The sequence below is a fragment of the Thamnophis sirtalis genome, unplaced genomic scaffold (assembly GCF_051295495.1).
Source record: "Thamnophis sirtalis isolate CommonGarterSnake01/CBP01778 unplaced genomic scaffold, rThaSir2_p1.2 scaffold_12, whole genome shotgun sequence".
Classification (NCBI taxonomy): Eukaryota; Metazoa; Chordata; class Lepidosauria; order Squamata; family Natricidae; genus Thamnophis; species Thamnophis sirtalis.
Genome location: NW_028261392.1, coordinates 26,298,083 through 26,442,261, shown reverse-complemented (window position 1 = coordinate 26,442,261; position 144,179 = coordinate 26,298,083). Strand labels below are relative to the sequence as shown.

The 144,179-nt window shown below is 37.9% G+C and overlaps 1 long non-coding RNA gene across 1 annotated transcript; it reads right to left on the bottom strand.

The window, feature by feature from the left end:
- Window positions 1–27,608: 27,608 nt before the first annotated feature.
- LOC148043274 (uncharacterized) lies at window positions 27,609–100,910 on the bottom strand. The gene is made up of 4 exons (XR_015698189.1): window positions 100,822–100,910; window positions 52,304–52,356; window positions 29,454–29,720; window positions 27,609–27,738 (listed from the first exon to the last, which is right to left on the bottom strand). It is a non-coding gene; the product is annotated as an uncharacterized LOC148043274 (long non-coding RNA).
- Between the last annotated feature and the right edge of the window lie 43,269 nt (window positions 100,911–144,179).

The window sequence follows — 144,179 nt, the reverse complement described above, 5'->3', positions numbered from 1 at the left end:
GATTGATTGGATGGCTATTTATGATCATCTGTACCATATCTGAATACTAAAACTTCTTTTCATTTTATATGGTTGCAGCCATTTTGTGCTCAATACTCTGGATATGGCTGGCAGAAGAAAGGCTGATATTTAAAGTTCATCTCATAATATATCCCTAGATGCTCTTGAAATGAAGAGGTTTTCTTTAGCAAGCCAATCAGGGTGTGCATTTCATGAAGCAACATTGAAAAATACCATCAAACTAGTCAAATGTTATCTGTCTAATAAAACATTATTAGTTCAATATTCTGAAGTGAACTATTTTAGAAGAGAAATAGGGGAAAGTTCTGAATTGTTTAGAAATTCACATATTACAATAAAATGTATGATATGTAGAAAAACAACCCTGTTGAATTTTAAGATAAGGAAAGGTTCCTTCTAATACCTAATGTGCTATTTCCCTCAAAGAAAATATTCCAGTCATCTCAACCATGAATTTAACTATATTCCACTTATTTTTCATATTAGAAATGAACAAAACACTGAATATGACACAGAATCAGTTTGTTTTGTTTAGTTAATATATAGACTAAAGAGAAACAATATATTAAAACATGGTTTAAGGGTACCTCTGCATTTGACCTGCACATGTCAGGCACAAAGAATCAGGACCATACAATATGTTTCTGTAAAGATTTATTGCTCATGCCTATACAGAAGAATCTAATCAACTAACTTTAAGCACTAAAGTGGCACTAGATGAGCAGTTTGGTGGTGTGAATCCCTCGCACCACGTAACGGAGTGAGCTCCCGTTACTTGTCCCAGCTTCTACCAACCTAGCAGTTCAGAAGCACGTAAAAATGCAAGTTGGAAAATAGGAACCATCTTTGGTGAGAAGGCAACAGCGTTCCATGTGCCTTTGGCATTTAGTCATGCCAGACACATGACTGTGGAGATGTCTTCGGACAGCGCTGGCTCTTTGGCTTTGAAACAGAGATGAGCATGACCCCTGGAGTCGGGAACGACTAGCAAAGGGACATGTGCGAGGGGAATATTTACCGTTAAAGAGTCAATGGAATTTAATAGGTGCTGGATTTGGAATATTTTTGGGCACTTGACAGTTTTAAGCTGAGCCTCTCTTGACTCCACCATCATCAATTCCCCAGGCTCTGCCTCTTCTTCTCCTACATCAGAGTCATAATCAATTCTTCTAAGAGTCTACTTTTTATTTTCTTTCTACTAGGTAAAACATCACAGTGAAGAATTGTCTAAATCTGGACATTTTTATATGCGTCTAATAACTTGCTAGTTCTCATAGCTGCCGGAAAAAGACATTTCAACAAGAGGCTGAGTTAATTTGCCACTCGACGTCTAAACTGATTTACATTGGTCACACAGTGAGGAAACAGGAAGTACTAAAGCAAACAGTGGCTCTTTATTCACATTTGATTATGATGATATGACATTTTCCATTTACTAATCTACTTAGAAACTTGATATATTGTAGGAGGGCTCAGACATTTGTTGACAAACAAAAAAAAAAATGAAAATCGAAGAACACAGTCTTCTCTCAGATGTGAATTATAACATTTCATTTTTTGTACTATCTGCATTGTAAGCACAAAGCTTCTTGTGAATGCAATGAGAAACAATATTAATAGATGATGATGATGATGATGATGATGATGATGATGATGATGATGATGAAGAGAGAGAGAGAGAGAGAGAGAGAGAGAGAGAGAGAGAGAGAGAGAGAGAGAGAGAGAGAGAGAGAGAGAGAGAGAGGCAGGCAAGCAGGCAGGCAGGCAGGCAGGCAGGCAGGCAGGCAGGCAGGCAGGCAGATACATATATACATGCATACAAAGAGCGGGCGGATAGGCAGACAGGCAGACAGCCAGATAGATATCAACCTTGGGAACAAATTTGATATTGCATTAATAAAAATAGGACAGAGATAATTTAGGTTGTGAGTTGGGGAAATAACAGTGTTCGTTTAAAGTAAACTGCAATAAAAGTAATTAGAATAGATCTCTTCTCTTCTCTTGACAGAGATTATAAAATACATTACTCTTTATCATCACAGTATAGAACTAAATATAGGCTTTTATTCATGTCCAGTTCTATTTACTTTTTCTAAATAGAACTGGACATGAGTTACTTTTCCTCCAAGAGTATTCTAGGCATCTCTTCTTCTACTTCATATTCCAGTGCTCCTCAGAAAACCAGGTACATCTGGAATCAGACTACAACCAAGGTCTCAGGCAAATTTCCCATCTGTGAGGAGACACTTTAGACTTCTTTTAGCTAGGTGCATCAGTTGCCAGGGCAGATCAATTAAACAGGTTATAACTATGCATCAGAGGTGAGTTTCACCCGGTTTGGCCCAGTTTGAACCAGTAGTGGAATTCAGGCCTGGGTCACAGAATCTGCAGAGAACCTGCAGCGTCCCAGTGACCGGTTTGGGGCCTGCAACGCCCCCAAACCGGTTCCCTTGCTGCTGCTGGGCAGCCACCATTTTGGTTTTTAGTGACTGCATGTGTGCAGTTCACTGTAAATTATTCTGTGCATGCATGAAGAACAATTTACATTGAACAGTGCACACACACACAATGCGCATCTGGTGCACGTGTGGATTGCAAACAAGTATAAAACAGGCAGCAACCCACTCCTGCTATGCATCCATTGAAACATTTTATACAGAATACTGAGATAGTAGTAAGGCGAGCTTAAGAAAACTGTTTGCACAGCCAAAAAAATAATAATCCTGTGTAGATATGCAGATTCTGGGAGTAAAATGAATGCTTTTGAAACATTGCTTATGTAACAGATTATTCAGCAACCATAACTATGTAGATCAATTTACATCCTAGTGCTTATTTAATTAAATATGCAAGAGAGTATATGATAGAGTTGCAGGTGCTCAGGTCCTCTTTCTGATTAAATCTGATTGTTTTCTCTATTAGCAACAAGCGAAAATGTGTTACGCTGCACTGATTTTCATCTTAGCAAGTCAGAATACAATAGTAATATTAGATTTTCTTCTTTTATGCTCATCCCTTAGATTTCTTGGCTGGGTTTTTAATTCTGTTCTTTGATGCTTTGCATTTTTAAAGTGGAATCTATAAAAACCTAGAAATGAAACATTTTTCCCCAAAGAAAAGGAAAAATAGTCTGTCTATAAGAGAGTAATTGGCCTTCTGTAGCCACAAAAATGCCTGAAAAATTATGTCCCTTTACAAGCACTGCAGTTTTGCATCAGACAGCTCTGCTCCTCATCTGAATTAACTTTCCCAAAATTCCCAAAGGCACTATTAGTAGTAAGCACTATTGTACTAGTGTTACTAAATACTTTGCATAGGATGCATAGTTGTACTATGAAGGAATACAAAATCCCATTTCATTGTGGATTTGTCTTGTTGGGGCCATAACAAATCTTTCCTCATATTGGTTACCCTCTGCATTCTGTTTTGTATGATTTTCAATGTATTTGTCTCCTTCACAGATAAAGGGTTTTTGAATCATTTATTTGCTTCAGCCTGTTTACAGGATGATGTTTTACTCCTCTGTTTTTTAATCTGATGCTCTTCAACCCTCAACTGGCAACTGAGATGTCCTTTTTCTGTTTTAAATTAGTTAGTCCTGGTCATTTTTTCCCCTTCTGAAGCAGGCCCTCCTTTATCTTCTTTGATGAGGTGACGAAAAGGAGAATTTGAAAGGTTGCCTGTAAATATTAAGTACTTCTCCACTTGTAGTTACTTCATGCTAGAATATTAGAATGCACACTAGGCTAGGAAATTTAAAGAAGTTTCAAAATCTGGATTAGATAACATCACCACCAGATGGATTAGTAATTTGCTGACCAACTGCACTCAATGTGTAGTTCTTAATGGAACTACAGCTACATGGAGAGAAGTGTGCTGTGAGGTACTTCAAGATTCGGTCTTAGGTCCAAAACTCAACATCTTCATAAATTATTTAGATGAGGGGATTAAAGGGGAATTCATCAAATTTTCAGACAACATCATGTTGGTGGGAATAGCCAACACTCCAGAAGATAGGCTCAAGATCCAGGAGGGTCTTGGCAGACATGAACACTGGGCCCTATACAATTCAATAATGAGAAAAGTCACGTTTTACAATTAGGCAAGAAAAAAACAAATGCACAAGGATAGAGAAGGTAGTATCTGGCTCAACAAGCAGTAACTGAAATAGGAATCTAGGAAACAACCACTTAAATATGAACCAGCAATGTGTTGCAGTTGCAAAAAAAAAGCCAAAACAATACTAGGCTGCATTAACAGAGGGACAGAGTCAAGATCACATAAAGTATTAGTACAACTTTATAATGCCTTGGTTGAGACCCCACTTGGAATATTGCATCCAGTTTTGGTTGCCATGATATGAAAAAGATGTTGAGGGACTGAAGGCTAAAGTATAAGAAGAATGGTTACAGGAATTGGATACAGTATGTCTAGTCTAGTTAAAAGAAACACTAGGGGGTGACATGGTAGTAGTGTTTCAATTTGAGGGGTTGCCCTAAAGAAGAGGAGTTCAACCTACTTTCTAAATTACCATATCTGAAGGACAAGAAGCAATGAATGGGAACAGTCAAGGAGACCACCAGCCTAGAAATAAGGTTTGTTGACAGTCAGAATAATCAATCAGTTGAATGGCTTGTCTTCAGAAGTTGTGGGTGCTCCAAACACTGGAGGTTTTTAAGAAGAAATTGGACAGTAATTTGTCTGAAATGGCATAGGACAGTGATGGTAAAACTTTTTGGCACCAAGTGCCCAAACTGGAACATGCATGGGTGCTGGAGTGCCAGAAACCTGAAGACCAGGTGGCTGGCGTACACTGGCTAGCTGGTCTTCATGTTTCTGGTGCTCTGGCACACACGAAGACCAGATAGCCAGCATAGATGTGTGTGCCAGAAATCAGAAGAGCAGCTGGCGACAGAGTGCATGCCCAAAGAGAGGGTCTCTGTGTGCTACCTCTGGCACATGTGCCATAGGTTTGCCATCATGGGCATAGGATCTCCTGGTTGAGCAACAGGTTGGACTAGAAGACAAGGTCCATCCAGCTCTGTTATTCTGTTATTATGCAAGACCTCAAATCTTCAGTATGTCAGTAGAATTAAATCAGAGTCCAAGGCAAAATGATCCTTAAAATTCCAATTTAATAAATCAGACATCTTAGCACATCTATGAAATCCCAATTCTGGAAATTACATCAGAATTCCCCCAGTTAAAAGTTCATGATTTTGTTCCCACACCCACAATCCATCCCATGGTTCAATCTTCTTCTTCCACACTGGTGTCTCCACCCAGCTACTTCTGATCAGGTGCAAAGGTGCGGAGACAAAAGATGACCTTGGTCTTCTAGAAAAGAATGACAACAACCCATTCCACAATCCTACTCCTTTCTATTCCCCCTCCCATCAACTATACTAATGAAACACCATAATGAAACAAGAGAAAGTGTGGCAGGCCAAAATTCTAAAAGGAATATAATTGCAGGCCTGACACAGTATTTGAAAGAGAGGTAATAATGTTCACTCATTCAATCATTCAATCAATTACTATATGTATGGTGGGTGCTATCTCCACTTGTTATTAATTTGTTTCTGCATTGATTTCAGGATTTTAGCTTTGGCAGAACACCAACTAAAGAAGCAGCTACTCCCAGTCTGAAGTTATGCTGGAACCATACCCAGCTTCTAACCCGCTCCTTCCACTCTATATGATGGGAAAATGAAGAGGACTTTTGCAAGGTAACATCTAGGTTATGATATCCTCTTCAAATCATTGGTGCCCCCTCCTCAGCATTGCTTTTTGATTAGTATTTATTATTTTCTTGCATAACAGATTGATCCTTAATATAGCATTGTGAATTACTTTTCTTTATTGTAAATAAAGATTCTATTGATTCCATTTTGGCAGGGGGGAAATGCCAGTTTCATAAACTCAACCTGGAGACCATTATGTGCATTCCGTTCCATGAATAAGCCATGCTGGTGAAAGCAGGACTATGTCCTTTGACTCTATTGTCTTTTCCTTGAGAAATAAAGATGGCCATTTGATACTTGTACAGATGTACTAATGCACCATTGGACATTAATTGTGTACAGTTGTATTTATGCAGCCCCAGAGATCAATATTGAGGTATTGGGTAGCTTATTTTGTTTTCTATTTGAATCATTGCAAGATTGCATGGCAAGATTATAATTAGTGTTATGTTATCCCACCATCCACTGATTCTGCACCCGTTGCGTTCATGAACAGTTCTGTGCCATAGAGAGAATTTCTCCTCCTGGGGAAATAATACATTTCAAGCATTCCTAATGTTACTATGGTTCTCCTTCTGTGTTTTTGCAGATAGATAGCTTGCCATCAACACCCCAGGCTCTGTAGCTACCCCTGCCTTTCTACCCAGTGAGGATTTGGAACAATGCTACCTTTTGTTCTTCTCTTATTTGCCTCTGGGCCTACAAATATTAGCTCAATGAGCTTCCTCCGCTGAGCTCAATTCTCACCAATATTCTCATTATCAAAGTCCATAGGGGGTACATGCCAGATGCCGGAAGCCACTCCTGTTCTTTTGTTCGTTTGTTTCAGTGGTTAACTCTGCTTTTCTTCTGATATTGTGTAGGATCCCTGGTGGGTTGTGGGTTTTCCACAAACAATGTCTACACTGTCTTGGCTTTTACTTAATTGAAAATGAACTTACTTTGCAAATAGTTAAGGATGATTGTTATTGGCCTCTCTGGCCACATTAGGGAAATCACACCACCTGGTTTGCTCTACAGTGTCAGATTTAAAGCAGAACATGGGTCAAAATGTAAAGCTTTTACTTTGTTAAGTGATTAAAGGTTGCCAGCCCTCAAGAGTCTATTTCTGGATGCTACAGGCAAACACACACCTTCCACTTTCTCTCTCTTCTAGTTTCCTTCTTTTGTCTTCTTACTTTTGTCTTTCTTTCACCAACTAAAATACTTTTTCCTTTTCTCTCCCTCCTTTCTTTTATCTTACAAATCAGCCAAACTGATTTATTGTTGAAGAATTCTGAGGTGTGATTCAGAGCAAAGCCATGGTTATTCTCAGCATTTTAGTTTCTCCAAAGGATTTCTAGACTCTAGAGGGGTGAAAAAGAAGTGGGGCAGAAAAGGACTACTACAGCTAAATAATTTTCTCTTTTTAGAAGCTGTATGGAACTGAATCAGGGCCTCCAGGGGCTTTGGACAGATGTCATATCCTAACAGCATGACTCCGTTGGATCGGTGCATCACGTAGGTGAAATGTTACTTGATTAATGTAATTTTTTTTACAGAAATAAAAGGTTTACCTGTATAAACCAAGCTATATTGCAAAATGAAACTGGGGAGAACGTAGACCTAATTAAACCTCTGTTCCACTTGAGCAAGTATGACACCAACTAACGAGTATCCTGAGAGTGGGAATTAACAAACATAGTAGCCTAGTACTGTTATTTGGCATGGAATCAGAGCAAAACAATGTAGAAAGCACTTCTCGTGCAAGTGAACCAATAATAGCAAATTAAGCTATCCAGCTTTCTCAATCTATATGCCTGTGCTCCAAGCAATGCTGAAGCACACTGTTAATAATTACTCACCATTGAAAGACAAGGAGATCTTTTAGAGTTTTAGTTAATAAGAAAAGTGTTGAAATGAAGTACTCACTTTACACCTTACTTAAATTTAAAGTAACTTATTCTATTGCATAAAAGCTGTTAGTGAAAAGTACATGGATACTTTGGTTAAACAGTAGCATACATAACAGTTCTTTGCTTGAAGCTCATAGTACATAATGGAAGGGTAGGATAATGCGCATCAAAAGCATATGAATATTTTCATATTACTATTAACACAGAGGAGTGACTAGTACATGGTATGAGTTTGAGTTGCATTTTAACGTAGTGGCATTTCATCAATGGAGTTCATTTCAATGACCTTGTTCACATGCCTTGAACAGCCATTTCATTTAAATGAGAAACTCACAGTTTGAATAGCCTCCAAAAGCCTCTACAAAAGTGGCTGCTGAATTCTCCTTTTAGGAGAAAATTATGTAATGCATGGCAGTAATCAGAGTAACCATCATGAAATGAAATGGGTTTTCTCCTAGCTGAGTGGAAACATTTAGCTGCCTTGGGTGTTCTTGAGGAGGTAAACGAGATTGGACCTGGATCACCAGGAAATCCCACAGCTATAAGCAAAATCGGGCAGTTCAAAAGAAAATTCCAGAAGAAAAATGGGGACTTATTTTTTTGACTGCCACTTGTGTTAAAATCTTATGTTCAAGATTTTTGGTTCAGCACAGACATAACCAGTTGTTAGTATCCTTTATGATTATGGCACGTTAAAGTCTAGTACTAGTACATAAATTTGCACAGGTCATTCTTAATCATCAATCAATAAGGCCAGGGGTCCCTAAACTTGGCAACTTTAAGACTTATGGACTTCAACTCCCAGACTAACCTTAACCCATTTGGTGTGCATGGGGAGCACAAGGCAGCCCAAATAAACAGATGTCAGTGATTAGTAAGCAAGAACTGTCAGGTGGCAAAAAAGGAATGAGAGCTCAAGGCTCTGACACACCCCTATTACTTTAAAAAAATTAAATGGAGGTGCCCATGGAATGTTTAGGACTTTAGTGTAACTCTAAGGGGAATTCTTAGTTAAATTTTATGTTTATCTCCTGGACAAGTGTACCTGGAGTGCAACTCTCTGTGCCAACCTCAATGTGAAAAGGGATGTGATCCATCTAAACAAATCTGAGGAATCTGTTGAGCAGGTGTTGGAAATCCAGCAATAACAGTGACCACAGTAGCCACTCAGTTTATAATGTTTCCATTCCTATTTTAATGAACAGTTTCAGTTAGTGGTGGAGAGATCAGGTCAGTAGAGATTCCTAGGTGAATGGGCTGCTGAAGTTATCAGAACATATATAGTAGGAGTGTCAAACTGGATTTCTTCAAGGGCCAGATCAGCATTGTAGTTCTCCTCCATGGGCCAGACAGGGGGTAGATGGGACAGATGCCTCCTGCAGCATCCGGCTGGCCAAAATGGTACACAGAGGGCTGTGTGAGGCCCCCACACCCCATTTTCAGCCTGGATGGCCTGCAGCACCCTGCCAGCCAAAATAGGGCCAGTCCTTTGCTATTTCCAGGCTGGACCCATGGGCCAGATTTAAGCACCTGGCAGGCTGAATCCAGCCCATGGGCTTTGCGTTTGACACCCCTGATATATAGCATCTCTATAATGATGATACTCAGTTCCAGCTAGAATGCTGCTGAAGTCCTGCCCTGATGCTTAGACGCTGTCAGGATTTGTATGGGACAAAACAGGCTCAAGCTAAATTGAAGAAAAATAGAACAACTGTTGGTTAATCACATTCCTCCAATGTTGTCCAGTGAAAGGATGGCACTTGTCCATCCACAAATTGATATCCTTCTGGATCTGTGCTACTGCTGAATGGAGAAGTGGAAGTAATCAGGAGGGTTTCCCTCTGCTTTCATTTGATGTGTCAGTTGTGGCCATTTCTGGAGTAGGAACTTTGATTACAGTACTCGTGCTCTTGTGACCTTATGGTTAAAGTTCTTGGCCTACTTGAGGCTGCCTTTGCAGACCATCTGGAAACTATAGCTACTGCAAAATGGACCCAACTATCCTGGACAATTTCCTTCCAGTTTCCAATCTTCCATATCTGAAGAGGGTGGTAGCCAAGGTGATTTGGCTTCAGTTCCAGAGGACCCTGGAGGAATCAGATTATTTCAGGATAGGTTTTGGTGTAGAAGCAGAATTTATCACATTTCTTAATGACTTGGGACAGAGATGAGATAATTACTCCACACTACTTCACACTTCCTCAATCCTGCTTTTACTACTCCTTATGAGGATCTGGCTGCAATTCAGAGGAGTTGATTTATTACAGATTCTATTTCATGGGTTCAAGGGATTTACTCAGCCAGGGATTATCCATTCAAGGAGCTCCTATCAGGGAAGCATCTGAAAGTGTCCTGTTTTTGTGAGATGAGGGAGGCTGAGATGAGAAAGCCATTGGACTCAATGGAACAAAATAATTGTAATAACTGGCATAGACTTTGGATGGAAACTGAATTTCAGAATTTATAGTTAACACAACTCTGGGTTCTTACGTCTCTTCCCTGCTTTCACAAATGGCTAATTTGACAATGCTATGGCAATGACAACTTGCTAAATATAAACCAGTGTAATATGTTGCATACTGTTTGTCAATGCTAATGCCTCTCCCATCTGCAGGTTAGCCTGTCTCCAGATTGTTTAGCGAAAGAAAAGTTACAGAGGTTTGGAGTTGACAGGTTTGGATGGCATAAGACTTATAAGAAAAGACAGATTCAATCTGGGTTATTTATTCACGCTTCCACATCTTACCAATTATGTTTTTGGATTATTATTTTTTTGCTCTGACCCATTTCACATATGGAAAAGAATCCAGTCTGATATTCTAGGTGATACGACTCAGGCTGACTCGGCTTTTAGACTTCAGTTAGCAAGCCGTTCCATGCCTGGGCCAACTCTTAGATCATCCAACAGCTTGTACATATTAGTTGCAGCACCTTGTTGCTTATGTAACTTTTCAAGTAGGCTGAGTTCCTCTGAACACGTTGTTTAATCTGCTTCTTTTAAGACACGGCTGCCAAATCAAATAATACAATGCTGAGGAGCTGCCTGGAAGGAAAATTCAGGGAAGGGATATCAAAGTCCAACGCCCTAATGAGGAGAAAAATGTGCAATTGTTCTGCTCTTTTTCATTGTCACGTCATGGCCCAAGCTGAAATAGACCATGCCCAGACAAATTATTCCCTTTCACAGAGGAAAGAAGATAGCAAAAGAAGTTTTACTTCTATCTTTTAGATAAATAATACAATAAGTCATGTTGTACATCTTCCACACCAGCTTTTTCCAAGCCAGGATAGGCAAGGAGCCAGAGCGCAGGTGGTGATGCTAGCCTTTCTCATCATTTTGCTCCTAACCCCAGATGGTCAACTGGAATTGATCCAAATGAATATGGATCTTCTTTTTTAAGTTAAGCATTATATATTTTAGTTCAATGTTCCTGCATGTGGACATTCTCCCTAATAGAAATGACTCACACAAAATCAATTCTTACTTGGAAGTTGGAACTGACAGTCCCTGAAGAAGAACTATCCCGTCAGCACCCTTGCAGAGTCAGCTACACCACCATAAACTGTCAATGGAGCTGCACTAATTTTCTTGCAACTCTTAATTTTCAATTATACTGCCTCTTCTTCCTTATGCAAAACCTGCGCTTAAATAACATGGCCATTAAACATTAAATGAAATTAAACCTGTTTAGAAAGTTACAGAATAAAGGATAGAGTAACTGAGTTGGGGTCCTTTCCTCAAACAAGAAACTATTTAAGACCGGCACAATTAAAGATTGTGCGTTGCTATAAGTTCATCAGCTTTGGCTTCAGTTTCAAAAGGAACATTGCAATAAGCTCTAAGGGAGGTGATTTCTTATTGGATAAAACCATCACTTCATCCTCCTTTCTGGTGCACTGGTTTTCTCTTTCCCACAAGAAACCACTCTACTGTGAAATTGTGCTGCTTCCCTTCACAGTTTCTTGGTGCTCTGAACTGGTGTGTGTGTGTGTGTGTGTGTGTGTGTGTGTGAGAGAGAGAGAGAGAGAGAGAGAGAGAGAGAGAGAGAGAGAGAGAGAGAGAGAGAGAGAGAGAGAGAGAGAGAGAGAGAGAGAGAGAGAGAGAGAATTCCAGTATAAATAATTTTTTGCCTGGGGGAGGCAAGGGATTTCACCATTGCCCAGGACTAGCTAGCTAAGAAGGATTTTGTTGAAGATACTGAACATAGTAAAGCAACTTTAGGTGGCAAAGTTAGTGGGTTGAATTAAAGATATGAAAGGCCTCTAAGAATACACTCTCTTGAAGTTCTGCTTATATGTGGATTGTGCTTGAACCAATAATTAATCTGAAACCAGGTCATTTCTGTTGTGGCAGTTAAAAGCCAGAAGTACATGGGCACTCAAAATAAGCTCACATTAGAAGCAGTGGTGGGATTCAAAAATTTCCACTACTGGTTCTGTGGGTGTGGCTTGGTGGGCATGTCATGAATTGGTGGGCGTGGATTGGTGGGCGTCACAAGGAAAGGATACTGTAAAATGTCCATTCCCTCCCCATTCCAGGGGAAGGTTACTGCAAAATCCCCATTTCCTCCAGATCAGCTGGGACTCAGGAAGCAGAGAACAGATGGGGATGGGGCCAGTCAGAGGTGGCATTTACCGCTTCTGTGAACTACTTGAAATTTCCACTACCGCTTCTCCAGAACTGGTTAGAACCTGCTGAATACCACCTCTGATTCGAAGTACAACATAAGCACACCCACACATCAAGATTCCTATACTGTGGGATTCTTGTTTGTGGGAAAGCCAGCTACACTGTGTGTGCTTAAAGTTTATTATTATTATTATTTATTCATTCAAATATATAATAATCTGGGTCACTTTGGAGGAATTCCTTCAGACATCCCAAGAGTATAGCTGTTCTCTGCTCTACATTAAAGCACTCTATAGTTTTTCAAGGTTCTATGGAAGTGAGGGAGTGTGGGAGGGATACCAGCATTTTAAGGATGTCCCAAAAGTGCTTTTCAAAAGGCACCTGGACTTTCTTGATTTCCCCTCCCCCTTCAAGATGCCTTTTGAAAAGCACCTTTGGGATAACTATGACCTGGAATAGAATAGAATAACAGAGTTGGAAGGGACCTTGGAGGTCTTCTAGTTCAACCCACTGCCTAGGCAGGAAATCCTACATCTCTTCAGAGAAATGGTTATCCAACATCTTCTTAACAACTTCCAATGTTGGAGCATTCACAACTTCTGGAGGCAAGTTGTTCCACTGATTAATTGTTCTAACTGCCAGGAAATTTCTCCTTAGTTCTAAGTTGCTTCTCTCCTTGATTAGTTTCCACCCATTGCTTCTTATCCTACCCTCAGGTGCTTTGGAGAATAGCTTGACTCCCTCTTTGTGGCAATCTAAACTAGATTGAGAAACTCTATAGAAAATGTTTTAAGGAATTATCCATCTAAAATCTAAATCTAAATCTTAAAAAAATGCTTTAAAGAATAACAAAGCAGTGTGTGACTCATGCATTGTTTGAAGTTTTTTTAAAAAAAATTGAAGAGTGCATTGTGCTACAAGCTTATTAATGTGTGATCATATGTTAAGGCTATTGTATCTGGAATGCAAGAGTCTGAAAAATAACAAGCGGAAAAAAGGAGCAATTTGGCATTTCTGTCATTTGTCTCTACTGGTCATCTGGACTTTTGTAATCCAAATCTGGAACCCCTATGACCCCTGCAAAGTTTCCACCTTGAAGCCATCTGCATCATATGAATAGACAGTCTTTGGAGATCGTTATGCTTTAAGCAGGGACTGCAGGAAACTGGGTTTATAAAAAGGTCCCTGTGTAGGCAGCTTCTTTGACTAATCTAATAGCTCAATCCGTGCATGTTTTCCCAGAAATTACTGGACAAATTTCCAAGAACACCCTGAAAGCTTCAGTGGCATTGACTGCAGCAGCTTTTAAAAAGTGCTTTTCTTTGGAAATCCCTCTCAGTCCAGTAATGACTTGCAGCTATTTGAAAAGAGAGGATTCAAGAAGTAGTTCAAATAAAGATAAAATGCAAAGGGGACTCATTGCACAAGCCTGTGCTGAAAAACTGCACTGCCAGCCTCCCATTTCTGTTTAATCTGCAGGTCCGATGTAGCAACTTTGTGATGATCATTTCTTCACCCTTAAGACGAGCATGCTTGGTCATGCTGTTTTGGTGAACAGCAGAAGTGCAAATTGCAAAAATAGTTGTAATGCGTAAAAATTTCAATACACAAACTCTCCCTCTAGTGTTTTGGCTTGGGCAGAAAAAGAATATTTGAAATGGGATGAATTTTCTTTTCTCTTTCTCACTCTTTTTCTTCTTCTGCCCCACTTTGCAGAAGGCAGAACAGCTTTTTGGGTTGATGTGGAAAAATAGGCTTCCTATTTAGGCAATATTCAACAAAAGATTGAAGGATGGACGAGACGTGAGGCGGCTGAGGTAAATTGGAACAAAGGTTTATTGCAAACAGAGCAAGAACTATATACAAGCTGAATTCAGCACCTCGCGACCAATGGGAGGCATGGCTTGGCTGTTGCCGGCTGTCAGTCGTAAGTCAAGGACCTGAGGCCGGTCATAAGTCAAGGACTTTAGGACCGGTCACAGGTCGAGGACTTAGCACTCCATGTAAGCAGATGAAATAAGGTTTGAGGCTGTGAACCAGGGATGGATTCTGCTACTGCTGCTTTGCGCACATGTGCAGTAGTGGAAAAAAATGGTTCTGTGCATACACAGAAGCAAAAAAACAAGATGGTGGCACCACAAGATGGTGGCACTGATAGAACCGGTTCAGGGGCATAGCAGGCTGAGTTACTACTATCATGCAACATGTGCCCATAGGAACCCACCTCTGCCATGAGCCATTAGTGCATTATGAGAAAAAAGGAAGAACCAAATGGATCTTTCCTTTTAAAAGTATAATAATCCTTTCTCGACCAACAGAATTTGTGAGAAACCAATAAACACCTTCTCTGGAAAACTAGCTCTGCAAGAGAGCTATTTAGTGTGAGCTTTAGCCATTTTATCCCCCTGGAAGCCTTCCCATTTATTTTAATTATTGCTTGTGACTTTCTCACATTGATGCAGCTCTTATCGACAGGGGGACAATAATGAATAATTCTATAAAACGGCAGTTAGCTCATTTTCTCACAACAGGATTGAATTAGTGAAAGTTGAAGCATATGAATGATGGCGATTGTTTTTACCTGCAACCCACTCTGAGTTTCTCCAAGGTGACCGATCAAACTTGTTTCAAGCTTTCAAGCTACATCTAGACATTTGGGGGCAGACTTCCATCCAAAGAATCACTCCTGGCCTCAATTTTCTCCCTGAACCTTAGACTCTCTTCTGACACTCTGTAATAGATTTTGGGCTCAGGGCAGGAAACTCAAGAAAGGCAAAAAAATCCATTAAAAATATTATATTTTTTTAAAAAAAAAATTCAAATTTTAAGTAATCCAAAAAAATATTTTTCAATTCAAGATGAAATTGCATACCACTCTAAATGTAGGGGTGAAATCAATCTTTCTCAGAAGTCTGTTAAAATCTATAACTTTTTCCATTTTGTCCCACGTTTGCCATCATTCCACAGCATCATGGGGAAGACACACCATTGAGAGACACACTTTGGAATATATTGTTCAAAACTGTTATCTTTTTTTCTTTTTTTCTTTTCTTTTTTTTCTTTCCCCTTTTTGCCTTGGGTATGCATAAAGGGACACGGTGGTTCTGTGACTAAGACTCTGAGATTGTAAATCAGAAGGTTGGCAGTTCAGCTTTTCAAATCTCTAGTGCTGCATAATGGAGCGAGCTCCCATTACATCTCCCAGCTTCTGCCAACCTAACAGTTCAAAAGTATGTAAAAATGCAAGTAGAAAAATAGGAACCACCTTTCATGGGAAGGTAAAAGCGTTGCGTGCACCTTTGGCATTTAGTCATGCCAGCCACATGACCATGGAGACCTCTTTGGACAGCACTGACACTTCAGCTTTGAAATGGAGATGAGTACCACCTTCTAGAGTCGGGAATGACTAGCACATATGTGCAAGGGGAACCTTTACCTTTTTATTCATAGAGGAAAAAGAAAGAAATCTTAAAAAAACATTTCCAAGAAAATGTCTTGAGAAATATTCACTATGCATAAGTGGAGTCGCAATTCATGATACATTTTGCTAGAGGATTTTAATTTGTAAAAATAAAAAAACTACGCTATAATGCATAATATATACCTAGTGCCTACAATATTATGTTGTCATTTTGCATGCTTCATTGTGTTTTTGAACCTTCAGGAAAGTGTGTATTGTTCCTTAGAGGTTTAGTGTTGTATTAGTTAATGGAAATGGTAAGCAGCTCATAAAGTTATCAACATGTTCTTGTTTCCCAAATCACTAGTAAAAGTTAATACATGCAAATTATACAAATGTACACATGAAAGTATGCCCATGCAAACCAAAAATATTTAGTAGCCTTTCTTTCATCATATTCTTTGTATAGCCAAACTTACTATTACAATTGCCAATCACTGAAATATATAGTGAGTATGACCAGCTGTATCTCACAGGGTCTTGAATCAATAACAACACTGAAAATAAAAGAAATCTAGTTTCTTGTGAAATGTCCCTCTTTTCACTATTTCTCATGGGACTAAGTGTAATTTTTAATCTACTTGCAAAATAATGGTAGAAACTGGGAAGGCCTTACAGTTTTCATATTAGAAGAGTATGTATTTAAGCAGATCATTGAAGCATGTACCTTTTTCTGTCTTCTTCTCCTTCTTCTTCTTCATATGAATTAACTTCACAATAAAATCATCCTATTCATATTCTCAGCTGTGCTGAAAATGCTATATTTTAATTGCTTTTGAGACCATTAAAAGTAGAGTTCATGTAGAACCCTTGTTTGCTCAAGAAATAGTTGCTTCAGAGAGACAGCACAACTGATATGTCTGTGACGTTTTGTCATAATTTGATTCTATCAATATAATTTCTTGCAATCCAGGAATGTAACATATAGGACAGATGCCCACATTGCAATATATTTCTGCACCAAATAACTTAATTCTGATCTCTTTTCTAATGTCTACTTGTTGGGTGCAAAATTATTTTCTGCCTCAATTCAGTCTGCAACTTTTCTATTTAAGTGTAAATTTAAGAAACTGGTGATTGATCACGATTCAAGAAATTTTTCTTGCCTCCTTTTTAAAGGTTAGCAAAATATAGCCAGATACCAATATTTTGGAAATCTGACTGTTTGATCTGTAAAAGTAAATAATAAGGCCAAAATTGAGATCTACCAATCCAGATCAAATCTATTTCTACTACATCTCCAGATTTGAACTGATAAGTCAATTTGGCAATTCTTGAAATGAAGACCAGTGGCTGGATGAGATTGAAAACTCTTTTCTGGGCTGACAGCTATTTCAGCCTCCTCATCTTAAACCTCATGGGGAAAAAAATATTCCATCTTCTGTGAATGTGACATTCCAACTATGAAAGAGCTAAATACAAATGGACAGACCCAAGTTGTTTATATGGGAAATATCTTCTTTATAAAAGTATCTCTACTAACTTGTCCAAGGATATAAATATCATTGTAACATCTACTGTATGGGGTGACCTAAATTATTTCTCATGCTACTTGAAATTAAAGAGCTTTGAGAGAAGTATTTTTATTCCATTGCTACTAAGGATGCATAGAATTGTCAGATTTACAAAACTCTTTTTGTTTCTATCAACAATTCAACAACATTCATACCAATGAGAGCTTTCTAGTTTGCATTTTAGTATTTGTATGAACTCTAGTGAAAATTGATTGGGTGTATATTCTAGTGCGTTTAAGAGACAGTGATGCCAATAAAATGACTTAGACTTCTATATTGATGAAACTGATAAAACCATTAATTCTACCTCTACATTGACCCTGTTATATCCACATTTACATGGGAAATGATCACATGAGAACAAGATTTTTCCTTGTACCTTATAGTCCTTTGGATTATAAATATAGTAATTTATAGAAAGCAGTCTAAAACATAAGGAAGGCACTAGCCCATTCCTTCCTCTGTCTACTTCTCTATTGTATATCTCAGATCAATTTCCTCATTCAGGATCTAATTATCAGGCCACTTTTTTTTCATTAACAGACTTGGCAGTCAATAGCACCACATTTAGATTAAGATGTCTACTTTCACGAAGGAAAAAAAGGAAGGACACCATCACGATTCGTCTTTCTGTTCCTCTCTTGTAACAAGCAGACTACCTCATCTGCTTACAATGATTACATTGTACCTATAATAGACAATAACTGCTCAATATTTAATGCTTTCAACTACTGCACATACAATTTAGTCATAATCCATAGAGAAAAAATGTAATGTGATGCAGTCCACTACTATAATCAGCACACAATAAATGATAACTCAAGTTTAGGAAAAGTCATGAATGAAGTGAAATTACAGATTCTTGGTTTTCACTCCAACTCAGTTTTTCTAATCTAGTATTCTATGGACAGCAGGAGAATTCTAATCCCATCCTTGCAAGAATTCACTCTGGATTATACTTGACAGGATGACATCATCTTGTCTAGAAAGAATGGGAACAGTTTCTGACAGTGATCCTGCTTTATATGCATAAGTTCTTCCCACCTGCAAATTCATTTGTGACCTCGTAGGGGTTCTTGACCCAGAGTTGCAGAACGCCTGCCTTCGTATGATCTAGTCAGTTTTGATTAGCAGTTGAATGTTCAAAATTTGGGGCTGACAAAACCCCAAAAATAAAACAGAAGAAAGGTTATCTGGTCAATTAAACTAAAGTGCAAATGAGATACAATTTGGACAAAATCGAAAGACAAAGTTGAAATCTTGGAAATGCCATCAGAATAGATATAGTAGGCTTCCTCTTCTCTATTATATATCTCATTTTGTGTAAGTTTCTCACAGGTAGATGACACTTACAAAAAGCAAAAGGATGTTAGAAAATATATAAAAAGACAGTGATATTAGACCCACCCTCCAAGGAAGATAGCACAATTGAGTATTGAATCCCTACAGAAGTTACAGAGTCAAAGGGAGTTCAGTAAATAGCCAACTTTATATTGCTGTGAAATTGTGTAGTAAAAGTACTTTAAGCCACTAGTGTACCAGTGACTCCACTGAATTTAAAAACATTCAGAACTGGAGCCCTGTATTAGCATGGGAAACTATGTTTATTATCCCATTCTACAGTCCACATGCAAGAGTGAGATGAATATTTTAAGCATATAGTAGCTACCGCCTTGACTACTAAATAGAAAGAATTTGATGTGCAATCTTCCTTTTTTAAAAAAAATGAAATTTGCCATCCTCTCTACTCCAAAATGATACCTTCTGATGTTTCTCCTCCCATTAGCCTATGTCTATCTGTGAAACATGCATTTAAGTGAAAGAAAATTGCTCCTTGTGAAACATGCACTTAAGGGAAAGAAAATGACTCATGCTGTAATCTTTTTATTGATTATTCATAGTGCAGGTGGGGAAAAATCTATTGATAGTATCATCATCACTTCCTGCTTGCCCACAGAGGATTATGTGTTTGGATATAAACACCGGGCAATGAATATTTTATTGATACCATATGAGTTTTATGGGGGAGAGGGGTTCTACCTTTTTCATGGATCATCAATGGACAAGAGGTCATTAAGCAACATTAATAATTCATTGTCAATTTGCAAATGAAAATGTATCCACATTTGCCAAATAAAGTGTCTAAAAATCTTCAGTGCTTGAGGCAGAGAGTGATCCTTTTAGTCTCTCTTCACAACTTGGAAACTTTCTAAAAATGAATCTGAAATTACTAACCCTCCTAAGTTACCCAAAAGATTTAAAAAAAAACAGTTAATAGTCATTTGCCCACAACTAGGTAGCTCAATTTGGATTTAAGCTGAATTTTCACAAGCCTAGACTAAAAATGAATAGGATAGGATAGGATAGGATAGGATAGGATAGGATAGGATAGGATAGGATAGGATAGGATAGGATAGGATAGGACAGGACAGGACAGGACAGGATAGGATAGGATAGGATAGGATAGAATAACAGAGTTGGAAGAGACCTTGGAGGTCTTCTAGTCCACCCCCCTGCCTAGGCAGGAAACCCTACACCACTTCAGGCAGATGGTTATCCAACATCTTCTTAAAAACTTCCTGTGTTGGAGCATTCACAACTTCTGGAGGCAAGTTGTTCCACTGATCAATTGTTCTAACTGTCAGGAAATTTCTCCTCAGTTCTAGGTTGCTTCTGTCCTTGGTTAATTTCCATCCATTGCTTCTTGCTCTACACTCAGGTGCCCTGGAGAATAGTTTGACTCCCTCTTCTTTGTGGCAGCCCCTGACATATTGGAACACTGCTATCATATCTCCCCTAGTCCTTCTTTTCATTAAACTAGGCATTAAACCTTGTTCCTGCAACTGTTCTTCATATGTTTTAGCCTCCAGTCCCCTGGACTCATGAAGGTAAGTTGATGATGCCCTTATAATAATGTGTACAACAATTGCAGTACCCTCATCAGTAGCTAATAATTTCCACATAGTATTATACAATAAAATAGCAAATTGTCAAAATTTTAATACTAAAGTACTATTTTTACCCCTTGGGAATGCATTAATATCTCTGTAGCTTCAATGTCTACATTAATATCCAAGACACATGCAAATTATATTTCATGTACTGAATGCAGCATGAGTAGCCATAACAACAATTGGTAAATATTTCTTTTTATCTCTGTCTCAGTTGTACAGTACAGAGCATCACATACAATTCTTTTAAATGTGAGCAATGCATTATGGAAGATATGACTAATCTAGATAATTTCCATTTGAAAGCAAAATGAGTAATAATTGATTGGCTTAGCTCCAAAGTCACAGTGGGGTTCAAAAAGCTTGTAAGTGCCCTCATAAAAATAGAAGCTGTATCAACCAATTGAATTTAATTATATATGAAGGTGATGAAGGAGCTAAACAGCCTGTAATTGGCGTCCAATTACTCAGCTGGTCTTCCATAAAATTAATTCATCTGAAAGTTTGCCATTGTCCCAGGCTCCAGGCCTGCTGCTGCTTTAATTAGTTAACACTAAGAAATCTTGAAACATTAAATTATTTTGTCTTTATTGCCAATTATGGGTTAAGGAAAACTGTGTATAAAATATTAACATCTGCTTCAAGCACTGCTTTAAGAGGGCAAAGAAAAAAATAACAGAAACATGTTTTAAAAACAAAAGAAAAAGAAATAAAAGAAATGCTCTTTGTTGTTTACTGCTGTTAAAAAATAAATGTGGGCTCCTCCAAAATCCATTTTAAACTTGGTGTAAAATGGATTTTGGTGTACGGATGATGTTTCTGTCATTTGGTCATCTCACAGGTGAATGGGAAGAGAGATGATGGAGGGAGGGAGGGGGGAGAGAGAGCTAGAGAGCTAGAGATGGAGATAGATATAGAGGGAGAGGGAGGGAGGGAGAGAGAGAGAGATAGAGAGATCAGGAATGGTTAATGGAAAGCTTATCTAAACTCAGGAGAATAGAAGTTCTCACATTTTTTTTCCTTAAATTATTTTTTATAGCATTACTAAATCAGCTCATATATTTTCTTCAAGTTGCCAAACATGGGCAGGAAAATTTTTGAAAACATTTGAAAACAAATAGCATAGACATTAATTGTATACAAAAATTAAGCCATGATATTAATAATATAATTCCTGAACCTTGATGATTCTTCTCAGCCAGTCAATTTTTACCTAGTTTACTTTTTCCTTTCCTTGCCATCAACTCCATTCTGAATGTATATAATCTACCCCAGCAATTCATTGAACTTCACTCCTAATTTTCAAAACATTTCCCTTCTGCTGTCCTCTCACTTTTTTTTTTTTTTTTTTTTTTTAGAATCTGGCCACTTTCATCTGCTTAATAATAAATGTAATAAAAATAATAATTATAAGAAGCAAAAGTTGCAACTTCGATAAAATGTAGAATGAAGGAGTTGAAATAAAATGAAGTAATTTGACTGCTTAGAAGACCATGGACGGGTATTGTTTATAATGAGGAAGAATATATGGATAAATTTCTCCAGCTAATTAATTCAGCAATAATCCCAGTAGGGTAAAAGTATATTGTGAGGTTTTAATAACTGCAATAAATAATCTATTCTCAGCAAAGGAAGTCTAAATTGAGTATCTTTACCACTGAGTAATCAGGGATAGGCTTCAAAATATTACAATGTATAATTTTATTTTTCTACAACAAAAACAAAAATCCTGGTGTCAAAGAACTCAATAAATTCAAATATTGACGATTTTAGTTTTAAATGTGGGGAGTTAGAAATGTCATGCATATTTACCTTCAAGTTTTTTCCATTCACTTATATTCTCATTCTCTCCCTCCCTCCCTCTCTCCCTCTCTCCCTCCCTCCCTCTCTCTCTTTCTCTCTCCCTCTCTCCCTCCCTCCCCACATTTATATTTTGTTTCTATTTTTCTTGAAGAATTAAAAAATATATATCTGATTTTCAGATTTTCTCATATTTTATGCTGACAGCAACTTTCTGAGTAACAAGAAAGCAATTAGCTCAGTAATCAAGAGAGATTCTGGAATAAGAGAGAAGCTAGTGTCCTTAATCCAAATTTAAAACAATGGTTATAAAGGGTAATATTATTGTCCTACCAGGAATTGAACCACTAGAAAATTATGGAATTAGTTATTCCATATGCTTCTTGTTAAGATATATATTTGTCTTATTCTCAGTGACTGCAGTCAATTGTTATGGACTAAATCAGTGAAAAATGATTGAGTGGATTTAACACAACTTCCTGGTATAATTCGATGCCATATTTTTCTTCAAAAGGTATTGAAAGTGTATACAAAATGCTATTAAACAAAACACCGAACATTATTGATAGTAAGAAATGGATTATGGATATGAAATAAATGAAATTAGTACTGTCCACATAAAGACAAGAAAGATATTATGATTTGATTCTGTTGACTTTAAGTTGACTTTAAATATTTCTGATAAAACCATGAATTTAATTTAATAAAAGTTTTTCTGCTTTTAAAAAATAGCCTTAATTTTGCTGAGTGTGTGTGTGTGTGTGTGTGTGTGTGTGTGTGTAGTCCACTGCTTCCATTCTCTGTCCATCAGCTCGTCACAAGAGACCATCCAGACAGAAAACCAATATTTTTACTGTTGCCTTTGTTACATTTGTGTTGTATTTGTGCTGATGAGAGCTAAATAGCTTGAAATAGATCTATACTAGTCTCCCTTTATTTATTTATCAGCACAAATACAACACAAATGTAACAAAGGCAACAGTAAAAATATTGGGTTTCTGTCTGGATGGTCCACTGCCACAGAGCCGAGGTGGCGCAGTGGGTAGAGTGCAGTACTGCAGGCCACTTCAGCTGACTGCTATCTGCAGTTCAGCAGTTCAAATCTCACCGGCTCAGGGTTGACTCAGCCTTCCATCCTTCCGAGGTGGGTAAAATGAGGACCCAGATTGTGGGGGCGATATGCTGACTCTGTAAACCGCTTAGAGAGGGCTGAAAGCCCTATGAAGCGGTATATGTCTAACTGCTATTGCTATTGCTATTTGTCTCTTGTGACGAGCTGATGGACAGAGAATGGAAGCAGTGGACTTCCTCCCATATTTGGGCATACCAGGGGTTGTAACTCTAAATACATACCTACTCCCTGGCTCAGCTGATAAGGAGAAGAACCCTGTGGCTTAATGGTTAACACAACTGCCTAAGATGCAATACAGCACAGGTTCTAATCCCAGTAAGGGTATGGCTAGCTGATGAGAGCTAAATAGCTTGAAATAGATCTATACTAGTCACCCTTTATTTATTTATCAGCACAAATACAACATATATATAGGCAACAGTAAAAATATTGGGTTTCTGTCGTGATGGACTCTTGTGACGAGCCGATTGACAGATGATGGAAGCAGTTAGCTTCCTCCCATAATTGGGGCTTACCAGGGGTTGTGACACTAAATATATACCTTCTTCCCTGGCTTCAGCTGATAAGGAGGAGACCTGTGGCATAATGGCTAAGACGTTTGCCTGAGATGCAATACAGCACAGGTTCGAATCCCAGTAAGGGTATGGCTAGCTGATGAGAGCTAATAGCTTGAAATAGATCTATACTAGTCTCCCTTTATTTATTTATCAGCACAAATAAAACACACACACATATGTATGTGTGTGTGTGTGTGTGTGTGTGTGTGTGTATATATATATATATATATATATATATATATATATATATATATATACACACACACACACACACACACACACACATACATATACACACACACGTGCACACACACAGACACACACAAACAGACACACACACACAAACACACACACAGACACAGACACACACAGACACACACAGACACAGAGACACAGACACACACACACAGAGAGAAACACACACACACACATACATATACATATATACATACATACATACATACATACATACATACATACATACATACATACATACATACATACATACATACATATATATATATATATATATATATATATATATATATATATATATATATATACTTTTAACATGCTGCCAGCTACCAATTTAATCCATTCTTGGCTAGAATGGACATGTTGATCAGAAGGTGCCGAAACTATCTCACAAAAGCACTTTATGAAAAGTCCAATAACAACTTTCAAAATGAAAATATCTGAATCTATTTAAAAAAAATAGGGAAGGCATCTGGTCCAAGTACTTATTATAAAAAGTTTGAAGACCAACTATTAATTCCATTAAAGAATTTGATGAAATAAATTGTGTAAGGATCTCCAATGCCTAAACATAACTTTAATTCCAAAAAAGGTCAAGATCCAACCTCTGCTGAGAACTATTGACTGATTTTTCCTTTTGAATAATGATTATAAAGTGTTTTCAATTATATTAGCTGAGAAATTAAAACAGATTTTATAGGACTTTATACCTGAGGATCAATGTGGATTTTTTTTTTTACCGAGACAGCAGTGAATACCCAACATGGCTGATGTAATAGAATAATTTCAACATCATAATGAAAAACAAGCCACATGTAACTTTTTTAAATGCAGATAAAGCTTTTGACAATTTGAACTGGGACTTTATATTTTAAGTGGTAGAAGAAACAGACCTTGGGAAAAAATGTTTTGCAGAAGATATAGGTGATTTATACATCATAGAAAGCTCATAATCATGTAAGTGATGTAAGTTTACCTTACCTTATAAGGTAAAGAATTGAACACAACAAGGTTGTCCTCTATCATCACTCCTGTTTATTTTGTTTATGGAAATTTTAAACAGAGATGTTAGAAGTGATGTCTGGATTAAGATATTATAAATAAAAGCAAAAAATTATAAATAGCGGAAACATAATCTGTCTGAAGTTACTTTTGGGCATATAAGACCGTTAAGAAATTCTGGAATCGGAAAAAAATACTTTCAAAAAAGTTTGAAAATGAACCGTAAAAATCAACTCTGCAGCTTTCTTTTAGAGATGGCAGGTGAACAATTGGAATTAAACATGGGACTTTGTTTTTATATATGCATTGACTGCAAGGTTGTTATATGCCCAAAGTGGGAAACAGAACAAAACACAATATCTATAATGGAAGAATGGACTTGAAACTAATGCAGATAGCTGAGATGGTGAAATTAACTACTTTGCCTAGAGTAAATAACTTACATAAATTTCTTGTCAGATTTCCTATGATACAAGGTGAAAAATCATCTTCTGAACATCTAGCAACACATCAGCCCACTCTTGGCTAGGACAAGAAAAACAAGTGGCTTTTTAAAATTACAAAATTGTCCCGCCCCAGTCTGACCTGAGTTAATGAAAGATGAGTATTTTTTCTACTTATCAACAATGTCAATGAGAAGATGGTCTAGTGGAGGAATTACAAAATACTTACTTTAAAATAAATCACAGAAGCTCAACAGCCGTACACTTAGTATCACTACTAAGCTGAGTGTGAAGAACATAAAGAAGAATAGGATTTAAAGAAACAGTGATATTTCACAGGTCAGCAGTCGTTAATAAAAGTCTTCATTTCTTTTTCTATTATTCACTGTTCTCTCTCCTGTTAATACAGAATTAGGATATTTACAGCCTCTACATGTTATTGAAAAACAACATTCAAAAGTCCCAGAAGACTGAAGTAATGGTGAGAGATACTGAAACCTCTAATGCATCAACATCTGGAGAGTCACAGGTTTCCATAGCTACATTGCAATGATGGGAGATATTTTGAAATCTTCAGCTACTGTGGAAAAAAAAATCCCAAAGAAAATTCATTTGGCAGAACATTCAATTTGGGAGATGCATAGAGCTTTGTATCCTAAAGAAAGGTTCAAATGAGTGAACAAAAGCATTTTGCATAATTATTCATAGTTATGCGTACATTTCAGTAACAGAGTGTATTGCAAACAAGAACCAACACCAAATGAAAAATGAAGGGTTTATTGCAGCTTTCCAGAACCTGGGATTCTGCAGATGTATCAGACACTGACGACTGTAAACTGTATCAAGAATAATGAATTTGCAAGCTAGGGATTATGGGAGATAAGGCTCAATAGACATGAAGGCCTCCAGGCTAAGGTTTATTACACAGAGAGAAATTACTAAACAAATAGGATATAATATATTTTAAAAATCGTGGAAACTATATAGGAAGGTATATTTTCAGTTGCATAGAGGAATTATATACACAGGCAGTCACCTGTCCAGAGCTGTTTGTGTAGTTATGTTTAAACCATATTCCTTATTTTTTTATCTTTAGTAGATGTTATAATTACAAAATCTGTATTCTTAAATTTTCTGGCAACAGTCAAAGATTAGACACATTAGGTGAATAAAATGATTACTGTGGCCAATCGGATCATTTTTCTGCTGACACAGTTCCATTGGGTTTATGGTCTGAAAATTGGAGCAATTCTGCCTCTTCCCAGTTGCTTCTATCCTCCAAATCTAAAATGAAAAATACATAGTGCTTCTGGAGAGTGATCAGTTCTTAATTCCAACTTCATAACTAGGTGTTAACTTTTAAGTATTGTACATTGTCAAATTTATGCTGCCTTTCTGGTAGATTAATTCCGATGAGCTTAGTTTTTCATCCTCACTGAACTATTATGCATCTGTTGTCCATTACATGGATCTTTACATCTTTTAAAATGATGACGTTAAATATATCATTATGCCATATATTGAATTAGCAAACAGGACAAGCAATAATGTTAGATGGCCCTTAAGTACACATCTCAAATTGTGTATAGCCAGTAAATAATCTAGTGAGTAATTGTTAAAAAAAAAACCTCCTATATATTTATCTGGAGGAGGGTAGTAAAGCAAACTATTGAAGACCAATTTGATATAGTCTGGTTTAAAGGTAATACATCAAAACTTTGGAAACTGTGAATTTGAGTTCAGTTTTTGCCATAAAGCCAGCTAAGCCATTCCTTGGCCCTAGGAACAAATAAAATCAATGGTAAATAAACTTTCAGAAATTTTCCTAAGAAAACTGCATGGGCTTGTCCTTACAGTTGCTAGGAGTCAATAATTATTTGAAGGCACTAAACAAGCGAACAAATAAACCATTCATTTTTGTCATTGTTCATTTTATTTCCTGGAATTTCTCCTCCTCTTCCTGATCAATGATTAATTGATGTAACCTTCAATTAATCTCATGTAATCTCAGTTTAATTGGAAAAGATGTATGTATGTATGTATGTATTCATCCATCCATCCATTCATTCATTCATTCATTTATAGACCCATCCATCTCATCCAATGTAACTCTGAGCAATAAACAAAAATCAATAATAACAAAAAAGTATACAGTATTTTATTAATACATATCATAAAACCCAGAAGATAGGGATTATGAAAACGGCCACCTCAACAATGGAGCCATCTGAAAAGAACTCCAGTTCCCTGTGAGACCAAGGCCTGACAACATAGCCAAGATTTAAGGGATTTCTTTGGGGAAAGTAATCTGGCTATTATCCAGAAGCCTGTTATCTGAAAAAAAAAGAGGAGGAAGAGATTGTTGAAAAAAGAGAGAGAAAATGAGTAAGAACAAAATGAGGATGGGTATCCTTGAGCACTTTCGATTCCACCCACCATTTTCCTTGGTGATTCTCAAGTCATTTTTCTTGCGACAATATCTTCCTCTAACAGATGGATAGATACTCTTTCTTAGCAATGTTTTACAGAAAAAAGAAATTATATAGCATCCATTTTAAACTTCTATCTCAGTCCTAAAATCCTGAAGCAGATGTATCTATATACAGTTCATAGACAATATCTCCCGTTCTAATAATCTAAAATATTTACATCCAGGTTTAAAAACATATCCAAGAGCAGAGATAAATTGGACTTAATAAAATGAACTGTCATACTATGGTGTGATGCTGCATCATAGACTTTCAATTGTTCTAATAACCATTGTCTATTATGCACTTTCTTAGACAGGCAGGCAGGCAGACAAGCAGAAACTTTATTTCAGTCATTGACCAATAAAAATACATTCAGTAAAACAATCAAAACACCAATGATTTTTGGCAACCATTTGGGGGTAAAACTTACAGTATATATAATGTAGCAGAGACCTACTTTTAGAGAAATAGATTTCATTGTCTAACAATGCAAATAAAAATTATCAGAGTACCCCAAAAATTTAGATTAGAAAAGGGCAATCAACTGATGGCAAATGTTCCTATAGAATTGACAGTGCAAAATAATAAGAGCTGTAGTTTTTATAGCACCTGTGTCAGTATTAAATTTCATAAAGGGTTTTCCTATACTTCCCTTCCAAAACAGCTGTGGAGAGAACATTAAATCAGGCTAAGTACTTAATTACAGAAAAAAATATTGTTAAAAAACTATAATTTATTCCTCATATTATATCACACAAATTCTTTTAGATCTATGTAACTGATCTTGGAATATACTAATAAAGCTTTATCGTATCAACTGACTTATTTAATGTTTGAAAAGGAAACATCAGTTGTTGTTTTATAAATGAAAACTGCATATCATTGGACTAAATTGTTGGATGTTCTATCAGTAGGATTTCAGATTATTCTGCTTTGTTTCTTAAATATCAAAACAGCACAGTGCTTCAGCCAAAGTGAATAGATTTATTAACAATAGCTAAAATTGTATGAAAAGTTATTGGAAGAGAATTCATGCACAGCTTGTTTAAAAATTGATACAACATATTGCTGTAATATCTAAATGATATTATAATCAGGAAACTTTTGGAACAATAATTTCTAGGACATAGTGAAACTCGGTATGCATGTGCAAACACATGCAAATAAACACTCCTTACTAAAAAATAATTTCATTTGATTTCAATAAATTGTCAAATTTATTGCCGCTGGCAATAGTTTTCACTGAAAATGCTCTGAAAAACAAAAGTACATTTCCTACAATCTGCGTGTTGAATATTGGATATTGCTTCTGATGATGATAGTCATTTTTCTGTGTTCATTCAAGGAAGACAAACCCAGCAGTTCATTCAGGCACCTTTATTAGTCTTGTCTATTGTGTTTTGTTAAAGATTTGTTTTGTTATCTGCCTTTCATCGAAGGAAATACTGCATCTATTCAGGTTTTCTCTGCTAGGACAAAGGATGTTTGCTTTTAACAGCTCTAACAGAAGCAATTGTCTAGATATTTGATTACTTTCACTGAACCTCTAGCACAGAATGAAAAATAAAATATGCTTACCTTCCTCCAGCCTTGTGAATTGGCCATCAAATTTTAAGTTAACTCCTTCATGTACAAAATGTATGGATTATTTTCTCCAACCTACAAATGATTCATTGCTGAAGGCCCTGCAATGAACTCTTCAACTCCAGCATTCACACTGTGGATTATAGCATGTGACTCCTGGATAGCCTTCAAGTTAAGTTTAGCTTTTGCCCATCTTTTCTCCTTTTCAGAAACAAAGGTCTCTCCCATCCACAAATGGAGACATTAAGTATTTTTTTTCCCCTAAAGCAAAAAAAAAAAAAATGACAACAACAAAGAAGAGATGCTCAGTAGAGAATATAGAATGAGTTGGTCGAAGTCAAATTCCTAACTATTGTTGCTGATAAAATATCCTGAATTTATTAACCTCATTTAGGGAGATCAGAGGACCTGTATTTCCTTGTTTCCTGAAATATATGAATAAACCCATTTTCTCTTGCCGTGCCTGTGCTTTGGAAAACCCTCCCCCCATCCGAAATTCAGATAATTGGTATGCTGAAAATACAAATGACTGTTTGATAAATACTGAAAATACAGTTATTTAGAAGCAAATTTCAGATATGAATTATCTCCATCAACTTATTGTGTAATTAGTTTTTTCTCGTTACTACAAAAGTTTTCATGTATTTTTATTTGATTTTTTAAAATCATTATTAATTAAAAAAAACAACTATCCATTTGCTATGAACAGTTGAATGTCTTTTTGACTGCACTCTAACAAGTCTTTTAATTGCCGTAAGCAGAAATCAAATGAAATATTTAGCAAAAATACTTTAGATACAAAAATAGCATGTAATATGCAACAGTAATAAAACAAACTTTCAAGAGATTAATATCCTGAAAGATCAGCCCTTGAAAATCCTACTCGTTTTTAAATTGGGAAAAATGAAACACTTAAATTGAACTATGCCCCAATTTATTAAGTATGTTGAGAAATACTGTAAGGAACCAGCCACATCACTTTCATTAACAATTCTTATTCAGAAATGTGTGATTTGACCTAAATTCTAACCTGGATAGAATTGTAAATTATTCTATAAACAAGCCATATTTTTCGGTCACTGTATATTTTGAACTCATACTTTCATTTTTATGCGTTTACAGTTCATATGATTTTTTTCTAATAGGATAACCTACAGTATTTGTAAAAAATATTTTTATGTTTATTCTAAACAGATTAAAAAATTAAATTCCATACTATATAGTAAATTTTCATGTTTATGTATTTGTCCATAAACACGTATGAACATATGACACATGTATTATATTTTCAACTGAATTTGCTGTCAAATTAATCAATACAGCAATACAACTATATTTATATTTGGGTTCCTTAAAATCAAATACTAATGATGGTTCCATTGATTTAAATGGGAACTAAATTCAACAAAAATATGTTTAATTTAATTTGTAACCTTATTTTAAAATTTAAAATGCAAAACATATTCTCTGCAGATTATGAACCAAATAAGGATATTAGATAATGTTTATTGAATTATATTGTATTGTACTGTATTATATTTATTATATTCATTATGTTATGTTTTATTGTTATTATGATTACTTGTAATACATTATTTAATAAATATAAATATTGTTATTATTCAAATATTATTATTCAAACCCCCAATTTGAAATAAAGACTGTACTATTTTTAAAAAGTAAATAATGCTGCCTGTTTTAGAGGCAGAACAAAGTATGAATATTGCATTGCTGTTCTATATTCATGCAAAGTAATATCCTGAGCTAAAAATGCTTTGAGAATATATTTCCACTCATAATCAATTTATGATCTGAGAAGAAGAAATATGGAAACAACCTTAGTACTGACAACTTTTATTAAGTTCAGTAGGTGCCCTACTGATTGTTCTGTTATTGTTTGAATCCCAAAACAGGGAGCTGCAAACAGTAAGCTTCTTGTCTTATTTCTGAATATGTTCTGAGAAATGATAAACATGTGCAGATATTTGAGAGCTGAAAGTGAATCTATATTTTATCTCTATCATTTTTCCCCAGTACTTTACACAAAAGCAGCAGTATGTTCTTACGCTAATTTGCAAGTTTAATCATACAGGCACTGTTGACCCAGCAATGATTTCTGCTTTTGTATAAAGTAATGGTCCCATGATTGTTTATTATACTGCTGGGCAGTATAATAATTTAGTAAATGAACTAAGGATGACATCAGACTCACACCTTCCCTCTCAGTCTTCCGTTTCCCCATTCCTAGCTTTTTCCAAACCGATTTTCATTGAGATAGTATGAAAGATTTTCAGAGAGACTCAGCAAGTGAACCAAATTGAACATAATTTTAATTGTCAATAATCAGTAGGTTGCATAATCTGATACATGTCTTTCAGTGACTCCGACGGTTGGGGGTGGAAAGAAGAATAAGAATCCTTTTCAAGTTTCCGAAACCTTCTGTAATATTCTGGTTTTTTAAAAAAAATTACAATTATTATAGGAGACAATAGCTTTTCACTGGCAGAAATTGAAATATTGATTGGATTGTTCAATTAATAATAAAATATAAATTAAGTCATGGTCTTTGGAAAGTTTTATATCCTTACATGCTGCTTATTAATATGGTTTAGTGCTGTATAATTTTGAACTGCTGATTTTGTGCCTCAAATAACTTTGTGAGTTATTTATAATGCTTGTAATTAGCTAGATTAGAAATACAATGAATCAGTCAAAACATGTCAGCTACTGATACTTTTTTCAGGAAGGAAGATTCTTTAAACTCAGACCTATTTCCTCTCCCATCCCCAGATGCCTCTGAACTTAGATTCATGCAAGATAATGATTTAATTATATCTTATATTTCTAAAGAGACTTACAATTCCTTGTTCCTTTAAGTTGTTCCTGTTAAAAATGTTGTTCAACATCTAAATGCAATTCCTCTGACTTTCCAATTTTTTTTTGAAGTTATTGCATGAGTTAAGTGATTTAAAACTCAATATTAGTTTTCTTTTTTTTTTCAAACCCAAACCATCAATATTCAGTGATATACAGTAGTTATACATAAAGGGGGCAGATAGTTTTGTTCATGTCTCCAAATGACTATTAATATGTTAATATTTGATACTCTAGCATTTTTTGTCTTGCGAAAGAGTCACCTACATGATTATGTTATTCTTACTCTTATTATTTTAAATTCTCGTGAGAGAGTGAAGAATTGCTGCTACTCTTTTAATTTCTGCCGCTCATCTTTCATTTCTCCTCAATTCCCTTAGAACTTCTTGACCTTAACAAACCCAAATGGAAAGCAGCTCATGGCATCTTCCCTTGAGATTTAACTGAAGCTGGGAAACCAGGAAGTCTACTTATCCAGAGAGATTTGAAAAACAGATCTAATAAGCTTTCCTTCTCTTTGTTCACTTCACAACAGAACTGAGTACAGAACCACATATCCATTTAGGAGAATTTCAATTAAAAAAATATAGCTTTTGAGTAAAGCAATTTTGAAAGCAAGCTCTGAGTCTAAAATAAGAATGTTGGGATGCATAAGACATAAGACATGCCAAGGCAATATTCATATTCTGAAAACAATTCTCCTTGAAAAAGAATCAAATTAATTAGATATTTACACAGAAGCTTCCTCAGCATTGCGAGGACACTTAAAGCCTTGTAGAAAATATTATTTATGCTATTTTAAGGATCCAGCTGATGCTATGGTGGAGAACCTCAATCAGAAGAGAACAAAAAAATAATAATTTGGCATATAATATCATCTGAAGTTCCTTAATTACCTGAACATGAGATAACTGGGGACATAGAAGGGTGCCTTAAACAGGACTAGTTCCTTATGGTTTCAGGCACGTTTCCCCCCCCAGTCTTATTTGTGGATGCCAAGAACTTGAAACTATAGGCTCTGTGGCTGAACCACCACTGGTTATGTTAGCCAATATTAGCAGCAGTATTCTCACAAGCCATAACAATTGTGACCATAAACATAAATGACTATCAATCTGCAATGAATAGAGTCCTGTTCTGTAACACATGAAATGACTCAATGTTTAAAGGATAATCAGTTCGGCTGAATATAATGTAGAAAAGTGTACATAGTGTAGGTTAACATTTAATTTTTACAGCATAGCACTGACTAAATAATATTGCATATTTTTGCCAGATTCAGAGCTATGCTCATTTGCTTTCATGTGTTTAGCAAATAGGACAGAAAAGGAAAGGAATTTAACCATTATCTTATTTATCTGACATTGTCATGTATACTTTATCTTTTAATTCCTAGCCATATGCTCTGCTGGAACATCTGTCAATATATGGGCTTTAAAATACATACATGCACAACCTCATGGTTTTTTTTTCTTTTTAGATACCTAGTTTCCAGCAGAATTTCAGATCATCCACAAGCTGTAGATTCTGGTTTGATCACCATATTTTTATTTCGTAACCTGTTTTAATTTTGTTCCAATCGCATTCCAGTATTTATACAATGGTTTACATTTTTGCAATTATAGAAGATTTCAGCTAGTGTTTTATGCATCTTACATTTTCAATTGTCTTCCACTGTTTACCCTATCAACATTACCATCATTGTTATACTATTGTGATCTTATATAGCATAAAGGAAAAAGTCGCAGAACAAAGGACAGCAGAAAGAGTATTCCTTGTGTTATGGACTTAATCTTGAAAATACCGATTGCGATGTCATTTAATAATTCACTACAGTGGGCTACAGAAAAGTAATATGGAATTCTTTACACATTCAGGCACTCTTTATGTGATTAATGACACCAAGCCTGTCTTGTAAAATTTGTAATCTTGTTGCCTGAATCACAAGTTATGTGAACATATGCCGATAAAAGAAGGGCCACTTCCCTTTCCAACTGCATATGGAAGTTATTTCCAGTCTTTTATGAGACAGAAACAGTATATTTGGGAATCACATGTCCAGAAATAATTTCAGGATGATCCAAGAACTGTAAGTGAACAAGCAAGAATTTTTTAATTGTATTGTGATACCAAATCTCCAACTTAGTATCCTATATGGATTTTGTAATCAAAACATTTGTTGAGCCATAATTTAGGGTTTTGCATATGAATAAGGCTTAGAACAATATCTATTGCCAGATTATCCAATGAACCTTTTCCCTACCAAGGTGGCCAAGCACATTAGGGGCACCAATAGTGGCTACAGGGAAGATGCATCTCCTATTGCAGTTTGTTTTCATGAATGATTTTACCTAATGATGAAATGAGGTGGAGAAATTTCCCTTTGTTGTCCCCACTCAGAGAACACCTTTGAATCCTAGATGATCCAAAATTTTGTCACATCTCACATCCCGCAAGAATGATGAGAGCAGGTGAATTGGAAGTAACCTTTCTTGAACCTCGACAAAATAGGAGTCAGAACTAGCTTTTGCTAGATGAACCTGTGTCCTCTTTTTCTCATTGAAGAGATGAATAGAAAACCCAAGAGTGGCTCCAGGGTTTGGGAAGGGGGCTGCTCAGTGTCCCTAAAACCCAGATACACCAGACCTTTAACTGCTCCATAGAATGGAATGGAATGGAATGGAATGGAATGGAATGGAATAGAATAGAATAGAATAGAATAGAATAGAATAGAATAGAATAGAATAGAATAGAATAGAATAGAATAGAATAGAATAGAATAGAATAGAATAGAATAGAATTCTTTATTGGCCAAGTGTGATTGGACACACAAAGAATTTGTCTTTGGTGCATGTGCTCTCGGTGTACATAAAAAGACACGTTACATTCATCAAGAATCATAAGGTACAGCACTTAATGATAATCATATGGTAGGTATCATATCATAAGGATACCAGCAACAAATTTACAGTCCTGCAGTCATAAGTGGGAGGAGATGAGCGATAGGAATGCTGAGAAGACTAAAAGTAATAGTAACACAGGCTTAGTGAACAGTTTGACAGTAGTGAGGGAATTATTTGTTTAGCAGAGTGATGGCATTCAGAAAAAAAGTATCATATAAATATGATTATTTATTTATTTATTTATTTATTTATTTATTTATTTATTTGTCTTGTATGCCACCCACTCCCGGAGGACTCCGGGCGGCTCACAAAAGACAAGGGAAAGGGGGAATGAGACAAAGACAACATATTAAAAACAAAACCAACATTCACAATTTCCGTGGAGGTAGATGTTTCTCAGCTCCCCTCAGCCTGCTGGAATAGCCAGGACTTGGTGGCTTTGCGGAAGGCCGGGAGAGTAGTAAGGGTCCGGATCTCAACAGGGAGCTCATTCCAGAGGGCCGGAGCTGTAACAGAGAAGGCTCTCCCCCGGGGAGTTGCCAGCCGACATTGGCTGGCAGATGGAATCCGGAGGAGACCTAACCTGTGCAATCTAATTGGTCTGAGAGAGGTAATCGGCAGGAGGTGGTCTCTCAGGTACCCAGGTCAGTTATGAGTATAGAAAGCCAAATATTTCTAAACAAAGGTTATACATTCCTGTCATCTAGAAATTTCATCATGTGTTACTGTTTTAATTTTTAATTAGGAATCTGTGGGCTCTACTGGAGAAACCATCATAACTCCACCACAAAATTTATGTTTCCAAAATAATTTTAGCTTCAGAAAGATACACTGGCTTGTAAAATCGGGTTCACTACTCCGAAAAGCCAGGTTCCAATTTGGCATTTAGTTACTTTGACAGACTTCCCACTGACATCCAGAACAGCTTAGCTGAACAAAAGCTGCCAGTTTGAGTCTCCACTTCACCCCTGCAGCTCAGTAGGGAGTATTTTAATTCGGCGTCTCCTTTGCTAATTGAACAAACAGAAACTCATAATGAGGCATAGGCAAGATGAGTGTAGTACACTTACAAGGACACTATTCATTTTTTAAAGAGGACTACATTTTGAAATCCCATTGCCCTGATGTTCTCCACCCCCACTCCGTCCCAATCTACTCAAAACAGTTGGCCTATGTAATTGTTCTCCCATCCCCTTTGGATGCTATTAAATAGGGCATGGCAGCGGGGCTGAACTTTTCCTCCTCTTCAGAATTCCAGAATTATTCTGACTGACACACCGTGTTATGGCACTATATTATCCTCCTTTCTAGTACTAATTTCATGCACCAGAACACAGGGTGAGCCCGGGCTCTGTGGTTGCTCAGTATGGTAGGTCAAGGTGGCAGAATTTAATCTTGCAAAGCTCACCCAATCAAGGCCTACCAGCTGCTGTGTCTAAGTAAATCAGATAACAGTAAGAGATCTAAAGAGGGAAAGAGACAGGAGTGAGTGAGACTGTTCCATCTGCTTAAGCCCACCCCACCAATTCTGAAGTACGTTGATAATGCAACAATATTAAAACATAATTAAAGCCAGTTGATCCTATCATTTTGGGGGTTCTTTTTTCTTATTATGGCTCCCCCCTTTCTTCTCTTCTCTGTGTTTTTTTAAACACACATACACAGATTGCTTGTAAGACATAGTAGGGACTAGAAGGAAGTTCAAATTCAGGTCAGCAGGCATTGTAAGAGAACTAAGACTTCTATATCTTTGGCTTAAATTAGAAGAACATTAAAAATCAATGTACTGCGATGTGAAATCACAGATTGGAGTGTGATACAGAAGCAATAAGTAGAGAAAAGCACTGGATGATGTTTCTCATAGCTTGGGGGATTTCTGAAAACAGAAGTTAGAAGGACAGCTTGCTTGTTTTTTTAATTTTTAAAAAGATATCATTTAGAGGTTGCACTACATGATTATAAAATGTTGCACTTTGCATTATACATTCAAAATGTATGTGAAGTTTAGCATTTTTACTCCTTTTAAGAATGACCAACTTGCTAATTTGGTTGCTATAAAAGAGTATTAGAAAGTGATACACCTGAGTTTAGTATTTCTGCTTTCTAAGATTTAGGAACAAAACTAAAAATTATTTAACCATATTACATACACTGGGCTGGGACCATTTATAAAGCTGAAATGTTCAAAGAAATCTATGTCTTTCACGCTATAATTAAAGTGTTAGCATCATTAATTAATGTACTATTTCAAAATGCATCAGATATTTCTTTACATCAAAAGACAAGATATCTACTTAATCAGAGAACAACTAATGCAAAGTCATAAACACTATAAATGGCCAGTGGTAATAAAATCTCAACATTTTTAAAAAAATCTAACCACATTGCCGAAGAATGTCAGAAAGTCAGTATGATATAGCAAGAGACTGTTGAAAATTTTCAAAGTTACATAGAGGAGAATTTTAAAAAAGAAAAAAAAACTTCTAGTAAGTTAATTTAAAAGAATGTGTTCTGGATTGTTTTATCAAGAAGGCTGACATTTTGGAGGTATAACCCTGCCACATTAGGAAAAAAAAATGCTAGCTATAAAAATGGCATTTAATGCTGTTCATATTTGTCACGAGCAAGCTAATGATGAGAAATTTAAGAACATAGCTGACAGTCTGCCCTTCAGTCATACAGTGAATGCCAACTATATATTCCCAGTAACAATAGCACACCAAATCCTTCCAGAGTAATTTATTCCAATTCTTAATGTCAGGCATTAAAGTTTCTAAGGCTGCAGAGTTACATCCACTTACCTAGGAATAAGCTAGATTGAATTCAGAGGGCTTTTCTTTTGAGAAAGCAAGTCTAGAATTCAGGTAAAAGAAGCATTATGATTATAGCATGTTAGTGTAAAATTACATTTCCCCAGAAATTGGCACTGTGAGGGATAAATCTACCCTTCCATTCCTCTAGAAAGCCTCTTAAACTATACATAAAATAATGCTCTACCTATCTACTATCTATTTTTCTATCTGTTATGTTTGAATGGAAAAGATGCTAAAATGAACCTGTCTGCCTTTTCTCACCTGAAATGAGACTTTAGATACAACATTGCAAAAGCTAATTTTTTTCATGCGTGAATGATAGTATCACATTTATCTCTTTGTACATCATTTGGGAGAGTTAAGTCTGTCAGAGCACAAATGTCACATTGTCCCACCTTATATAGGATGTTTCTTATCAAATGCCACCAAAACTGTTATCTGAAAGGGTTTATTGAGCAATCAGTAATTATTCATTATTGACTTAGTTATTAGGCACGATATTTTCCTGGGAAGCAGATTACAACATCTTGTGCAGTTTTCCAGGTTCTTCTTATCATTTGTTCCAAATGACAGGAAAAAAGAGCTATTAAGGAAACAACATCAAATAGTTTCTGAGTGGTTGTTTTAGAAGCTGTTTATTTAAAAGTACTTCTAGTATCCAATTTGTCTTCCATGACATAGACTGCATTCTTTTAATACTGCTTGATGGGGGAGGGGGACCTTTTTCCTGCATGTGGGAAAAAAGTATAGTTTCATGTTATTAAATAACTTTAATATCGTAAACAATTTAGATGAGAGAATAGAAGGAAAACTCATCAAATTTGCAGATGACACCAAGCTAGCAGGAATAGCCCCATAAGATAAGCTCAAAATGCAGATGGATTTCAATAGGCTTGAACACTGGGTCCTATCTAACAAAATGTAATTAAATGAAGAAAAAGGTTAGGCTTTACACTTAGGCCAGGAAAACCAAATGTACAGGCACAGACTAGGTGAAACTTGACTCAACAGCAGTAACTGCAAGACATATTGTGGAGTCCTATTTGACTTAAATCACTTAAATAGGAGACAGCAATTTTCTGCAGCTGTCAAAAATGCCCATACGATCTTAGGTTACCATCTTAACAGAGGGCTAGAATCGAGATCACGAGAAGTGAAACTACTGCTTTAAAATGCCTTGGTAAGATCACACTTGGAATACTGTATCCATTTTTGATCATGTCAAAGAAAGGATGTTGAGACTCTAGAAAGAGTACAAAAAAGAGTGAAAAGTTGATTGGGGGGCTGAAGGTTAAAACATATGAAGAATTTGCAGGAATTGGGTATGTATGGTACAGTGAAAAAAGAAGAACTAGGAGACATATGATTATGATAACAGTGTTCCAATATTTGAGGGGCTGCCACAAAAAAAGATGGAGTCAATCAATTGTTCAAAGCTCCAGAAGGCAAGGCAAGAAGATGAATGGAAACTGAACTAAGAGAGAAATAACATAGAACTAAGGAGAAACTTCCTGACAGTAAGAAGAATGAACCAGTGGAGCACTGAACAATCATTTGTCGAAAATGATATAGAATATCCTGCTTCAGTCGGGGATTGGACTAGAATACCTACAAGGTCCCTTCCAGTTCTACTATTCAGTTATTCATTTGGAGGGTGAATTATGGCAGCTTATGATAAACTTATTCATAAAAAAACTTAAAAAGATGAATGTATACTAATACCAGCACCAAACCAAAATAGATAGCAAAGGTGAAAAGCAGGAAAAGGGAAATAATCCTTCCACGTAGTCTTCCCCTACAAACTTTTCTTCCATCCCTTCCACCCATACCATATTGTTGAGCAACCTAGATTCAAACACTGCTTCATTTTTAAGTTATTTATTACTGCTTATCAGTTATATCCTCCTTTTAAATAAAATAAAAGAAGACAGACTTCAGCATGCAGCTAGTCCCAACCTGTAATAAAATTCAAATCAATATGTTAAAAAGACAGGTACATGGGCTCTTTCATTTGATTCAACAGTGACCCCAGGAATGTCTCAAAAATTGCTTGGCAGTAGTACAAAGTAGGTGCACCTGCAAATAACAGAAGTTTAATTTGTTCAAAACCAATACTGGGCAAAGAAAAAAAGAAACCTCTGGCAGAAAAAAAGTGAAATTATGTATGAATTGTACCATCAATTTTCTTGACTGTGAGTCAAAAAGAGAAAACCTTTCTCCTCACCATAAGATGCAAACAGAAAGGAGAAGAAAATAGGAGGAAACTCCAAGGTGTGTTTCTGGAGGTAACAGAGCACAGAGCTGGCATAAAAACAAAATATGATCTCTGGATAGCAGAATCTGGAAGATATTAGGATGTTTAATACTGACAGGGAACCAGAAATACAAACAGTGAAGAAAGACAGTGAGTTGCAGAATGAATTCTTGACTCCGTTGTTTGTTGGAGTCTTGTGAGGACAAACATTATTCTATAATAGGATCTTTTGCAGCCATCAAGAGTCAGCAATCTAAGAGTGCTTCTCTTCACAGCAAGGTTGGCTTATCTCTATTTTGAACTGAGTGAAATAATACTTGAGTCCATCAATCAATCAGAATACATCTGGAAGGGACCTTGGAGGTCATCTAGTCCAATCCCCTGCTCAAGCAGGAGGCCATATGCAATTTGAGACAAATGGCTGTCTAGTCTTTTCTTTAAAACCTCCAGTGATTAAGCACCCACAACTTCTGAAGGCAAGCTGTTCCACTGATTAATTGTTCTCACAGTTAGGAAATTTATCCTCAGTTCTAGGTCATTTCTCTCTTTGATTAGTCAAGTTTTGCCTAATTTGTACTTTTATCTCATGCCAGTTAAAACACAGAATCTATCAATAAATAAATGCAGACTCCCTGATTGAATAGTTATGTAAGATCATTTCACTGGGTAGAAGAAAAACTTTTTTTTCTACTGGGTTGGAGAATACTAGTTCTTACAAATATACATTTTTAGTTTCAGTTAATTTTCCAATAACTTAAATAAATGGAAATTCCTCGTGTACATGAAGGCAAACATAGATCATAGAATAATAAGAGTTGAAAGTTGAAATCCTGATTTCAACAAAGGCAGAGAAGCTCATTTTGACTTCATGAAAAAATAAATGTCTTCCTTTTGTGGATTTCAATTTTGTTTTAATTATTAACCATTCTAATTATTACTAAATCTTCCAATGGTTTGAATTGTGCATGATGGATTCTAGGGTTCACCGACAAATGCGTGCACGACAAAAGCGCACTGACAAAACCGCAGCAAGAAAGCCGCGATGTCAAAATCGCGCCCACAACAGCATGCCAACAGCGCACTGACAAAGCGCACCTTCAACAAACAATGCAAAAACAACATAATAACCCTAACCCTAACCCTAACCCTAAATCTAATCCTAAACCTTACCCTGAAGCTAACCCTAACCCTAACCCTAATGCTTACCTTAACCCTAATCGTGCTATTATGGGCGTGGTTTTGTCGGCAAGCTATTGTGGGTGTGATTTCGATGTTGCAGCTTTCTTGCTGCGGTTTTGTCGATGCGCTTTTGATGTGCGTGCATTTATCGGGTCGCGGGATTCTAGAAATCCCTCTCCAGCTCTCCAAAAGTTTGATTTAGTTTGCACTGGCTTTCTTTATGACAGCACTGATGGAGGAGAAATAAATGTGGGTGAGATCATGGCAAGTAGCTCAGAATGAACTTGATGGATTTCTGGTGCCAACAAGAACATATATTCCCATTTTCCTTATTGTTTTCCTTTAGTTTATTGAGAGCTTAGTCCCATTCCACAAACCTAGATATAATTCATTTAATTGTATTCTACAGTCAATGACCAAAACCATCATACCTAAAAACAGTGGGGGGAAAGGTAGATCACCAATGATTATAGCCATGCATAGAGAGATATCGAAGTTACCCAAATTGATAAGCAATTGAAAATCCCTTTGGTTCAACTCATACCAAGCTCTTTCTGGTGACAACCCTACTCCCTCCCTGAAGGCTTTAACCAACCAGAAGGGACATAAAACTGAGACATAGGTGGTTATGCTAATAGTCCCAAGAATTCTGTCCACTCTTTGAATCCTGATATCTCTTTGCTGTTGATTCTGTAGCATTGAAATTGGAAAGATATGTCCAAACTTTTAAAGACATTTACCTTTAAATATTGGGCCAATTCTATGAACATTAATACTAAATCAACATTAAATAATAGTCTTTATTGTAACTGTATAATCCAATCCACCTAAAAAAGCAACTGGCTTGAATGCTATCATGTTCCAATGATCATCAAACAAGATATCCACATCAGGGACGTGCAGTCACTAGAGGCAAGGGAGGCGGAGCCTCCCCAGTCTCCTGAGAGAAAGGAAAGAGTTTAACAATTTTTTTTTTAATGAATTAAAGCCAGGATAGTTGCTACCAGATTTCAAGTCACAGTGGCTTGGTGTCTGCTCTCAGTGTTAACTAGGAGGAGGCGAGAGAATTCGGAGCCTCTTCTGCTTAAGGAATTTTTCGCCTTTTAAAAGTTAAGGCGGAGTTAAAAAGCAAAAGATTTAATATGCAAAAGAGGCACTGATTCTCCCGCCTCCTGATCTGGGAGCAGCGAATCATGTCTTGCACTTGAGCGACTGCGCAAGTGCAAGGGTGATTCTGGAGAGGTTTTTCTTTGACCACTAGCCGCCATTTCTTCAGCAGCCAGCCCAGCACCGAGCGGGGAGGACGAGGAGGAGGAGGAGGAGGAGGAGAAGAGCGGTGAGCCCTTGTCGGGTGGGGGTGGCTGGCTGGCTGGCTGGGAGAAGAGTGGTGAGTCCCTCCCCAGCCAGCCAGCACTCACCCCCACCCAACCTGCTCCCTGCTTGGCCGGCCGGCTGGCCAGCACAAAGACTCACCGCTCTTCTCCTCCCAGCCAGCCAGCCACCCACCCCCACCCGACCTGCTCCCTGCCTGGCCAGCCAGCCGGCACAAAGAGAAACCGCTCTTCTCCTCCCAGCCAGCCAGCCACCCGACCTGCTCCCAAGAATGTCAGCAGGGACGGAGGAGGCGGGGGGCAAGGCGGCAGAGCGCGGCAGCGGTGAGAAGCAACGTCCCCGCCGCTGTCGTTGCTTCTCGCCGCTGCCGTGCTCTGCCGCCTCGCCCCCCGCCTCCTCCGTCCCCGCTGACATTCTTGGGAGCAGGTCGGGTGGCTGGCTGGCTGGGAGGAGAAGAGCAGTTTGTCTTTGTGCCGGCTGGCCGGCCAGGCAGGGAGCAGGTTGGGTGGGGGTGGGTGGCTGGCTGGCTGGGGAGGGACTCACCGCTCTTGCCTCACCAACGGTATCCTTCACCGCACGTCACTGATCCACATACAGTTGGGACATGTGCATTATAGCCATAGCACTAGCAGTTAGACTTATATACCACTTCATAGGGCTTTCAGCCCTCTCTAAGTGGTTTACAGAGTCCGCATATCGCCCCCACAGTCTGGGTCCTCATTTCACCCACCTTGGAAGGATGGAAGGGTGAGTCAACCCTGAGCCGGTGAGATTTGAACCGCCGAACTGCAGATAACAGTCAGCCGAAGTGGCTGCAGTACAGCACTCTAACCACTGCGCCACTTCGGCTCATTGTCTTGACTTACTTGACTTAAGTCTTTAGCGTCGGTACGGCATCGCCAATCCCTTCGCTGTAGAGTCGCATGCATCCCGAATCAACGGGATCCATGATTCTAGGCTGAGTACTACTTGAGCTCGCCAGGCCCAAGAGTCGACAGAGCCCCTTCTGTTGGAAAACGGTGGGCACCTCGAGAAGGCAGGGGTTGTCTTGATAATGAGAGGCTATATTTTGCGCGTCAATTATCCTTGCCCACCGCTCATTGTCTGGATAGAGTTCCAGAATTTCGATGGTAATTTGTAAAAATAAAAATCCAGACAAATTTGACTGGCATCCTAACTATTAATTCTGCCTAATAGTTCTTCAAGTTGCAAAACATGTATCTTATAGGAACAACCCCCCACACCTGAATTATATGAATAATACCTTGACTGACAAGAAGACATAAGAATTTTATAGAAATTTCAGATATGACAAATTTGACAGCATAAAATTCAGGGCTAGATAGGAGAAGGAATCCATCAGACCAGGGGTAAAATCAACCTACCTTTGCTACCGGTTTGCAAATATGAGCACACACACTCGCGTCACTCACACACACACAACACACCACCTCTGCACATGCGCAGGACCTTCCACACATGCGTAGGGCATCAAAAATGGGACATGATGACATCAGCGGAGCCTCCTGCTGCCACCACTTCTGGTTCACCTTAACCGGATAGAACCAGCTGAATTTCACCATTGCATCAGACCGATAACTATAAGCAGATATCCTCAAAAAAAGTAACTATCCTGAACTCGGTTACACATCTACACACATACTGTACATATACAGATAGACGCAAAGAGACCTATTGATCATGAGGTAGCCTACATATATTGCAACAAGTACATTTTTTTATCTTTAAGAGCATAATTATCTACTATCTGTAATTTTTTATGGCAATAGTGTACTCTATACTAGTACAATAAACAAATAAATTTGATGCAATGATAAAAAAAGTATCAGCATGGCATTTGATTCATTAGCCAATACATTACTAAAGTTCTAGTAAGATTATAATGCTGAATAGTTTCTAATAGATCTGCAATGAAGGAGAGACAAAAATTTCTGCTTTTTATCATGCCACAGGCACTATGCCAAGGACTAGTGTTGCCCTTAATTACAACCCAAAAGATATGTTAAGGATTATGATTGCAGCCTTAGAAAATAGAGACAAAGAATTAGAGGGAACCAAACCAATAAGATATCCAGGATGTTTTGGATTGATTTCGCCCCAGGGATCATCTGATTGCACCACTGACAACACACTGCATCTCATTGTATCCATAGCAATGCCTATATTGGAACAAAGGGGAAAACACTATTTTTACACTGGTAAAGCTGAGGATGATTAAGGGTATCTCAGGTGTGACTTGGGAATCAAATAAAGGCAACCTCTTGAGAACACAACAGATAAAAGAGGTTGTCAGGCCATGTTTCTGCCACAGTTACGTACATGCAAGTAGGGAAAGATTATAAATCAATGAGAGAAACCAAGATTAGAAACTGAACACCTCTGTGTCACACTGTGCTTTAATCTTATAGCACAGAAGTGCAACCTTGGGTCTCTTTATAACAAGGCAGAGAACAAACTGATACAACACTGGTCATTCTTTTCTATTGATGCAACTGTTGTCACCTCATCAAATGTCTCATTTGACTCTAATTTATTCAGCTTAATAAACTCAATGATCCTTCACAAAGTGATTGTCTAAGTTTAGCACTCACAATGAAAGGCAATTTCCTCATTTGGGTGAGGCTGTGGCTTCTGTATATTGTTTTGCCTTCATTGTAATTGAAGGGCTTCCTCCTTCGTCTTTCTCTGAAGAAAGAACAAAATATTTTCTTGTAAATTTGTCCTCTCTATCCTTTAAGCTAAAACAATGAGCCGGCATCTATATCTAGGTTTATAGCATAAATATCTCTCACTGAAGCAGACTATTAGTCACTCTTGCAACTTTTTTGCTATTTGTTTAGCACTTAATATTGAGTTTACAAAGAGCCAAGAGTATAAAAAGCTCTGCTGAATGAAATGAAGACTATTTTATTTTATGTATTTACAGGACTTACATGGCTATCTATTTCATATAATGATTCTGGTGGCTCACAAGAATCCATAAAACACAGCTAAAAATAAAAGTACCCTCCCCCCTCCCAACTGGTCAATCTGCCATTCCAACCCATCTCTTGGTGGAAAATCCAGGTCTTCACAGATCTTTGGAAGGCTAAACAAGGATTGGGGGAGACCTTCAGATTTCAATGGGAGGCTGTTCCAGAAAGGTTGGGTGGCTACCAAAAAGGCACATCTTTGAGATGCTATCATTCCCATTTAAGAAAGAGGACCATGGATGGCGCCAACCTTATCTAAACTGGTAGGATTTCAAAATAGCCTCACCCAAATGTAGTTCAAATGTAACCTGGTCCTGTGCCTTGTATGGCTTTACATGTGATAACCAGCACTTCAAATTGCACAGTTTCTTCTTAGCTGCATATTTCAGCAAACAGTTCTAATTTAAATTCTCTTATTTGGCAACTCAAGAGTTTGTCTTTCTCATTCCTTTAATCTATTATACTTTCAATTCATCTTGAGACCTATTATGAACACTATAGACAAATAGGAAGAGCACTGACCTCTAGAGTCAAGTGAAAGAGCGAACCTTTACCTTTATAGACAATAGATGGTATAGACCAATAGGTAGATAGATAATAGATAACTGGGTAAGTAGGTAGATAAGTAGAAAGATAAAAATCAGATACCATCTTTGTGCATATCATCCAGACAAAAAAAAGATCTCAAACAAATATTCTAGCTCTTTGGGAAATTATGATTGGGTAATTGTACACTACTAGTTAAAATGCAGATTTTCATTTTACATAAAGTAGCTTCTGTGGAGCTACATGATCTAATCATGGTAGAGCTCAAACACAACTTCATATGCACTTAAACTCCCAGCTTCTTATCGTTTCATCAGAGATGAATGAAATGCATTATTCAGAACTTGAATAGTGCCAATATTCTTATGCAATTTCCCATGTATGGGGTCTCTTATCTTCCATTTTAAGGACTAATTAGAGCAACTAAGATTCTTATGAACACTTCTTTATGGAATAACCATCTCATTTTAAAACAGATAGGCTGGATCAAAGTGAACACAGACATTCCCATCCATATTCTTTAAACAGCATAGTCAGGTGATTCAAAGGAGGAGCTACAAAGTTTGGGGCTGACATTCTTGCTCACCAGTGGTGGGAATAAAAAAATACTACTGGTTTTGTGGGTATGGCTTTGTGGACATGGTGTGGCTTGGTGGGTGTGGCAGGGGAAGGATACTATAAAATTTCCATTCCCACTCCATTCCAGAGGAAGGTTACTGCAAAATCCCCATTCCCGAGCTGGGACTTGGGAGGCAGAGAATAGATGGGGACTGGGCCAGTCAGAGGTAGTATTTACCGGTTCTCCGAACTACTCAAAATTTCTGCTACTGGTTCTCCAGAACTGCTCATAACCTACTGAATACCATCTCTGTTGCTCACTGTGAAGGTTGAGAATGTCACATTCTTTATTTGTTTACTGAGTTCCAGCAATTATGTTCTACTATATTTAAAAATCAGATGTTTCATTATAAAACCATAAATGTAGTAGAAGACAGTATCCTCTTATGAACTATAAGAAGAAGAAGAAAAAATCAAGTTAAAATAAAGGGAACAACCACATTACAGAATGTTAGTCTGCAAAAGTTTGCTAGACTAGATGAATCTTAACAACTTTCCTGAAGATGAGCAACTGCGATCATCTGGATTTTAAGATGGAACATGTTTCAAAGTGTTGGGATGTCAACAGAGAGATTTTGCTTCCAGGCACCCAACTCCTTCACCTGCTAGGCTAACAAGACTAATAATGTTCACTCTTGGACATTATGGGCAGAATGAATATGAACGAAGATGGTTTCATTACAGGTCAGATTTTGCATTATGCAAACACGAACAGCATGCAAAGACAAAAAGAGATCATTCTTTCCATGCACACTAGTTAAAGATGGTTAGGGTCCTTAAAAGAGCAACAGATATTTAAGATAAATATCAAGGTTACCTCATGAACCTTGACAGAATGGTGGAAAAGTCAGTATGCCAAGACTAGGTAACCCTAGTCTTGGCTTGACAATGTATATAAGCCATGATTGTAACAAATGTATCTGTTACTTTAAATGTAAGAGAGAGGTAATTGGATGCTATTGCTTTAGGCAGCCATATAAGGAAGTAGGAACTAGTATGGGGTTCTCCCTGATGCTCCCTGATGCTCCTGATGTTTCCTGAGTTTTACTGATTCTACTGGTTCTACTGTTGTTCCTGATAGTTACTGACTGTTACTGTATGAGCTTAGTATTTGGAGAAAAGACTGTGTATTGGATGGTGGCTGTATGTTAGTTACCTGTCTACATGGTGAATTGTGAGTTGAGCAACTGTAACTTCAACATATTGTAAATAGCCTGTTTATATACTACAAGACTGCTTATAGTCTGATTTTGAAGACTATTCTATTTTCGTTACACAAGTAAATATATTCTTTGTGTTGACTATTGAGTGACTATTCAGCGACTTATTTGTTACTAACTTCTGCTGCACAACTCTAGTCTCCTAACAGGGATAGACTTAACACTATGCATAAAAGTAGTTCTACTGACATCCAAGTCATCTTTGGCCAGCCTTTCAGATGATGGATACAAATATATTCTTTCCAAACAAAGGCATCTGAGGCAATTAGAGGATCTTATCACCAACGAGATCTCTTCAGCAGCAATTGTAATAAGCTCAATTGTGCTATTTTTCCCCAGGCAAAATTAGAAATTCTGTAATATATGCTGAAACACCAAAAACTTCCCTATCCCCAACAGTGAATACATTATGTAAAGCAATGAGCCACGTCCTGCATTGTCCTCCCTGCAAAGCTATAAAATTTTGTCAGCAGAGAACATAACATTTAGCATCTATTTTTACAATAACTTCAGTGACTCTTGTGAATTTTAGATGTTATTATGTTCAATAATAGTTTTTTGTTTTATATTCTACATAAACAAGTAATCCTTATTGCCCATCTCTCTACTCCCTCTTCCTCTCATCTTATTATAGAATTCATGTCAAAGAAAATAAATGTAATAAAACATTCCTACTACAGAGCTAAAATTCACACATTTGGTACCCTCTCTGGTGCCTTGCAAAAGGCTGTGTGCAATAAAGATAATCCGTTCAGATTTTTTTTAATGTAATCATTTATTATATGTTGTTTAGCACTGTACTCTGATTAAGATAAGTCGTTCCTCCCCATCGAGTTACAATCTAAAAGACAATACAAAATGAATATAAGGTGGGAGAGGAAAATCAGTAAACTGCAACCTTTAGCATAGAATAATATTTCCAAGGATATTCATCTACCAGTGGAATGATGAAATGAATTCCCTTTCCTCTTCAGCCCTCACAGATTGGAATGCATTCTTGATGTGATTTGGAGGAATGATGTGCATGCTTTGTGTATCACTGAGATAGTCTATAATCTTTGTTCAGGTTTTTTTTAACATATAGTAGGTCAATTGTCACTAGCATTGCAATAATGGTGACCCAAGTGAAGCTGCCACTTCCCTCTTATAGTGCCTGGAAGTTGTTGGGATCCAGATGGGGGACAATAGACTTCAACTGAATGTGGCAAGACTGAGTGGCCTTCAGTGCATGGAACCTCAGGATCTGAGTTTTTGTCATCCTTAGTTCTGGCCAGGATTGAACTACCCTGTTCAGACCCAATTCACAATCTAGAGGTTCTCCTGGATTTGTGTCTTCTGCTTGAAAAGCAGGTGATGGGTTGTTAGAATATTCATGACTGGGAGAGACATGGTTACAAGGTCAGCCTTGGCATAGCAATTAAGTCAGCCAATGGGAGCTTAAACAGATCTGAGTCTGTGCTGAGAATCAAAACTGAAACTACTCTGTCTGCTCTGAACTCTGAAATGAAACTAACTGTTCTCTCCTGCTTGTGTTCTGCTTGTAACTTCTACCACATTGAAAGACTCTACTGTTATTATGTATATAAAGTTAATGAATCCAGCTGAATCAGTTGTCTGTGTGTGCTTTCTGGCTTTGATTTTTCTGCAACAAACTCTGACATGGGTATGACTAGGAGATCTTTTGTACAGCTCTGCCTTTGTGCACCAACTGCAACTTTTCTTGTATTGTGATTCCCTCACTCAGTTACTCAAGCCCTTGTCATCGTTCATCTTGACTTCTACTATGTGCTGAAATCTTGAAATCCATTCAGAAGCTTCAACTGGAGCAAAGTGCAGCAGCAAGAGTCCTATTAAACCTCTGTTCCATGAACTTTACTGGCAACTAGTTTGCTTCTGAGTACAGTTCAAGGTGTTGGTTATGAACTTCAAAACTCTTAATGGCATAGGTCCAGGCTACCTGATGAACCATATCAATCCACTAGGACTAGCCCAGAGGTGGTCTTCAGCTGGTTAGGACCAGTTCAAGTGAACTGGTAGCTGCGATGATCAGTTGGACCCACCCACCCGCCACACTGTATCCTGTCCTTTATTTCCTGCTTTCTAGCTCCTCTCAATTGTGCGGCACTGCTGATTTCCCCCCCCCCCACTGTTCTACTTACTGTGGCTGACTTGGAAGGTAAGCAGCTGAGCTTCTAAATGCTCCATTTTCAGCACTGTGCGCAAGGACTTTAGGTGCATATGTGTGGAAAGCGCGAGCTCACAGAACTGGTTGTTAAACCAGCAGCATCCTGCCACCGGACTAGCCCATCCTAGTGATGCTTGCAGAAAGGATCTACTTTGGATCCCATCAGTAAAAGAATTATAACTATCAGGAAGAAGAAGAGTCTTCTCTGTTGTATCATGCACCCTTTTGAACATCTGAAAATCTGCCCTTACCCTCCTGTCCTTCTAAAAGAGCCTGAGAACCTGGTTCTACCGGTTGGCCTGGGGACCAGATAAGGGAGTTCCACCCTAGAGATGCCTGCTGGGTTGATGGCAGACTACACACACACACACACACACACACACACACACACACAAACACACACACATCTCTGCACCGGACCATGTTTTTGGTTACAACATTGTTTATTTTCATTGTGTGAAAATTGTGTAATCTCACCACAACCCACATCTGAATGAGCCTTCAGTCATTCTTAGTTCTGTTTTAAAATAGGGCTTTTCCCCCTTACACATAAGTGAGCCCTGGCTCTTTTAGGTATATAAAATATAGTGTGTTCTGCTCATCATCATGTTTGTGTCTATTATGGATGGGATCAGCATGGTGTCCGTGGGTTGTTTCAGGCAATTATCCACGCCATTCATCCATTCCCTAAAAGACCTTTGCAGTTCCATCCAATACTGCAATGTGTTCTAAATTCCATTCAACATCAGCTGGCTGGAATTGGAAGGGTGTTAGATTGGTGCAGGATGAAACCCAGCTCTCTGTGCCATTTCTTTGTGCAGCTACCCATATTGCCAGTTAGTTTATATCCAGCCAAGAATTAGTCTAACCATTTATCAAGACTCATTCTCCTGCACAAGCCCTATTTCAGGGGAGGAAAACAAAGCTGCAGGAATCCACCAATCCTCTTCCTCAACATGCTCTACAAACTAAATTAAGACTAAGACTCACAACCACGTGGCAAGCCACACTAGAGGCACCTTATTTAGTGATTCTTCTATTGCCTGCACAATCTGAGATCAGAAACAACCTCGGCCTGGATGTTGTATGGATGTTTATGAACTAATTAAGTCCTGGATAATTTCTGCTTCAGAGGAAACTTTGCAAAGACAGTTTGGTGACTTGCTATTATCTACATTTTAGAGAAGTCTTAGTTACTCCACCCATATACTGCATGGTTGGTTAGATTCTTTCATTCTTTCATTCCCCATCCCTCCTTCAAAAAAATCAATTGCAGTAATGAAGAATGAGACCAAGGATAGGTGTTGGTAGGCTCTGTGCCATTGGTGAGCTGAAGAAAGTGTGATAACACAACACTGTTCCTGAGAATTTGGAAAGTAAGGTGGATAGCTGTGAAGAAAATGAAAATCTCTCAGGATTCCTCTCTGGGGAGAGGGAATCTCATCCTTTTTTTCTGCCATTGTCATGAAAATAGGAAAGTAGAAAACCCCACTATATGATAAATTCCAACTGATAATTTCTGGATCAAAGCCAGAATAAACTCATGAGCAAATTATAAATTCATGAAGAAATTTTTCAGTGCTGACTGGGGAATTCTGGGAGTTGAAGACCACACATCTTAAAGTTGCCAAAGTCTAAGTTGCCATTGATGTAGAGAGAAGAAATCTGTCATCTGGAAATATACATATTTTTTAAAAAGCCCCTTGATGGCGATTGAGTATACCCATAATCACCAACATATTAAGTTGTACTTGAATATTAATAAATGGGACATGGTGTGTGGGTGGAGGGGAATGTAGAATATGGAATGTCTTTTTTGAATTTCTTTCAAGGTTCTTTCTACGTGCCCTGAGCTTCAATTGCTGTGTGTGCGGTCTGTGCATTACAGATGATGAAGTCCAACGCACTTTGCAAAAGCCTGACTTACCTTAACTCCTCTGGCAGAAATGAAGTTTGGGATACACTTGCTAATGTATCATTCTGCAGCACATTAAAAAAAGGAAAATAAAATTATCAACAACGTACTTTAATTGTATTTACTTTTCCGCACAGAAGTTACAAAAGATATTCTCTGTCTATTCACTGGTAAATAAAAACCAACCCTTTTGTTTCTGTAAGAAAAGGTAAAGAGAAAGGATCAGCAGGATTTGCCTTACCATAGCAACTTAAATCATGGAAGAATACTTGTTTCCAGCCCTGGAAATTATACATTATCCACATATCAGATAAACTTGGCATTTCCTTTCTCACTAGAAGCTTTCCTACACATTCTTTGTTTGGGTTGGCTTTATGTGCTATTTATAGGTATAACATTTGTTTAACACATTCAACTTATCATCAACAAGTAAGAGAAAGGGGTGAAATTTAGAATTTATTTTTAAAACCTCATTCATTTTTTTCAAGGCGAGATAAAATTAATGCGGATCACTGTTGGTTAAGCGATAACATTCTATGAACTTTACTCTCTTACAAATAAACTTTTATTTACATGAAACTGGAATGTAATGATAGAAATCCAATTCTTATTTTACGTTAAAGAAGTGTATGTATGTATGTATACATGCACATCATGTGTACATAATAAAACTATTTGTCTATCACTGTTGAAACTCTTGGTCCTTACACTGGCGTGTAAATGAGGATTTCATGGCCACCAGAAAGTGGACATTAGTCTGATTAATAGGTTCCCAATTCTTGCATCTGAATCAATTGGTGTAGTAATTAAGGCATCATGATTGAAACCAGGAGACCATGAATTCTAGTCCCATTTTGGGCATAAAGTCAATTAGGTGACCTTGGGTCAATCACTTTCTCTCAGCCCTAAGAAGAATGTAATGGCAAACCACTTCTGAAAAACCTTGCCAAGAAAACTGCAGGGACCTGTTTAGGTAATTGGACATGACTGTATGGGGAAAAAAGAAAAAAGTACTTGCATGCCTAAACTCAGAGAGCCTATGAAATCAAAAGCTTTCAAGATTAATCCTCCATAACAAAGAAATATTTATAATCTCCACTTTTGCCAGATGACCATCCCTCTGTAGATGAATCAAAATAAAACCATTTGAGACAATTTTACAATGAAAAATCTCAATGTTGCCTACTCATATACTGTAAATTAAAGTTCTCCAAATAAACACTGCATACTGTATTTCAGTCAGAGACTTATGAGCATAATCTATTCCATTAAAAAAAAGAGATTGGGGTAATGGGTCAACCTGCTCCATCTTCCCACCCCAAACCAGGGTTGCATCTGCTGTTGAAACTGGCAAAGAGCACTTCCACAGTCATTGTTTCATTTCCCAATCCTTCTAAAGTAGCTTAAATTCCTATAGCAATACTAAAACAGTGTTTCATGTCGGTCTTTATAAATGAATTCTTTTTTATAAGGTTCTAAGGAACTTTTAATTCAAATTGTGATCTTGTCAGATAGAAATACTTGATTTGAAATTATTGTCCCTAATACCAATTAAGGATATATTCCAAGTTTATCTAGAAAACAAATTTATGGTATTAAAACCATAATCTGTTAGCAGTGGTGATAATTTCAGACCACCTTGGCCTCAATAAGCCTTAACCAAGCTGTTAATGGTGTTCTCTAAGGCAGATCCCATAACAGAGAAACTTCTGTTGATTTCTGCTAAATGTAAGTGCTTCGTAGAAGAAATCTACATCCTGTCAAATATGGTGGCAGAAAGAGTCAAAAACAAGCAATCCTGCAAATATCTTGGCTCTGTGCCATGTAGAGCTTTATAGGAAATGACCAACACCTTGATTTGCATCCAGAAGCATAAGAAACCCAGTGTTGCTTGCATGGCAGAGGTGTTACACAAACATATTGCAGATGTGAAATTGCCTACATGGTCAAATTCTGGACCAGTGGCATATTCCACATGATCTTCAACAGCATCCCCATGTATAGTGTATTCCTGTAATCCAAACTAGACATAACTAAGGTATAACTGTTTGTAAGCTTCTTGATCAGAAATAGGTCCGATTGGTGCACAAGGTGGATTTATGCAAAGGGCCTCCTTTTTAGAGAAAGCAGCAACCATTCTCCAAATTGGCTTCCCAAATAACAAACAAATCTATCTGGGTAAAAAAAATGTATCTAACATATGCTAAGCCTATCTCTGTTAAATTAAGCATTTATTTATTCTTTCTGGGACATAAAATTTTAAGAAAGCAAAGCACCCTTTTTCCCCCTATCATTGCCATCCTTATATTACTCCTTTCAAAATGTAAGAGGAAAATATTTTTTTAAAAAAACCCACACTAGTTCCTTTCAGGGGTAAAATCTGTATAGCTTTCTATTTCTGCTACACTGTAAATTACATAGTCTCGATGCTGCTAAAGATATTTGAGTCAATTCTAAATGAATGAAATGAATGGAACATCTGCTGGAGTAACTTACCTGGTTTGTCAAAAAACATACATTTGCTAAATATCACGGTGGGAAAGAGTATTATATAAATATCTATGTTAAGTTTTGGGTTCTATATCTTTTTCTCAGTCTTTCAGGTCAAAAGAGATTGTGGCCCTACATGCTTTTAGAAGAATGGATTTGATCCTTTCTCTGTGATCCAGAAATGGACTATTTCTCCGGAGACTGAGAAAATTATTAGAGATCTTGATTCAAAGGATAAAAAGGTAATTTGGCATTGCAGACACATATACACATCACTTGCAAGGAACACCATAAAGCAGCTACAAATTGCACAGTTGCACAGCTGCCCTCCAAAGTTGCACAGCTGCCCTCCAAAGTTGACACCTGGCCTTAGGAATGGTCCCTTTTTTGGTTCCTTACAAGGGTTATTGTTAGGTGTTGAAATGAGTAGCTGAAACTAGTTGCTGAAGTTCTCACTCAGGTCTGCTGTTGAAGTGGGAAAATTCTTTGTCCTGATTGGTTGACCGGCTGACAGCTTCCTATAAAAGGAGTGCTTTGCCTTTGGGGTTTCTTAAGATGTTGGCTAATTTTTGGTCAGTGTTGAAGGCTGTCTTGATATTGTGTTTGTGGAGAATTATGCTGATTTTATCTGTGGTTCCTTTGATGTAAGGGAGGAGGGCGATGCTGTTGTCCTATTCTGTTTTGGGGGGAGTCTCCCTTTGGATTAGGTTGGTATTTGTTTTTCTTTGGAATCTGTTGGAGATTAATAAGTTTGTGAGAGTGTGTAATTCAGTTTTCAGGTGGTCTTTGTCAGCTAGGCATTTGGTTCTGGAGATGAGGGTCTTGGCTACAGAGTTAATCTGTGCAGGGTAGTGATGGGATTGTGCATTTAAGTAGCGGTTGGTGTGTGGTTTTTTTCCCCAGTAGATGGTGTGTATTTGTATATTGTATATTTGTATTATAGCCCAGGTTCAAATCCCAGTAAGGGTATAGCTAGCTGATGAGAGCTAAATAGCTTGAAATAGATCTATACTAGTCTCCCTTTATTTATTTATTTATCAGCACAAATACAACAAAATGTAACAAAAAGGCAACAGTAAAAATATTGGGTATATATATATATATATATATATGTTATATATTTATGCTGATAAATAAATAAAGGGAGACTAGTATAGATCTATTTCAAGCTATTTAGCTCTCATCAGCTAGCCATACCCATGCTGGGAATCGAACCTGTGCTCTATTGCCTCTTAGGCAGATGTGTTAACCATTGAGCTACAGAGCTCGACTCCTTATCAGCCAGCCAGGGTGAGAGGTATATATTTAAAGTCACAACCCCTGGTATGCCCAAATATGGGAGGAAGGTCACACTTCCACTCTCTGTCTTCGGCTCGTCGCAAGAGACCATCCAGACAGAAACCCAATATTTTTTACTGTTGCCTTTTTGTTACATTTGTTATATATTTATGCTGATAAATAAATAAAGGGAGACTAGTGTAGATCTATTTCAAGCTATTTAGCTCTCATCAGCTAGCCATACCCATGCTAGGAATCGAATCTGCCTAAGAGGCAATAGAGCACAGGTGCTGTAATATAGCCCAGGTTCAAATCCCAGTAAGGGTATGGCTAGCTGATGAGAGCTAAATAGCTTGAAATAGATCTATACTAGTCTCCCTTTATTTATTTATCAGCACAAATAAAAAAACCACAAATATAACAAAGGCAACAGTAAAAATATTGGGTTTCTGTCGTGATGGACTCTTGTGACGAGCCGATAGACAGATGATGGAAGCAGTTAGCTTCCTCCCATAATTGGGGCTTACCAGGGGTTGTAAAAAAAAATCTAATATATATATTAGATTGTGTGTGTGTGTGTGTGTGTGTGTGTGTGTGTGTGTAGAGAGAGAGAGAGAGGAGGGGGGAAGGAGGGAGGGAGAGAGAGAGAGATATATATATTTCTTCAGGTACTGTATTTTTTATATAAAATCCTTTCAGAAACAGCCATTTGCCATTTTTCCCAGCGTATCTTGCAAAATTAGCCAGCTTGCCTATATTAATGGTATTTGGGAATGTATAAACACTTAATTACTTAATTCAAGATTTGGAAGACACATTCATAGGTTTTTTTTATATCAAATGTTCATCCGAGCTATTTGAATGCCGTACCCATTATGCTATGGGGATATAAATTGCTTGTCTCAGGCTATGAATATCTTGCTTCCATCTGTCTCTAAAATTTAGAGAGTATCAAGAGTATCACTCTGTTTCAAAAAATAGGGCATGTCCCTGCACAAAAAGAAGTATGGGAGCAGAACTATTCCAGGTCTTTCCAATTTCCAGCCTTTTACACCTCAAATAATGCAGGAGTTTCAATAATAGTCTCGCCTGATAAAATATTGGAGCAAAATAAATCCAAAAACTGCAACATAATTAATTTAATTTTATCATCTCCATTTGGAACAGTCTAACAAACTCGCTTAATAATGTTCATTTTTCACATGCTGACATAGCTTCACTTTCATAAGAAACTAATGGGCAATGGAAGCAGTCATGCCCAAATCAAATTTTAAAAGAGTAAGAACATTAGGAACACAATGAAGAAGTGCAAACTTCATAAATACTGCTTACAGAATTAATGGTGAACGCCACATTTACTTCATTAGAATAATCAATTCAACCCCTTAAAGATATTATTTCTGGTTTATGTTATCCGTTCAACTTCATTTACATTTCATTGTAATACTGAGTATGCATCCAACGTAACCTGAGATAAATATAAAGGGTCTCATTGGACAACTTCAACAGAGATGATCCATCATTCTGGCTAATAATAGCTATTCTTAATTTACTTAAACAAACACTTCTCATTTTGTGTTACATTGGGTATATGTGAAACAATTTGCAGGCATAATGCCTAGTGACAATATTAAACAGATCCAGCTATTAACTCAGCCAAAAATTTCAAGGACTGCAGAAAAAAGTAGGTCAGGATGTAATAGTGACATTGAACTTTTCAACTGGGAATAATTAGGTTTTATATCAAGTGTGCAGTGACCTAGTCTAGTCTGAAATGAAGTAGAATAAAAAGAGTTTGGCTTTATTTGTCATTATTTATAGGCTATTTTCCTTGTCCTTTTTAAAAAATTGCCTACAATTTAAGAATTAATAATTGTTCACCTATACCGTAGGGAACACTTTGAAGTTGTGTGGAACTGTTTAGCATGTCATAAAAATTAATGAGAGGGTAGAATGAACAAGGGCCACATTCCTGTCCCCACAAACTGTATACATTCTATATTCAGTAGCTGCTATTTTCCCATTTTTACTATTCTATGGAATGTGGAAATATACCCACACACATGAATTTATCAAAGCATGGTATTCAATCAAGGGATCTATCAACAAACATGTTGATTTGGAGCCATATCAATCAAGTGACCAACCAATGATGGCATCAACCACATGTGCACTTGGTGGCCATCACTCACAATGATCAGCTGGTCACACAACAGGTCACATGGCATGACTAGCAGGTCACATGACCCACTGATAATATGAGATCAATGAAAGCAGTGAAGAACTGAAACAAGATGCTTCAACCAAAGTCCTGCTGAAGACATCATCTAGTCTGGTGATGAAACATTTGGAAGCTAAACAGCAAGCTTGGAGATCAACCAGCACCAACGTCTACCACCTGGGCTACAAATATCATTTCTAAAGTGGCAGTATATATTAGAATTTCTCTCAAAATTTGACTATTTCCTATTTCGTGTACAAAATGGAGCAAATGTACACCTGTGAAATAATGCATGTTATATACTATGTTTTACATTTTACAATGCAGGTCTCAGAAATTTAAATTCATCATAACATGGGCAGTTTTCTGCTGAGTGAGCAAATAGGATTAACATGAGTTTGTCCGAGCAAGTCAACAGGAGAAAAGAGGGGAGGGTTAAGAAAGCAACTTGGTTCTGAGGGATTCTGTACTATGATGAGAAAGATGAAAAAGTCATCTTCTGAATAGCTATTGACTGCAAGGACTGTATTTTAAGAGTTGCCAATTGCCCAGAGTTGGTTACTAGTGACACCTTCCTGCTGAGTTAGTAGAGATTGTCAAAAGAATATACGGCAGTCAGAGTTCAGGATGAAACTTCCTTGAATGAGGAAGCAGAGAAACTTAACAAAGGACTTTAACAAAAGGAGAATTTAAGGGAGAGTTCCTGAAAAATATTCAACAGTGAACTGTTGGCTAATGACTCCCTTTCAGGAGAACAGGAGGAAATGAAAGTCTTTTAACTGTTGTATATAAGAAATAAAAATGAAGATTAAGAGACAGGATTCTGCTGTAATGAGCCACTTAAAAACAACTGTAGTATATATATATTGCAAAAGTAAGCTCACAGGAGTCCTTGCTGGAAAAAAAAATCAAAAGACTGGAGTAACAAACTAGACGATGAGTAGGAATAAGGATGTATTAATCCTTATTTAGAAGGTGCTACTTCAAAAGCTGACATCAGAAGCAACTCAAAAAGACATTCAAACATATTAGAAAGTGCACTGGGTGAAAATGACAACCAGAATCAAGAGACACAGAGGAAATTTTGCACCATGCTGATAAAAAAAAGAGTCTGAGAATTCAGGGAAATAAGAAGAAAGATTGAATAACGGGGACAAAACAGTTGAATTCTATAGCCATTTATACAATCAGTCTACAATAATGCAGGCTAAACTTTTGCTGATCTCAGATGTGTACCATATACAACATCAAAGAAAAGAGTCATGGCAATTTATCATAATTAATGAAAAAAAGTTGTAATAAATATTTGCCAGCCAAAGGCATTAGCTCATAAAGTCAGAGTCTGAGTGTATGTTTTTTTTTAAAGTCCTAACAGTAACAAGAGTTTTACAGGGAAAGCAATTTTCCCATTTTACAGATGGTGAGTATGTTCCACTGGGACATAGATTCCTTTCTGCCTGGAATGCTTACACTTGTACAGGATGCCCTTGACTTACAACAGTTCATTTAGTGACCATTCAAAGTTACAAGGTTACTGAAAAAATGACTTATGACCATTTTTCATACAACCATTGCAGGATCCCCATGATCGTGTGATCAAAATTTGCATGCTGAACAACTGGTCCTATTTATGATGGTTGTAGTGTCCTGGGGTCATGTGATTACCTTTTGTGATCTTTTGACAAGCAAAGTCAGTCGTAAAGCCAGATTCACTTAACAACTCTGTTACTAACTTAAGAACTGCAGTTATTCGCTTAACTGTGGGAAGAAAGATCTAAAATGGGGCAAAATTCACTTAACAACTATCTCACTTAGCAACAGGAATTTGGGGCTCAATTGTGGTCATAAATCGAAGACTGATAGCAGGCAGCTGGATTCAGTGAGTTACTGGCCCTTTCTGATTCTATAGTTCTATGAGAGGATATACAAAATTTGGTAATTTGGAAACAGGCCTTTTCAGAGAACTTAATCTCTCTGCAACATATCATTCCAGAAAAATTTCACTGGTTTCCAGAATGAAATTGAAATTAGAAGTGACTTGAAATATCCTGGTTTCAAAACAGACTTGTTTTATCCAAAATGCCCTGTCTCACATACATCAAACTACTTCCAGTTCTGAGGATTTCCTTCCACAACCTACCAAATTATAAATCCATTAAATACAATAAATACAATACAATAAATCTTGTTTGGAAGACCATGAGCTGGAAGACGGTTAGCATAAAAACCATGTTCCTAGATTGTCACTTTTCCTAAAGGCTCAGTTTAAGGTGTGAAATGCATGCTTGCATTAAATTCTCGCATAAATCCAGGTGGGAATTAAGAATATGAAGATGACTTAAATCAGTCAAAAATTTGTATCTGTCGATAGCCGTAGTCTCCAGTTCACTCCTACACAGCACAGTAAGAGAAAAGTTAGATTAGCAATATTACTAGTCTATAGGAATTTTTTTTAAAGATCCCATGGGGGCACAGATGCATTTTTAGGTTAGAAAAGATTAGAAAATAGTACTATACATGTAGCCTTAGAGTCAATCTATCTCATTTCCAAACTTGTGTGTCAAAAACCTCCACTCCTAACACTTTCTAGGTGTTTATTTATTTAATAGCAGACAGACAATTCAAAGGACACAATAGGTTATACTTCTGTCCTTTACATTGTTCTCTCCCAACTGTTTTGAATTTTGTCCTGAGTCCCATTAGACACAATCAAAATAACCTAGGTCTTTTCCTGAAATTATTCATCTCCCCAAGGTGAATCTTAAATCTTTTTATTTGCGAGTGCTGCCAGTTCAATAAAAAGCATGCCATCTGCTCCACTCATGGGCTCACTGAAGGGGATTTGCAATGCTGAGGTCTCCTGAGAACTAGGAGTTTACTCTTCATCTTAGAATACTGCCTGTAGCCGAAGCATGGAAGAAACAGAGGCCTGAAGCCTTCCATTTTTGAAAAGAGCCTCATTTCCAGGTTGTGAATGATACCCTCTCCAGATTTGCAACAAGGCACATCAACTGAGTTCATATTGCAATAGCAATAGCACTTAGACTTATATACCACTTTGCAGTGCTTTTACAGCCTTCTCTACATGGTTTACAGAGTCAGCATATTGATTGCCCCCAACAAGGCTGAGTCAACCTTGATTGATTGATTGATTGAATGAATGAATATTTTGCCACTCATCTCATCATAGGGTAATTTGGGGTGGCTTGCAGTCATATGTAAGCTAAAAGTTAAAAAGTTAAAAACTAACATTAAAATCAAAGACACATGGAGAGGGTGGGAGCAGAGTGGGGGTGAGGTGGGATTGAGTTATTACTCAATCAACCACCTCCATTGCGTTCTTCCCACATTGTGGCCCCAAGCTGACCTGCAAAGCTACATCTTTAGGCTCTTATGAAAAGATAAGAGGGTTGGAGCCAACCTCACATTGAGGGGCAGGATGTTCCAGAGCGCAGGAGCAGCAGCAGAGAAGGCCCTCCTCCTGGACCCCATCAGCTAGAATAATCAGGTTGATGGGACATGCAGCATGCCTCATTTGCTGATATGAGAAATAGGGGACAATACCAGTGGGCTGAGATGGTCCCTCAAATAACCTGGACCCATTCAATGAAGGGCTTTAAAGGTTATCACCAACACCTTGAATTGTACCCAGAAACAGACTGGTAACCATTGCAGATTGCATAACAGTGATGTTGCAGGGAACAATCCTGGGGGGCACAAAACTAACCACACTGCTGTGCACTGCACCAGCTGTAGATTCTGAATGGTCTTCAAGGGTAGCCCCATAGAGAGCTCATTACAGTAGTCCAGTTGTGAGATGACTAGAGACTAAATAATTGAGTCCAGAGAATCCTGGTCCAGGAAAGACTGCAACTGGTGCACAACACAAAGTTGTGCAAAGGTTCTCCTAGCTGTGACTGCCACGAGTTCCTTGAATAGAAGTCGTAAGTCCAGAAGAACCCACAAGTTGCAGACCAGGTTTTTGTGGGGCAGTGCCACCTGATCCAGAGTCAAAGATGACAAAGTCCCAGATCCTGGAGACCCTGTGTACCCAAAGCCATTCAGTCTTACCAGGGTTTCAACTAGGGTATTTCTCACCCTTCTCTGTAGATAGCAAGGAGATTCTGAAAGCCTCCATGCACGTCATGCATTGTATTGTGGTCCTTGAATGTTGACAAAAGCATTTTGAAGTCATTGCCCATAGACATTATAGAGCAGTGAGTTTGAAGTAATTGAAGTCATTGATCATAGAAATTGTAGAACAGTGTTTCTCAACCATAGGAAGTTAAAAATGTGTGGACTTCTATTTCCAGAATTCCCCAGTCAGCATCTTAAAGTTCCCAAAGTTGAGAGACAGTGCTGTATTATAGCACATCAAATGGTGTTTTCAGATAGCTGTTCAGTGATACTGTGTTTCAAGAAGGGGCTTTTTAAAAAGTGCAGTTGGCATGTCAAAAATCATTCCTGCTAATAGCAGAAGCATTTCTTGAAATGCCAGAAATGAAACAGCACATAGAGCCAACGTTGAGTTAATTTTCAACTCACTACCCTTTCATTCCAGATTTGTGTTACAATAAAAATGTGCATTTAAATTGCCCTCACAATTATTCTATCTAACTTGACTTCCTGGAAATTTGCAGATTGCTGATATACACTTAGCAGGGGTTGCTGAATACACTGCAGAAAAAGAAGTTGGAAATTAATTTGATAGTCATCTTTCCCAGTACTCATATACTGTTTAGAGGTACTCAATTATTCATCTTTAGATTAAGGCTATTTGATATATCTCTCTCTATCTTATTTGACTGTGTATTTTCACTGTTTTGTGGGGTGCCTGATGCTCTCAGAACTTGGTTGTTTTCTTGCAGATGTTTCATTACCAAACTAGGTAATATTATCACTGCACTGATGATGTGTACTGATGTTACCTGATTTGATAGTGAAACATCTCCAAGAAAACAACCAAGCTCATTTTCACACCACATTTGATCAATTCACATTTGATCCCTTGTTTCTGTGACTGTCACCAGGCTGTCTAGTATGCCTTCATAAAATACCATACTTTAAAATGATATGGGAGAGGGGGGATGGAAACAATAGCTGGTCAAATGCAGTTTGAAATGCCATAAGAAATAAGTTTATCCTGCCTGCAGCAAAAATGAATGGAGCTGTAGAACATTCCAGTCTAAACTGCACCTAACAACCGTTGCTGGGTTTGCTAAATTGTCACATCATTAAATTAGCAGTTGTGTCTTTAATGTGGTTCTTTTAAACATTCTTACTTATTGTTCCTCTAATCCATCTCTATCATTCCACACTCCAAAATGATTCCAAAATAGACAATTGTTTTCCAACATGGTTGAATGGTATACCATACGAAATATACCATCTTAGGTATGATCCCCAAATATCTATGACTCAGTTAGGTAACTTATTTATAGAACAAAAAAAAAGACAATAATATTTCTTGAGAAAATGTTAAAAAGGGGGGAGTCTCACTGGGCTTTATCAAAACCAGTTCTCATATTGAATTTGGCTGTGGATTGCTAAATGCATGCTTTTCATGAGATATACACTTATAAGTATATCAAGTAAATGTAAAGTAGAAAAAAATAATGTACAGATGAGCAGCTTTTCTCTAATAGAGGTAGCCCTCATTATTTGAATAGGTTCTGCACCAGCCTACAACAAAGGTTGGGAGACATTAAGCCTATGATAATTGGAGAATTACAATTTGCAGCCTTGGAAATTACCAAAAAGGTGTTCCAAAGATTGGAGGGGTGTAATAGAATGGCTGATTGGGACTGAGCAAGTTGGTGAGAAGGGGGAAGGAAAGCAAAATTTGCAGAAGAAACATCAGGACTAAGATCACTGGTAGGTTGCTGGGAAGATTGGGGAGGGGGATCAGTGGTGGAATTCAAATAATTTAACAACCAGTTTTCTGCCCTAATGACCAGCTGGGTAGGCAGGACTCGGTGGTCATGTGACTGAGTGGGCACGGCCAACTCAAAGTCATTCACATCGATGGGCTGTTACAAGAGAGAGAGGCAGTTTCTGTAAGCAAAGCAATAAAGATGAGGCTAGAAACAACAACAGAATGTTTCTTTCCTGCCTTCCTTACAGGATTAGCCCTGTAAAGTGGAAAGAAACAAAAGGAGATTTCTTCCAACAACTGGTTCTCCGAACTGCTTAGAAAGTTAACAACCGGTTCTCCCGAATAGGTGCAAACTGGCTGAATCCCACCCCGGGGGGGGGTGAATGCTCAAAGGATATGTTCTGCATATGTAAAATGGTGGGTTAGAATCAAGTCCCAAAAATCTTTGAAATAAAGTCTGCAACTATCAACCAAGGATACATAAGGTAAAGGATGCCATGCATAAGGTAACAAGAACATGGTTGATAATGCTCCTCTTTCCAGGAATGGCTGCAGCTGTTACACTAGGCATCAATGGACAGAGGTCCTCTGGCCACACTTCTACCTGCTGTTCCCACTGAGAGGTGAAGATCCTGGAGTACTCCTAAGTTGCACATCAATTTGTTATATGATCAATGGTATAAAAGCCTGCCCAGAGGTCTAGCAGGAATAATAAGTTTATGCTCCACCTAACTAGGCTTTAACTAGGTCAGTGATTGGCTGTAATTTCCTCCCATTGCCAAGGCTGAAACTTGATGAAAAAAGGGTCCAATAATCTATTCCTGCCCTAATTGGGAAGCTGGGACAGCTACTGCCCAAACTTTCAGTGACTTTTCCTAACAAGATAGTTGTCTAATATCATTGGGTCCATGATTGGTCACTTTAAATAGTGTACCAATATGCTCTTTAAAGACAACTTAAACCACAATTCTCACCCTGCAGTGAGTCATTTTCAAAATGACTGAATTTTCAACTTCTGCCTTGGGCAAGGAGTTGACTAGAAGACCTACAAGGCACCTTCCAGATCTATGATACTATGAAAAACCTCCTGTCCATTCTCTGGCCTTATATACAAGCCAGGTAAGGTAGGGGTCAAGCTTAGAGGTAGCAGGGCTCTCCTCACTAAGGCCCCTGGACATGCTCCTAGTGTGAAGAATATAGACCTGACCATGGGCACAGGGAAGGATTGAAAGGTCTATTAAAGGGCGACTTTCAGAACAGAAAATTCAATACTGATAGAAAAGAGGGCATTAATAATAAGCTCAAAAACTCTATTTCGTTTTGAGTAATATAAGATGGAATAGAGAGAAACTCTGCCAGCTATTTGACATTCTATTATTTTACTTGACAACAATAAACTCAATTCCTGGAATTCTTACTGCATCTGTTTCAGGGCCTTGCCTATCTCAACAAATTCAAAACTTTCCCAAATAATATTGTAAGTTGCCACCCTTGGCACTTCCCTAGGCTCTGTACAGCAATCTTCCAACTCAAAGCAAACACAAGTGGTTTTATCTGCAGAGTGTCCAGACTCCACTAAGTCCAGAGTTTTTAGAGAGTTTAATCAGTCTTTTCCTAGCTGTTCTTCATTAAAAGGACAGGAAGTTGGACTTTCACCTATGCCCACTCGGATTTGCTTGTGGTCTTCCACTAGCATTCCTTCAGGCATTATGAGATTTATGTAGGGAATTACTACTTGTCTGAACTAATTATTAGGTTTGGCTTATAAATAATAGACTTCAGACATCATACTAAGTCACAGTTTTGCATGTTCAGCTTCAGCTTAACACTAGGTGTGAATCCCGCCACAATGTGTTCTGCTATAATTCTCCTGTACCGTCATATGCTCAAGTCACAAAAGCAGATCTACAAAAAAATGCAAAAGCCAGAGGCATGCCTGCACAATTCTTGTGTACACATAAGCTTTGCTAGATCACGGGTTTTGCTAGGCTTCTTGTTGTTTCCTTCAATTTATCATGGTAGTGTTAAGTGATTGTAATGAAAGTAGACACTAGAACCTTGAAGGCTTTGTCAAAAATGTTTTTGTCAGCTATGATAAATGTGAATCACAAAAATATTCCCCAATTCTCAGGTGGTTTTACATCTAGCTCAATGTATTCATGAAACTTCTAAATTTGAGTCCATTCACTTCCAGTGACGTACATTCTAAAACGTCTCTTTGTATGTAAGATGCTGTTATCAGATGTGGGTGAAATGAACAATATACAAGTCCAGACAAAGCACCCCCCACATGTTTGCTGAGGAGGAAGCAGACTGCCATTGGCATGAAGTGAACTTTATTTGCCCTTACATTAAAAAAAACAAAATAAAAGGGAAAGCACATAATAAAAATCTATGTGAACTGTTATCATCTAATGATATACTAGAAGAGGTCAACCATTTAGCAACAGTAGAACAAAAGATTAAAAATATAAAGAATGGTTTTCATAACATAATTAATTGGGTTGACCTTTGATGCTCTCTAGGTGCCATGAAGGAACACCAAACAGGATTTGTCAGTACTGCAGTAGGTGTTGGTGATAAAAGCACTTGAAAAAGTTGGGTCACATTTTTACACTTTTCTAGGATACTTTGATTAAAAAATAATAATACTGAAATAAAGGGAAACACTATCAACTGCCATTATAATTATCCACACAAAAACATTATGCCAGGATTATGGATGCCTGTTGTTGAGCATAGCGGCCTCGTGAAAAATGATTAAGAGTTCTTAGTTTGTCAATACCTCTGAACAAGCTAAAATCGCAACTAAGAAATAAGAGTTTATTTTTCAAAACCATCAGATTTTATTTTTCCCTTCTTGCGGACTAATAGAGTTGGCTTGAGGTCTACGACTGCTGCTTTGATATATTTGATATAAAACTGTCAGACAGTGCTGGTCAAATGGTAGTTCAAATGAAGCTCCCACTAGACAAATCTTAAAAAGCTAGAAGTTGGTGACAATAAAGTTACCTCCAAGATTACAAAGTCTAACATTTCCTAAAGATCCATTCTTACTGCAAATCTCAGTTCCATTTTTTTTTTTTTTAGATTTAAAACATGTAGAAGTGACGTCACAGCTAATGATGGAATGGATGCCCTTCACCTTTAGGTTTGGGACAGCTCATATCCATAAATAAAATAACACTGATTCTTTTTCTTGTAATTCTACTGTTGTCTTATATGGATACAAACGCATTCATGTGAATGAAATTACTTTTTAGTCCATTAATGTCTTTTGTTCTTCAAGCCACCAATAAAAATGAGAAGTGAGGATTCAAAACATTATAGCAATAGCAATAGCAATAGCAGTAGACTTATATACCGCTTCATAGGCCTTTCAGGCCTCTCTAAGCGGTTTACAGAGAGTCAGCATATTGCCCCCAACAATCTGGGTCCTCATTTTACCCACCTCGGAAGGATGGAAGGCTGAGTCAACCCTGAGCCGGTGAGATTTGAACCACTGACCTGCTGATCTAGCAGTAGCCTGCAGTGCTGCATTTAACCACTGCGCCACCTTGGCTCTCAAAGGAGTATAATTCTCAAAAACATTCTCAAAGGAGTATAATTAATTCAAAGAAAAGTTACAGCTGGATTATACCAGGTGTATAAATGCAAAAGACTTGCAACAAACCCTTAGCTGCTACCTCTTTCCAGATATCTGCTTTCCCTTGAAGGTAAAATACAGAATTTATGACACTTCAAGATAAAACTTGTAGATCCTAAGTGTACCAATTGTCAGCATTATTCTCATTTATATCCTTAGAAAGAACCACTCTGTTCAGACAATTCACATTCACAATCCAAGTTCATGAAGCTGCATCCTTTTCTGAAACAGTTAAGAAAGTCAGCTTGTCAGCAATTCAGACAAATAGGTATTTCACAAGAAGAGTCCTCCACTCCTCTGCTCGCAACAGAATATCTTATGCAACCAACTTGAAATTTTGGGCTTAGACAATTTAGAACTGTGCTGACTTTGATCTGACCTAAGTGTAGTATATAAAATTATCTACAACAATGTCCTACCTGTCAATGAATACTTCAGCTTCAACCACAACAATACACAAGCACACAATAGATACAAATTGAGGTAAACCACTCCAAACTCAATTGCAGAAAATACGATTTCCGCAACAGAGTGGTCAATGCCTGTAATGCACCTCCTGACTGGTTTCTTTCCCAAACCCCCAAAACTTTAACCTTAGACTATCTACTGTCGACCTCACCCCATTCCTAAGAGGTCTGTAAGGGGCGTGCATAATTGCACCAATGTGCCTACTGTCCCTATCCTAATGTTCCCTTTTATTCATATCCATTTCATGTATTCAAAATCATTTTATACTTATGTCTGTTATCTAATACATGCTTGATGAAAATAAATAAATAAAAGAAAACAAAAAAAATCTAACAAGAATAGGAGAATTTTTGGTGGTGTGCAAATTAAAATGTGAATTGCTTTTACTGTTTTGACCATCTGAATGGAGCACAAAGAACCAAATGAGAAAAGCCACTTTGTGATATTGGATCAAATGGAAAGTACAGTTGCTAACGTTGCTCAACTTCAGATTTATCTTCAAATTGTTGTTTGACCAGTTACCTTCCCTCTTATTCACCAGTTAAGTGGATCTGAATCTCTCATGTTTGCAGCCCGCCCTCCACTATTTCAGCCACATGGTAGACCGGGGGGGGGGGGGAAGCTTGGAATGGATATGTAACTGGTGGGGAGGGGAAATCCACATTCATAAGCTACAGTAAAAGATTCACTCAAGGAGAAAAGATAATGATGACAAAAATGCAGATGTTCAGTGCTTAAAGGATTAAGGAGAAAAGTATCAATCCCAGCCCTTTAAACACATAATAGCCATGTCTGCTAAAAACTCAATCATATCAGATTGCAATATCTGTGGACTAGATGAGAATTTTCTACTCTGCTGAACCAAAGCTTTACACTTTCATTAGCTCACATTCTCTACCATGACACAAGTGCCCTCTCATCAGATGGAAAGCTGAGCTGAGTGGTGCCGACAGGACCAGGCAGATAAAAGGAAACTGATGAAAGTGCTAAATGTTTGCCTTGTGGATAAACACAGCAAGCCGCTCTAACTGACCACCATTTTTTTTTGTTCTCAGTGGACAAAGGAACTGAGTCTGTACTCGGATTCCTCTTTATACACAGGAAGGGGATTCAAATCTAAATGTTATTTTTCCAAATGTGATTTTCAGGAAATCACACTCCTCTGTCCTCCACTCCTCTGCTCGCAACAGAATATCTTATGCAACCAACTTGAAATTTTGGGCTTAGACAATTTAGAACTGTGCTGACTTTGATCTGAATGTTATTTTTCCAAATGTGATTTTCAGGAAATCAAAAGACGGATTTTATATCCAAGAGATCACTTGCTGTTTCCATTGGAGCTGCTGTAAAACTTTGCAAAGGGAGATGAACGTTACCACATAACGTTAAATAGTCTTCTTCATTATATTCCCAATCATTACACAGGATTTAGCCAAAACATTGTCCAACAACTGAGCCAGGAAAGGTGAAAGAAAAGAACAAGAATGAATGGGAATACCAACAAATATGTACATTTCTTTCTGTCTGCAGAAAGAAATGTACATATTTCAACAGAGTCACTGTTTGTGAGGTGGGCAACCATATATCTTCCCTGAATTTTTTTTAAATCAAACTCCTTCTGAAGTGCCCTAAAAAGTTGGCTTTCCAGCAAGCCAGCCTGGCCTGAACAAAACAAAATAAATTATTGATCATTGTTAATTTTAATTGCATTTTTTTTTAAAAATGTCATCGTTAATTCTAATTGGGTTTGTTTGGGATATTCTATTTAATTCTTTTTAACTTTTGTAATATGTGTTTTTTTTTAATGTTGTACGCCGCCACGAGTCCTTGGGAGAAGGGCGGCATATAAATCTAATAAACCAAACCAATCCTAAATAAATAAAATGATGCAATACAATTTGCAAAATGGGAATTGTCAGACTTTATTGTAGTTTATGACAACATCTGAGATACATTTAGAAAAAGTATTGTGATGAGGACTGTAGTCCTTTTCTGAATGAACTTCAGTGTAGTATGCTCACTTGCATTTCCAGCAATATATTTCTTAATAGGACATTTACTCAGCTCATTTAGAAATATAGAAATATATAGACTATATATGGAATTCCTTTTGTTTTCATGCTGCATTTACTCTCAGTTTTCTTCTGGCAGGATCTCCTCATCAGAAAAATTAGGTGGAAGGGGTTACCAAAGAATTGGGGGAGAAAGAATGTTGTTACTTTCTAAATACAATATTCTGTAACCGTTGTTTTCTATCTGCAAATCTTTACCAATATAGGTAGTCCTCAACTTGTGACCACAATTGAGCCCAAAATTTCTGCTGCTAAACAAAACAGTTGTTAAACTAATGTTGTCCCATTTTATGATCTTTCTTGCCACAGTTGGTAAGTGAATCTCTGCAGTTGTTAAATTAGTAACACCGTTGCTAAGTGAATCTGGCTTTCTGATTGATTTTGCTTGTCAGAAGGTGATCACATGACTCCACGTGGTCACAAATATGAGTCAGTTGCCAAGCGGATGAATTTTGATCATGTGACCATGAGAATGCTGTAATGGTTGTAAATGTGATAAATGGTCATATGTCAATTTTTCAATACTGTTCTAACTTTGAATGGTCCGTAATTGAACTGTTGTAAGTCAAGGATTACCTGTATCTTCCTATTTCATATTACCTTCATATATTCATAAATGAGAAAACAGTGGTAGAAATGTATTCCCATGTTCGGAGTCAAGAGATACCTATCATCCACTGATATCAGAAATAAATCAAGGTAACAAGATGTATGGAATGCTTCATTTTACACTATTTCTACCAATCAGAGCAATTGCTTTTCTGAATCTGAATTTTTAACCTTTGCATCTTTCTTAGCTCTACCTGGATTATAGCATGCTGGAACATCACTTTTCACAACAAAGTCAAAATGGGAAGAAAACAATTATATACTCCTCATCATATTTCTGACTCTCCAAATTTATTTATTGGCCTCTTGTCACATACATTTTAGATATGATGTGTAACAGTGACAAAAATGGTTGAAAATGAAGCACAAAATAGAAATCTACTAAAAAAAACTAGAAAAATAAAAGGATAAAAAATTGAGGAAAAATGAAAGGATAATGAGATATACTAGTTTTAGAAATGAATGCATTTCCATTTCTTCTAATGTTCAGCCTTGTGACAATTTTTCTGACTTTATTTCATCATAGTCCACCACAAATCTGTGACCCATCAAATTACAATTTTGGGGGGAGGGGAGTTATCTTGAAACCATCACATCCAGAGATGTCAATAAAAATCAAATCAATGTATTTTTGCTACCTTTTCCTTGGGAAATGTTCCAAAAAAAGCATTCATAGGAAATATTATTATCCTCCTATCCAAACATAGATTCAGAAAAGAATCTATGGAAAGAAACTTTCAACTGACTACATGTTTGATTCATGGACAGTTTCCTTATGCTCTATGTGAATTCTGACACAATAATAAACATAGGCCAAACACTGAATTTTGATACAATCTGTCAGTTTTCACTGTGCCATCATACATGTTATCTTCAAGGACTTTCCAAGTCACCCTAGTCACTTGTAATAACAAGAATCGAAGTATGAATACTATCACAAAAATCTGATGGAAGGCTTCCTTAGACCATAATTTAAAGTGCCCTTTCTGTTTAACATTTCTGCATAGCGATTTTCAGAAGCCCAATTACTTATACGTAGGAGAAAATTGCTAATCTATTTAAAGTAAGAAATCAAGATGTTTATTTGCCAAGTTGGGAGGCAAATAATAATGATGATGAACATGCATGTTCAATCTCAAATTGTTGTGGAAATGCTATGGCTTAGACAGATCTTTGACTCCAAAAAGGTAAAGGTAAAGGTTCCCCTCATACATATGTGCTAGTTGTTCCTGACTCTAGGGAGCAGTGCTTATCTCTGTTTCAAAGCTGAAGAGCCAACGCTGTCTGAAGATGTCTCTATGGTCATGCCAAAGGCACATTTTTCTACTTGCATTTTTACATGATTTTGAACTGCTGGGTTCGCAGAAGCTGGGACAAGTAATGGGAGCTCAATTACGCAGCACTAGGGATTCGAACCGCCAAACTGCTGACCTTTCTGATCAACAAGTTCAACGTCTTAGCCACTGAGCCACCGGGTCCCCAAAGAGTTTTTTGACTCCAAAAGAAACCCATTAAATATTTCATGAAGTCTGATATTCTCCTCCATGGTGCAGGAGAAATGTTTGTATAAAGTTCAAAAAGGCAAGAAGAATTTGAGGTAGGAGAAAAAGTGCTTGGAGAGACTTCTGCTTGGAGGAGCAACACTTCTGCGAGGGAGCAGAGATGTTTCCTCACATGGCTACATGTACTAAATTAAGCAGTAGGGAAGTTCATCCAAAGTGCACAGATTATCATTTTCAATAAGCCCAAAAATGACTCTGAGGCATGAATGAGCTTGTCAGTTTTTCTCTACCTCTTCAGCAAATGATGGATTCACTCTGTGCCTGTGCTCTAACCCACGAGATCCGCCAAGCTTTGTCAGTTATTCTTTATTCTCAGTCAAGCTGAAATGCAGGCTGTAGTTAAACAAATCTGCTTTTATGGCGCAAAGCACGGTGAAACAGAGCTGATTACTGCCTGACACATTGCATTAGGCTGTGGTGTAAAGCAAGGTTGATAATAACTCTATTGTTTTGGTGATTGGGCCTGGTCTGAGCCACACATATGCCAATTTCTCTGCTTTCTGATTCAGGGAAACAAATGTTGTGTATGTAAGGCCTTTTATTGGGTGCAATGCACTTTATTACACAGAACTGAACAGATGTCAAAATGTCACTTAAAGGCAAGCTGAAGAAAGAGTGAACAGTCTCTTAATTGCACCCCCAAAATGGGTAGCTGGCTCCAGTTGAACAATATAATGACATCATCAACATTTCTATGACTCTTCTACCTGACTTTATAGGGGAAATTCCCATGAGATGATGATGATGATGATGATGATGATGATGATGATGATGATGATGATGATGATGATGGTGGTGGTGGTGGTGGTGGTGGTGGTGGTGGTGGTGGTGATGATGACATTGAAAGGAAAGTTACAAAATGCAACGTGATGATTATAATTTAATATGAGCTGTCTACTGGATCTTATTTATTAGATGTTTGTTAGTTTTTTCCAATGTTTTAACCTTGTCTTAAATTTTATTTTGTTCATTATCTTACTGATCTTTAACTAAAAGACATTGAAGTTGAAATACCATGTGATAAAAACTTTTGGAAAATTACACAAATCTTATAATTTCAAATCAAATTCCTTTTGTGAATCTGATTTATCTACAATTACTTGCATCTAAATATTTTTTTGCAACCATTATCATTTCATCAAACTTTTTAAAAAAAACTTTTAAATACAGATTGAAAGTTAGCAAGTTTTTCCAATTCCAGCCACATTTGCTTGTCTATAACCTGATATATTATTGCTTTGTGTAACTTAGCAACAATAGATAAGAGAACACAGAAAACAGAGAGCATTGAAATAATGTTCCTCAGAGTAAAGGCATAAAGAAGCAGGAAACATATTTTATGGATATTTCGATCCAAAATTAAAAGACAAATTAAAGACAAATAAGTTCCAACTTTTTGCAAATTAATAAAATGCAAAATCCCTGTGGTGAGAATCCAATATAGATGTAAATCAAGTGAAAACACTTTTACTATCCAGGAACAAGCTGCGATTTCCTTATGGAAAAGCCAAAACTATTCAAAACGGCACTATAAAACAAAGAGGAATAAAACAGATAAATTCCATCAGGGGGTTAAAATAAATCAGCATTAAATCAGTTGATCAACTTTTAAAGATAAAGAGCAGACTGAGACAAAAGCTTCAAAAAAGTTTAGTTAAAACCCAGGCATTCTTAAGAGAACAAACTGCCAAGAGGAAAAGATGGATGACCTGACTTTCTGCTGCTTCCACTAGGAAATGTAATCTTCAATATTCCTTTTCTTGGGTGGCTCCATGGTTGTCTGAAAGTCAACTTGGGTCATTTCTAAATATTCCGATTTGAAACCAGAGAGCACTACTGCCAAAGAATAAGCTTTGGCAGCAAAATCAACAGATCATCAGCAGGAAAAAGTCCCTACTGTTCAGCAGTCATCTTGGAGGAGAAATCTAGAGCTACTGCTTTTCGATCTCCACAAACATTCCAGTTGTTTTTGGTGTACTGGATGTGCTTCAACAACACTTCCATATTTTCATATGTTTCTTTTATGTGTGTATCATGGCTAACAGGTAGTGAAGAGTGTACTTTGCCATTGTGTAAAACAGAAAATGTTTATAACATGGTATTTGACGGGTTAAATTACAGGCTATTTTCATTATTAGCAGCCAAAAATCTATAAGATACATCTAAAACTGATCAGGAAGCAAAATAATTGTTGTCCGATATTATTCCAGGTGATTTAGAATTTAGTTTCCACCCACCAAGCATCCAATCAATCGCTGTATCCAGATGAAAACAAACATGCACCTCTCAGTTCAGCTACCGAAATATAGCTTTATGGTGATTTACTAAACATCATGAAGCATACAAAAATAACAGGCAAAAGCAGGATAAAAGTTAGGCAGAAGAGAAGCTGCAAAATATAGATTTATGGTGATTTACTAAACATTAGGAAGCATAAAAAAATAACTGACAAAACAGGATAAAAGTCAGGCAGTAGAAATATGGGAGAAAAGATATGGCAAGGAAATATTTCCATCATTTGTTTCTCTTTATCAGTATTTCTCAAAGAATAAGCTTTGAATCAGCCATTTTAAGATGTATGGATTCAGTATCCAGGAATTGAAGTCCACGCTTCGATGGCTGAAGTTAAGAAACACTGCTCAATACCAAAAAGAAGCAATACTGTGAGTGATTAGAATGGACAGTCCCAAAGGGCGCATCAGATTTAACCTTTTTATGCCCTTAAGGGAAGCAGAATAAAGATGCAATTTAGGATACCAAGTGATTCTGCCTCTGTGAAGAAAATAATGTGATGGATTCGGTGATGAAACCATCAAAATCTCAGCTAAATGTGTAGGAATAATTTAAGAAGCAGACTTTTTAAAAAAGCTTCTTTGTATGTTTTGACATAGAATTGGAGACTTAAAAGACTCTACAATCCTGTTTCTTAGCTCTTTGCAGAATCACAGATTAGAAGGGAAGAAGGGGATTCAAGGCTTATGTGGGAATCTAGCTGATATCTTTGGGCATAGGGTCTCCTGCTTGAGCAGAGGGCTGGACTAGAAGACCTCCAAGTTCCCTTCCATCTTTATTCTGATGGATTGATGGCAATCAAGCACATTGCTTTCCTAGCTGTCAGCCAGGAAACAGTACCATTTCTTAAGTATTGTATATTATGTCCATATGTGCCCCTTTCAATCTACCTCACCTTGCATTTTTGCTATTTAAAACCACAATTGAGTAAAAGTTGTTTGAGTGCATTCTATACAATAAATATCCACAATAAGAAAACCAAGAAAATGAGATAAGTGATGTTCTGAACTGGATATCTAATAAATTAACCTCCAAACTTCCAAGACTTACAGAGCAGCTCAAGGAAGGAAAATGTACTAAATGATAAGTTATCACTAATCATGACTAAATGTCTGATACCATATTGTGGCATAGGCCTTGTCATCTCTCCTTCCAGTCAATAAAAAAAAAACTTACTTACTTACTTACTTACTTACTTACTTACTTACTTACTTACTTACTTACTTACTTACCTACCTACCTACCTACCTACCTACCTACCTACCTACCTACTTACTGAAGGAAGGAAGGAAGGAAGGAAGGAAGGAAGGAAGGAAGGAAGGAAGGAAGGAAGGAAGGAAGGCAGGCAGGCAGGCATTGGCTTCTTGATTATATATGGACATAATTCCTCTGTTTTCCCATTAGAATCTAATTAATAATCACAACTTATACATAGCATTAGGTAATCAGAAAAGATTTTAAGTGCAGAAGGAAACACATGTGAAGTGAGGGAAGCAGTTAACTAAAAACATCCAGTTCCCTAACATTAGCAGTAGCCTTGCATTTTATTTTTCAAAAATAGATACAGTATTTGTTGTGGTGCACTTCATGCTTTTGAAGGGTGCTGCCTGCTTCCTGTTTCATTTGATGCATAGTACTGTCCTCTACCTATAAAAAAAATACTTACTGTATTTGCAGATCCTGTGTCAATACAGTACATTTGCCCTTGCAAAGTTGCAACATGTGAATATTGAGTGTGAAGGTACCACATTCATTTTACAATCTCTTTGGTTTGCTCTGCACAAGGGCACCCATGACACAATAGCCTTTCTCACTTTGTGATTGTAATGCAGAAAATATGTGTCGGGATGCAATGACCCAGAGATGAGTTATAACAAGAGCTTCAGCAAACCTAGCCAACAACCTCTTATCCTCACCCATGTAGTAACAAAGTACAGCATGTCATAGAAAGGACCTTCAAAGAAAGATGGGTGACAGTTAAGGATGGATATTTGAGATACCCCATTCTGTTCTCTATTTAGAATCTTACCAATGCTCTATTGAATTGAGTCATATCAATTTTACTTACCATATAAAATTATAGCTCTCATATAGGTTAGTTTTCTGACTCCTACTTTCCTTGAACTTCCTTTTGCAATGTGCTCATTTCTAATTTCACATTTTTATGTTTTTAAAGCTTGTTCTCAAAACTTGCTCTCTTCTCACACAGCATCTGTTTGCTATACTTTACGCCTGCCAGAACACACATCTGATATCCTCCTCTTCTGTCAGTTACTTCCAACTGACAGTACCAAGATGTCAAACCCAATCTTTCTGATCATAAAATAATGGTATTGGTATAAGTCACATTGACCTTAGAATGATAAAGGGCAATGGGTCAAAAAAGATTTTTATCAACTGAACGGATAAATGGCCTGGACTCAGCTTTGTTCCCAATTGGGTTGGAACCATTTATTTCCCTCCTCACCCTATCTCTTGACAAGCAATTCAAGTCACTTACTGAGATTTTAATTGCTAATCTTACAAAGTTGAATACAACAACAACAATTGTTCCATTTTGACTCAATTGGACCATATTTCAGCCTTAGCTTCATAATTCTAAGTAATAATGATAGTGTTAGTGGCATCAGAAGGTGGGAAAAAGCAACTTCATATGAATATATCTGCATATTTATCCATCAATCATCCAATCATCAAAACATTGCTATTCTTCCTAAAACATTTAAGATTATATATTTCAATCCTTCTGCTCAGTAATAAAACTAGTGCATCCAGAAATTACCTAGATTTCATAGTAAATACGTTTGGACAATGACTTTAACAAAAAAAAAAAGATACATTGATATCTGCTCAAAATTTGCAAAATGTTGTCCATTTCTAAATCACAATTCGTTGTGCTTAAGGGCCATCTAAATTTTTTTAAAAAAACCCATTCAGCATTTATTTCCATCCTGAGAATTTGCGTAAACATGCATGTAAAACATTTAGTGTAATATATAATGTAAACTACATTGAATGCCGGTGTTTCAAGACAAAATGCCACAAGGAAAGAAGCCACATAGAATACAATATAATTCTCCTGCCTAAAAATCTATTGTTATTTATTTCTCTTTCAGCAGTAAATCTTGGCATCAGGATGCAGATTGAGAAGAAAAAACAGAAGGATCGTTGCTGCAGAAAGGTAGTGTATCTGATTACTGAGTGCTGAAAACGTCTCACACATCAACGGTTTTATGAAATAAAAAAATCCTACATTCCATACAAAGAATGTTTACATAAGGTGTGCGATTTGGATTTGTACCACATCCTTGAGCAGCAAGACGTGTGCAAATGCTTGGCGTGACTACCGAGGAAGTTCTTCTCCTCCAGTGTGGCTGGTTAAGAATGTTTTATGCAAGCTGAATTGGGCCCCAAATGTCATTACCAAGATAGCTCATATAGTCATTTTCATGTTATTTCAGCTTCGATGGATTGTTGAGACTTCAGGCAAAACGAGAACAGAGATTTAAACAACAAATAAATAAATAAATCACATCTGCCTTCTCCACCATCGAATTGCTGTCGAAAACCATGCCCCAATTCATTTGGTATATTAAAAACTACCCCACTTGGTATAGGCCTTTCCTATTTAAATTTCAACAGTAATTATTTATATGGATCACTTTAATTTTTCATAGTGAGTGCCTACCATCCTTCCACTCTGTTAGATCCAAGCCACAAATGCAATGCAAAAGGTAACCACCTTTTAACCTCCCAGAGATCATTGCCCTTCTGTATTTGACTACAGGGTTTGGGGGTGGTTTTGTTTTTTTTCAGCTTGCCATTTTGCTCTCTTTCAGCATTATTGCTTCTTGCTTAATAATCACTTGACGTGCCTCTGCTTTGATGAATTAAACAAAAGCAAGTTAAGGAATAGGATAAAAGCAGTTTTGTGCCATTAAAGTATGAGTTTTTGTATGTGGGTCACAACATCGCACACCCCCAGGAAAGGGCATTGCTATAGCAAGATGCTGCGTCTATCATTTTGATGAGAATAGAATAGAACAGAACAGAACAGAACAGAACAGAACAGAACAGAATTCTTTACTGGCCATGTGTGATTGGACACACAAGAAATTTGTCTTTGGTGCACATCTCAGTGTACATAAAAATACATTTATCAAGAATCCTAAGATATAACAGTGATATCGTAGGACACGAAATAAGCAATCAAATCATACTAGAAACTAAATAAAACAATATAAATTGTAAAGATACAATCAACAAGGTTATAGTCATAAGTAGGAGGAGATAGGTAATAGGAAGGATGAGAAGAATAATAGTAATACAGTCTCAGTAAATAGTTTGACAGTGTTGTTGGAATTAGTTGTTTAGCAGAGTGATGGCATGCTTGTCTAGTTATTCTGGGATACAATGCTCTATAATGTCGTTTCTGCAAATCAAATACAAGGCTTTGCTTCCCAAAAATTCCTCCTCACCTTATTTGACATTTTTAGTGGCCAGAAATTTATTGTGATAGTTGTGTGCATCTTTTTTAAGAACTGCTCCTTTGAGTTGAAATTCCTTGTAGTTGCCCCCAAATACCAAGAAGCAGATTTGATGGTTTGAAACATTTCAGGAGTTGAAGGAGTCCTGAACTTTGTTGAAGAGGAAATTGGCTGATGTGTGATTATGAAGTGTTGCTTGTAATGTTTTTTGTTTATATTGTAGATATGTTTTTAAGCTTTAAATTGCCTTAAAATTGTGGAGAAGCAGAATATGTTAACAAATTCTTCAGTGGTGAATTCATGCTGAGATGGTGGTTACAAATAAAATTTCATCTAAGGAGTAGCTTTCCCCAAATGTAGTCAAATAAAAAGCTACAAAATGTTTTGGGTAGGAAATAGAAAAACACAGGAGGGAAACTGCAATTGCTTGCCCAGAATATAGAGCAAGTGCATTTTTTAATGGACATGAAAAACAGTGCAACAATTTCTTGCAATCCAAATTTTAAAGAAATACTTGATTGCATTTGCTTCATTGTTCCATGCTTCTTTAAAGCAAGCTACTAATTCTTATTTATTTGAATTGGATTTTTTCTTTCTTTCTTATCTTTTTTTTATTATGCATATAATGCAAATCAATTTACATTGTCTGAATATTTGTATTCCCAGGGTCACCTTTTTAGGGGTGGGATATAACATCTACATGGCAAGTGTGATCAAACATCCTATAATAAACAGATAAAAAAGGAAATGGGCTTTTGACACACAGTTGGAGTTGCCATTTTGATTTTTTTTGGCCTTTCCATTGGATGCCTCTCTTGTTTCTTTAAAAACAAGTTTATCAATTTTTCTTAGCCATCTGGTCTATTACAATTATTCTGTAACATTCTAATCATTTATTTCATGTGTTAAGACTTTTTAAATGGACCCCAAATTAAATGACCTTTGGGAAGAGGAATATTTATTCATATATGTGATTTTACCTCCAATGTCCATTTGAAATTATATCATATATGCTGCCTTAAACATTAAAATAGGGAATACAGAAAATTAACTAATTTTGGCTGTGAATCAAGTCATCATACTTAGAGTACACCTAATGAAATTTAAACTGTATCATTGATTTCATTAAATATATTATTTCTAGTAATCATACCTCAGGATTGAACTTCACAGATAACTGCTAATATGTATTTGTTGACTTTAATACCTAACTGCAGTTTTTGCATATTCTACAAAGTGAACGTATAAAAATGGAGCAGGTGTTTGTAATCATATTTATTAAATCAATACAGTCACTAGGATAAGTTCTGTAGTTGGCTACAGGGCCACTTTGGAGAAGACTTGACCACAACCTGTACATTGTTTATCTTTGAATATTTGTTTATAAATCATGTCTTTAAAAAGAATGTTTAGAAATAAGTGATCCGCATCCTTTTTTGTTCTACATCTTGTGAGTCCCATCATTCTTACAAACAGGAAGACAAAAACTTATTTTGGAGCTTTTTTAAATTGTTTGTTTGGTTCATCAATATGAAACAATATACTGTATATATTACATATTAATGTTCTAATCTGCCATGGAATTTTGTTGAAGGCTTGAAATTAAAAGTTTTCATAAAATGTGCAGAGAGATTAAATAATGAGTTAAATTAATTAAAATAATAGAGACAGACCTGTTAATTTGTACACTGAGAGGTTGTACCCTCAGTTGCACTTCCCAAGCTGTCCTTTCATACTGAATAAAATATATGAAGGACTGAGTATGGGGTGAAGAATTAGACGGAAGAAAAAGAAAAACTATACTAAAAGTCTTTTGTGTTTTATGACAATTCTTTCCATCACATCCTTTTTATCTTATTTTGTTTTGTTTCATTGTTTTATTTTATTATTTCATTTCATTTTAGCTATCACTTGAATAATAGATTGAAAAGTAGTCATTATTCAGATACTAAATACATCCAAACACATTTTCTATGAACAAATGAAATGGACAAAAGCACAAATTTGGATTTGTGCTTTTTGTCCCAAGAGCATTAACTGAGCCTTACAAGACAGCTTCACATTGATGCAGTCTTTAAAAGGCAACTATGTCTTTCCTACTTAAAAATTAATCCCAGGAATCTAATCCATGGAGGGGTCAGGATTTAACTTTACACTCCCAGTTGTTACAATGATTTGGTCCTGGTCGCTTTTCTCAAAGTTCAATCCGCATAGAAAAAAAAAATCCTACGTAGATTAAACCACGGGGATTTTTCCTCAGCCACAGATAAAATCTCTCTAGTGTCATTCTAAATTGTTATTATTGTGTAGGACCACCAGATTTGGGTTACAAAATACTGGAAAACTGATGGTAGCACTGAACAGAAAGAAATATTGATACCTCTTTCCTGCCATCTAGAGATCTTTGCCAGTTAGGTATGGTATGCCTAGTAAACAGTCTCCCAAATTTTAGTTTTGAATAAGAAAAACTAGAATAATAAACTTAACCTTTCACTTACTGAACTTCTTTTTTTCAGGTGTTACAGTGTAAGAAAAACTATATAGTTAATTGCTCAGATATTCTACAGTTTATTTCAAATGACATCCAGTTATCAAATGGGAAGCCATATAAAATTATTTCCACAGGTTTTTTTTTCCCTCTGCAAACAGATCTTTAATTGGAGTGGAGGGGAAAGATGAAGCCATAATACAGTAGCAATGTCTACACTAAGTATGCTGGCTGGGGAATTCTGAGAGTTGAAATCCACACATCTTAAAGTTGCAGGGGTTGAGGCTCAGTTCTGACCAAACAGCCCTCTATCTGCAGATTAAAAGTACAAGAACTTTACAAATAAAAAGAGCATTGAACATACCAACTGTACTGCAGGTTTCTTATATTGATGTTTAGGTTACATTAATTGTTTATATATATAACGTGATAGTTTCATTATGTAATCTGTTATGGCATTTAGAAAAATGTTGCCGTTTCTACCACAAGTTGTTGTTATACATTTTTGATTAATGTTTGTACTTTATTCACTAGAGTACCATGTGATATAGAGGCAGGGTATGTAATAATAATAATAATTAAATGCAACGAAAATGAAGCCTACAAATACTTAGGCATTCTGCAGTTGGATAACATCAAGCATGGAGAAGTAAAAACTATTGTCAGGCGAGAGTACACCAACAGAGTTAGGAAAATTTTGAAATCTAAATTGAATGATGGAAATACAATCAAGGTCATAAATACCTGGGCAATACCAGTTATAAGATACACAGCTGGTATAGTTAACTGGACACAAGCTGATTTGGACATTTTGGATCAAAAAACCAGTAAACTAATGACAATGCACTACAGTTTACATCCACGTGGTGATACTGATAGATTGTACCTGCCCCGAAAATCAGGTGGCAGAGGATTATTGCAAGTGAAGCAAACAGTTGAAGAAGAAAAACATGCACTGACTGATTATTTAAAAGAAAGTCAAGAACATCTATTAATCGAAGTAAAGAACAAAAATCTACTGAAGACGCAACAGACAAAACAAGAATACAGAAAAGATGTGATAAAATCAAGAATGAAGAGTTGGCAGAACAAAGCACTGCATGGCCAATTTCTGGAAAAAATAAGAGATAAAGTGGACAGTGAACAAACTTGGTTATGGTTAACAACAGGTACATTAAAGAAAGAAACAGAGTCACTAATCCTGGCTGCGCGAGAACAAGCTATCCGCACAAATGCCATTAAGGCCAAAATTGAAAAACCCTCTGATGATGCCAAATGCAGACTTTGCAAAGAAGCTGATGAAACTATTGATCACATACTCAGCTGCTGTAAAAAAATTGTGCAGACTGATTATAAATTGTGGCACAATTCAGTAGCACAAATGATCCATTGGAATTTGTGCAAAAATTATAATATTAAAACATCAACAAACTGGTGGGAACATCAGCCTGAAAAAGTCACCGAAAACTAGATGGTCAAGATCTTGTGGGATTTCCGTATACAAATGGACAAAATACTGGCGCATAATACACCAGACATCACACTGGTTGAGAAAAATAAGGTTACAATCATAGACATCACAATACCAGGTGATAGCAGGGTCGACGAGAAGGAATATGAAAAAATAGCAAAATACCAGGACTTAAAAATCGAAATTCAACGATTATGTCACAAACCAGCAGTGGTAATTCCAGTGGTAATTGGCACACTGGGTGCTATTCCAAAAGCACTGGAATTACATTTAAAACAGTTAAAAATTGACAAAATCACCATCAGTCAAATGCAAAAAGCCGCACTGCTTGGATCTGCAAGCATATTACGAAAATACGTTACGACGTCCTAGGCAGGGCCCGACTAGTAATCAATGCCAAATCCAGTGAAACAACTGGCCTCTGTGATACAATTTTGTTGTTGCAAATAATAATAATAATAATATAAATTATGTTGATACAACTACTATTAATATTGCTATCACTGAGGAAATGCTTTGAAAGAGTTGCTTTGCAATGCATGGAAACATATATAAAACATTTCATTTTGAATAATAAAAGCAGCTAATATATTTTTTTCCTGACTCATTTGGTTGTTTCTCTTTATTCCCCAGCAAAATATAGGTGTTTGTGCATTTCAGTTTGGGTGTGTCTATGTGTGAGAGTGGAGAAGATCCCATGATGCTACCCATTCAGTTTTTGTGTCTGTATTAGAGTGAGTAGATAGATAGTCTCACTGAATCTTTTGCATTCATACAAACATAGACACACAAGCACACACTCGAACAAACGCACCTATATTTTGAGACACAGATGTTCAAGAGAGTAAAGCATTCCTTCCATTATCTTGGATGAATCATATCAAGATAATGGTAGTAGATTTTGAAACATACATTGCTCCATACACATAAATGAATTTCAGTATGTTATTTAATTTGTCAGAAAATGAAAGCATGTAATATGCAAGATATTTAGACATACTGTTTTGAATCTTAACTATTATATCTATGGAATTCGCTACATAAGTTGCATTGTTTGATACTGTTCTATCAATAATTGTTATTGCATTTTAACACACACACCAGCTATATGCCGTTAGTTTTATGTTAACATCCATGGAGAACATAAACGAAAAGTTGCAGTTTTGAAATACAAGCGTTTGAACAAAAATGCCATTACTGAGGAAATTTCTTGTAATACACAATTTTCAAATTATCTGAAACGTTACATTTCATTCCAATTTTTTTTTTCCGGTTTCAAATCCCACAAAAAGAACTTTGAAGCCATACTGAATTCTGCAAACCCATCAATAGAGTATTGCAAACGGGTCTGACAAGATTTCAAAGACAAAGAAGATTTAATGTATTCTTACAAGGCTCCAGGCAAAAACAGCTTAACAACGGAAAATTTGCACAAATATTCTCTGTGTATTAAACAAGAACTCTCTTGCGCGCTCGTGTTCTTTTGCTCTTTCTCTCCAACTCTCTTTTTAGAAGTTCATGTCTAGGTCAAATCAAGTTCACTTATGTCTAACAGATTATTGTAGTTAAGAGGAATGGCAGAGATTAAAGTGTAGAGTGAAATACCTTCCTCTTTCCCATTGCTACAGGATTTAATATTAAAATCCGGTGACACAAATATAACTACCCGTTAGTAGCTAACCTAGAGACCTCCAGGTGCTGAGCTGGAAGGGATGGTTTTGACTTTGCAATATAAACAGAATTATTTTCTACACATCAAAATTCCACCCACAGAGAACATCATTAATGATTATAATCGTCACATTTAATCATGAGAATGCAGTGACAGGCAAAGAAAGTTTAGACAAACTGACAGTTCAGGCTGTTTCTCTGGAATGGGGCTGGGGGTGGTGGAGGAGGAAATGTTGTATGTGTTTTGTTTTAAAAATGCACATAAATATGCACTTCCTTCCAAGAAGGGTATTTTTGCAGCTTTAAATAAGGCATTCATAAAACCCTTTCCTCACAAGAGCTGGGGAAGTGCATCATTAACCTTTAGATGACATAAAGGCTAGGACCTTAATGAGTTCTTTAAAACTATTCCTTTGCTGATGTTGCTTTCAAAGATGAATTAAGCAAGGACCCTGAAAGGCCGACTTATGCAAAGGAGAACACCATTTTATTTTATTTATTTGGGTGTACGGCAAAGCTGTTGATAGGAATCATCTGGAGCAAAAGGGAAAAGGCCATTTGAACATTGGTGTTATTCTCACTCATTTAGAAATACTTTTTTTTAAAGAGTAACAGTGGCAGAGGCATTTCAACTTAAATTAGCATCACTGAGGAGGCATCTTATCCACATCTGTTCTTGTAAAATGTTGCTTATTTCCATTCTTCCTTTCTTTAAAAAAAGACTCTAATTCTACATTTGCTTCACTAGGAAGGAGCCTACTGCAATCTGTAATTTGCCCTCCATATATTTTAGATAGATAGATAAATAGATAGATAGATAGATAGATAGATAGATAGATAGATGGATGGATGGATGGATGGATGGATGGATGGATGGATGGATGGATGGATGGATAGAATTTGATGAAATAAATGTGTATATTCATTAATTTATTTATTCATTCTTTCATTTATTCATTGTTAATTACATTATTTAATGTTTTACCCTACCTTGATTTTATGAAAAACGCTATACATAAGATATTTTACATTTTTTAATATGTGTCTCTTATAGGCATATTACATCCTGATTTAATTTTCTCAGACAATGAAATACCTTTTTTTTCTTTATTTGAGTAGCATTGGCTCTATTTGTATTCCATATTATAAATGTATAGTCCATAATTAGTCAAACAGCCTGCAAATTCTTTGGCTCCCATCTCCACAATCTGTTCTTCAGTATTTTCAAGTTTTTATTGTTCATATGCATCCTTCTCTGTGACCTCTTGAGTCTTTGTCTAAGTCTGCTCTATATTTCGAAATGAATTCTTTAGCCTTTGGTGTAAAATTTACTCTACATTTTTGTTGCTGAAAATTGCTTTCCTGCTTGTTCCAACAAAATGGAATCTTTTTCTGCTTCAATACTTCTGTTCAGATGGAGTATCTCTTGAGTACCTATGGCTCAGTCTTAACTCCTTGAGATCCCCTGGACTAGGTCCCTGCAGTTTTCTTGGAAAGGGTTTCAGACATGGTCTGCCATTGCCTCCTTCTGAGAGAGCGGCCCAAGGTCACCTGGCTTTAGTACTTAAGGCAGGACTAGAATTCATGTTCTTCCAATTTTAATCTGATGCTTGGAACCGCTACACCAAACTGACTTTTAAATGTAAGATTAGGCCTCACAAATTTAAAATCCATTCTAATATGAATTTATTTGTGTATTTTAAGATAACCCCTACGCAGTAAAATATGTTTTCTGTAAATGAGATGCCAGGCTCAATGGAGTTATGCTAACGTACCTACACAAATATACACAGAGACTGTTACTATCATAAGCCAGATAGGAGAGTTATAGATGGACTCATTTACAGTTTTCAATGTATCTATCATTGAAGAAACTAAAGGACCAGATTAGGGAGAGATTGTCATAGAGGAAATCTATTTATATGGTCTTTAAAAAAATCAACAAGGATTTGATGGCATATAATCAATCAATCAATTTGCTTCTGAATCTTTTCATATGACCCCATTATAAATTGTTTGATCAATGTGTCCAGTTTTGAAAGAGATGATAAAAGGAGAGATGGGGATAAAGACAGAGATGGAGATACATAGATATAGATATAAAAAATTATACTGCGGTATGCATTTCTGATTAAGAAATAGGATATAAACCTTCTCATGAGACGAGTATACAAGAGCTCTCAGATAAAATTAATAATGGCTAAATTGCTGGGTCATGACTAAACAACTTCTGTTTTTTTAAAGCAAAAATAAAATCTAAATTTGATTGGGGAAACTGAACTGCAACTATCCGCACCTTGCATTTGAGGTCTCCTGAGGATTATACTCTGCCCTTCAATTTAGATTAGTTAGTTAGTTTATTAGTTTTGTATGCCGCCCACTCCCAGAGGACTCCGGGCGGCTTACAATAAAAAGGGAGGGGAGGTGCAATGAAATACTGAAAGGTCTTTTTATAGGAAAGACTGACTTCATCATCATGCATCTCAATGTTTAGTATTCCATTTGGGGCTTTTTTTAAAAAAAAAATGCCTTTCATAACGATCTCAGCAAGTGGTAGCATCTGTCCAACCTATTGGGGCTCAGAAGCTAAATGGGGCTGAAGTGGGTTAGTATTTGAAATAGACACTACCAGGAAATTAAACCAAAAATATATATAGAGAGAGAAAGAAAGAAATGAAAAACCATTTCTATTCTATTATCAACAAAATGGCATGCAAAACTTTAATAAAGTTTTTTTCTCACTAGATGAAATTAAATTAGGTTCCATGATTTAATAAATTCAATTTTACTCAAAGGGAAACTCTTTAAACCTATTAATAAAATGAGTTTTAATAGTTTCTCTTTTTTTTCTTTTACTTTCTTCCTTATTCCTCTCAAAATTTGGCACCAGAGCATTGAGGAGTTTTCAAGACCAGCAGGAGAAATGCGAATGGAGACGGTCAGGGGCACATTAGTCAAAGAAAACCCTCTTCCCTTAAGTCCTTATGTCAACAGATGTTGTGACAACCACAGGGGAGCAAAAGGACAGGGCTGGCATTGCAATGCCATATGCCATTTGGACATTCCCACTTACCCTTAGCATAGCTGAACAGATTTAAAAAAATTTAAAAGAAGAAAATGACATATTAGATCCTTGCTTAAATATTTCAGTCATATCAAGATTCATGATACTTGTGGGCACAACAGTTGCAGGATCAAAAGCTATGGCCAAATGCCACTCAGGCATATTATGTTTACACCAATTTTTAGGATTAGACCTTTGGTACAGAATTAAAATATTTCTGGCAAAGAGCTTTTCACTGCAAATAAATGTTGCTCATTTCTGCTACGCTGGATTTAATGCCATGGTTTTGCAGATATATTTTTTTCTGTTTATCTCTCTGATGCTCCATGAATAAGTCTTTCCAATTAACCTATGAATAGTATTCTAGAAAATTTCTTGGCCTTTTAAATTTTTCCTTGTTATTCTACGAATGTATCATCACCGTGTGTAAAAGATAGATTTACTGTTTTAAAATACTGCTATCCTTAGGGCCATATAATAAACATATTTGGCCTTCCCTTTCTATGAATGCATACTTTTTTAAGTAAAATAATTTTTACTGAAGAATTGCACAGCAAAATTTGGGGACTGCTAATTCTGAAAGATCCTTTTCGGTTGCATCTGCATCCCTATTTGCATTGGGTGCTGAGAAATGGTAGGCTGGATCTTAGTATAGAGCCAACCTCTCCTGTTTCTATGTTCTTTTGCAATTTACTGTATTTTCTTTTGATTTTCAAGTCAGTATCAGACAAGCTCTTATAGCACATATCTGTCCATTCAGTTCTTTACACATGCACACACAAAAGCTTTTTGTATCCATGGTTTATGTCTAACAGGCAATCATGGTGAAAGCCAGTCACTGATATTATGTTTTGAGACAAATGATGTTTCAAACATGAAATTAATGATTAGGGGGGAAGAAAATAACACAGGGAACCACGAAATGGCTATAACTCTTCCAAAGGAGGGACAGAGCAGACACAAACAAAGGAAATAAAAATAAGGTTCTAGCACTGATGGTCTGGTGTTAGACATAAGAGTGTTTTAGATTAACAGGTCCTTTCTCCTTTTTCACACTAATAACTGAACATTGTCTGAAGTAAACACACCATGAAATGTATTGATTGTGTTGCAAGACATGTTAGACATCGGGGAAGAGGGGGATGTGATCAGCTGTCGTGAGGAAAGGACAGAGGAGAGGGCAAAGAGCTACTTAGAAAGCCAGGATAGGACTTAACTTTTCTCTCCCATAACTATTTAATCCAAGAATGCCTGGAATTTTCATTTTTGCTCAGAGAAACTGTGCAGAGTCTAAAAATGGCTTATCGTGTGATAGGATCTCAAAAAGATTTTTTAGCTGTAACCTTCAAGGATTAAGCAGCTCAAACTTAGATTTGAGAAATAATGCTTGACAATTAGACAAGGTCAAGATGGTGAAGTGGGAGGTAATAAGCATGAGAGACAGACCAAAAATGAAATAAGCAGGACAAATAGCTGCGGCAAATGTCCTTGGATTGACTCTTACTCAGCCAGTCAGCACTGGCCATTGGCCATGCTGATTATGGCAGATGCGAGTTGTAGTCCAATTGCAGCTGGAAGGAACCAATTTAAAGCAATGATGGAAAGGTTAATTTGGGTCTCTTCCAATGCTACTTTTAGTGATATATAGGCACAACAGTTCCTCTTCCCCAGGCTAGTATAACTCTTCTTGAGAGAGAGGCAACATGAGAGCAGGCAGAAGTCAGGAGAGGAGAGAGGTTTTACATGCCTTAGACCTTTGAAGTTACTGATTAGTGCAAAAGGGGAAAATGGAATTGATAAAAGAAAAACAGAAAACAGCTCAAAAAGTCCCTCATTGAACACAAAAGCATGTGATGCACATTGGACATACACTTAAACATATTATATCTCAAAACCTATATTTTAACATGGTTTGATGGGAGAACAAAATTAGGACTTGAAAAATAGAAAACCTGACATACAGTGGATTTATTTCCAATCTATTCTTTGATGAAATATCTAGTGAGTGAGATCAGTTATCAGAATGTACAAAAATCAAAGTTCTGAAACATCCTACATAGATTTTTAACTTCTTGAGACAGTAAATTGCACATTTTTCCACATCAGTCTGTGTGTGTGTGTGTATATATGTGTGTGTGTGTGCATGTGCACGCATAATGTGTCACAACCCCTGGTATGCCCAAATAATTTCCCTTTATTTATTTATTTATCTCTCTCTCTCTCTCTCTCTCTCTCTCTCTCTCTCTCTCTCTCTCTCTCTCTCTCTCTCTCTCTCTCTCTCTCTCTCACACACACACACACACACACACACACACACAACTTGATACACAGATGATTTACTCTCTAGAAATAAATATTGTGGGGGTAAGACACCCCTACACATACTCCGGTATGTGTTCTGTTAATAACAGTCTGTTGTGCCTTAAAATGGCTTCTACTGTACTTCCATAAAATGGTTTCTATTGTACAATGCAGTGGAGTTGCCATGGTAACAACTTCATAATACTCCATAAGAGGGCTCCCTCTGGGGGATCCAAAATTATATTTGGTCCAGGAAATATCCTGGAAACGCCAGATTATGAACTAGATAAGAATAATTATAGTTTCATAAAACACTATCTCACTAGATGAAACTCTATGCACCCATCTAAGCAAAAATGACCCAGAATCTCCCTTAGAAATCCTGTTCATCATTTACTTGCAGGATTCTTTTAAAATGGAGACTTTGGGAATTTTTCAAACAAATCAGGGAGTCTACTACTGAGTGATGCCTCCTTAGGCAAACTACATGTCTTTGCATCCCTTTGAAACTAATAAAAAAGAGAGTAAAAATAAGACAGTTCTTCTAGGTGACTCATCACAAAATGGGTCCATGGCAGGTGAGAACAAAAAAGTACTTCATTTGAAGAAAAACGCACATAAGGATGTCAATTGAGAAGAAATGAAATGAAATAAAATCAACCAAAGCACATATCAAATCTTTAGCCTTTCTGATTTCTTGGAGTATTTCCCCTTGGCAGTTCTCCTGTTGCCACCCAGACTGATCCTTCACAAGTGAATTTCAAACCAGCCTTCAATCATCTTTCCTTCTGCTGGCAAGAAAACACTAAGAGTCAATCAGCTCCCTGAAAGGAAAATTCAAAACATAAAAGTGAAAGAGCATTCAGCTCCCTGAATTGCCACAACCTTCTATGGCTATTTGTGGAATGAAAAAAAAATGAAAAAAGAAAAAACAGGAGGGGGCAGCATGCACAGCAAATTAGAGCCTTCCTTTTGTTTCTGTTTAAAAACTTCTAGACTAGTTTAGCAGCATTTTTGTAACCAGGTGTGGTTTTTTTTTACAATAGCACTAACTGTGCCTAAAATGTGGCTAGAGAGGCTAGAGACTAATAGCTTGTTTGACCTGAGTTGTTAGAATGACAGACACACTTCGTTTCCCACTTTCAATAACATTTCTTTCAGCAAAAGTCATGTTCAGGCCAAAACATACCGTCCAGGCTGGTATTTTTCTGGCTCAGCCTAATTTTTTTCATTTTTAAAAAATTAGTTTGAGTTTTCAAGTGCCCATCATCAAATATAACATCACCACCCAAATCTGTTTATAATTTAAAACATAAATATGTAAGGCATATAAGTAGAAATAAATTATAATTGGGGACAAATTTAAAACGTTTAAAATAAAAACCTGAACTCAGCAGACTAGCTGAAAGGGAGAGGCATTTACAGCCTTCTTAATGACCAGTGCAGATGAAAGGTCTAAGATTGTATAGTTCCACAGAACTGATGTCATCAAAGAAAAGAAAAGACTTGACCTCCCAAGGGGATGGATGAACCACCAGAGGCAGCCCTGCCCAGATTATTTTAGTGGATGCTAGGAAACCTGCACAAGGAAGGGGTTCACCAGGTGCCCTCAGTCGTGATCTGAGGTACAAAAATCTGAACAATGAATTAGAGGCAGAAAAGAACTACAGAAAACTCACAAGTTGGACAGACATCTGGATTTCTGGATCTCACAGAGAATGGCATTTGTGGCCATTCAATAGCTGTTAGCTTCTAGCATTCAAAAGCAGTAATCTCACATCAGGGTGTCTGCCAAAGAAATTTTAGGGAGCATACATTAAGGTATCAAGGGTGATGTATGAGTGGGCTGGGAGATACCTTCAAGTCTTGCCTACCTGGGCTAATCCCTGCAGTTGTCTTGGCAAGGTTTCAAAAATGCCTTCTTCTTCTTGGGGTTGAGAGTGACTGGCCCATTGGCCCAAGATCCTGCTCCTCTGGTTTCTAGCCTCATGCCTTAACCAGTACACCAAGCTGGCTTTCAGAATTAAGAGAGTTACAAAAGAAGAAGAAAATACATCAGACTATATCCCTTCAGTTTTTCAGGAATCTTCAAAGTGATAGCAGATGGATCCCTGATAGCTTCTTCCTGGGTCTTCAGGTACAAGCGGAGAGTTCATTTCAATAAACCTGTATGGTGTCCAGAATTATTATTATTATTATTATTATTATTATTATTATTATTATTATTATTATTATTATTATTTGTTTATTTATAGGCCGCCCTTTTCCCTGAGGGGACTCAGGGCGGCTTACAATCAAAAAAAGGAAGGGGAGTGTGGGACAATACGAAAAAAGAAATGTGCACAAAGTAAATTAGACAATAAAACTCAACATTCACTCAGCATTCGGGAGGGGCGAAATAAGATTATCCCCAGGCCTGACGGGTTAGCCAGTTCTTGAGGGCTGTGCGGAAGGCCTGGACGGTGGTGAGGGTACGAATCTCCACGGGGAGATTGTTCCATAGTGTCGGAGCCGCAACAGAGAAGGCTCTCCTCCGAGTAGTCGCCAGTCGGCACTGACTGGCGGATGGAATACGGAGGAGGCCAACTCTATGCGATCTGATGGGACGCAGGGAGGTAATTGGCAGAAGGCGGTCTCTCAAATAGCCAGATCCACTACCATGGAGCGCTTTATAGGTGGTGAGTAGGACCTTGAAGTGCACCCGGAGACCAACAGGTAGCCAGTGCAGCCCACGGAGGATCGGTGTTATGTGGGCGAACCGTGGTGCGCCCACGATCACTCGCGCGGCCGCATTCTGGACTAGCTGTAGTCTTCGGATGCTCTTCAAGGGCAGCCCCATGTAGAGCACATTACAGTATTCCAGCCTAGAGATCACAAGGGCTCGAGTGACTGTTGTGAGGGCCTCCCGATTCAGGTAGGGCCGCAACTGGCGCACCAGGCGAACCTGGGCAAATGCCCCCCTGGTCACAGCTGAGAGATGGTGGTCAAAAGTTAGCTGTGAATCCAGGAGGACTCCCAAGTTGCGGGCCCTTTCTGAGGGGTTTAAATTTTGTCCCCCCAGCCTGAGTGATGGTATGGTGGTCAAATTTTTGGGAGGGAAACACAACAGCCACTCGGTCTTGTCTGGGTTGAGTATCAGCTTGTTTGCTCTCATCCAGTCTTTAACGGCTTCCAGTCCCCGGTTCATCACGTCCACCGCTTCATTGAGTTGGCACGGGGCGGACAGATACAACTGTGTATCGTCCGCATATTGGTGATATTTTATCCCGTGCCTTCGGATGATCTCGCCCAGTGGTTTCATGTAAATGTTAAATAGTAGGGGGGATAGGACCGACCCCTGCGGCACCCCATAAGTTAGGGGCCTCAGGGACGATCTCTGCCCCCCCACTAACACCGACTGCGACCTGTCCGAGAGATAGGAGGAGAACCACTGCAAGACAGTGCCGCCCACCCCTATCTCCCGCAGTCGTCGCAGAAGGATACCATGGTCGATGGTATCGAAAGCCGCTGAGAGGTCCAGGAGAACTAGGATGGAAGCATGGCCTCCATCCCTAGCTCTCCAGAGATCATCAGTCAATGCGACCAAAGCGGTTTCTGTGCTGTAACCGGGTCTGAAGCCAGACTGGAAGGGGTCAAGATAGTTAGCTTCCTCCAAGGTACGCTGAAGCTGGAGAGCCACCACCTTCTCAACAACCTTCCCTACAAAGGGGAGGTTGGAGACTGGACGATAGTTATTAAGAACAGCTGGATCCAGAGACGGCTTCTTCAGGAGGGGTCTTACCACCGCTGTCTTAAGCGCGGTGGGAAAGTACCCCTCCCGAAGAGATGCGGCAACAACCGCCTGGATCCAGCCTCGTGTCACCTCACTGCTGTTGGCAACCAGCCAGGAGGGACACGGGTCCAGTATGCAGGTGGAGGCACTCACAGCTCGCATAGCCTTGTCCACATCCCCAGAGGCAACTTCCTGAAACTCAACCCAGAGATGGTTTGCCAAGTTTTCTCCTTGTGTCTCGGCTGGATCTACTGGGGTGGAGTCTAGGTCCGCTCGAAACCGGGCAACTTTGTCCGCCAAGAACTGGACATACTCCTCAGCCTTACCCTGTAAGGAGTCCCCCGTCTCCCTCCTATTTAGGAGGGAGCGGGTTATCCTAAACAGGGCGGCTGGGCGGGACTCGGCGGACGCTACCAAGGAGGCAATGTATGTTCTTTTTGTTGTTCTTAAGGTCCGAATATACTCCTTGGTGCATGCTGTCAAAAGTGCCCGTTTCGACTCGGACCTATCGGACCTCCACGAGTGCTCTAGGCGTCTCCTCCGGCGCTTTACCTCCCGGAGCTCCTCAGTAAACCAAGGAGGCCTCCGGGGGCCGCTGACCCGGAGGGGCCGTAGCGGCGCAATCCGGTCTAGAGACTCCGAAGCTGCCGAGTGCCAGGCAGCGACGAGGGTCTCCGCCGAACTGTGGGCGAGGGTATCAGGAATAACCCCAAGCTCCGTCTGGAACCTAACAGGATCCATCAGTCGCTTGGGGCGGAACCAGCTGGTCGGTTCCTCCTCCCTACGGTGGGGGTTTGGCCTCCGGAAGTCTAGCCTCAGTAGGTAGTGGTCTGACCACGACAGGGGTATGATCTCATTACCCCTCAGACCAAGATCGTAACTCCACTGCTCCGAGAGGAATACGAGGTCAAGCGTGTGACCCGCTGAGTGAGTTGGGCCTCGAATTACTTGAGTCAAGCCCATGGCTGTCATGGAAGCCATGAACTCCTGCGCTCCATCAGAGTGTTCACCGAGCGAAGGCAAGTTAAAGTCCCCCAGAACTATAAGTCTAGGGAACTCAACCGCTAGCTCGGCTACTGACTTGAGGAGCGAGGGGAGGGCTGCTGCAACGTAGTTGGGAGGCAGGTACGTAAGCAGCAAACCCACTTGACCCTTGAGGTCCAGCTTCACTAGCAGGGACTCACACCCGACAAGCTCCGGAGCAGGGATCCTACGAGGTACTAAAGACTCCCGGACTACAATAGCCACACCGCCACCCCTTCCCTGGGCTCTCGGCTGGTGTAGCACCTGAAATCCGGCTGGGCACATCTTGACGAGGGGGACTCCTCCCTCAGGGCCCAGCCATGTTTCAGTAATACATGCCAGGTCTGCGCCCTCATCAGTTATCAAGTCCCGGATGAGGGGGGCCTTATGAACAACAGACCTGGCATTTAGCGACAGCAGCCTGAGACCAGGGTCCTGAACACCCGCGCCATCTGACCTTGGAGTGGGACTCCTAGGGCCGGAAGGAGGGATCTCTATGACACAGCGAGCCCTCCTTCCCCGATGATGGCCTGCCCTAAAGTCCCCGCCATATCTGCCTCTCCCTGTCATGACCGCAATGCTCCGACCCTCTCCCGTGGGCGTAGTCCCCCCAACCACCCCAATGGCCCCCACTTTCCCCGGCAGGTCCTCCGAATCAGACATACTCATTCACTCACCCAAGCAGTCCCCGCATAAGAGTTAAAACATATAAAGTACAATGGTAACAAATAGTAAAAGTGGGACATTCACTCAATCACATACAATCTCATGCACTCATCATACCGATTTAAAAATTGCGCAAGAGAGGGGAAACTTAATATTTTGAACTTCTCCTCTGTAGAGTCCAGCAACAGGGGGCAGAGCCCCAGAGTTTAAAAAGTTTGAAATAGTTAGAGGATTAATGTCAGTTGGGAGAAGGTGCCAAGCAGGCCCCCTGCCCATGTCCTATTCGTCCCCTGCCTTCTTCTTTCTGCAAAGTTCAAGTGCAGGATGGTATACAGGAAAATGGCTGGGAGTCTCAGCAAGGCTGGAGGTGGATTCAAATATCCCAGCTTGTTCCAAAATGTTGGTCTTAAGGGTAAAGGTGGGGGTAAAGCCGATCGAAAGGCAAGGACAGTCAAGCGTCTAAAATGGGGGCTCCTAAAGCAGCCACGGATAGCAGCGGCAACAGCAACATGAGCCGAAAAACAGGCCATGATAGTCAGAAGTTCAAAGGGTGAGATGGAAGAGGGGGTGCGTTTGGTCGGCAGCAGTAACAGCAACGAGCCTAACCTTTCGGCCCACGGCGTCTCAGGAACAAACTCACCAACTCACCAACCACCCTGAGGACAGCTCACCCAGCGTCTCAGCAAGATGAATAAAATAGGACCATGACAATCTGGGTCCAAAGCTGAGCGCTGCATCCACGATGGAGGGTGGAAAGGGGGGGGCGTCCAGTTCAAAGGCCCAGCGACGCCACGCAGAACAAAGGCAGGACCGCGGCAATCTAACACAAGCTAATACAGCGCTGGAACTGCCATCCGCTAGAAACCGCCGTCCACAAGAGGAGGGAGGGGAGGCTTCACGTTCCAGCGGCTCCGTTGTTTCGCACAGGAAGGCAAGCTGCGGCGGTCCGTCAGCTGGAAGCCGCCGCCCACGCCGTCTGTAGGGGGGGGAGTCCGCCTGCAGGCTTCTCAGCACCGCCCGATACCGCGTCGCCCAAAGCCGTCCGGACAGCGTTTTTCCAGGTGTTCGTTTTTCCAGCACCCTCTCAGGATCCTCATACCCAGGCTTTGCCCTTCAGTAGTCTGGCTACAGAAGAGGGTCAATTTTTTTCAAGGTTTCCTTTCTCCTCAAACCCCGAGCGAAAAGCTCAGGAAGCCATCTTCCTCGCACATGCGCAGTTATAGAGAGTCAGGTGACATACAAGTTTATTATTAAAATGACTGAGGTCTATGGCCACTTTTTTCCCCTAATTACTTGGTCACAATTCAGAGGGATGGCCATCTACCATAGTTATCCTAAATGAGAGATCATCAGCTTCATTGTTTTCATCCTCCCTTCTGTAGGTATTGGACTAGGGAGTACATGCTGTTATCTTAATTGTTACAGGCTGTAAACACAGATAGAATGCTCAAAAGGGAAAGTGATTATACAATAAGATACAATGTGTAAAACTTGTATCTTTTTAAGCATGTATGTATGTTCTTGTTTTATTTGTTTCTTTGTATCCTACCTCTATTATTTTTTTTATAAATAATTCAATTATAAATAATTCAAGGCAGCGAACATATCAAACACATATTCCTCCTCTGTTCCCCACAACAGCTCTATGAGGTGATTTGGTCTGAGAGAGAGAATGATTGGTCCAATGTCCCCCACCTGGTTTTTAATCACTTAAAGCAGCTGTAGAACTCACAGCCTCCTACTTTCTAGTCCGGTGCCTTAACCACTAGCCCATATTGGCTCTATGTAGAGGGATCTACTTCATTATGGGTTCTAATAAAGATATTTCTGTTACAGTGACCCAGAAACGAATTGACATGCAATGTAAATATTCAGCATTGGTATAATCTGGTTTTTACAGGATCTTCTGGAGAACAATCTGGGTACAGCATTTGGTACCATTTGAGGTTTTGAGTGATTCCCAAAGACAGCTCCACATACAGTTCATTAGAGAAATCAAATCTGGAGAGTACAAAAATGTAGCATTAGAAACAATCATTACTGTCTATGAGGGGATGCAGCTGGCATACTGGACAATGTTGCTAAAAAATTACTCTGGCTATGAATTCTACCTGAGGAGTCATGGAGATATTTGCAGCTACAATATGAAACCCCCTCCGCCCTTATTACAGTCCTAGAAATGTAATTCCCTGGAGTTTCAATTTATTTCCCATCATCCCTTATTATCTATATGCAAGCATTTGGGAAGTCACATCATTGCCAGATGATGTTAGGACACAAAAATGGATTTGACTGTCCTTGGCTTAAAGAATGCATGTAGAATTCTTCCTTTCCTACTTCACCGGCTAGTTTCTGACTTCCTACTTTACCAACAACAGTATATAAATTAACTACTATCTCTAGAGAATTACTCATTTTTATATTTCTTTTTTAAACCAATGGACTTCTCTCTCCTTAATTCCAAAAACTTTTTTTTAAAAAAATAGGCTTTTCACACTGTTTCTTTGCCAAGTACCTTCCTGAATTAGGAAGACCTTAAGACATTTATTTTTTATTGATCAGACCATCCAGTTACTTCCTTTAATATCTAGCAATAATTGTGTGGCACTTTTTCCAGATAGATGCAATAATAATAAATACCCTGTTTTTAAAAAATCCACATCTACCAAAAGTCTACCCAAACCCCAAGCAACAGATTTAAACCAAGTTTAAATAATGTTAATACTATCTATGCCAGTATTTAAAAGTTATAGAAGAATAATGAATGTTATATGTACGCATATTCTCTGCGTATTATGGTTTTGCACAATCCCAGCAAGAATTTCTCACTCAAGTGCTGTCTGTTTAATGTATCACGATAATATGTGCTATCCATGAAGGAAAAGCCAGACCATTAACTCTTTCCCACAATAGCCATTAAGTGAAAGATAAAGTTGAATTTAAATCCCATGTTGATCCATAATCCTATTTTTAACTGGCTGCACATTTGTGAATAAATTGATCTATGACATTATCAACAGATTCCTTAGAGTCAGAAAGAAAGTCTAGCATCTTTGGAAATAATTTGAACTGTTGTGAGGTTGCCATGAAATGTGCCTGGGAATTTTGCTCTGACCAGCTTCTCTTTCTCATGATTGAGGATCTAGACAAAATGGCAGTCCACAATGGATGTATCTGAAATATCTTGAAATAATAAGAGAAAAAAAATGTTCCCAAATGCCCTGATCTTTTTGGGGGTGGGGGTGGGTGGGTTATCCTTTGTTATCAGAAAAATCATGAACAAACAGATGAATGAATTCTCAGTTAGAAAGGGCTGTTAAGATAAAAGATCAAGTAGATGAAATCATTAGTGATAAATGACTCAATTAAGGATAAGCAACTCATTGCAACAAATGTTAGACTGCTTTCTACACTGTGAAGTCTGAAATTTGGAAGGTTTTTACTTTTATTTTTTTATTTTACTTTTTTTTAAGCTACCAGCAGAACACCATGCCCTTAATATCATATCTTTTTGAACTTGATGTCCTTACTTACTAGCCAGACTCCTGAAGTATCACTAACTAAGAGACTCCTCAGCAGGATATGGGCAAAAAGTGTAATGATGTGGTCACCTGGAAATTGCTAGAGGAAAGGAGGCACGTTATACCATTTAGGAAACTCTTGAGAGACAACAGGAGTCAAAGAGAAGGTAAACTGAACTAAAGCTAAGAAGTGGGAAAGTAGAGGATGTGATCGTGCTGTGTTTAAAAATCACCTCAGAACTCCCTTCTAACCAAAAGCTCGCTCTGTGTCTTTATTGCTGAGATAGTTTGCTGATTTTATGTCTTGTACAGCGAGAAGGGGGAGGGAGGGAGGAAAAGAGAAGAGAGGATGCATGTTTCCCCTCCCCTGTTTAGTCTCTTTTTTCTCACACACAATGCTCTGTTCCTGTACATACAACTGGGTCAGTGGGAGGGAGGGTTATTGTGTTGAGGGGATACAAAAAAAAAAGTCAACTGACCCACTTAGCAAATCCCCAGGGGTTAAATTTAGCGCAAAACAAACCTAGCCATACATAGGGCTAAGCTAACTCTAGTCAGTGACTGCTAACTCAGTTAGTTAATTGGAGCATAGCACCAGAGCCAAAGAGAAGAAAAGTAGAAATGTGGTAGCTAGCTCCACAGCCTGTGTCATTTTCCCAGACTGGAGGATGAACATATACCATATGGCCTCCACATATTCAAAAAAATCTACTGACCAATTTAGCCCCCCTGATAGTAACCTTTATATCTCAATATAATGCTTTGTTTGAATAAACAGCATTAAAAAAAAATCAAACCAGAAAATGTCCTACCATCAGAATGGTAGTGTTTAAACTATTAATGTTAATTCATTGAACTATCTGTCTGGTTTAGGGATACTACTTATAAAAAAGGCAAGGTGAAAATATAACAATATTAATAAGTTCACACATGCACCACAGTCCGAAGCATCTTTTCTCCATCAAATCCCAACTAAGCTATACAAGGAAATTTCCTTTATCCTTCCTTCTTTCTATTTCTAAAAAAATAATAATCCTAAACTGGATGCAAATTAATTTCTGGGAGGATGGAATAGAGAGAAATAGACATGGAATGTTTGTTAAGAGCTGACTAGCTTTTGCCATGCAAGAATACAGTACTTAGTTGTACCTATTTTATACAGATCTGCATTGTTTTACTCCCAATTGGCTGTAAAAATGGTCAGAAGAGCCACAAAGAGATTTAACTGAATACAGTTAAATTCAACAGCTTCTAGAACACTGAAACTAAGCAGCAATTAAGAAAACATTTACTACAGTAATTATTTTTGTCTAGATTGCTAATCTAGTGCTACTGACACAGAAGAGCTGTAGTGGTAAATCCCAGACTACCTTTTGTCTACCCCTGGTTTTCCCTATCTTTCTGGTCTCAGTTTACAACAACAAAATGCTCATCTGGAAAAAGCTGCATAAACAAATGTTCTGTCACAACATCCCACCAGGCCACTGTTATACAATAAAGTCAGGCTGCTAGTCCATGTTTAAATAATGGGTATTGATTCCCTTGTTACTTACTGTCCTTGCTTTGAACTTCATTAATCAATGTACGCTTCCTGAAATCCAATGTCTAAGTCTCAGAGAGGTGAACACAGACAAGATTTGTAACCCAGAAAGCAAAACAACATTGTGCGATCAGTAATCTCCTTGGGCTGCAAACTTGTGTTGTTCCACTAAAGTGAAAAGAGAAGTATCTATTGTCTTTCATACAACTACAGCCAAATATTATATATTCCAGTGCATGTTCTACCAGGAACTTAGCCAAGTCTCCTGTGATGCAGAATTCTCATTTTTTCCCCTTTTCACAGATGTGAGACAGCATATGCAAGACAAAATAGAAACAAATTTCCATCTGAATTCTTTCACCAGTAATAATTTTTGCAGGCTGGCTGCTATGAGGTTGACATTTAGACATTTGCAGTATGGAATAGAGCGCCAATAAAGTGAATATTTGCCCTATAGTCCTTTGGGTAGCAATAGGCATGAAGCTCTGAAATAAAAAGAGCAATGGCAGAGGAGGGAGTTCAGAGCAAGATATGAAGGGAAAAAAATGTGCTTATTAAAGAGACTGGGAGAAACAGTAGGCCTTACAGAGAATGCCTAGACGTCTGGCACTCAGACAATTCAGCCATCAATAGGCACAGAGAGATAAACAACATCTACATACCTCAAAAGAGAGAATCAAAAAACTAAAAGACCACAAGATCTCCATGCCAACAATCAACACCCAGAGATATTGAGCGAGATTAACACCATGATTAATACTGGATCAAAAAGCAAGCGGTAAATAATATCCCAATGTAGGAATTACCAACTCAGACAAACAATCAAATGGTAAACAACAACCTAATCAAGGAACTACCAAGAACACTCCCACCAACACGAATAGGGCAAGTGAACAGAGAGCAAACTCCATTTTCTGTAAGTGAGGAACAATAGAGAATTCTGCTTAGAGGAATCACTGCATGTCTTTCTTGGGTTTTGGAGCCTGATAGATGTTTTTGTGCATTGAAAGGTAGCCACAATAAGCCATCAATAAGTGAAGCACGACTCCTTTAATGTGTCACACATATCTATTTAAACAGAAGGGATTTTGATTTCCCAGTCTAATCCACCATTTTGACCATGTCATTTTTAATTATTCTTTCTTTAATCATTTTAAATTGTTTTTAAAAAGAGAGAAAAAAACTAGGCAAATAAAAAAATTATAAAGTGGTATAGTATTAGTAAGTGGGGAAAGGTTATTATTGAGGTTGGATAGCTGATGCTCAATATTATCACTGATGGAAAATGATCTATTTTTTAAAAAAAATATCCATAAGAATAAAAGGATTGTAGAGATCTTTTTTGAATACCTAAATTGAGTGCCCAAAATCCCACAATTTTGTTATTTAAGATTTCAAAACATAGAAAGGTAGAAAGAGCTACTAAAAACATTGGTAAATACTTAATTTCCAATTTTCCATTTGTTCTACTCTGATATACAATGTATTTTTGACTTTGTTGATAGTCTCTATAGATGCCCCTCTTCTTATTAAAATATAGAATCCTAAAATATAAAACATTAATGTGAAACAAAACACTGTATATACAACAATATTTTTCATACAACCATTGAGAGAGAGAGATTTTTAGAACCAGGCTAGTTCTGTTACCACATGAGATAGCAATTCTCAGAAGCGCTTTTTATGATCCTAAAAACAGCTCTATTTAGTGTTAAGGGTAGTCCTGTGATTGAATTAGTTAGAAGAGTGGTTCCTGAGTAGCAGTTAAATCCAAGAAGGCACTGGGGATGGATTGGCACCCATATTTTTACCTTCAAAGCCATGGTGGCACAGTGGTTAGAATGCAGTATTGCAGGCTAACTCGCTAACTCACTGCTTGCTCCAGGAGTTCGATTGTGAGTGGCTCAAAGAGTTGAAAAAGTTAATTAAAGCCATGGTGTGCAGTGGTTAGAATGCAGTACTGCAGGCTACTTCTGCTGACTGCTGGCTATCAGCAGTTCAGCAGTTCAATTCTCACCGGCTCAAGCCTTCCATCCTCCTGAGATTGGTAAAATGACAACCCAGATTGTTGGGGGCCATATGCTGACTCTGTAAACTGCTTAGAGAGGGCTGTAAAGCACAGTGAATCAGTATATAAGTCTAAGTGCTATCGCTGTTCACCAAACTGGTTTGCTTACTGCTTCATATGGCAAGCAAGGTGTAATACAATACAATAGCAGAGTTGGAAGGGATCTTGGAGGTCTTCTAGTCCAACCCCCTGCCTAGGCAGGAAACCCTATATCATTTCAGACAAATGGCATCTTCTTAAAGACTTTCAGTGTTGGGGCATTCACAACTTCTGGAGGCAAGCTGTTCCACTGATTAATTGTTCTGTCAGGAAATTTCTCCTCAATTCTAAGTTGCTTCTCTCCTTGATTAGTTTCCACTCATTGCTTCTTGTTCTACCCTCAGGTGCCTTGGAAAATAGTTTGACTCCCTCTTCTTTGTGACAGCCCCTGAGATATTGGAACACTGCTATCATGTCTCCCTAGTCCTTCTTTCTATTAAACTAGACATACCCAGTTCCTGCAACCATTCTTCATATGTTTTAGTCTCCAGTCCCCTAATCATCTTTGTTGCTCTTCTCTGCACGCTTTCTAAGTCTCCACATCTTTTCTACATCGTGGTGACCAAAACTGAATGCAGTATTCTAAGTGTGGCCTTACCAAGGCATTATAAAGTGGTATCAACACTTCACGTGAACTTGATTCTACCCCTCTATTAATATAGCCTAGAACTATGTTGGCCTTTTTGGCAGCTGTTGCACACTGCTGGCTCATATCTAAAAGGTTGTCCACTAGGACTCCAAGATCCCTCTCACAATTACTACTGTTGAGCAAGGTACCACCTATACTGTACATGTGCATTTGTAAATGTAGAACCTTATTCTTTTCACCATTTGTGTACATGTGGACTACCTATGATTATTAAATTTAATTAACAGAGATGAAAATCATATTCAAAGAAAGATGAACATTATCAATCCAGTAAATTTCATTGAAATAATACATATTGATGGCTAAAGACTACAGTCTGTCAACTTTCAACATACTTAATTAAATTGTAAGTAATGCATTTAAAAAACAGGGAGATTTGAGGGGATGGGGAAAAATTATTTACACCTCAGAATTTTTATTAATAGTGTCATTTCTGGAGGCTGCATTCATTTCAGTTTTCCTAAAGGAATGAACAGTTGATGGTTTCCAAAGCAGCTTGATCTTCTGTATGTCTTGGGTAATGTGTTAATAGTTTTTAAGCCAAGAATTATTAATGGATGCTCTCTGATTCAGTTTACATTTAATAAATAAATAGATACTTTCAAGATAGTTTTTTTCTAAAAAAGATATCAATTTCCCATTTTATCCATTTCTGTTTTGGATTTTATATGTATGTTTTTATGTATACATGCATGTATAGATGTGGATGTGGATATAGTATATTTATAGTATATAAATATACTATATTCTTTATTTTGCAGGAAAACGAGGAAAAACAAATCGAGTCCAGATGTTCAAATACTTATTTTTTGAAATTGTACTTATCCATGTTTTACTAACAATTCCTAGATTCTTTTATTTTTAGCATTAATAGTAACCTAAGTAAGCTTCCCTCTGATGCAAAATCTAAGGGTTACTGTGGAACCTTAGGCAAGAAAGATATTACAATAGGTTCCAAAATAGTTTGATCTTCTGTGTAAGCAGTGATTTTCAGTCCTGGTTTACTGTTGTGGAGCAGGAAGAAATGCTAAATTAGAAAGGGGGAAATAAAATGAAGTGGGTGGCATCTCAAATAAGAACAATATACACTACAAAACTGGAGGAAAGCTCTATTTCTTCTATGATCAAACGGCTATAATTCAGTTCTATATGATGTTTTACACATACATGCAGATTTGATCACCTATGCAGACAGAACAAAAGCAGAGATTTTGTCAATGTCCAATTCATATTCTTGAACTGCAAATTCCACGTATTGCAGTCAGGGTATTCCATGATGAAGGGATACTGGAAAACTGAATTTTTGCTTTTCATGGTGGCCCCTTTGCTTTGCTTCTAATTCTGTCCACCTAGAAAATGTGCAGAGTAGAAAAATAGAATATAAATCAAATAAAAAATAAAATAGTTGCCTATAGGCGGCCCTAGGAAATGACATCAGTAAATGCCATAGTGTAGTAGATGGTAGTAAAAGAGTTAGCAAGCTGCCATAGTTAAAAACTCACCTATGAAATTTGGTCCCATCAATGCAGCAATAATGTAGGGTAGAGTGATTGACAAGAACTGTGTTGGCACAGAAACTTTTTTTTTAAATCCTCTGGCCTATTTCTAATGAACTAAACTTTTAAAGAACAAATGCACATGTGGAAGCAGTAGGAGATAATTAGCTCTATTAAATGAGGCTGTTCATTGGATTCTAACCATAATATCTTTCACAGCGGGAGAAAGAGTCTATTTATGTGTCAAGGATCCTTACCCGTGACATTTCCTAATTGCTTTGGGGGAGTTCTGTTAACTTACCTAAGCATCAGGGGACACCGAACCTGAAGTTTACTGTCGAGATCTTGGGAAGATGATGATGTGTGGAATGATGATTAGGCAGTGTGGAGATATTTTTTTTGCCTTCTTTTCTTTTAATATATGAATCAGCGAGTGGGGGAATGAAATCCAATCACACGTGCCTGTTAATTGATTACAGTCAGAGAGAGACAGTTGAATCAAAAAAAAATGGAGCAGTCACGTCAGATTACTTGTTTAGCCAGAACATAAATACATGAATACACACAGACCCCTAAAGATAGTCGCATTTGAGATAAACAATGCAATGCAAAGTCGAGATTAGGATATCATAAGAAAAAATTAAAGGAAAGGACAGGACAAAAAAATAAATGTAGCTAAATATAGATTATAGCCATGATGGTGAACCTGTGGCATGTGTACTCAAAGTGGCATGTCACACCGCATGCTCGGCCTTGCCAGTTTGCATTTAGGGTTTTTGGCGTGCATGCGCACTCAATGATCAGCTGTCCTTTGTGCGTGCAGCAGTGCTGAAAACCGGTGTGCATATGCATGTGGGCCAACTGATTGTCAGGTGCACATGTGGGCCAGAACCCAGAAGTTTGGCTTTTGGGGAGTGTGGCCCTGATGAGTATGCGCATACATGTGTGATGCTTCCGCGTGATCTTTTCAGCACTCGGTGCCAAAAAGGTTCGCTATCACTGGATTACACCAATATTATTTTGCTACATTGTTATTTTCTTTCAAAAACAGCCATGCCATCCATTTACAATGTATGAGCATTGATTCAGACATTGCCTTTCTCTTATTAAACTTCCTACAGTACCTCTCTCTCTTTTTCAGGATCTTCTCAGTCCTGCCCAACTTTCTGTGTCTTCCCCTTTTATCTCATTCACTCTTCTTTCATTTATTTCTCCTTCATTCTCGTTGTATGGCCAAAGCAGGGGTGGGTTCCTGCCAGTTCTAACCTCTTCTATAGAAGAGGTTCCACAAATCTACAGTGCCGTTTAGAACCGGTTACAGCTCCCTCCCCCCGCCCGTCCACACATCATCAAGATGAAGAGCGAGAGGAGGAATTCTGGGAGTTGAAGTCCACAAGTCTTAAAGCTGTCAAGTTTGAACACCCCTGGTGTTTTTTTTAAAGGGTTAGGGGTGCAACAATCTTGTAACTTGACAGCTTTAAGAATTGTGTGCTTCAAATGGCAGAGTTTCTGAGCCAACATTTTGATTGCTAAACAAGAGCGTTGTTGTGAGTTTTACCACATTTTACAAGTTGGCCATGCCCACCCAGTCACATGGCTGACAAGCCACTCCCACAAAGCAGGCCACACCTACAGAAGAGGTTCTAAAAAAAATTGAAACCCACCACTGGGCCAAAGCATACTTTTTTTTTTCATTTAAGTTTGTATTAAATACACATTTCTTCTGCAACCAATTATTATTGATTACATCTCTTTTTACTTTACCCAGCAACCTTTTAATTTACTCCTTCCATTTTGTCAATCCTACAAGGTACACCAGACCAGGAAATCAACTCTGCAGCAAGGTAAAACTACTTTTATTGACACAGATAATTCTAACAGAATTTTTCAAGACTGATTGTGCTGTACAATCACAGAAGCATCTACTTACTTCCAAATGTTATCTCATTTCTCTAGACTAATATATGCATACCATTGACTTGCGTTGAGGTTTATAGCTGGTGAGGCCCTGACTCAGTGGTGGGTTCAAATTTTTTTAGAACCTATTCTGTAGGTGTGGCCTGTTTTGTGGGAGTGGCTTAACAGTCATGTGACTGGGTGGGAGTGGCCAACTTGATGACACTCACCAGGGAATGTCATGGATTGGGTAAAATATGGTGAAACTCACTTAACAATGCTCTTGCTTAGCAACCAAAATTTTGGGCTCAATTGTAGTCATAAGTCAAGGACTATCTCTGCCTTCCTCTGCATGGCAGCCTTATCCTAGTAAACTATTTCTAGCAATTTTCCTCTTTGTTAGAAACACCAAAATAATCCATAAAATGTAAGGTTTCCTGCTGCAGGAGGGGGCTGGACTAAATGACCTCCTAGTAGCCTTCTAGCCCTAAATTGCTGTGCTGTTTTTCTTTCTTTCTGCTAACAAAGAAACCTGCCTGAGGCTCATTCCACATGCCTGTCAGATAGAGATAATGAGATAATGACCCTAGAGAAAGTTTGGCTCCATTCACAAGCCTTTTAGAAACACAATGCTCATATTGCACAAACCCCAAAAATTCAAAAACATAAAACCATATAACATATAACCATATATCCAATTTGTTCTTTCCTGCACCTTTTCAATTTAAAATTATTAAGACTTGTGGACTTCAACTCCCAGAATTCCACAGCCAGGCATGCTCAGTTCCGATTTAAAGCAACAGCATTTGTTTTTCTCCTTTGCGAAATAAGTTTCCTTCTTTCTTCTTCTTCTTCCTTCCCCTCCTTCCTCCCTCTCTCCCTCCCTCCCCCCTCTCTCAAACACACACACACACACACACACACACAAGTTGGATTGGATATCTTTTCCAATGGCTTGAAAGCAGCTCCTCTGCCATCCCCCCATTCCCCCTCTGCCTTTCCCAAACATCTCCCCCATTGCAAATGCATCCTGCTGTCTGTGTGGGAAATGCCTGGAATGCAATAAAGCCCCACCCACTCACCTCCTGCTGGCAGGCTGGGGTGAGAGGAGAGGCAGAGAAGCTGGAGGGGAGCCGATCCGAGCCTTCCAAAAGAAAGAGGCTGGGAGAAAGTGTGTGTGCTACAGCATGGCTCTTTGCCTGGCTTCCTGCCTCCTCCTGTGGTCTCCTCAGTGCTCGCTTGTGCTCTCCCTCCTCAAGTGTAGTTTGATTGCAGGCAGAGCCACATTGCCTTTTCAACTTGTAATCAGTGAAGCTGGGCTGGATTTTTATATAGTTTTATCCAACTGTGTGTGTGAGAGAGAGAAATGGATGGGGGCCTGGGGAGGAAGTCACTACACTTGGGGAGGAAGAGCACCAGCAAGCACTGAGGAGACCACAGGAGGAGGCAGAGAGCCAGGCAAAGAGCTATGCTGTAGCACACACACTTTCCCCCAGCCCCAGAAGGATCCACTATATAAAAATCCAGCTCAGCTTCATTGATTACAGGTTTGAAAAGGTAATGCAGCTCCGCCTGCAATCAAACTACACTTGGGGAGGGAGAGCACAAGCGAGCCAGGGTCCTTCCTTCCAGCCTTTGCCCAAAGCCCCACACAGCACCAGGAGGATGACGTTTGAATTCCTCCCCTTCCCTCCGACCCACATGTACCTTTTCCAGCTGCTTCAGAGAGGACTTCAACTCTGCTCTTGCCTCGGGTCCTCTGCAGAAGCCCCGCCCTCACTTCCTACTCTTGGAGAAGCGCTTTGCAAATGGGCTGCAGCACAGAGGAGCGTACCAGTATGGGGGCATGGCCACACCTCCATGGAACGGCTGTCATTTACTCTGCTGCTGCTGAGTCACAGGAAGAATGAGCGCCCTCTACTATGAGGCAGGAGAATTGCGTGCCTCATCTAGTCTGACTTTTTAGACTTTTAAGCCTCTGCTTAACTCTGCTCATGCTGAGCGATCATAAAATGCCTAAAATGTCAGACTAGGTGAGGCACGCAGTTCTCCTGCCTCATAAGGCACTTTTTTAGAAGCTTTTTAAAACAGTTGAGCAGAGTCATCCATGGTGAGGCAGCAACTAGTTGAGCCTCACCTCAGCTCTTGCATGACTAGTTGAACGGTAAATGTGAAAATTCTGCAATTTTAATATCAAATAATGTAAAACTGGTGAAGTTAAATGGAAAATAACTTTATGGTACAGATCAGTAGATAAATACAAGCATTTAATTTATTTTTTCCTTTTACTTTTTTTTCATGATGAGAAGTGAGACTGTGACTGCACGTCACTGATGCATACATATATGCAAACATACATACACATACATACATGTTCTATATATTTCAGCACCTCTTACCTAAGTAATGGGCCTTGCATTTTCTGCCAATGTTATATTATTTTCTCTATATACTGTTCAATTGATTATTTTCATATACCTTATAGTCATAAAAAAAGTAAAGGAATCCCTGCGGATTATACTCCACTAGCCATTGCCAACTATAGCGGGCAGTGCTCTTCTCTGTTTCAAAGCCATTGAGCCAGTGCTGTCTGAAAACATTTTGTGGTCATGTGGCCAGCATGGTGTCACAGAGCACTGTTACTTTCCCATTCAAGTGGTACCTATTTATCTACTTGCATTTGCCTGTTTTTGAACTGCTAGGTGGGCAGGAACTGGGGAAGGATGGGACCTTATCCCATTGCATGATGCTTGGATCTCAAGCCTGGGCTGCTAGCTTTCCATCTTAATCACTGAGCCACTGTGCTGCTCCCTATATATTCATATGATTTCTATATAATAAAATGGGTATAAGTGCACTCGAATGTATAGCCAGTCTTGTATATTTTTACAAACATAGATTTCTCCCAATTTTTCTCATAATGTCAACCAGCATATACCCATCTTAAAATTTCTGCAACCCTTTTCCTGTTTTTAGTAAACATTCTTACAACATACATAAATCCATCTACTTGTTCTAATCTTTACAGTTTAGGTAGGACTGGCAATTTCCGTTCACAGTGTTATTTTTCAAAACTAATTCTGACTTGGAAAAGTATCAGGCAGTGCTGTATCTTGGCACATTCACAATTTAATTTTCGTACAAATCCTAATACCCTGAAGTATGATATTGGCTATGGATTAGACTTGCAACAGAACAAGTAAAATATATTTAACTGTTTGGGCATACCCACCTGACTTATACTTTGCATAAGGGTCAAAAATCTTCAGTTTCTTTATCATTCTAAGGGTATACCATGAGGAAAAAAGTAGTTAGTTTCCTGATACATTTGCCCACTTGGGATCAAAACAGCCAGATTTTTTTGGAGACATCTTCCATGCTGTGTGTTCTATTCTCAATTAGCTGGTCTTTTCAAGGTCATGATAAGGCTATGGTTAAGTGTACTCAATTGTTAGATTTCCTCATCTCTCCCCTCCACAGCACTATCTTCACACACAAAAATAAAGTTGAGTCTAGAATAAATCAATTCCCTCCAACCGATTCTGAAGAATTATGGTTTCTTTCATGAAATTATATTAGCAATGGACTTTCATTAACTAGGTTAAGAAAATGAGTCATGGAAGGGCCTTCAACCCTGACTCCCTAAATATGCCCCCTTTCCCCACCCATAATTTACCCAATAAAAAGATTCATTTTGGAAATGTCTTGTGTCAAGATGTTAGCAACAGAATTAAGAGAATTTGAATATAATTTACACCATTTCAGCTCTTGAGTTCATACCAGCCTTGACATCCATAGTGCTGCTAAATTTACTAGTGGTAATCTTAATATCATGAGAGGTAGCCACTGGTTATGACAGAACACAAGGAAAAAAATGAGGTAGTAATTTGTCACAGTGACAGCCACATAACTCCTGTGACAACTCAATTCATAAATTTTATTTCGGTATCTTCTGCAGAGTCCCTTCTTGTAAAATAATAGCTGTGGAGGACAACATTGCCAGCAGAGTATGAAGTAGGACACAACATATAGGAGGCTATTTCTGTGAAGGTTGCTAGGTATGCTGATAACAGAGAGTAATTAATGCTTTTCCCTGTTGCTACTGAAAAGTTTCTGCAGAAATAGTGATGATTCAATTCTTTGCACATTTCCAACTTTTATGTCTTTGCCTTTGTAAAGGCTAACATTCATGCACAGAATATTTAGCATGGATATTGTAGAAAAGGAACATCCAACCACTTTTTGTGACTATAGCTTCAGCTTAGAATACAATAGAAATCCTAATGCAGCTCTCCATTTTTTTTTTTTACAGAAAAAAGGTTGTGGAGCTGCATATTTTTGCTGTGTGTGTTACTGTCTTGTGCCATTTTACCAGTGCAAATCAATTCCTCTTCACAATGGCACACGAGGGAGAAACTTCTATATCTTTTTATTCTTGCTTTTTCCGACCTTGCCTTTGTTCATTTAAACTTTTCATCTTTATCTTTTTGAGGATCAAATCAGCTGTTTCCGGTCATGAATGATATCTCACTTTTACTCAACCCGTATATTCTTCATTTATATATTTGTTTTCCAATATTTCCATTCATTTCATTCATTCTATCTGATCAAACCTCCTAATAAGATTTCTGTAATCATCACCCATTTCTGGGTGTTCATTTCTGACTCTATCTCTTCTTTTTATCACATGCATTTCTTATCTCTATGCTATCCTGACATACCCAGTTCTTATATATCTTGACAATGCAGCTTTCACATAAAGCCGGCTGTGCTTCTTTTGACAAATATATATTCCTCATTTATTACCCACTACTTTCTATCAGGACTTGCACTTCTTAAAAGATTCTCTTATCAAAGTACATAAATTAATTTACTTGATATAATTTCAATCTACAAGTTACAGTCATTCACTCCATTGTAAATGTTAAATACAACTACCTTTATCTTCAATATATTTATTTTAAAAACCATACTCTTGGTTGCACCATACAATCTATCTAGATTTTAGATAAACCTTTATACATAAATACTTCTGCATTCACATCTCCATACGTCTAAATCACCATAACATTCTTAATGTTTATCCATAAGTATATGGAACAATCCAAAATACATTGTTCATTTTTTAGTTGTTTCCTGTTTGGCATTGCCATTCAGTAAGCATTCCATTCATTATTATTCATTACACACTAAATCAACATTTTAATTGACTTTAAAACCAAGGGTTTTTTCCCCCCCAGGTTTACTCAGATCTTTCAGGCCGTATCTGGATATCTATGAAGTTACAGGTTTTCTGCTCAGTGTGCCTCACTTTATATTTTTTAAATTGAATGCCATCTGCCAAAAAAATGGCTTTTCATCCCATTTAATAATATCCTTATGGTGAGTCCTGCACAATAATCTATTATATCATGTATTAATTTGACCAACTCACTGCTTACCCAATAAATAAAGCATTAGCAAAAAGTTTAAAAGCACACATCCTATTACAGTTCCTCTTATATCCCTCCATTGGGAACACTATTTATTGTCACAGTTTACTTTTTATTTCTGATCAGCGACCCATAAAAGGATGCATTCTCTTATTCTGTGATTTCTAAGTTTACTTAAGGGCTTTCTGAAAGTCCAAATATATAGTGCCAACTGAGTCACCTCCATCAACATGTCTGTTGGTACCCTCAAAAAGAAATTCTAAGAGATTGATAAGTCGGAATTTACCTTTGCAGAGTCCATGCTGATTTTCTTAAAGGAAGACTGGTTTATGTACATCAGAGGGTTGGAGTTTTTTCCCCCACAAATGGTTATTCCATCAACTTAATCAGAACAGATATTGTGATCAGACCTGGATCTACCTAAGTTTGGCGGTGAGGCGGTGGAGCACGGAAGCGGCAGGGACGTTCTCGCCGCTGTGTTTCAACAGGCCAGGCGTCTCACATTTATGTCCACCATAAACGCGAGACACCTGGCCTGTTGGACACAGTGGTGGTGGTGGGAGGAATTGGCTGGGTGGGCTGGCTGACTGGGGAGGGGAGACCCCTTTAAAGCCCAGCATCGAGTGGGGAGGAGGAGGCGGAGGAGAGTGGTGAGTCCAGGCAGGGAGCAAGTCGGGCGGGCTGGCTGCAGGCCTGGGCAGCAGGATTGTCCGTATGAGGAGGGGGGGCAAGGCGGTGGAGCGCGACCGTGGCGAGAAGCATCTCAGATGGAGCTGGGACACCCAGAAGGCAAGCCAGCACTTCGGCATGCCTTTAAGTGCCGGCTTGCCTTCCAGGTGTCCTGGCTCCATCTGAGATGCTTCTCGCCGCCGTCGCGTTCCACCGCCTTGCCCCCCCTCCTCATACGAACAATCCTGCTGCCCAGGCCTGCAGCCAGCCCGCCCGACTTGCTCCCTGCCTGGACTCACCACTCTCCTCTGCCTCCTCCTCCCCACTCGATGCTGGGCTTTAAAGGGGTCTCCCCTCCCCAGTCAGCCAGCCCACCCAGCCAATTCCTCCCACCACCACCACTGTGTCCAACAGGCCAGGTGTCTCGCGTTTATGGCGGACATAAATGTGAGACGCCTGGCCTGTTGAAACACAGCGGCGAGAACGTCCCTGCCGCTTCCGTGCTCCACCGCCTCACCCCCTGCCTCCTCCGACCCCACCGCTGTGAAGAAAGAAAAAAACAACACACAAACCTCAATAAAAAATTAATTTTTTTATTAAATTACAAATTAAATTACAATAAATTTGAACCCCCCCTCCCTCCGTCTGATCCACCTTTTCCAGCTGTGGAAACTCTCTCAACTCTCCTCTTGTCCGCCCAACGTAAGCGTGCTCAACGTAAGCTCATAAGGCATGATTCGCTGCTCCCCGATCAGGAGGCGGGAGAATCAGTGCCTCTTTTGCATATGAAAGTTTTCGCTTGTTAACTCCTCCTTAACTTTTAAAAGGCGAACAATTCCTTAGGCAAAAGAGGCCCCGAGTTCTCTGGCCTCCTCCCATAGTTAACACTGAGAGCAGACACCAAGCCACTGTGACTTTGAATCTGGTAGCAACTACCCTGGCTTTAATTATTTTTAAAAAATTATTTAAAATTCTTCCTTTCCCTCAGGAGACTGGTGAGGCCCCGCCTACCCTGCCTCTAGTGACTGCATGTCCCTGATACTACATAGCATAGTATTACTATACTATCGTAGTAGATATTGCTGCTGTAACTTCACTGTGTAAATCCATAGAGTTTATTTTTATATTATAATTGAGAATTGAAAATGTTATATAAATTGTATTCAGAAATGAAATGTTCAGATAAGCAAACGATATTATGGCTATCTAATTTAGATGAAAGGAATAATTGCCTATCAGAACGCAATTGCTTTGGTCTTTCTCCCTCTTCCCCTTGCCCAAACATTTTTACAATCACTTAGGGCAGCATTTTACAACTGTCTTTATAAATTATGTGTTTTCTTTTCCCTACCAATATTAATCAAATCTTACAGCTATCTTTTGCAAAATTCAGCAATGAAATGGATTTGCAACCTGCAATATTCCAGGGATCAACTTGTTTTTGACATTTCATTCACTTTTCCCTGGCAAAAGCAATTCAGCATTCACTGTATATTTTCATTTGTCTTCTGAGTTCCAAAACATCAACAAGAAAACAATGAGTCCCTCAGTGGTCCAAAACACATACACACTCTTATCTATCCAATAAACAAGTGAGGGTAGCTCAAAGGCCTTTATTTGCAGAAGCTGTTTCTAATTTATCCACTTTGTGTCATTTAATTTAGTTTAAAAAAAAAGTATTAAATTATGGAACCCCACTAGTCCTTGAAGACATAGTGAAATCACATATACATCGTATTTCTAAAACTATGATGTCTTTCACATTCATAGAACCGAACTAAAACTCTTCAAATATGCACCATTATACCTAAATCGTTGCGAATTGCATTCTATCATGTTTTGAAGGCACCAGATTAGGAGAGTCTAATAGGGGGAAAAAACATTACAGATGTTATCTCAGTAAAAGAAGTAGATTACTTTTTGTTGCTTTCGCCCCCTTCCCATTAAAAAAGAAAGTTCCCTTCTTATTGACAGTCAAAATAAAGTATATGACCATCAAAACATTTTGGATTCTATAAATCAACAACCCTTGCTGGCATCCAACTCTTTCTCTGTCTCCCTTTTTGCAATGTTGCAGTTCCAATATTAGGAAAGAACCTCTGTAAACATTTTAATGATGGTTATGAGAGGGCAACTGACATTGAGGCAGTTGAGGGCAACTAGCCCCACTTTGAGGGACTTCAGAAAATAATTAAAAGAACCTGAATGCCTTTGGAAGATATTCCAAGGGTCTAGATCATTGTTCCTCAACTTCAGCAACATTAAGAAGTGTGGATGTCAATTATCAGAACTTCCAACCAGCATGCTGAATTCTGGGAGTTGAGGTCTACGCTTCTTAAATTTGCTAACATTGCTCTTGGTACCCCCACAGCAGTGGGGAGTTACGGCCAGTACTCCCTGGTATGGGGGTACCAAGGCCTGCCGGGAGCACCGGGTACCGTTCTAGGATGGTGCTCCGGAGGGCCCACATGCCTAACCAAGCTCCCTACCGGTATGTGAACTCTTCGGGACTCCCGCGCGCCGAGCATATGGCCCCTGCACAACACTCTGCCGAGCAGCTGGAGCATTGGAGAGGTGTCGCGGAGCATTGCAAGTGCTAAGTATGTGTCCGCTGCATGCATGTCCGCGCACATTGCACACATTCATGTGGTGGATGCCGGGCCCTGTTGCACCGTGCCAGTTGCAACGGGATCCGGAACCCACTACTGCCCCACAGGAACAAGAACCTGTTCTTTTATTGAGATTTACTTTAAAAGCAAATTTTGAAACACAATTCCACACGCAATAAAAATTAAGACCCCTTTTTATCATTATGTTTCCTCTCCTCCCTGTATACTTGTCTTTTTTGTACTGTAGCACTAAAGTTGGTTGCATGCAAAAATTGAGTTCATTCTTCAGAAACAAGATGAAAGCTGTGCATGGATTATTATATATGTCCTGCAGCTGGGGCCAAGTGCTGCACACTCTCTATACTTTCTTATTTGAAAATATTTTTTTGCAAAATGTGTGTTGCTCATATTCACAAACATTTGTCACTGTATTGATTTTTCTTACCATTTTAAACAGTGATGTGTGTGACCTGAGGCACACATTCCCTACTCAATGGGTCAGAACCATTTCAGTGAAAATTTCTTTTAACATTATTTTGTAAGACTCATTAGAGAAATATTAAAAAACATTTGCCTCGATAAGGATCCTACAAGTGCCCTATGAAGCATGGAAGCAAAAAATGATCCTGACCTTTCAGTGCAACTGGAACAAAAGTTTAGCAGCAATTAAGCCTACTGCTCTTAGGCCTACTTCTGTCCCAATTAATTATAGCAGTTCGCTTGATAAGCCCTCTTGCTTCTGTTGAAGGATTAATTAAAGTGTGAGTGTGTTTTGAATATTTTACACACCTGTATGCTCTGATCATTAGAAAACAGTATTATTCTAAAAATAGATAGTATTCACCCCAAAGAGGCATGCAAATTAACTCAACAATACCAAAAATTGAAATTGTACCAAATTATAATATTTGATGAATAATACCTTTTCCCTAACAGAAAACAAACAAGAAAATCATTCCAAGATCCATAATAGACAGTGGTTCCATTTCTTTCTTCCTTCCTTATTTCCTTCCTTTCTTCCTTCCTTCCTTCCTTCCTTCCTTCCTTCCTTCCTTCCTAACATTTTAAAAGGGAATCCAGACTACATAACAAACATAAGCTAAAATTGGTCAGGGTTTCATAATAATTATGTATATAATTATATGTACATAAACTTAAAAAGAAGAAAGATTCGGGCATGCATTTGTCAATGTATATTTTGAATTGTTTTACTATTTATTTTACTTGGTTTCATTCTTCTATCTTGCTTTTCAGAGACTCTATCCCACTATGAGATTCCTCTGGGTGGGAGGCTAAAATATTTTAAATAAATAACTGCAGCTGCAGAATATAAATGCTACATACATGAAATCTGGACAAAGCTGCTAACCTTTCCAAGAAAGAACTGACCTTCTGGGAATGAGAAGAAATGGAGGTGAATCCAATACGGTGGCAAAAAAAAAAAAAAATCAGAAGTTTATGCATATTGTGGTTTGGATTTGGGAATTCTGCTTTGTAAATGCATATAAACCTGGGAGTGTTTCCCAGCTGATTCAAAAACTACAACATCTCAATTTGGAAATTGCTTCAGTGGAAGACATCAAATTTCACCGAATAGTATAGAAATCTATTTTTTTCACATAAATATTGTTCAAATACACAAATATATTTTTGAACCATTGCAAACTGCAGGACAGGGCGGCATATAAATAAACTTTCATAACTCATAACTCATAAAAGGAAAAGAGTAAAAACTCTATTACAGTTGTTACAGCATGCATATCTAATACATCTGCAAGCAAGCTATAGTGACAAATTACCTCTCCAAAAAAATTGCTAACTCCCCAAAACAGATCAGAAAATGATGGGATCTCACCATTAGAATCTCGGGTCAAGATACAAATTTCTGCACAGTAAAAGAACTGCAAAATATGTTCCCAGACAAATTCAATTTCCTTTTCAAGGTAAGGAAAGAAACTATTCTCTAAATTAGTGTTGTTCATCCTCTGCAACTTGGATTATGTAGGCTTCAATTCCCAGAATTCCCCAGCCAGCGTGGCTTAAAATCACCAATGTTGAGAAGCAATGCTTTAAACCACTCCATTAGTGATAATCAGAACACCTTGTGCAAAAGAATCACCTGCACTAACAAACAAATTCCTATGTCAATTCAAGTCATATATTAAACCAAATAGAAGAATCAACTGTTTCATGGATCCTTCTTCTAACCAATCCAAGCATAGAGTATAATTCTTGGGTGACCCAGGTTAAAATATGTTTAAAATATTGCTTTCAGCAGTGTATTTCTCTATATACCAACAACTTGCAGTAATTTTTAACACACAAGACTTCTCCATAAAATGAGAGGCTACTAGAAACAATACTGGCAATAACCAAAACTTTTTTTGACCATAAACAAGTGGAAGAAAAGTTTCACAGAAGACTGCATGGTCACCTGCTCAGATCCCACTAAAAAGAAGCGACAATAACTATTCAACTTAACAAAGGTAGGGAAAAAAAATACCCTAGGAATTGTTTAATCAGGTGTGATGGATCTCCTTTGGCCTTCCTTGCTTTTAATTTACAAGAAACCTTAATGGTGCAATGCAAGAATCCTCTTTCAAATGTGCCCCATATGAATGATAATAATCAATATGCTTCTGAAATGAAATCTATATAATAATGCTTGGCTGAGTTCTATTGATATCAATGGACAAATCTAACTCCCCTAAGGACCAGAAATCTTCAATCTGGGCACTCATAATTTGATCTATAACACTTAGAATATGTATTCTCAGAATATATGCCATCATTAATCACAGCTATTAAGATATTTTCACCACTATATAGCCCAAAGATAACTTAAATCCCTCTGGAATATCATCTCCAGATGGTTAAAATATTACATGTTAACTTAATCTCTCAACAGAATGAATGGAAAAACACAAGAAAAGATTTTATAATAATTTGGTTTATATGTTTTTGTATATTTCTGCAGATTTGCATAACATATCTACCAACTTTCTCTTGTGAATTTGTGTTTTTCCATTCTTCTTTCAATTATAAATGGAGTATATATCTTCAGATCAGTATTATTTGAGAGTCTCTTGACACTGTGCTATATTAATAGCTCCATATTTGCTTTAGAACAACTCACTATTCCTGTGTTTACACGTCCATTATCTGCAGAGAAGTTTTCCTGGCAAAATTTAAATCTCATTTTACCATCACCCTGAATGACAGATTATTTTTCTGGATACAAATGTTCAAATGTTTTTCTGACACACACATACACACAAAAGCCTGCAGACTCATTTGGACTCTTTACATAAAGACTTTCAATTAAAAAGTTTAAATTAAGGTTTTTCTCCAATTACCATAGTTGCCCAATGAAGTAAAGGAGGAAGACATAATTTGGAATAAATTGCACTGCATTCTACCTTAAGCATTCCATTCAAGACACGGGAGTTTTGAATATAGTTTTTCTTGAAGCTGCCAACAATAATACCTACAATCAAAAATAAGCTTTTCGCTTTGACAAAGTTATATCTAAGGCCTCTCTCAGAGGTCACGCAAATTCCTATTTTTATATACAATATGAAAATTATTTAGAATGTTCTGTTAGTTAATTGTTCTCTGATCCTTGAATAGAGAGGCGGTCATATTGTGTTTACAGTAAAATAGTTCCTTTGGTTTATAGTTTCTCAAAACAGCCCCCGATTCTACTTTACAGAAAAACTATTCAAGAAGTGATTTGTGTTTATTATTTCAATAATAATGAATCTCTTCCATCTCTTGGTAGAAGTAATAGAAAAACGCACTTATCTTAAACATACAAGTTAAAAAATCCACATGTAAATAGCAGTGAAAATCAAAAAGCCTGAAGACAACTCATTTCTTAAGGTAGAGTGAGAATAAAGAATATAAACTAGAAAAGTGGATAATTATTACTTTTAATGTCATATGACACTTTACAAATAGATTATATAAAATTATATGGATTCAAATAAGGCAAGTTACATAGTGATCTTGAGTACATTCTGAGCATATAAATAGTTGCTTAATTTATTTTTTGTTATGGAAATTTAAAACGATAAACCCAAAGATCTTGAATGATTATTTTTTCTCTATAATATTAGAACTAGGGCAGAGTTAATTTGTTTGATTTAATTAATATAAGAGACTCTTTGGAATAAAGTTAGAATCAGAAGAAGTTGAAGATAAGTCACTTGCCTTTTTTAATACTCGGCATTAATTACAATGTCAGCATGAGCTGCAGTGCTCTGGAATGTGATTTCTCTTTTATCAAACTTAGATATTGTCACAATTAAGGGATTATCGAAACAAGGTATTTTTCTAACATTCTAAAGTTGTAGTGAAATAGAAATTTAAAATCCAGTGAAGAATTAGCTTGAACCAAATTGAAGAAGAGTATAATGCTATCACATATTAAATAGCAAACTCAGAAGATTTGAGTTGGATAGTTTTTTATTGCGATTTACCTTGGAGTGAAGATGAAGTCAGATTTTAAAAAAAGCAGATTCTTTAGCACAACATAATTTACAATTTATGTACATTGCAAATGTAAAAGAATCCATGGGCAGTTTTGAAGAGAAACCCACAAACCATTTCCAATTAATTTCACAGTTACAGGAATACTAATATTCAATTATTCTTTTTTTTCTAATACGATTTTATTGCATTTTTTTAAAAAAAAATTAAAAACTAATCAAAACTAATATAAAAAGGGGAGCAATCAAAGAGAAAGCAAAAAGTACCAGAAAAACAGTGTAAGAAAAATAAGGAAAATGGAAAAAATAAAAAGAAACGGCTTCACAGTAATTTTGAGTACAATTATGCAATGTTAATTAGTAGTACTAAATAGAATCTCTTATTTTTCACATTTTAGACCACAAAGCTGATCTGGAAAAGAATCCATTTGAGATTTTATTGTAAAACTTACTGACCTATATAAAAATAATAATAAAAAAGATAAGAGTTACATTTTGGGAAAAAATATTTTTAAGAGAATGTGAATGATTACCAAGGAAAGCTGATTATCTATGTTTATTCTAAAATGAACAGATAAATTCATAGGAAAACATTCTGAAAGTACTGAAATATAGAAATGACTAATGAAAGTGAATCTGTTTTCATTCTTCATCACCTTGCTTTCCTTTTAAAAAAATATGTTTATTGTTTTATATCACAAATTTCATTTCTATATTGAACAGTGTGTTTGCTAGGTGTCCAATGTGTTAAAATATAAACATTATCATAATCATTATGATCAGGTACATATAAACATATATGTGATAATATCAATCATTGTCCAAAAGTATACTACCTTTCATTATAATATCAATTATATAACCATCAAAATATTTACTAATCATTTTTTTTCTTTCTCATGTACTCTATATTTCACATAAATCCACTCATCTAACTTTGTATCTGTCAACTAACCATTTGTAGAAAAGTTCAGATATCACAAAATCTTTTTTTTTCTTTGATTTTTAGAGTTAACCTATCCTTTTCTGCCAGAATTTTTTCAATTTTTTCAATTATATTATAATTTTTTCAATTATATTATCATCTGTAGGCATTTCTACATTTTTCCAGTATTGTGCGTATACAATCCTGGCTATTGTTAAATATGTAAAGTTAAATATGTGCTACCTTTATTATAGTTTCCTGGAGGTATGCCCAACTGGAATATCTCAGGTTTCAAGTCTATGTATTGTTTTGTCAAAGTTTCCAGCCATCTGTGTATTTTTTTTCCTAGTATTTTTTTTGCTTTGGGACCCATCCACCACAAATGATAATATGAACCTGGTTGCATTTGGTTGCATTTCCAACATTTAACAGATTTATTTTTTTACATATTCACTAATCTTGCAGGTGAATAGTGACATCTCAAAAACATTATCACTTTGCTTTCCTTGATGCAGGCTTTTAAACAGACACTACTTTAGTAGAAGTTGTAATTTAGCAATGGCATATTTCAGAAATCAGGATTCTCCTGCAGCATATCCAAAATTATTTTTTTGCTTTAACAGGAAACCAAGTGCTAATCTTATATTTGAGTTTTAAAATTTATTTCATAGTGGAAATTTACACTGAAAGAACCCCCCCTCCCCTCCCCGCTCTTGCCATCTTAACTATTTAGGCACATATCCCATTTTGCACATGAAGAGTTCTATTGATTTCCATGAATATATGACAAGCAAGATTTGGGGTGATATTTTCCCCTATTCATCCATCCTCACCCTCTGAATGAAAATAAGCACAGCTCCATTTAAATACACAGCAATTGCCTTGCTTTTTGTGAGGAATTGATTTACGATGTCTTTGTTTGTTTCTCCAATAATTTAGCATAGACACACACTTGGTCACTTTTTTGGCATTTTTGTAAAGAGAAACGCTAACGTTGGTGGGTGAGCAGGGGTAACTTCCACTGTTTACAATAAAAACGGATGTGAATTACTCCAGAGCACAATAAACTACCTTGTAATTGAAGGGTAGCTATACTTGAGAAACTGTCTCACCTGTCTTTTATTCCATTTGCGACAACTGGTATATACAAAGATTATGCACATGTGTTAACTCAAACAATTTAAGGTCACTTTTCCTGACTTCCACAAATAAATTGGTGATTTAGCACAAGCAAAGGAGCTGTGCCTGCTGCTCACCAGAAACATGTCGTGATGATATCTAACCTTCACCAAGAGAAATAAATGAACTGCCTCTGCAGCAGGCATTTGGGAGGTGGGGGGCATCAAAATATCAAAATGATTTTGCTGTTAGAAAACAGAGAGGCATTAGAAGTCATGGAATTAATACAGAAGAGCAAAATGAACATGATGTTAATTGGGTGAATGGTCCATTTCTTAACAATAGAGAGGTGGAAGATCTTTTATTTTTATTTTTAGAAATAGGGGGCAATAAAGGGAACGAAATGAAATAACACTCTCTGTGGGGTATGGGAACAAATCCAGGACACAGTGATTAAAAGAGCAAGTTGATTCTTTCTTCCTTTCTCTGATCCCTAGTTCCTATTTTTCAAGTAGGGATGCACGCATTAAGAACACATTATAAGTAAACATAATGCCAGTAATTGTGGCTAATAACGTTTTTGCCTTGCAATGTCTCATTTAGCACATGGTTTTTCCATGAGGGCTCATAAGGCTTCTCAGAAAATGTAATCAAAGGTAAGAAGGACAGGAAAGTTCATCTTCCTTTCATAGTAGTGTTACCTGCTGTACATAAACATTGTCTGCTTAGCCTGTCCTCATCAACACCCAGTGGACACAAATTAACCGGCTAGAAAACACAGTTATAGCTCAGATCTATACAGTACAGTGTTTTAGTTTTGGAAAGCAATTGCTTCCATCTTGACACTAAGATATGCTCTTTCTATTTAATTGACACATGTTCGTTGGGAGTTTAGGAAAGGAGCTGGTTGATCCCACTTTCAAACTTCACACATTTGATAGAAAAGTCCCCATATCAGGGATTGCTATCTGTTTTTTAGTCTACGGAGCGCAACTGGATGATCTACACACAATGAGGATGTGAGTGGGGCCAGGGTGAAACCTAATTTGATTTAATTTAGTTTCTTAATACAACAAGGAGCTATGCATTTGTGGAATTTGGCTGAGGTTCAAAAACTTAAGCAGTACCTAGCTTATTACTTGAATGGGAGATGTCCATAAACTGTCTTTGCTATAGACTAGATTTATTTATTTATTTTTACTTCTGATCAACTCTTTTGTCCTATCTCTACTCTAGATGCCTAACTTCTCCCGGCCTCACTGAACCTGGCAACATAATCATTGCATATTTTTTGTGGATACCAATATCTTTGCAATTGCCTAAAAATAATCTGAAATTCAGACCTCATTGTGGAAACTATTAAGTTCAACACTGACAATCTAAGACTAGTTTGCTTAATGCTTTAAATTAAAAAAAAAGAATATTAACATGATGTGCTATTTTAGCATTTGAGGACTATAAGTGCAGGAAATTTTGGTAAATAAGCATAAAGAGAAACTGCCAAATAGAGTAGAACACAATATGTTTTAACTACACCCTCCCCCCCCCCCGTAGAAACGAAAGTAAGGCTCCATTACGGATCATAATTCCTAGTCTATTGACTATCATAGCAATAAGGGTACATAGTCTGAAAGGTCATTCTTGCTAAAGAACTCATTAAATAGCTAAGCTCTACCATTATAATATAGGTTTCCATGTAAAACATAGCTAATGAAATGCCATCACATATGCAGGACCTAATCAGAAGAAAATTGAACTCTTTTAATTTCATGCTTGCAATTCAGTGTGGCCCCTATATAACCTCTTCTAGTTTTTCATAAACATCTCTGAGTTAGGATATTTTCAGGACAGCTGTCATTTAGACCCCAAGTATTTCAACAAAAAATAGCCACCTTTTAAAAGATAGTACTCTATTAGGTTGGATTTAATCAAAATATTAACATTAAGGGAAACTGGAGAAACTCATTTCTTAAAAATCAGGTTTGGTTAGTCCATAAATTGAGAAATCAAAATTTGAAATCAAAATCTTGGCGTCCTAGTAGACAAGCACTTAAATATGAGCCAATAATATGCAGCTGCAGCCAAAAAAGTCAATGAACTCGTAGGCTGCATTAATAGATAGATAGAATCAAGATCATGTGAAATTCTAGTATCATTTTACAAAGCCTTAGTAAGACCATACTTGGAATGTTGCATAGAGCATAAGTGCATCATGTGAAATGCCTGTCTTTGCATTAATGCTACTTTCCTCATATCTTCAGAAATATCAAATTTCAGATACCATGTTTCCCTGAAAATAAGACATGTCTTATTTTCTTTTGACCCCCGAAATAAGTGCTTGGCCTAATTTTCAGGAAGGTCTTATTATTTTTGAGGTGCAGGAGGCGGTGAACATGGTCACCTCATGGCTGCTGCGGTGTTGCAATATTTTGGGGAGGGCTTATTTTTTGGGGAGGGCTTATTTTAGTACATGTGCTCAAAAGCCTGACTGGGCTTATTATCTGGGGAGGTCTTATTTTCAGGGAAACGGGGTAGTTATAGGGGAATTCAGAATATTTTCCTATTCTGAAGGATATTTTGATTTTGCTTCTCCTTGTGGACAGGTGTTTCACTTCAAAAATCATATTCTGGTTATTAGGTAACTCTCCCGATGTTTAATTTCATCAAACGGATATGCTTGAGAAGATTTCTAGGCTAGTTCTCTCAAGCTTTGGTACATCACTTCCAACCTTCTGTTCCTCTGTTCATTTGCTCAATCAGAGATTTTTTTGTTTGCCCATCAATAAATTATATTTCCTCAACATCCTCTAGAGGATTCCTTACAAGAACTGAGGCAATGTCCCATCTTTCAGGGGAGTTTTCGCATGATATGTCATACTAAAGAATGTAATGCAATAACAAAGTCTAAAAATGTAACACAAAAACCCTCTAAGTGGGTATTGAGTATTTGGAGGTTTAAATCTTGACAGAATATACAATTTAGCCTCTGGGAAGGATGATTGTGTTTTAAAGGACAGCAGAGAGAAGGTGAGAAGGACAAAGTAGCCTCTGTAACAGAAGGCAGAGATATGACAGAGATAAGACAGATGGTCCACTCTGAGGGATATGACAGAACTGAGGTCTGACCTGCTGAATACAATGGATGTATTATTTCTTTTCATTTAAAAATATATAATTCTGTTTATACAGCATAAAATTTGGCATTCCTTTTTTAGTCACATTACATTGCTCACTGTTAGCATGAGTTTCCAAAATTCTTCTCAAAAGACTGTTCCTCTGTCATTCTATATCTGGCATTTGATTTATTTTCTTATATGTAAGAACTGTATATTTGTTTCTGCTAAATTCCATTATGCTATTTTCAACCTGATTTGCAATATACTTTTGCTTTTGTCTTCTTTGGTATTTGTTACCTGACCTGATCAAATGTCATCATCAAATTGGATCATTCCCTCCAGCATGAGAGAGAAGACTATTAAATATTCAGAAACTATCAGATTTACAAGCATCTTCGTGTGTCAGAATTATTCCTTATGTCTTTTACAGTAACAATTATTTGTGTACATGTGTGAGAGAGCAAAGAAGGATGAATTATATTTAAAGCACTAACTATTTCTTCAGTATGATTATACACTTCTGAACATCTCCATGCAAAATACTTCATTTCTATCATCACAATCTATTGTCAGTGCCAACTAATTAAAAAATAAAACTCATGATATTCATTAATAGTAAATGTCTTTGTCTGGAATATTTCAAACTGATTGAAATACCATAAAGAGGCAACTTAAATTATAGTGCCTTTTTCATCTGATCTGAAAAGCTGAAGAAGTGGAATTTGATATATTCAATTTAATTCAATTCAATTTATTGAGTTTGTATGCCGCCCTATTCCCAAGAGACTCAGGGCGGCTCACAATAAAAAAGGGAGGGGATACAAAAAAATAAAATAAAAACAACAATTTAAAATTTTACAACAGCCATAACCTCGGATGGGGCTGGATAGCTCAACAGTCCCAGGCCTGCTGGAACAGCCAGGTCTTAACCGCTTTGCGGAAGGCCGGAAGAGTAGTAAGGGTCCGGATCTCCACAGGGAGATCATTCCAGAAGACCGGAGCAGCCACAGAGAAGGCCCTCCCCCGAGGAGTCGCCAGCCAACATTGGCCGGCAGATGGAATTCAGAGGAGGCCTAATCTGTGGGATCTAATAGGTCTTTGGGAGGTAACTGGCAGGAGGCAGTCTCTCAAGTACCCAGGTCCAATACCATGTAGGGCTTTAAAAGTAACGACTAGCACCTTGAAGCGTGTCCAGAGACCAATAGGCAGCCAGTGCAGCTCGCGGAGGATAGGTGTAACGTGGGTGTACCGAGGTGCACCCACAATTGCTCGCGCGGCTGCATTCTGGACAAGCTGAAGTCTTCGAACACTCTTCAAGGGCAGCCCATGTAGAGCACGTTACAGTAATCCAGTCTTGATGTCTTTTTTTGCTAGTTGGTCCAGTTACATCATAGATGTTAATGAAAATAATTGTGAATGAGATATAACACTGAGTCTGACCTTTCCTTGGGCTGAAGCATCCCTGACAAGTAGCTTCCATGTTTAGAACATTCAGAGTATCTTTGGCTAAAGATTTGAATCTTCTCAACATTATTACATTTTAATTTTACTTGAACATATTGATTTTTTCTCCATAGGGGAAAGAATGAAAAGTTGGTTCTAGGATCTACACTATTTAAATAAAGAATTCAGCTCTAAAAATTTGAGAGAGTTTCCATTCATTCAACATGAAGCAACCTGATAAATCACTGAAAGCATTTATGGATTATCATTCCTGCTCCATTAGTAGATTCCTTTTCTGGTCCCAAAAATGCTAATTTCTGTAACATGACTAATAGTATTCTGCAAAATGGCATTAAAATGATTGCCTAGAAACACACTTCTCCCTCTCACAGCAGATCAATATGCACCTTAGGGTTACTGTTACATGGAAATAACAACCCTATAATCCCGGGAAACCTATTTGATTGATTATCTATAAAAAGTCATTATCGCAGAATGGGTCCCCAATCAGATCCTTGAAGAAATCAATTCACTGCAAGAAATATAAGACTCTTTAGGCAGTGGCATGGCAGTTCCTAATCTTTCATTATCTTAGGTGCAACAATCATAGAATTTCAAAACTTCAGGTAAATTGTATTGAAGTTGGAGATATATCCCAAACTCATTCCTCAACCATCCCTTTCCTAAACCGCCAGCACTTCCAATGGTTGACAGCACTAGAGCAGTGTTTTTTTTTCAATTTCGGCAACTTTAAGATGCATGGACTTCAACTCCCAGAATTCCCCAGCCAGCAGAGAAACACTGTCTACAGCAGGGGTGTCAAACTCAAGGCCCGAGGTCAGATACGGCCCACGGGGTGCTTAGATCTGATCGGCAAGGCCACCCTGGAAACAGCCCATTTTTGCTGGGAGAGCTCTTTGGCCACCACAGGCACCCCTGACACAAGTGATGTATAGTTGGCCACCCCCACCCTGCCTCCAGAGGTCAAACACAATGCTGATGTGGCCTCAATGAAATTGAGTTTAACACCCCTTGTCTACAGAATGCCTTCTGGGCAACAAAAGTCCTTTCCTAGCCAACCTTGCAGCTCATGAGAAACCCAACTCAAAATCATTGAGTCAATGGCCAGACCAGAATTACAAAAAAGAGGAACAAGCTATCACAGGATCATACCATTCTATTTTACCAAGAACATTTTCACTCAAAAGTCACTCACTGGCTTAATCACCAGAAAACATAAGCATCTTTATGACTCATCAATTATGCAACTTTATTGCATTATTTACTGGAGATTAGGCTAGGTCCCCTGTTGTGGGTCTTTCAAAAGTTGTTGAAGATCAAGCTGTTTCACGGAGCTTTCCCCCGATTTAATTTGATGTTACCATCTTTTTATTCTCTCTTCTTTGTATTGTTGAAGGATGCTTTGTTTTTATTTGTAGCACTGGATATGTTTTATGTGGGGTTTTGTTTTCCTATGTAAACTGCCAGGAGTTGATTTGATTGTGGCGATGTAAAAATATATTTAATAAATAAAATAAACTACTTTTCCAACAAGGTTATACATTGCATTTTTTCTGTTCACATCAAGAAATAAAAAGATGGATGGATGGATGGATGGATGGATGGATGGATGGATGGATGGATGGATGGATGGATGATTTCTTAGTTTTATATCCAGTCTTTTACACAGGAATTCAAGACACTCCAGAACTCCCTGCATCTGTTTTTCTCCCACAGCAGCAATAGTAAGAGGTAACTTGAGCTGAAAAAGAACTACAGGCTCATATCACTTCATAAGTTTCTTGCCAAAACCGGATCAATTAATCTAGTGCTTCCAATCCAAAGGCACTCAGTAGCTCCAATCCCCAAGTTTCAAGGGAAACACCTGGAAAGTTTTCTCCTGGCTGGATGATTTATTTTATTCTGCTCTTGCTTTTAAAATCATTAAAGCATTTATAATAGTTTTATGGTACCATCTAGGATCATAATATAGGGTATTTTTAAGTCCCATTGACGTTTTCTTCATTCTTATGCTGTGATTTCTCTTGTTTTGTTTTTGTAGTCCTGCATTACACATCAGAGAGATGGAGTTCTTATTTGCAAAGGAACTTCCTTATTTCAGAGTGACAGAATTAGATACTTTAAGAAGGGTCCTAATAAAGCACACCTAATTATTAATGCTATCATGTAAAAAAATATCTAACATGAGCAAAAAGGTCTTGTAATGTGAGTCAAAATATAGTTGTGAGTTGTTCTGAGCTCAATAGTTCAGTTGATAGATTATAGAATATTCCTTGACTCTGCTTTGCTACTGGAAAATTATCTTCATTTTTGCTTTAGATAACTAGCTTCATACTCATTTGATTTTAATTAGCAATACCAGTGTATTTCTCCACTTAAGATTTTATTTCTGAAAAATGACTTAAATACTTAGCATTCCTGTAGTTTAATTGCCAAACTGCAGTCCAGTTTAGCTTCACCTGAACTTAAGAGCCCTCAAAGTTTATTACAGCTGAAATTTCACTGAATCAAAGCATATCTGCTGTAAAGTTTAAACTTTCTTCAAAAATTATATATATATATATTACACACAAAGAGAAAGATCATGTACACACAGGGCAAAGAGAGAATGCTAGAGATGGACTTGGAGATGATACAATATACATACTATCAAAATATTTCTAACCAACAGCTAGAAATTTGTTATCCTGAAAACTTGGACAAATGCTCATAGACATCTATGTCTCTTTACTAGAGTAAGGCTATCCAAACTCAGTGTGCTACGAAATCCTTCAAGATATTCTGCAAATATTTTTTAAAGGGGGTTCTTACTAACCAAGCTTTTTGTAATCAGGGTCCTAGGTAGGCTACAAAGAATCTTGCTTGAAAAGTTGGAAAGCCACTAACAATCACTATTGTTAGTAAGTGGTTCAGTGGATCAAATGTCTTCATTTTTAATATATTTTTAACAATAATTTTAATTACAATGATGCAAACTAATGCAAACTGAATTTGGAAAAAGAAAAGAGAATAGCAAGATAGAATAAAAAGTGCAGGAAAAAATAAAGGAGAAAAAGTAAAGAAATACAAAACAAAATAAGAACTATATAGCAATAGCAATAGCAGTTAGACTTATATACCGCTTCATAGGGCTTTCAGCCCTCTCTAAGCAGTTTACAGAGTTAGCATATTGCCCCCAACAACAATCCAGGTCCTCATTTTACCCACCTCAGAAGGATGGAAGGCTGAGTCAACCCTGAGCCGGTGAGATTTGAACAGCCGAACCGCAGAACTGCAGTCAGCTGAAGTAGTCTGCAGTGCTACTTCTGCATTTACTACTGCATTTAACCACTGCATCACCTCGGCTCTTCTATATAAAGACTTCCAACTTTCATCACAAGTATAAACATGTCTGACTCTCTCTACAAGAGCTTTCTGAGTTCCCATGTTCTTCCTAGATTAAGAATTAAGAATCCCATGATCTTCCTAGATTAAGAATTTATCCTGTAAACCAGGATAAAATTTTTAGAACCTCTTCTGTAGGTGTGGCCTGCTTTGTGGGAATGGCTTGCCGGCCATGTGACTGGGTGGGAGTGGCTTTCCAGCCATGTGAATGAGTGGGAGTGGCTTGGCAGTCATGTGACTGGGTGGGCGTGACCAATGTAAAATGTGGTGAAACTCACTTAACAAAGCTCTTGCTTAGCAATCAAAATGTTGGCTCAGAAACTCTGGCATTTGAAGCATACAAGTCTTAAAGCTGTCAAGTTACAAGATCCTTGCACCCCTAACCCTTTAGAAAAGAAACCCCAGGGGTGTTCAAACTTGACAACTTTAAGACTTGTGGACTTCAACTCCCAGAATTCCTCCTCCAGTCATGTTGGCTCAGGAACTCTGGCATTGAAGTGTGCAAGTCTTAAAGCTGTCAAGTTACAAGAACCTTGCACCCTAACCCCATTAGAAAAAAAACCCAGGGATGTTCAAACTTGACAGCTTTAAGACTTTAAGGTTTAGATAGGACTTTTAGAGTTGGGTGGGGCAATTGGTGAGCCAGCCAATCAGTGAGCGGCAGGCGGGGCAAGCGTGGTGCAGACAGGTGGAGAGAGGGAGCTGGAACAGGTTCTAAATGGCATGGTAGATTTGTGGAACCTCTTGTATAGAAGAGGTTAGAACTGGCAGGAACCCACCCCTGCTGTAAGCATAGTGCTATTCCTCACTTCCCAAACTTCCAATATCACAGATGGAAAGGTAAAATTGTTGAGGAAGAGCTTTCTGTGTTATACAATAGCTCATCTTCCTGGCCAAAATGCTTAGGATGGAAGTGCTCATATGGCTTCTGTGCACTGAAGACAGAGCATGGAAGAGCATGGAGGATGAGAATAGGAGGGGGAGATTCCTGTTTGCTACAAGGAATAAAGCACAAATGGACAATGCTATGATTCTTCTCTTGGTACAACTTTTATGAGCACAATAATACAATTATTTCTAGTTGGTCTTTATGCTAAAAGTAAAAAGCCCTTCTAGACATGTTAGTCATTTCATAGATCACTGAGACAGATATATTCCAGCCAAATTATTTGGATTGGAATGGCTAACTTTGGTTACTCTTACAGTTCTGTTGACTGGTTATACATTAACTTTAGAAGGTAGGTCACACTCACAAAAAGCAATTCAAGCAATGAATTAAATATCAATTCCAGACTATTTCCTGTACCCTATGTTTATTCTGCAGCATATTCTTTCTGTGCAAACAAAATAAAATGTAATGCTAACATCTGCACTAAATGTTGGATCAGCAGGAACAGAAGCAGAAAATACATTGTAACAAAAATTTATCAACTGGTTTGTCACCCTAGCTTAAGATTAGTTGGTATGCATTCAATTCAGCACCACCTTTGAGGGAGAGTAGTTTCCAGTGGCATCAACAATGAGGACCTAGCCAATCATCAAAAGTTCTGAGCAACCTTTATAGGCCATAGAAATGCTCATGCTCTGTGGATCATTAAGGTGTTGCCTTCTTGACCATGCCAGCAATGATACACTAAGGCAGCAGATGGGTTTTGTATGAATAGCAGAGCAATTGCAGGAAAAATACCTACAATGGTATGGTCACTTTCTATGAGCAGGACTCCATACCACCACCGCCTGTACCATCTACAATTTTAACATCAATGACAAATCCCCAGGCAGAAGACCAAAGCAAAGATGGCAGGATACAATTAATACAAACATGAAAATCATGAAGTTGGACCTGATTGTTGCATTTGATCATGTGAAATGGCATTCATTGATCCAAAAGTGAGGGATCAAGAAAGCAGGTCCTGCACCTGCAAGAAAATGAGATGATGATGATGATGATGATGATGATGAAGAAGAAGAAGAAGAAGAAGAAGAAGAAGAAGAAGAAGAAGAAGAAGAAATAACACTGGTTCCACATGCTGATCTCTACAAAACCATTATACTGAGTCATAAAGTAAAAAGTGAGATTTCATCTATCATCTAGATTCAAATAGGATGTTTCATCAACATCAGCCTGCAAAGTTGGTTTCAATAATGAGAAAAGTAAAATCTTGCATTTAGACAGGAAAAAAACAAATGCACGAATACAATAGGCAATTGTACTATCACTATGAGAGTGATCTGGGTATCCTGGTGACCATTGCATAAGTATGAGCCAGCAGTGTGCTGCAGCTGCCAAAAAAGCCAACTCAGTTCTGCACTGCATCAATGGAGGAATAGCATTAAGATCACAAATCACAAGGAGTGATAGTATCTATACTTTACCAGTAAGGCCACATTTGGAATACTGCATCCAGTTCTGATCACCATGAGACAAAAAAAGATTCTGAGACTCTAGAAAGATTGAAGAGAACAGCAACAAAGATGATAAGGAGTCTGGAGACTAAACCGTATGATGAACATCTAACGGGATTAGGTACTACTACTACATAGCCTAATGAATAGCTGTCTTCTAATACTTGAAGAGCTGTCACAGGGAAAAGGGGATCAATTTATTCACCAAAGCATGTAGGGAAGGACAAGAAGCAATGGGTGGAAACTTGTCAGAAGGTGATTCAAGTTGGAACTAAGAAAAATTTCCTGACAATGAGAACAATTAGTCAATGGAACAGCTTGTGTCACAGGCTTATAGATGCTCCATCTTTGAATATATTTTTTAAAAAAAAATAGAATTGGACAATCCTTTGTCCAGGAATTTGAACTAGAAGACCTCCAAGGTCACTTCTAGAAACTGTGAGTCTATGATTGATATGACTTGGTAATTATGCCACAGCACTCAAAAAAAGATAGAGATGCTGATTTACACTTCATTTGCACAATTGCACATTAGGAATGCAGCTCATCTAACCATTATCACATCACCATCAACACATCTTACCATTAGGGGAAGACTGAATTGGAGTGCCTAAGATTAAGACGGAGCTGCCTTGTGTCTCTTCACTTTGAAGCAGGCCAGGCTGTTCTTCAAAGCAAGGTCACATTGAAATAAAAGACCGTCTCCAAAAGATGGCAATGCTTTATACAGTTGCCAAACTAATCATGCACTCTGCCACTGAAAAGGAAACATAACAAGTTATTCTGAAAAACTGACCTTTGCCTGGGCCAACTGTTGTAGAAACATTGCTACACTTTGGAAACTTAGGTTTTTCAGCAGTTCTGAAATTTATTGTGTGTATGTCAGAAATTTTGGTGTTAACTGTTCACTGAATAGTAGTTTTATTGCTCTGTTTCTGGGAGATTTTTTTGGTAAATTGCCCGGATTCTTATAGAAGTAGACAGGAAACAATGTAATAAATTAAAAACAAGTACAATTCTTCCTTTTTAAAAAAATGTACGCATTTACTTCTCCCATTAGCAACAACCCATTAAAAATTTGTTGGATCACAAAATTAAAAATGATTAAAGCTTGAAGAAAATCCAGGTACTTAAATGCTATGTTTCTTTGTTAGTTCAGGATGTGCATGTTATACTGTCACCATAAACCACCAGCCCAGTTCAAATAAAAGCTATTCATCATATGTCTATCTCAGGGGTGGGTTGCTAATCCCGTTCCAACCGGTTCGGTTGGAATGGGGCTGGCAGCATCCTCGTGCATGCGCGCAGTTCACGCATGCGTCTTAGCGCCTGCACGATGCTCCAGCTGCTCGCGGAGAATCGCGCAGGCGCTGTATGTGCCATGCCCCTGCGTGGAAGCGCAGAAGCCTTCAAAGACCGGTAAGGAGCGCGGGCGGGCGGGTGGGCCCTTCGCTGTTCCTGGAAGTTACTTACTTCCGGGTTCGCCGACCAACCGGTTCGTGGGGACCGCTGCGAACTGGTTGAAACCCACCCCTGGTCTATCTGCATACCTATGGCTACATGGGGAAATATATCTGAAACCTCTTGAAGCAATTTCTCTAATAGTTTATTTTCATTGATCCATTCATTCATTTTATTTGTTGGAGAGCCGAGGTGGCGCAGTGGTTAAATGCAGCACTGCAGGCTACTTCAGCTGACTGCTAACTGCAGTTCGGCTGTTCAAATCTCACCGGCTCAGGGTTGACTCAGCCTTCCATCCTTCCGAGGTGGGTAAAATGAGGACCCGGATTGTTGTTGGGGGCAATATGCTGACTCTGTAAACCGCTTAGAGAGGGCTGAAAGCCCTGTGAAGCGGTATATAAATCTAACTGCTATTGCTATTGCTATTGTTTGTTTGTTTGTCAAATTTAGAAATTACTCATCTCCTTAGCAAAGATAAAGTAAAATGTTAAAAACCTAACTCCTAAATATAAAAATTTAAAACAGAGGCAACATTAGAAAAATTCAACATTAAAAGGTAATTAAAAGGCAGCGGCAGGGCCTTCAAGAACCAGCCTAAAACTGTGTGCCCCTCTGTCACTCCCAGGCAAGAGGGCAGAACCAAGCTTTTAGATATTTTCCAAATGTCTAATAGCTCAAAGTCTTGTGAATTTGCAGCAATAGCCTGGTAAGTTAATCAGCACTCATTTTTTTCCTTACTGGAGCTACAGCAGCTCACAATATCTCTGAGGCTTGCTATAATATCTGTTTGCAGGCACTACCAGCAGAACTGTGTAACTAATCAGGTTCATTTGTGCCACTTTGTCCTCCAGATAGCCGTAGAACAGGAGTGTCAAACTCAAGACACCCCTGGTTGGATTCGACCTGAGGGGTGCTTAGATCTGGCCTCCCCAGGCTGCTCTGGAAATAACGAAGGCTGGCCTGCAATGCTTCTGCCAGCGAAAACATAGCTCGAGGGGGCCCTCCCAAGCTCCATTTTCTCTGCCAGGGTGTTGCAGGAGGCATCGCAGCCAAACATGGAGCTTATGGGGGCCACACCTGCCCCCCCCAGCTTCATTTTCTCTAGCAAAGCGTTGCAGAAGGCTGTCCAAGCCAAAAATGGAGCTTGGAAGACCATTTCCGCTGGCAGAGTGCTCAGGCCACCACAAGCTCCCCCCAGTACAAGTGATGTCATGCTGGCCATGCCCCCCAACCACGCCCCCTCCCCCAAGGTCAAATAAAACCCTGATGCGGTCCTCAGTGAAATTGAGTTTGACACCCCTGCCATAGAAGGTGGCAGTACCTTGCTAAATTTGCCTGATCTTAGAAGCTGAGTCAGCCCTGATTACTAGCTGGATGGGAGACTATCCAGAAATTTCACAGCAGATGGCTAGACTGGGTAACAGAAAAATAATAATAAAAACAAAAGAATGCAATGGCAAATCATATCTGCTAAGAACATTGCAGATGGACACATGACATTTTAAAGATCTCTTTGCCTTCTAATACTCCTGCAGGAGGGCGAAGATTCCATTATAGCTACTGCTCTTCTAGAGTTCTCTTTCCAAATGTAACATCCATGCAGCCATAGGAACAAAGCTGAAATCCCATCACTCAAAAGGAACTAGAAGAATTCTCTACTCGTAATTCCCATTAACAAAGCTGGTCTTAGATATTTCTGAATGTCAAAGGGCTGTAGGTATCTATTATAATGGTTTCTAATCATTAGAATGCATATACAGCCATTTGTAAAAATGCATACTGTAGTCAAAGAATTGACGTAGGAAAATTGAAATAATTACAAGAAACGTATGTATGAGGGAGTGAGGAAGGGAGGCAGGTAGTAGATAGGTAGGTATGTAAGTAGGTAGGTAGGTAGGTAGGTAGGTAGGTAGGTAGGTAGGTAGGAAGGAAGGAAAGAAAGAAAGAAAGAAAGAAAGAAAGAAAGAAAGAAAATGAGAGAGGGGGGAGAGAGAGAAAGAAAGCAAGAAGGAAGGAAGGAAGGAAGGAAGGAAGGAAGGAAGGAAGGAAGGAAGGAAGGAAGGAAGGAAGGAAGGAGAAGGCATTTGACTCACATCACTGCCATCATACAGAGAGGGAAAATTATCCTAGCCTAATTTCCAAAAAGAGTTAGCTAATCTTCATGCTTTTTTCCCTGTTTGTCATTGCTACTCAGTTATTCTATTCCCTTTGTTCTTTCTCATCACCATTTATTACCATCAAAGACATCACACCTAGCTAGGAGAAGAAACTAGAAATCCCTTCTGGATAAATATGCTAAATCACATTACATCTTATACATCTCACTGATTCAAAGACTGAGGCCATCACCCCAGTCTGAATTACCAAGGGATGGAGCGAGAACACAAGGATAAGTAAATCTGATAAGCAGCCCAGACCTTTACATTCCTACTGCATTGCATTATTTGTATTTGTATTTGTATTGTATCAAAACCCACTACTGGTGTACAGTGTATATATGTGTGTGTATGTGTGCGTGTGTGTGCATATTTGTATTGTATTATTTGTATTGTATGCCGAAGGACTCCGGGCAGCTTACAATAACAGGGGAAGGGGAAAAATAGACAAATAGACAAAACAACAATTTAAAATACACAACATTCATATTTACCATGGGGCTGGCTATTTCAACCGCCCCCCCGGCCTGCTGGAGCAGCCAGATCTTAGCATAACCTCCTTTCCTTGCAAAAAAAAAAATTAATTTAAATGCCATTTTAAAAAAAAAGCATGTTGATAGTTATATATACTTTCCAAACCATAAACCATGATAGCTAATGCAAAAAATGTTTTTGTGAAAATATAAAGTTTCCATTTATGTTCAAGAAAAATAATTTTTAAGTAGTGTTAGGTGTTAGGTCAGAAACATGTTCACTTCATTTTTGTAAGAATATGAAAAATCACACTTTTTCCACATATGATATTAACAGAATAATATCTCTTAATAATATTATTGAGAGATATTAAGACCTAAAACTGGGACAAAGACCTAAAAAGTTTGTTTAGGCAAGTAGAAAGCTTACTGCTTCCCCAAAAAATCTCAGTTCAATCTTTCTATATTCAAGTAAATGCTAAATTAGTGCATAAATAAAATGCTTTTATATTATTTTGTTTTGTATAGATCAGTGATGGATAACCTTTTTGTTGCAGCCTGTCAAAAGCATGTGCATGTACGCAACAGCATGGGCCCGCATGCCCACACCCATAATGTAATGCGCATGTGACTCCCCAAGTGTACCCTCCATGTGTGCGCCCTCGCAGCCCCTTTTGGGCTTAGCAGGCCTCCCTGAAGCCTCCAAACCAAAAACAGGCTGTGCAGAGGGGCTGCACCCCCACACACTCACCCCCCACACACGCCTGTGCATCTCTCACATGCCCCTTTCCCCCAACACATGTGCTGCAGAGACCCAAAAATCAGCTGGTTGGTGGAAGGTACATGCACACGTGCGGTGAAGCTGAGCTGGGGGTGATGGCTCACATGCCCACAGAGAGGACTTCGTTTGCTACCTGTGGCACCCGTGCCATAGGTTCGCCATTATGGGTATAAGTACATGGCTGTCAGAAACCAAAAGAAACAGTTGAATCTGAATTTGTTGGTCTCAAAAGAATGAGGCATTTGCTTATTTAGACCATATAACCGATTATCATTACCACACAAGCTATTGCATCATGACACCCTTTTTCAGGGTTCAGTCTCATGCATGGCTGAAGTCACAGATTGGGACTAAAAACATATATGGAAAAAAATAATGCAGAAAAAAACTTCTGCAGTTTAAAATAGGAGGTAGGCAGAGCCAACTATAGAACAGCAATAAACCAGAACACGAACTTTCTAAGCCTGAACAGATTTAATTTACTCCTGTCAATCTCAAACGCCTACAACCTACACTTTATCTACAATCAATCTCAATTTAGAGCATTCCTTCTAATGTGGCTCTTGAGCTAGGAGAAATCTTGTGCTTTAGAGCCTTGCCAAAGTGGTTAAATCGCTAATGTATTATATGTAGAAACCCGGAGAAGCTTCTTAATAGCCTAATACAAAAGTTATAAAGGCAGACTCCCCACTTTCTCATTTTTACAAGCTACCTTGGATCATTTACAGATCCAAAACTGATCATGAAAGGTGACAGAATCTACCTGGAGGTATGTAAGTAGTCCTCGATTTATGGCCACAATTGAGCCCAAAATCTCTGTTCCTGAGTGAGACATTTGTTGAGTAAGTTCTGCTCCATTTTGCAACTTTTCTTGTCACAGTTGTTAAATGAATCACTGCAGGTGTTAGTAACATGGTTGTTAAATGAATCCAGCTTCCCCATTGACTTTGCTTGTCAGAAGATTGCAAAAGGAGATTACATGACCATGGGGCACTCCAACCATCATAAATATGAGGCAGTGTCCAAGTGTCCAAATTTCATCACATGACCATGGGGATACTGAAATGGTTGTAAGTCTGAAAAACAGTGGTAAGTCACTTTTTTCAATGCCGTTGTAACTTTGAACGGTCACTAAATGAACTACTGTAAGTCAAGGACTGTCCCATCCTTCTTTTAATTTAATTTTTAAAAAGCCCTATCAATAACACATTTCTGAAGTCTAATTTAACGTCGTCCAACAGTAATAGGGGTCAGTCTTTGGCAGCTATTTATTTGCTGGAGTAACCAATTCATTAAAAATAAGTGCTAGAATGTTCATTTGTCTCTGAATTTCACCACAGGTTACTTTGCAGTTCCTGGTTTCATCCATTTCTTTATAAAGATGAGTATCAGGGTTCCAACCAATGCCCTAATTAAATCATGAGTCTCGAGCCAAGCTTCAAAAGAAATCCAGTTATTTATTAGGAGCTTCATGTCGGCACGTTCCAAGTGAAGCCAACTCTGACTTCACTTAATTCACACCCAAGCTGTGACCCTGTTCCCACCTCCCCCCAAGATGTGTCATCAGTCACATTCCCCAACAAAGCAATTTTGCGGGTTGTATAAATCCCTCCCTCTGGCCACTGTGGATCTCCGTGGAGATGGCCTTGACATAGAGATGGCTGGAATGTGTTTTTGTTTTGACTGAAGTGCAATTCCCTCGCTGCAGCTACGAGGCTCGGTTCCCCATCCCCCTGCCTATGACAACTCAAGGGCAGATCAGGGATGTTTCACAAGTTGACAATAGGGTGTTTTTTTTCTTTCCCAATATGAGGCTAAATGACTCCTTCAAAGAAATGTACAAAAATTAACAAGCAGCATTTATATATCAGCAGTCTGTTTTTTGTTTTGTTTTTTCATTATATCTCATAGTACAAAATGTTGTCACAATGTTATCCTCAGTGGAAAAATAAAGCGTTGGGAAAGCTTTTCAACAAGCGGTCACCATTGATCGGTAAAGGTTACACACTTTCATAGATACAAAAAACTGTCCAAACACATTTGTATATGGATAACACACAAAATGGAGTGAAAAACATGAAATCTGGAGGCATAAAAGCGATTTTTACTTTTAGTATGAAAAATAATGCTTCTAATGGGATCAGGAATAGTACTGTATGAAGAGTTGTCAGTTTGAGACATCTCAGTCAACAGCTGGCTGAGATGATGATATATTAACCTTATGAGAAGCTGAAAGCACAGCAGTAAAGTGACTATTTGCAGCATTTCAAAAGATTTTTATCTTTAAAGGATCTTTATTGTTTTTATAAATAACTCAAGGCAATAATAATATTCCTTTCTCTTCCCATTTTCCCCACAGCAACTATCCTGGGAGATGAGTTGAGCTTCGAGAATGGCCCAAAGTCACACAGATGGCTTCCTACTACTCCTGTCTCCTGATTTCTAGCCTTAAACACTAGAGGAGCATACTTTCTAGATCAGTGGTCACCAACCAGTGGTCCGTGAACCGAGGAAATTTTGGTGGTCCACAGAAAAATTATTTGCATTTTTTATATTGCACTAAATGTATTTATCATTTTTTTAAAAAATCTTTTTAAAAAAGAACTTATCTTTTATCTTTATCTTTTTTTAAAAAAAAATCATATTAATGGTCCACGAGATTTAAACCTATGAATGTAGTGGTCCCTGAGGTCCAAAAGGTTGGTGGCTCCTGTTCTAGATCATATGCTTGTGACCTCCAGAAAGGATATCAGAAGCCATAAGATATTTAGCCACTGGCCATCTTGTATGGTCTGCAGAAGCTGAAGAAATGAGTCTGGATAGTTTACAAACACATTTTAAGAAATCATAAAACAGTGCACAGCAAAGAGAACAGATTAGCAACCAAGGGCACAATTCAATATACAACTTCTCTTAGAAATGAACTCATGCTGCATTCCGACCATTTGCTTATGGGAATAGCCAGGATTTGAAAACCTTATGAAAACCCCAATAAAGTTGGTTCCATTAAAATCTTTTGGGCAAGCAATCTGTTCCACAAGGGTGAGCACCAAAACAGACAACACATGCCTCCCATCAGATGGCATTGCTTGAAAAAAGTCTACAGTGTATGCCAAATCTGTTTCATCTGGTGGAATGAGCAGAACATTTGTTTAGCTCTTCTCTTTCTACACAGAAAGAGATTCCTCTGGCCCAGAAGCATTATTTAGCTGGGCTACATCAGAGGCATGTTTGTGATTGGATCAAGAGAGGCTTTAGATCCATGTTTAAATTCATCGGATACATACTGATAATGTGCCAGCTCTGGAACTAATATGCATAATTTACCACGCTTGGGAAGAAAACCATTAAAGAGAGATGGAGGGAGAGAGGGGGAAGGGAGGGAGAGAGAGACGAGAGAAGAAGAAGAAGAAGAAGAAGAAGAAGAAGAAGAAGAAGAAGAAGAAGAAGAAGAAGAAGAAGAAGAAGAAGAAGAAGAAGAAGAAAAAATAGATTTATTGATGTCTCTTTCAACCCAGTTGGCCCAAGTTCATTTCTCACCTTCTCACTAGTGACCCATGGGATTTTTAGAGTTATCCAATCATTACTGTGATGAAATTAGACAATGATAGACATAGTTTTTCAAAAAATAGTTGATTGCAAATTAGCAAAGATATGGCATTTTTTAGATTTATTTTTGAAGTTTCCTCTTTAGTCATGAAGTTTTACACACACACACACACACACACACACACACACACACACACACACACACTTACATGTGAGTTAAACTGTGTAGGTTATTTGAGAGCCTCCCCCACTCTAGTTTTAAGATTTTTGTACTTTATCCCAATTACATAAACAGTTTCTAATAGTTAATCTAATAGTACATTACAACATTAGATTCTATCTATGGACTTTAAATAATGTTCACTTCCTTAACAAACAATTTGACCTCAGTCTCAAATAAGCAAAGCTACCCGTCACTCAAAAATAGCAGAGCTAGAAGAGGGGTGCTTGAGTAATGGAAAATTACCAATTACAATGACTTTATTTAATCCAAATACGTACTGTATGCATTACAAAGAAAATCTAGCAATATCCAGAAATTCACTTTTAAGAAAAGTGTGCTTAGGATGATAGCCTAAAATATTTAAGCATAAAAAAGTGTATGACAACAAAACAAACAACAAGAGAGATGATTTCCCATGTATACAGTATTGTTCTTTTATCTAGGCATTTACAGTATGTACAATTTTGCAGCACATCCCAAACTTGCTTGAACCTATTACATCTGAGATTGTGCAGATCCTAGCTATAATGTAAGGTTGCCACCCCATCCAGTTTCTGGGTTGAAAGCCATCATTACTGTTTGGGTGAGGAATGATGCATTCATGTAATACAATTTTGTATTGCTTTTTAGCAGCTTTGACCCTCTGAAGATAATATTGTAGCAGTTCTGCAGCCAGCTCCATTCATCCCTTGCTTTCAACAACAGACTATTTGCTTTTCAATTGGTATCTCTGGGAATATGAATCATTGTCTGATTGATTCTATCATTAGCACTTAAACAAGATCAATAAAGTATTAGCAGGGCAACTGACTCAGAATATTGAGTTATAATACAAAAGCCATAGAAAAGATTTCTGAACATGCACAAAGACTCCTAGTTTACTTTTTTTTTTGCTTTTGTCCCCAAAGAGGCAAAACTGCTGCTCAGTTTAAACCTCACTTGTCTCCTATTTTTACAAAGAGGAGCTGAATAGAGACATCAAAAAACCGAGAAAATAAAAATAAACCTGTTAACCTAAGAAATTCAAATTCAATCCAAGGCTACTGGAAGGTGGGAAAGTGTCCATTTCTGTTTTACTGCTGTATTTAAACTACTTCTGGCATAAGCACTTGCATTATATTTCATTTTTCCTAATTAGATAGGACATCATATAAACAGTGTTAAGAAGAGATTAGAGCATCATGCTGAGATCCAAAACTGGAAACATAGGGAGCTGATGGAAATAATTTGGGGACAGGCTCATTGGTGGTGCTATTGTTTACAACGTTTGTATGCTTTCAATATCTGGACCAGTTGTTTTGTTTCTTTCGTAATGCTGAGAATTTTAATTCACAAACCAATGAAGACTGAATTTCAATTTCAACTTACACTAGGACGCATTGTAGCTGGTTAAATGTAATGTTTCTCAAACTTTATTTTGTATGTGTTTTCAAATACATAATTAATGATATTTGAAAGTTTTAAAATGGAACCATTCTCTTTTAGAATTTTACAGCTGTAGATTTAAAGGATACTTATAAAATATTTGCAGATTTCAACAATGATGTTCAAGAAGACTGTCATTCCAATATACCTTGATGATAAAATTGCTGGTTTTTATCAATTGCATTCTGAAGTCACATTATGGTAAAAATTGTAGTAAAGTAGAATATCAGATATTAAAAATCTACAATTAGCTATCTTTGAGAAAGTTTCTGAGTTCAAACTTAAAATTAGAACGTTGATGTTCCCTGGTTTTGAAAATCCTAATGCCTGTGTTGTATTCTAAAACAAATTTAAGCAAATAAATTGTAGGTTAACCTAAAGATCAGACATAATGTTTGAAATAGATTGATTTATGAAATATATGTATTATACACATACACACACTATATACCTACACACATATATACATATCCACATACACACATGCATATACATACATATAAAATACATAATAATAGGAGACATACTAGTTATAGTAACAATAAACAACAATAAAGTCTATATTTAGTTTATTGAAAGAATAAACTTTCATTAATGTTGAGGTTGCAGGAATGATTCACTACTTCTACTACAAATTTATAATTTCTACTGAAAATTTAAAACTGAGTTTGTCTGACAAGCAAGACTTACCAGCCTGTTTGGATAGAACACTTCTATTTCAGGTGACAGGGAAAATGGTGGATTTTTAAAATAAAATAATCACAGAGAGAAGTTAGAAGTTCAAAACGAAAACTATTAATTAAAAAAAAGCACAGTTGTGCTAAGTTTCAAATCAGCACAAGGCTAGAGTTATACTGGCTATACTATTATATAATCATAATCATAGCAAAACATAGGCCACAATGATTCTACTACTGGTTTAATTGAAGGGGAGCAAATGAATTGAATGAGCTATCCTGTTCGCTCAAAAATGTGCTCCAGATTCAATTGAAGGGCCACACAAAATGACTCTCCTCTTATTCTCCACATACAACTGTTCTTCTAAAATGGGAATGGGTTGCAAGATAGAACCTAAGTAATGGTCTTTGTCAAAATTTCCTGACATGTGTCTGAGAGAGGGGGGAGGGAGGAAGGGCAGGAGAGGGAGAGAGAGAAAGGGAGGGAGGGAAAGGGAGATATATATATATACACACACATACATACATACATACCAGGGGTGGGTTTCTCGCCCCGTTCCAACCGGTTCGGTTGGAACGAGGCTGGCGGCGTCCTCGAGCACGCACGCGGTGCGCGCGTGCACGCGCGTGGTGCACGCATGCGTACTAGCATCTGTGCGATGCTCCAGCTGCTCCTGGAGGATCATGCAGGCGCTGTATGCGTCCTGCGCATGCGTGGAAGCGCATAATTCATCAAAACCGGGTAAGGAGCGGGCGCGCGGGCGCGGGGGAGGGCTTCGCCGTTCCCGGAAGTTACTTACGTCCGGGTTCGGCGACCAACCGGATCGCAGGGACCGCCGCGAACCGGTTGAAACCCACCCCTGA